Source organism: Lingula anatina, chromosome 6 (genome assembly GCF_051362555.1).
Source record: "Lingula anatina isolate TDL-2025a chromosome 6, LinAna3.0, whole genome shotgun sequence".
NCBI lineage: Eukaryota > Metazoa > Brachiopoda > Lingulata > Lingulida > Lingulidae > Lingula > Lingula anatina.
In genome coordinates, this window is record NC_141772.1 from 9,040,798 (window position 1) to 9,155,000 (window position 114,203).

Consider the following 114,203-nt stretch of genomic DNA (forward strand, 5'->3'; position numbering starts at 1 on the left):
TTCACTCAAAATTGAAATATTTCAGACTTTTTCGAAAAAAAACGGGGTTATTTGCTGGAATGTTTTCTATCAGATTGTCTAGTGAAACACATTTGTAATGCATACTTTTTAGAAATTTGTGAAACTCTGCATTCTCTGTCGTGAAGTAAAAGACAGCATGATCGAACATATACTAGGGCGTATTACACGATGTTTTTTTTTTTTTTTTTTTTTTTTTTTTTTTTTTTTTTTTTAAGATTGGAAATGAAGATGAGAAAAGAACTATGAAGAGAGCAGTGGTGGCATCAAATGAACAAGACATCGAATGGTATCGACGACGAGTGATTCAAAGAATAACTGCATAATGCTAGAAACGAACGCAGCGACACCTTCGTTTATCTATCAAGTATGGCAACAGTGTATTCCAGAAATACACTAGGCAACGAAATGGTTTATATCATCTTGTCGGCAACACTTAAAATGTAAAAGTAAACACTGGGACATTTATAAACTGTGCCTTTTCCTACATTGAGACACGTACTGGGTAATATACCCAAGCCTTGCCCAATACAAACAGTAATTCATTACGTTAGTCGACACCGAGAGGAATTTGACTGGTAATGATGGTTTAAGTACTCATTGCTTACCTTCTAGTATTTCGTCAATTAAATTTATATAAAGTGTTAGAGTGATTTTGAATAATACTTGATGCGACTAAGCCCGGGCCCGTTCTTTGCAGACCTGCACTGTGCACCGATTGATGACATGCCGCTGCCCAGGACATGAATGCGAGGCAAATATAACGATAGAAGTTTGCTATTTAAGACATAATACATTCTGCTTTCACTTGAAACTTAAACAGACAACTGCTCGTACATGTATCCAAGAGAATTGGCAATCTGACAATGACAATTCTATGTTTTATTCCTATTTACTTTGTGTGGGTCTATATTCCGAATCTTGATTGTTGGTTACAAAAATATTGAGTAAGAAAGATGAAAATCAGAGATATCAACAATTGCTGGAATACACCAAGACAAAAACGTAGGACCTTTATACCGGGTGTATGCACCATTTTGCATTTAACATCCACCCTAGTTTTTTTTTTCAAATATGAGTGCCCCCTCTTCCGCTTAAAACTTATTGTAACTTTACATGTATGCACAATCACAGATTCAAATGTAAAACAGCAATAAACCTGAAAATCAAAGTCAACTGTTTTGTGTATGCAATATGGTTGATTATTAAGAAAATAAACTGGCCTATCCCAGATTCTCGACTAAACCAAGAGTTATCACCGCGCTCAGCAAAAAGGCCGATGCAAGTAAGGCCGAAACCAAGTGCTGATCAGGGCCTGGGAGTGGTTACAGGGTATATAGCCAGTTATGCTGTCACCTTGAAATTGTTAATTGTCAAATCTCCAATGAACAAGTCACTGCATCGTTGATTTTATAAGATTTTTTATGATATTAGAATAACAGAAGTAATTATATGACATATAACAAAACTTATCAACTGGAACTGTGTAAGTTCCATTGCAATTATTTGTTGAAAAGCCAAGGGAAACACATAGGAGTAGCGGTTTTTTTTTTATCAAGCAGCGCAACAGCGCTTTAGAATGTAGACATACACAGTAAAACCTGACCTATCCAGTCGAGTGGTGGAAATGCATGACATAACTTTGCGTGTGTCACATGGACCGCTGTGCCTTTACAAAGGTATTCATGCAAAACGTTCCGAAGGGATAAAGGGATAAAAGCAACACATATCAGAACATTATATACCAGCATTATACGCGACGGCGAGGAATTATGTAAAAAAAAGAGTTGCGGTGTCAGATTATTTTTAATTTATCACTCTTCACAGCAAAAAAACGAAGCCTGGTACAATTCGTACAGTAAAAAAATCATTATGGTGACAACTGCAGGTGAGAACGCTTTTTCGGGCATGATATAAGACATGGAACAAGGTGATGCATGAATTTTATTTCGTTTAACGCATTTAAATGTGTCTTTACAGGTTCAGTCAAAGGAAATACCTACATTCAACGCCCGGTGTTAAGGAGAAAAAATATATACATGAGTCAGAAAACTATATATCATAATGCATACAGTAGCAGGGAATTCTGAAAATCACAACATTATCTACACTATGGAATTTTAAGGTTTGGGCCATAAACATGATGGAAGAAGGAACTAGCAATTCATGTTCTGCAAGCTATTGTCGTTTTAAACTGAAATTGGCATTTCTTTGCGGGGGTTCAGCGATTAAAATTTTTGTTTCATTTAATCGTGTCCAAAGTTCAAGATATCTTTTATATTTTGCAGACAGAAATGAGACTAAAATATTTACAAGTATCACTTTTCTTTTGAATTATTTCTAATTTTAAAATCCTCAGCCATTTAAAAAAAATGATAGGATGCAAGCACGACACGAAAATACAAAAATATTTATAAGGAAAATCAAACAAAGAAAAAAGAAAAATATGTCCCACACAAGCTTTTTACAAATACCTAATGTCCAAAACTAAACGTTTGAATCATTCACTCTGGCGCATGCGCACATCTACACCAGTTTTTCAAAAAACTTCAGATCCTACAGTGGGTCTTCGCTTTTACTGTTCATCTGTTTGTCCGTCGATAATTGCGACTGTACTTCTGTTGGCCTGTTTATCTCTCTGTCTGTGTGTCTGCCTGTCTGACTCAGGGTTGTGCATATACCATGATAACTTTATATTTTTTAAATTAAAAAGGTTATGCATGGAATTCATATACCATAAATTTTGTCTTCTCCGAGTTCGATTATTTGTAATTTTACGCCTCGTAGGCCATAATTATGAAAAAGAAAAAAATCTTTGCTACTACCTTGCATATCCTATTTTTTTAAAACCCTCACAAATAATACATCGCGGCAAGACAACCCGTAACAAGTTAAAACACAGTACTTTTGTGGAAAAGCAGTGGCCCAAAACAGGTTCAGCTGGTGTTACCCATACCTAAGATGTTTTCAGTAAAAAAAAAAACAAAATGCAAATAATACTTAGTGCATGGCGCGGTCACAAAAGCAGTGAATGCTCTAGAGCTCCAAACACCTTTTACGAACATCATTGAACTAAAACATACCTCAAGAGGCTTCGGTTAAGATAATTGCACCAATTAAATTCTGGTTTTTCTTTAAGAATCTAAATTTCCAAAAAATGGATGTTGGTTCAACATTTATTCAGTCGTTATGTGTCCTTCTCCGAGCTTTGTCTGTTCACCGTCACTGTCCCCTTGACGTATCAAGGAGTGGGATAGACAAGGAGAGACAAGCCAGAGGTGCTGCGGTTTTTCGTCTTGTATTTATGTCTCCTTCATCTAAACCAACTTAATATGGCATACCTATCAAAAGAATAGGACAAATTCAAATATGATGCTCGAAATCGTATAATCCCTGATGTGAAAGCAGTTTCCTGGTATATATTTTTACAATCTTGAAAATTCACTGTGTCCATCATTTCCCTCTTCAGTCTTAGGGTGCGTTCCCAGAGATTTAGATTTAGATCGACCTAACTCCCTGGGGGTTCACGCTAAATTGCAGTCAGCCGAGCGCGCACCATAGCTAATTACCTCCTTACAGCTTTTAGTAGGCAGGACAGACGCTTAAGCCGGCTAAGCTGACAATAATCTAGTGAGACTCCCCACAGGGATAGATCGATCTAAAGTCTATGGGAATGGGGTCTAAGCCAAGCTATTATAACTACACGCGATGGAAAAAAACAAATTAAATTAAAGGAACGGGGTCAGTCAATGTATAGCGGGGGCAGTTAAAGCTCAAAGGTTCCAAACGTTTGACTGTGGACCAGTGCACGTGATGGTGGTCAAGGACAGTTTACTTTTAATGTGACACTGCTGAGGAACATTACAATACAGACAAGGCATGTGTCCGTGGTGTTTAATTTTTTTGTTGACAAGGAGGTCTTAGTAGTGGTCAGAGGAAATTTGTACAAAAAATACAAAATAAAATATATGAAATATTACTTGATTTTTACAAACATACATGTATATTGAAGATACTGTATATGTAGAACATGTGTGTTTAAGGGTAACATATGTTCCCATTACGCATAGGCAAAGTTCGTTGCACCATAATTGATTAAATTTAAGTAGGACACAAATGAAATCGAATTCTCTTTTACGGTACGTTGCGTCCATCGAAACATAAAAGACGGAGAAAGGGAGTGTTGCCACACAGTTCATTTTTAAAACAGCGTTATAATACAAACATTCCTAGCTCCTCAAGATGAACAACACCAAGTTGGTCGCAATCCTCTTAGTGGTAATACTGATGGTCTGTTTATCCACGGATTCGGAAGCCGGTAAGTTGTAAGGAAACATGGCGAGTGATAGAATACAATAAAGTTGGTTTTTATGTTTTAGAAGCACATATTAATTATAATTACGCGTAGTCTATGGGATGTCATTCTAATATAAAACAAAACAGAGAACCGCATCTACACTGTAACAAGAAAGACTCGAGGACAAACAAGAAAATAATTTATTTTGAGATGACATGTTTTGCTTTATTCTTTTTTAATGCTAAAGCGGTCCGTCTCAGAAGAAGAAGATCGGTGCGTATATGAACAGTGAATGAACAACGCACTTTAAGCAATTTATATTTATCAGCAGATTTATGCTTATTAATATTAAACACCTAAAGATATCACTCATATTTGAAACAATTTTATAGCAGATTCTTTTGCGTATTTGCTCGATTTTTTATCATGGAAGTATGTAGCAAGATAGTTAATATAACAGGAAAATATAACAATTAACTTTTATTAGCAGATGTGCTACAATATATGTCACAGCTGAAGATGTCACTTGTTAGAAATGTTTGTAACTCTGTGTATGTTTTTTGTAAAAAATGAAGATAATGTGTGGGCGTCGATTTTTTTATAGATTGTTAATGCAGAAGATTTGAAGACGATCTTGAAGAAGGCTGCGATGGAATCAGGTGAACAGGACATAGAACTTGGTATCGACAGCGAGTGATTTTCAGAAACATGCTACATACTGAAACGAACCCAACGACACTGATATAATGATACATATATCAAGTGCGACAGCAATTTATTCCAAAAATAAAAGGCAACGTAACGATTTATATCAATAACGCCGCATGACAAAAAATCTAACAGTGCACAATTGGACATTTAGAAGCTTTTCTTTTACTAACAGTGAGATACTTGGCTACGCAAAAGAAGCAAATAATATTTATCGTACGGCATTCCTTGTTTACTTAATATTATTACCAATTAAAGGAATGGTTTTAATTTTAGTTATAAACAGAAGCTATGCTTAAACTCAATTCATGTAGATCCGAATGTTTGCCGCTGGTTACCAGTCTGGACATGTATGCGAGGCAAATATGACAAAAAGGAGTGTTAGTTTGCTATTAAAGAAATAATACATTCTGTTTTCTATAGGCTACTGAATAGACAACTTGCTTGTTCATATATCTAAAATAAAAGTAATGTAAACTTAACTGTGTAATTTATGTAAGTCTGCTTGCCCAGAGAATTGACTGTCTTCTACATTTTTACATACACTGTATTGGTGTTGACTGTCTAATCTGTATCCCAAAATGCCATAGCGTGTTTATCAAAATATAATTCGGTTTGGAAAAATCGTAGAGATTAAAAACTGTCGGTATACACCAAATAATACAAAAATGTGATCTCTCTTTATAAAACCTTAAGTTACATTTTTCGTAGTTCTCGTAAAAATGAGTTGGCGGCCTTCTTCCCCGAGGAAGGACAAACCAGTATAAGGCATACTGTTTGTAACACCGCAATAGCAATATCAACTATAAAATCTTTGTTTGATGGGCTCAAATTGGCGAAATGGGAAGAATGGCGCTTTGGCAACGATTGTGCACAAAATTGTGGTCATCCGTGGGGGAAAATTGTAAACTTAAAGGAACAGGGTCAGCTATGCATGACGTACGCAGTTAAAGTTGAAGCGTTTAACTGTGGACGACTGCACGTGATGATGGTCAAGGACAGTTTACATGAAAGGCGACACTATTGAGAAAATTACAGTAAAGAAAGGGCAGGTGATTTTTAACCCAATGCAAGGTATCGGTGTACAGTTTTCTCAAGGGCGAATGAGGTGACAAGATTTTACAGTAGTGTTCAGAGGCTTTTGAAAAAAAAAACACATTAAATTAAGTCTTTCGCTTGTTTTTACTTACATATATAAATGTCACAAGATAAGTGTTTATAGCACAATGGATGTCTTCTAATAACGAATAGACAAAATCCGCTGCATCATAAATTATTTATTTTAAATAAGATACAAATAAATCGAATTTTCTTTTACGGTGTGTTGAGTCCAACAAAATATGAAAGACAGGTAATGGGAATATTGCCAAGGTCAGTTTACATGAAAGGCGACACTATTGAGAAAATTACAGTTAAAAAAGGACAGGTGATATTATAACCCAGTGCAAGGGATGGGTGTCTAATTTTCTCAGGGGTGAATGAGGTGACAAGATTTTACAGTAGTGATCAGAAGCTTTTTGGAAAAAAATACAATATAGTCCTTTACCTTTTTTCTCACATACATAAATGTCACAGGATATTTGCACAACGTGTTTATAGCACAGAGTATGTATTCTAAAAACGCACAGGCAAAGTTCGTACTGAATTTTCTTGTACGGTACGTTGAGTTCATTATTTTTCGCCTTTACGGCATGTTGCACCCAGAGCATAATAAAAGACGGGAAATGGGATTGTGACGCACTTCACATTTAAAACAGCGTTATACGAACATACCGAGCTCCTCAAGATGAACAACACAAAGTTGGTTGCAATCCTCTTAGTGGTACTACTGGTGGTATGTTTGTCCACAGACTCGGAAGCCGGTAAGTTGTAAAAAAACACTATGTCATCTAAACGAGAGTGAAAGAAAAATACATGTAATGCGGTTTTGATATACAGTGTACGTATCTTACAATAAATATTTGTTTGAGAGTTTTTAGAAGGTCATGCATTGTCATGTCATGTAGTCCGATAACATAATTTTAATATAAATACAGACAGCGAAGCACATACATGTACCACTACGTAATGTAACAAGCACACGGACAGATAGACCAAATGACAAACAAGAAAACAGATATTATTTTGATATGATGTTTTGCGTTTCTTTTGAAATCCATAGGTAAAGGAAGAAGGAGGACACAATTCGTAAATATTCTTCCAAATGAACATGACTCGGTGCGTATGCATTAAGTTGAGCAATTATTGCATTTATGAGCAGATTTATGCTGTCCTAATCTTTATTAAAGCTAATAATCAAAATTGAAACGATTTAATAACACTTAGATTAAACACTGGTATCTGCTTAATTGTTCTCAATCAGATTGTGTAATGTACTGCTTATTAGAAATATGTGGAACACTGAAGTCACTGTATTCTGTGTCGTGAAATAAATACGGCATGATCGCTTCTTAGATATTGAAAATCATGCACTCTATAATGTGTATAAGAGCGTTTAAATCTTTTTTGTATAGTTTGGTTATGAAGATTTGGGGAGAAATATGAAGAGAGATGTCACGAAACTCGATGAACAAGACGACCAAAAAAGGTAGCGACGCCGAGTGAAGCAAAGAAACATGCCACATACCGCTTGAAACGAAGGCAACTTCAACTTCGCTGATCTATCAAGTAATTTATAACAGAAATAGAATGAACGACGATTTATGCCAGTTAGGCAGCAATGCACGAAATCTAACAGTGAACTTTAGTGCATCTGGAAACTTTGCTCTTGCCTACAGTGATATACTGGAAATATATGTACTTAAGCCATGGAAACGCCAAACAGACCAATAATCCTAAAAGTTAGTCGACACCGCCCAAAAATGTAATGGTAGTGATAGTTATTAAGTACTTATTGTTTATCTGCCACCATTATTAATCAGTAAAGGGTACAGTTAGATTAAGGATTGCTTTGATTTTAAATATTATATAGTGGAAGCGACTAGCACTCAATCCATGTAGATCTGCAGTGTATACGCCGACTGTTGCAGTTTTGTCCGGACATACGCGTAAGGCAAATATGGGGAGACAATTGGTATTATACTATCAAAGATATAGTACATTCTGCTTTAAGTAGGATGATAACCAGATGATCTGCTTGTGAATCTATCTATGTTTTAAGCCCACTGTATTGCTGTATCCCGACTCGCGATTGTTGGTTACAAAAATGCACTGTGAATTAGAAAGATCAGAGACACCCAAGACTATTAGAATATACCGAAAACCCCACAAACGAAATTTGTGCAATATTGTTTGTAAATAAAAACTTTTGCTGACTCATTGCATCATAATTTTTAGGATGATGAGTCGTATGGAATATTTGATATATAACTTTTATCCCTTAGGCCATAACATTTATAACATTCAACAATTTGTTACATTGTTAGTATAGTGGGGTTATATAATAAATGCGGCCTCGTTTGGCCAAATATCGAACAACCAATATTCTTTGTTCCCTTCTTTCTTGTTGTGAATGGAACTTAAAAGTTTGTGGTGCACTAGGAAGGAGGAGGAGACATAAGACATTTGCCCCCATTTATACCACGTTTAGTCATATTGATAAAATGCCACAGCTAACCAATTGGAATTGTACGCGTTCCAGTGCAATAATTCATTTGAAAATAAACGAGAGTTTATTGTATCGCATTGCAACAGAATTTTGAGATGTAGTCTGTGACAATACAAAGTAAAGTAAAATTGTAGACCTTTATATTATAGTGACAATTTCAGGTCACAAAGTAACGCTTGGTAAGGGCCCCTTTACACTGGACGGCGTCCTTTCTGCGTCCAGCAGTACGGCCCCATTTGAGAGTTAAAAAATTATAATACTTTACGTGCCGACAACTGGCCGATCATTGAGCATTCATTCTGATACAAAATCAATGCTTGTGCCTCCTTGTTAAGACCACAGCGATGCCAAATTTCATGGTCGCAGAAAGGACGCAAAAAGGTCGCCGTCCAGTGTAAAGGGGGTTTAAATGAATATAATAGGACACAAGGTGTGGCATGAAGTGTCTCTTCAAGCGTATCCTTGGAAAGTGTTCCCTCACCTTCAGGGGATTAAAAGATAAAAACAATACATACAAATGTTTTAGATATTTTACCACGCTTCCCAGCAAACTTTTAAAATGCACTAGTGATCTGAGACAGTACAAAGCAGACTTATTTTAGTGGCGGCAATTTTATGGCAAGATCTGACATGCAGGTAAAAGAACTACTGTAACACAAGGTGCCACATGAACTGACGTGTCTTTACAAACTTTCCCATGCAAAAACGCCCACTTCACGGGTTAGCCCCAGTGGATTAAGCGATGAATCAACCTATACATACAGAAGCTTATATATCACACACCATTTATTGTATTAATGAAAAACAACGTTAAATATCCTGCGGTATTTCGGGATTGGCATAAACATATATTGAAATAGAGTGGTGGAGTGACTGAAGCTGCATCTTGCAGGGTAACGTCTTGCGTGTTTTTACAAGGGTAACGTTCAAAAACACTGCCTAACTAAACTGAATGTGTCCAATACAAGTTTCTAGTTATTTTGGCGTTATGCAGATAACTCGAATGTGTCTTATTAATACCCCCCCCTTGCCCCCTCGACCCCACCTTTTCTGAACTGGCTGTGTTTCACGATAACTTTCAATTTTACAATTTGTTTGAGTTTTAAGTTTTAGAAATCTTAATGCAGACAACATCAAGCTTTCAAAATCCCCATTCATTTCACATTTTAAATATCCTTTTTGTGATTGACCGATCCTAGTCTGTCGGAGTTCGCATTTGATTGGTCGCACCATTCCTACAATACTCTTCTGGAATGCGATGCTTCTCTAACACAATTTATGAAGAGACGGGGTGAGCTCTCGTTTTTTTTTTTTTTTTTTTTTTTTTTTTTTTTTTTGTGTGTGTGTGTGTGTGTGTGTGTGTGTGTGTGTGTGTTTGAAATGCATAAAAGCTGCTTTCGCCCAACATCAGTTAGAAGTTAAGCAAGTTTAAGATAGATTTTAGTTTATAATGTCAAAATGTCTCACAAGAGAACAAGCAGAAAACTAATAAAGTAAGTGCAATGACACATTACTGCGTAGAAAACCTTATTTTCGAAATAATAAAATAATCCACATTATATTCAATATTTATCACAGTATTTTATTGTTGATAGTCGTTATCTCACACATCTAACAATAATGGGCTCCATCGTGGCAATCTACCAACGTCTAGACACTCACTTACTTTGCTAATTTTCATTAATTAACTGCATGCATTTTATAAGAAAAATATGTATTTATACATACAATTCTATTACATATCATGTATGAAATAGATATAACAAGGTCAAAATGAATATTTAATGCAGCTGCATCTGATCTATAGAGTCACTACGTACTTTTAAAAAACTCCGTTTAAGCAAATACCAGATACTTCAATATAGAGCAACACTCTGAGTCCGTTACTTTGCTAGCGTCTCTTACTAGATTATATTTGATAGGGCATATCAAATAAGCCAAACAAAACATCAGTTTTTTACCCTCTACAATAGAGCAGTGGCGACACTTGTAAGCTAATATCATGTAATAACTGGCGATAATTGGCAAAGGGCTGTTGTCCTTCCGGTGGTGCTTCCGGTGGTGCTTCCGGATTTTGCTCCAGTTCACAGGTATGCTGGGAACTCGGCGCACTTCGGCGGCCCGTCATTAGGCACAATAAGAGCCACGCCGTTCTTGTTGTCATCTTCAACCAAGTCTATGAACGCAGCAGCCACTTCCGCTGGTCTATGAAGAAGACAAATGTTAAAAGTTTGTGTTGTTAATTTTCAGATCTGTTGATATAAGTAAAAACCTTTAAGATAAACAAAATGTTAGGGCAAAACACATGCCTGTTTATCAAACGAATAAAGAAAACTACCACCACCCCTTATTATTATGGAGTTGGAACAAACTTGCGAGTGAATTTTGAAATATATGTACAAATCGCTTACTCACTTAAGTTTCTCTTGCATCCCGTAATCCTGAAGAGGTTTGAGGGACAATATTTTCCCTTGTTTCACTCCGTCCTCGGTCCAACATTTGACAATATCAGTGTCAACCAAACACGGACACAGACAGTTCATCCGTACTTTGTGCACTTCCATATCAGGGCTTGCCTGAAAGATGTGGTTGGATCGTGTATGAGAAAAGTAAGATACTGTACAAATGAACGTGTGACACATCAGAACCAAGCCCTGTTCTTGACTGACCTTGGTCACACCAGAATACTGATTAGGATTGTATAATATTTCATTAAAAACAGTCCAGATTAGAATCCTTAAAACATTATGAGCATCTTCGAGGGATTTAAACCATAATCATGCATTGCCGCAAACACAAGTGCACTTTTTATCACGAACACTTGCTGCCGAAATTATCATAATTGTCATATATTTATATCCAGTAATGTATCAAATATAAACAATGGAAAATGTGAAAGGTGGGTACCGTGAGTGTGAGAAAAAAGAATGGAAGAAAGGAAACGGAGCTGCTTACAGCACAAGATCTTGTAAATCCAACAACACCGTGTTTTGATGCACAGTATGCAGGAAAACTAGGGAAATGAAGAAGACCTGAAATTATAAGAATGCAACTATTACAACTATACTCATCGTATTCACGAAATAAATAATTTATTGCACTTTACTTGTATCTTGTGTAATGAATATAAAAGTGCAAAACGACCAGCTATATATTTTGGCTTATGTGGCATAAAGTGGTGAGCCTTCATTCATCAAAGGGCCCTGGTCACACGAAGAAATCATATCTTCAAGAAAAGTGTGACTTTTTTATCATTGGACAGAAATAAAATCTAGTATTCATGTTTGGCTGAATAAAATAATGAGTTAGCTGTGACAATTTTTGCTTTTTATCAACCTGAATGAATTCTTTACTTTCAACTCGATCCGCTTTGTTTGGCTTTATATCTTCTGAATTGATAAAAATAGGTAGTAAAATTGCAATCCAAATAAAGACAATTTACCAGCAATGGACGCAGTGTTAACGATGATCCCACCGCTGCCACCATTATCTGCTCTCATACAGTCCATGGCTGCCGAGGCCAAGCGAAAGACACCTATCTGGAAAAAAATACCTTTTAAAAAAGGAATACGTTGGTGATCGTCGGTTTGAAAAAGAGCTCGTACAACAGTACAAACGATTAACTCGTCAACCTCAATGATTATGATACTAAAGACAACTCACCAAGTTCACTTCAATGGTTTTCTGTGGGATGCTTTCATCTAAGATCCCTGCGTTGTTACCTATGATATCGGGTGTTCCATAGACTTCCTTCACTGTTTTAATTGCTCCTGCAAAAAGTACATGTTAACACATTAAATGATGTGACTTTCCCCATCCTTAGTATACATGTTAACACAGGGTGAAGGCAGCATATATCGGGTATATCCCACACCTCACATAAACCTGTTAGTCAATTGCAATTTTATATTACAGGTAAAACTTAAGATATGGACACGAATACATTTATTAGCGATAAGAAAATAACCACACAGTCGGTTTTTGTTTTATTTTACTTTATCAGGTTATTTTCTTTTCCTTGTATAGAACACAAAAGAATGTGGTCTTGACCTTAAACTTACGTTCAACGCTCTCGTCTTTTGTGACGTCACACTCCGTAAAGATCACTTTCCCTGCATACTGCTCTGCCAGTTCTGCTGCCGTCAACTTTCCTTGTGTTGCATTGATATCGGCAATAACTACCTACAATTAAAACAAACAACCAAAGCTGAAAGATGCTTCAAGATTTTTACAAAATCGGGTTACGGAACCGCGTGAATGTTTTAATTAAAATTGATCATATTTTTTATATACCTGAAGTAACTTACATGTGGTTTGGCATACATGAAATTTTTATTTAATTAAAATTCAAATAGATATGCTTATTTTCCCAATCTTGAATTACATATCAAAAAATATCTCATTTTGTAGATATAAAGTGTTTCAACAGCACACTGACTTTATCTGTATAGTTTCCTCATATTTCTTGCGATATGATTGAAAATGTCATCTCATATCCCATAGCCTACTGAAGTAAACTCCTGTCCATGTAGACACAGGTCAGTTGTATATTTATATTAAACTAAAAAATGCACTTGAAAAATTACAAAAAAATTACAAATATACAGACGATAAACAAATATATAATTACTTATCGATAACTATTGCGCATTCACGATATCAGGTCAGTTTTCCTTTGAAGCAACAAAGATGTAAATTGTGTTTATAAAACATTGGTATTTCAAATCAGGTTTCAGCCTGGCCACTATTTATTTTTAAAACAGGAGCAAATCAAAGTCTTGAAAGCGTTTTGGTACCAAGCGATGTCAAACTTTAGGATAACAAAAGACGAAACGCAGTGGGTTGTGTAAATTCACATGATGTTCAGTCTCCCTTATTGCCAGTGTTTAACTATACACTGTTTGTAGAACAAAGTTCAAAAATGCTACCAGAATGCTTTCATGCCTCTACAACTAAACCCAACTGTTTTTCCCACAAAGTCAAAATGGGTCAATTAATTCACTGTATCTAGACAATTCAATCTTAGCCTTGAAGTTTCCGACTCAAATTTAACATTTTCTTGATTCCTCTTCTCCGCCTAACCTGAATACTGAACTACTTTGCATTTTGAGCGCTGATCAACCAGGCATTTGCATCAATTAACAAAATATCATTTTTAAAGTGGATATATCGAAGAAATTGTCTGCTAGACAACCACTACTAGCTGATGGCATTCAACAACTGTTTTAACTGGAATTCTCACCTTAGCTCCCTTTTTCAGCAGTGCCTCACATATAGCTCGTCCTATTCCCTGTGCCCCACCAGTAACAAGCGCCACTTTGTCCTGGATTATCATCTTGTTCCACCTTTTAAATGAAATTACTATTGCCTTCTTCCACAAATAATTTTATTCGTGCTCGTTTTTGTGCTGCCAACTTCCAACTGCTTGCAGAGCGACTGCTCCAGCTTCAGCTCCAAGGGTCGTCTGCGCCTGGCTTCTCAGCAGACGACATCCAAATTGTGCAAATGGCTTACTTAGTTCCGAGTTCTGGGTGAGTTTGAAATGATGAACTTTAGACTACACAGCAAACAGGGGGGATAGCATTACGTACTCGTATCATCAACCCATTTAGACACGATAAGATAAATATTTATTTAGTCAAACATACATATATATAACACAATATCGGGAATGAATTGTCCAGTAAAAGCGACGTTGTGTTTAAAAAAAACTGGAAGCAGTAACAATAAAATAAGTTTAATACTTAAGTATTTAAAAGGGATACAGGAGAAGGATTAAAGCTACATAAAATATGCTACTACTAATTAGATTTTTTTAGTTAAGCCTATAGTTGCTTGGTAAAAATTAAAGGTTGTGAACTGGATGAAAAAACTGTCCCTAGTCAAGTAACCAGTACGTAGATTACACAAAATGTTCCGTTATTTACAAATTGAGCAAGTTCTGGAATTTTTGTCGTCTGCCCTTGGCTCTAACCTAGGTCTCTCCGGGCGTCAGGAAAAAGCCTTCTGATTACTCGTCTGACCTAAATAAAGGGATTAATCTCTGAATGAGGGAACACGTTTAAGAGTCAAAAGTGCTCGTCAATATACCTTCTACTGGCAGGCCTCAAGCACTAACCAGTACTTCAATCCGTGCTGTATAATTAACGCAGTTTCTCTTGATGAGATAAGCGTACAGGCTAAAATAGGATCTTTCATAAAAGTCAACGCCATGCACAGGCCTCTGTTTAATAGAGTATGCCAGCCCATGTACTCCACTTGTCACGTATCATTAGGCAAGAAACTCGTGACCCATAGCCTTTTTTTCCAGCTGCCGAATTGTTTTGGAATTGAAATTAGAAAAAGAACTTTTGAACTTTGCTCATACAACTTCAACTTGGTTGGCAGTTTTATGCGTTAAACAACATGGCTTTAAAACCCACCAATTTAATAATTGTTAAAAAGTTTCTCTATAAGCGTTTCGTTCTGGACACCGGGGTGTTGTCTTTTCTAGTGCCTCACATCTGTTTCTTTTTTTCTTCAGAGTAAAATAGTTACGGTAAACAAGCCTTCTTCTTTGAGTGGTCGTTACTGATATATTGGAAACTCGATGTCTCGCGGCGGACCCTTTCGTGAGATGAGCATAGCTGCACCATTCTTGCTTTCATCCTCAACTAGGTTTATGAATACATCAGCCACTGCAGATGGTCTAAGTGGAAAAAAGTATAAAAATATATTTTGAATGATAGCCTACTAATAAAAATACCATTATATTCAAATTTAGAAAGAAGCTACTATTAAGAATTGTTTTCTCGATATCGGCTACTTACGCAATAAGATTGAAATAAGATTTAAACGAGATATTGGAAGTCAATAAACATTTTAGCCAGTTAACCTATTCGTTTCATACATCCTATATTGCAAGTTTAAACTATGTTATATTTTGCTATCGGTTCAAAAGTTGCTCGGGTCTCCTTCCAACATTCAGGTTCTAAAAGAGCAAAAAGGTATTATAAAGCAGGACCCATACAGCAAAACCTTCATACACTTCATGTACAGTATATCATTAAAAACCTTAAATTATTTGAATGAATGCATTCTGTAAACCCTTTGAAACATGAAAACTGTGCAACGCAACACATACTTCAGCAGTAGCTGGTTCACTGCTTCTTTGATGTGATCGTAATGGAAAATAAATCCTTTCTTTTCGCCCTCTTTGGAAACACGCCTCACCATGGCGGTATCAACCGCATCTGGGCAAAGGCAGTTCATTCGTACTTTGTGCAAATCAAAATCTGGACTCATCTGTAAAATAAAAAATATGCAGACAAAAAAGTGCAGAATTTCTCTCAACATTTTTGCAAAATTTGCACCTAAGTTATCCGTCCCATTCTGGTTACGTTGCAAAGGCTGTGAATGCTACTCTGTCCGCCATTTTGGACCTCTGCGCACAAAGAGCACAATGCCGGGGACAGTCACCAAGTTTTAATTTCAGTGCATGCCTATCTGCGGAATTGTGGGCTCTTTCCGTCGTCAGGGTGAAGAAAAAGGTATGAGTTTTTTTAAAGTACCGGTTTTTGCCTTCGCCCTAGCAACGTGCCTGTGCACCAGAATTAACAATATAATTCAGTCCTGTGAAATAACTTACAGCGATAGACCTTGTGAATCCAACAACACCATGCTTTGAAGCACAATACGAGGGACAAACGACATAGGGCATAATGCCTGAAAACATTAAAAGAACAAGATTCAATGCAAAGGTTTTCCAACTTCAAATAATTATTCTCCATTAGTTGATAGCTTTTAGAGCAAAAATCCTCTTTTTCGTTTTATTCACCACCCAGAGCGCGTCATGATTTGTAAATTGGTGTAAGATTGTGATAGGTTTACTTTGTTACTCCTTGCTTAGCCAGATACCATCATGAAAATTGGAATGCCGTACTAGATGGTGTGAAACACAATCACGTGCCATTGTTTGCATTAAAGGTGTTTTAATGTTTGCATTAAAAGTCTCTCATTACTATGGTCCTGTCAAGCTTTCAACATGTGTTAAATCAGTGTAATAGAAGTTTTATATCAGGTTACTTATATATGTTATCACATCAATATACAAATATCATTACCAGCATATGAAGCCGTATTTACAATGATCCCACCGCTGCCACCATTATCAGCTCTCATATAACTCATGGCAACTGCTGCTACACGCATCACTCCGCACTGGTATCACATAAAGTATTGTCAGTGGGAAAAAACATATTATTATTATTATTATTATTATTATTATTATTATTATTATTTGCAATATTAAGTCCATGTTTGTCTCGTTTTAAAATTTAGAACTTATAGGTTTCTCTTTGGGACTTGACAATGCCATTAACACTATGTTTAACATTTATTTCAATAAAATATAATTTTATTTAAAATGTAGGATTTTGCTTTTATTGCAATGTATACCAAGTAGCTAGCTAAATACAAATCAGTAACTGGCAATTTAGATCTCAAAAGAATTAGTTCCCACATTTGTGACATTTGGCACAGGAATGATATCATTTAGAAAACTCACCAAATTCAAGTTGATTGTTCCTATGGGATCATTTTCCATCATGACGCCTGCGTTATTACCAATGATATCCAGTCGCCCGTATGTGTCATGAGATTTTCTTAACGCATCTGAAAAGGAAATTGCAACCGTAAAATGTGCTTGGTAACTCTATTCTACTCCAATGGCCCAGGCTATTTTTCATAATAATGATAATATTTATAATAATATCGATTCAACTTTCAAATGATTAAAGTGTTTGTTTTTTTTCATCATTTAGCCAATTCAGACAATTAAGCCAATTTAGAAGTATTGTTTTATCATTGTGTACAGTTCCCAGTAAAACACAGAATTAATGTGAGATCTCGGGCCATGTTGACACTGTGTCAATCCACTCAAAACAGGAGTTAACATGCAGTTGTGCCAAAGCAAAGGAACATTATAACTGAAATATAATAAAGCTTTTTGCTAAAATATCGTGTTCACCCTCCGAAGCTGCGGTACTGTATTCTTAGCCCCCGTCACACTTATTCGGAATCAGCAGGAATCAAGCAGATCCAGCCGGAATGACTAAATTTAAAAATTGGTACTACATTCGGGAAGAAATTTCAAATTGACCTAAATTATTGTAAGAATGCCGTTGGAATACTCGGAATGCGCTTGAATCCGCCTGGAATGATTCGTGCACATTTCGGCTGTATGCAGCTCAAATGCAGCTCGAATGTAGTTGGAAAAAAGGAATATCAATAATGCTATCAGAATGCAGCCAGAACATTTAGAATACACTTCTAATGCCGTACGAGTGTAGTTCGATTGCTGGCTGAAATAAGATCGAGATGCATTCGAGTTGCATTCTGGCTCATTCTAGCAGGATTTGAAGTGTCTTGACATTTCGGTTCTCCTTCGAATGTGATCAGAATGTTTCGAATGCTGTCGGAATGCCGTGAGAATATTTAGAATGCAGTCATAGTGCAGTTAGAATACTAATCAAATGCCATTCGAAAATTTTCCACTTGGAATGCACTTCGAAAGTTTTTAACATGAGCAAAACATTCGGACCCAGCACAAGAATGGGTAGAAATATTTGAAATGCACTCGGAATTCTTAGAATGCTCTTCGAATATCCAGGAAGGCACAAAGAATTGTCTTTCCGACGGCATTCTTGCTCATTCCGCCTCTAGTTTGACGGGGGTATAAGCAATTTGGTCTTAATTTGTTTTTTGATAATGTGAGACTTGAAATTAATACCACAAACACGTTAGTCTTAATATCATAAATTAAATATCAAAAATAAATTTATATGCCATGTAATTGGTACTTATGAATACCTTCCACACTTTCCTGATTCGTGACGTCACATTCAATGAAGGTGACGTTATCAGCATACTCAGTGGCAAGCTCTGACGCCGTCGACTTCCCCTCTGTGACGTTGATATCGGCTATAATAACCTGAGAAGAGAAGTGAGTCGGGTTTAAGTACAGTGTAGAGAAATGTGCAAAACTATCAACGGTAATACGTTCCTACGAAACCGATGCAGAATAAATAAATAAATGTCAAACAAAACACTTTCTGTAATCTGCACTCTTTTAATCTGAGCGTAAGTTCTGTACAAAACATCCGTATTCTGAATTAACCTCCAGCTGGGTAATAAACTAGAAGGCAGTTTTTTTTTATTTTTTGCGTCTATGATAGCTGTTGTTAGGACTCGCTTTACAGTTAAAGCCATTTGAAATGCATGCACATACGGTGCACGTACACTGCCCGTAAATCCCTTTTTGTATGAGCGGAAGTAGACGGTGACCGTGCGAAATCGCACGGAATCGTACGAATTTAAGGCCTCCGCAGTCTCTGCAATTTTGTCTAGCTGCACCTTTTGGCAAATGCTTAATATCGTCAGCCCGTAGATTGTGAAGTTGATAAGCCTTGATTACATTTGCCATGGGCGCTGTACGATGAAATTATACGATTTTCCGTACGATTTTTTTCAATCGTAAGTAGCTACGGGCTACGGCGAATATAACGTGTGGGGACCGTGTTATTTCTCGAACATTACCTCGAGGTCACGTGGGGAAAATCATATTTTGTTTGAAAAATGAAACGATTCAAAAAGTTTGTCAAAAGTTTCAGCTTGACAAAATTGTTAGAGGCTATGGGGGTCCTGAATCCGTAAGCATTTCGTACGATTTCGCACTGTCACCGCCTGCGGATTTACGGGCAGTTTACGGACATCGCATGGCAAATGTAAACGAGTTACGGGTTCTCATGGACCATTTTGCACTAAATTTGCGCTCAAATTATCATGTTATTCCTCATACTGTTATCTTACCTGTCTCTTATTTCGCATTTGGGTTGTAGGAAGCTTAATAATAGTAAATGTTTTTTTTTTTCCTTTTTTAACTTGAAAATGTGCGTCTCCTTGATATTTCGACGTTAGTGGTCAAATACGCATGGGGGCTGCACCGACAACGTATCAAACAGCATTGCAGCCCCACGGTCACTGTTCACCAACTGCACAGTGGCTGAAAGGGCTCCGTATATGATTGCCAAACCGATCTTTCACGACCTGACCTCAAGGTCATGTAAGAGAAATGGCACGGCGACCGTATGTAATGTAGACAAACTGCCCCTTGCTATCTCAAAAAAATTGTACGGTCAACCGTAAACGATTTCATCGCACGGCGCCTGTGACAAATGAAATCAGGCTTAACGCACGGATATGGAGAATAAAACATATTACGGCTAGGGTTACTTCTTCGGTTCAGTGTAACCAATTATTGAATATTTAGTAATACTTTACTGCATTAGTCTGGCCTTGGACATAATAACGTTATTATGTCCAAGGTCTGGCATTCCCCTTTCGTCAATCGCACACTGGGAGTGAGAAAAATTATCTTACAATCAGTCGTTGCAAGTCAATTTAAAAGTTACACGTAATACAGTGTGTATAGTTCACGCTACGTCACCTTGGCTCCTTTTTTCAGCAGTGCCTCACATATAGCGCGTCCTATTCCCTGTGCCCCGCCAGTAACAAACCCTACTTTGTCCTGGATGATCATACTGCCATGAACTTCAGTGCCTTGAAGGTAGTTTACAATCCCCGTCTGTAGAGAAAGGTCCCTAGAACAACAAAGGCAGGTTAACTTAAGAGAGGAAATCGCCGAAAATTCATTGAGTGTTAAAAGAATTGAAAAAGCAATAACTGGATACTATCATTTTGAAATAATTGAAAACAAAAAGTATAAAAAATACTTTCTCATGGTAGACTTAGACTTTAAAACGTTACAGTTAAATTAAAAAGTTAAAACGTTACGGCGGTACGTACCTGCTTTTCCTCAGAACAGTAAAGCAGGGATATGTGCCTGTAAACCTATGGCGTGTTCATTTTATGAATTTTTTTCTCGTGATTTATGAATCAAGTATCAAGTTACATGTACGTGACCCGTTTTATATAAAATGGACCTTGTGTATAGTATAGGTCCGTTGAGTCCATTGCAGTAGAAAAGTTAAGTTGTTCAAATTTGAATGTAACAGATGAGCTGATGTGATTCAACGCAATCGTGTTTTTAATATAATTTATCGACTCTCTTTCACCCCACAAGTTTTATTTCTGGTGTCATAATGTGAATTGATATTTTATAGATATAAAATGCACAATTTATTAGCCTTATAGAGGTTTTTTGTTTGTTTGTTTGTTTGTTTGTTTGTTTGTTCCTTTATTACTTTTCAATTTCGTGAAAAAATCTTAAAGTGCAACCAGAGTAGAGACTGTTTTGGGACACTGTTTAAACATAAAATATATTATTGTTCATTTCTATCCAGAGTCCAAGAGCTCAATGTACCATAAATTATAGTGATTATACTGTATTATCTTTCGTGTAATCGTGTGTTTCTGCGCATCATCATATTCGTATTAATAAGGAAGCTCGTGCGGATTTAAATATGTGGAGGAGATTCAGGGCCGTAGCCTGAGAAAAATGCCAGGGGGGGGGGGGGGGGGGCAGTAAGCGGACATGAGGAGGCGAAGGCCCCGAAGAGTCTGCATTCTTTGCATATTACTATCTTGAAGTGTTATCCCATCGTTGCTGCTTTTTGTTCCCGCAGGACCACGTGCGTGATATAAAAAGTACTTATAACAACGAGGCTCTCATTTTTATTCTGAATAGAGTTTTTTATGCCTATTGTAAAAATCATAAGGTTGTGAACTGGGTGAAAACTGTCCAGAGTCAAGTGAACAGTACATAAAAATCACACAAAATGTCCCCTGCAATCCTCCCGTTTTCTACAATTGGGCAAGTTCTGGAATTTTTGTCGTCTGCCCTTTGTCTCTAACTTAGCTCTCTCCGCGCGTCCAAAAAAGTATTCTGATTTCCCATCTGACCTTAAAAAGGGATTAATCTCTTAATGAGGGGAGCACGTTTGAAAGTCAAAAAAGCTCTTCAATATTCATTATACTGGTAGACCTCTCGCACTTATTTCAATGCATTATAAACACTAGGCCTACATGTAAAAATGGTACTGAAAAATGTTTTTTTTTTCTTTTAGAAATTTAAATAAGGATTCATACAGAGCTGTGGCACTACCATAAAAATCTGTCTACAGAATGTTAGTGCTGAGGGGTCCTTACATTTATGTATTAATATTAGATATGTAACTTTATATGATCGAGTAGGCCTATTCTGCAACCTGCACTTTTCTGAATGCGCAGAACTTTTGCGCATCTCTCTAATGCGCATGCGTCCATACGCGAAAAAAAAAGAATTCAGAATTTCTTCACAGCCTTTTTATTGAAAAATTAGGAAATTTCTGTATGACTCACTATAACAAACAATAAGCCAAGATTTAACACAACTTGAAACAACCGCTATATTGTGATTGCCTTGACGATTGTGAACCATTTTCCACCAGATGTGTTAGTTGTGACAGAGTGCTTACCTATGCTTGCAACGTTGTTCTCTTGAATCTACCGAGTGCAAAAGTAGCTCGGCAAATGAAGTTTCTTTCTTTATCAATCGATTTTTTTTTTGATTTCCAAAATTCTCTACGTTCACAAATAAACCAAGAATTATATACAAATAACCAAAATAAAATTCAGATAGATACGTGCACATAAAAGAGTAACGAATCTATGCCAGGCTTCTTCTGTAAGTGGTTGTCACTGATATACCGGAAACTCGATGTCTCGCGGAGGACCCTTTCGTGGGATAAGCAAAGCCGCTCCTTTCTTGCTTTCATCCTCAACCAGGTCTATGAATACATCAGCCACTGCAGGTGGCCTAAGGGGAAAGAGAATTATATAAGAAATATATATAAACACTACATGTACAGTATATCATTAAAAACAAAAAGAATGTATATGCCTACATTTTAAAACATGGAAACCGTGCAACGTTACACGTACTTTAGCGGTGTTTGCTTCACTGCATCTTTGACGTGATCATAATGGACAATAAACCCTTTCTTTTCGCCTTCTTTGGAAAACGGCTGATCATGGGGGTATCAACCATGTCCGGGCATAGGCAGTTCATGCGTACTTTGTGCAAATCAAAATCTGGACTCATCTGTAAAGTAAAAAAATAATATACAGACAAAAATGTGCAGTACAATTTTTTTATCTCAACAATATTGCAAAACTTGCACCTGGAGTTATGGTGTGTTTCGGTTTTATTTTCTTCGACCTTACAACTTGGCTGCGCACCAGAAGTTACAACAAGTCAATACTGTGAAATAACTTACAGCAATAGACCTTGTGAATCCAACGATGCCATACTTTGAGACACAATTTGAGGGACAGGCGAAAAAGGGCATAATGCCTGAAAAGATTAAAAAATCAAGATTCAATGTTGAAGTTTTCTAATTTCAAATATTGTCCATTAGCTGATGGCTTAAACCTGGTTTAAGGGAGATCGATACTTTATATTGACCAAATGGTCAAAATAGCTTTTACCCTTTATTCATATGGATAGATCTAATTTAAACAGATACTACTGCAGAAATCCCTTTGTTTTGTCCACCACCCAGAGCGTATTTGCTTTTACACAATGCCCCCGTACATGATTTGGTTTAAGATTGTGAGAGGTTTGTGCTGTATTTCCGTACCCCAGTCTTATAAGTCTAGTGGAGGGGGTCAGGGGGGGTCCTGACCCCCTTCATTTTCTTTAAAAAATCCCACTAATATTCCACTTTAGAAAATAGATAGTTGACTAGCTCAATCACAGTTCTAAACCGTACCAAATAGCACCGTTTGTGCTCCAAAACACCAAGAAAATTTTCAAGGCCCTTGCGCGGGCCTCGAACCCCACGCCAAGGGGGCGTGAGTCGGTTTCATATCCGAGGCCTGTCATTCCTTAAATAAAAACCGAATCCCCCTTCAAGTAATCCTGGATCCGCCACTGCAGATGCCGTCATTAAAATTGTAATGGTTGACAACGAAGGTGTGAAATACAATCTGGTGCTAGTGTTTGCACTAAATTCGTCTTGCTTATGAGATAGAAGCGCCTTATTAAATAGAACCTTTCAAACAAAGGCATTATTTCTCCTACTTACTGTAAAAAATCAGAAGTAAGCTTTTTAAGAAGATTACCTGTATCCATATTGTAGAACTTATTGTTGTGATTTCATAGGCTTTAAAACGATGTTGATAGCTGTTCAGGTGCAGGAGATTTTTGGCACAAAACGCTGCTGTTACGTCATCAGCACCAGTAAGCGCATTCACCCAGATGTATTTTTGATGTGACATCATTATGTCATAACATGACAAAGTTAGTTTCCGCATTATGTAAGCGCATTAAGTCCTTATACCCCCTTTACACTGGACGGCGTCCTTTCTGCGTCCTCTCTGCGACCATGAAATTTGGCATCGCTGTGGTCTTAATAAGGAGGCACGAGCATTAATTTTGTATCAGAATGAATGCTCAATGATCGGCCAGTTGTCGGCACGTAAAATATTATAATTTTTAAACTCTCAAATGGGGCCGTACTGCTGGACGCAGAAAGGACGCCGTCCAGTGTAAAGGGGGCTTTACGTATCGACCTCCGTTAACATCAAAGCAAGAACATGTAATATTTAAAAAACTCAGACGATCATCGACATGATAAGTTTTCAACATGTTTTTAAATCTGTTTAAGGCTTTTCTAATACGTTATCATACCAGTATATATATACATATACATTACCAGCCAGTGAAGCTGTATTGATAATGATCCCACCGCTGCCACCTTTATCAGCTCTCATGTAACTCATGGCAACTGCTGCTACACGCATCATTCCACACTGGTAATTTAAAGTTTACGCACGATCAATTAAAATAAAGATTTGTTATATCTCGTTTTAAAAATTTGCAATATGTTTAACATTTTTTCTATAAAATATAATTTTAACTTAAATGTAGGTTTTTGGTTTTATTGCAACGTATACCAAGTAGCAGTAAATTCCATATGTCTAAACTGTTTAAAATATTTAAAACTCGAATTTATAGAGAAATACAAATCAGTAATTGAAAATCTCAAAATAGTTATTTTCCACATTTACGACCTTTGGAACAGGAATGATATCATTTTGGAAAACTCACCAAATTCAAGTTGATTGTTCCTATGGGATCATTTTCCATTAGAACGCCCGCGTTATTTCCAATGATATCCAATCGACCATATGCATCTTTTGCTTTTCCTAACGCATCTGAACAAGAAATTGCAACTTTAAAAGTATTTTGTAGCTTTATTACACGCCAATGGCCAAGACTATTGAATGATAATGTTAATATTTATAATAATATCGATTCAACTTTCAAATGTTTAAAGTGTATTTTTGTATCATTGAGACAATTCAGGCTGACATGGTGAAATGGAATCGGTGATATCTGGTGAATTCACCCACTTCTGTTTTAGAAGTCTAGTTTGATCATTATGTCCAGTCCTCAGGGAAAAATAGAATCAATGTGAGATCTCAGGCCAAGTTGGCACTTTGTCAATTGCAATCCACTCAAAAACAACTTTCATGAACTCGCACTAAAGCAACAGGTCATTATGTCTTTATTATAATAAAGCTTTTGCTTAAATATCATGTTCTCTGTATTCTTTTGAGCAATTTGTACTAAATTTGTATTTTGATAATGTGAGACTTGAAACACGTTAGTCTTAATATTGTTAATTTAAAACATATTTCATACGCCATGTAAGCCGTACGTATGAATACCTTCCACACTTTCTTGATCTGTGACGTCACATTCAATGAAGGTGATGTTATCAGCATACTCAGTGGCAAACTCTGACGCTGTCGACTTCCCCTCTGTGACGTTGATATCGGCTATAATAACCTGAGAAGAGAAGTGAGTCGTGTTGAAGTACAGTGTTCACAAATGTGATACGTTTGTGTAACAATCTTGAAACCGAACAGATCAAAGAACAGTCAAGCAGAAAACTTTCTGTAATCTACAATTTTTTAAACTGGCCCTAAGTTCTGGCCAAAACCTTTGCACTGTAAATTAACCTCAAGCTGGGTAGTAAGCTAGAAGGCAGGTGGCATTTTTTACGTTTATGATAGGACTTGCGTCACGGTCAACGCACAGGTATGGAAAGTGACACACAGCACGGCTAGGGTTACCTCTTCGCTTCAGTGTAACCAATGATTAGTAATACCTAACTTCATGCGTCTGGCATTCAAATTTTAGGTCAGCAACTGCATACTGGGAGTGATAAAACAATATTAATAACATGTACAATCAGTCGTTGAAGGTTTAAAGTTACACGTTGTACAGTGTGTATAGTTCACGTTACGTCACCTTGGCTCCTTTTTTCAGCAGTGCCTCACATATAGCTCGTCCTATCCCCTGTGCCCCGCCAGTAACAAACGCCACTTTGTCCTGGATTATCATAGTGTCATGAACTTCAGTGTCTTGTATGTAGTTTCCAATACTCCTCTCGTCTGTAGAGAACGGATACTTTCCTCGAACTACAAAAGCAGGGTAAATCGAGAGAGAAAATCTCCGAAAACTCAAAAAGAATTGTTAAACCAATCACTGGCTAATATTATTTCTAAATAATTGAAAACAAAAAAATATGAAAAATGCATTCTCACGGTAGAATTAGACTTTAAAACGTTACAGTTAAATTAAAGAGTTAAAATGTCACGGCGGTACGTACCTGCTCTGCCTCAGAACAGTTAAGCAGAGCTATGTTCCTGTAAACTTACGGCGTGTCGAATGATGACTGAATGTTTTCTCACGATTTAGGGCTCAAGTGTCAAGTTACATGTACATGTCCCGTTATGTATAATACGGATTTTGGGTAAAATCTGGGACAGATGCGTCCACTGCAGTAGAAAAGTTAAGTTGTTCAAGTTTGAATTTAACAGCTGAGCTGATGTGCTTCAACGCAATCGTGTTTTTAATATAATTTATCAACTCTCTTTCACTGCACAAGTTTATTTCTGGGGTCATATTAATGTGAATTGATATTTTATAAGTTTTTATACTTATAAAAGTTGTTTTTTAGTTTCTTTATTACTTTACATTTTCGTGAAAAAAATTTAAACTATGTGCAACCAGAGTAGAGACAGTTTTGTGACTCTGTTTTAACATTTATTCTACAGCATTGGTCAAAAAGGTTGTCCCACCCCCATTTCCATGTACTTTTATTTACAAATGATAACCTTACAGCCGTAAATTGTTAGAAATAGTGCTTTTTATTACGGATAGAGTGTCTAATGTGATTAATGGTTTAAAAAATACAAAATAGTGGTAAAAATATACATATTTTATACCATTTAGTAAAATTTATAAGAGGTACCCCCTCAAATCGACTGTTTCACTGTGACTTCTACAGATGTAAAGAAATGTCTATAAAATTGAAAAGACGCCATCAAATGTCACCAAATTCACACACAATTAGCATTAGGGTGTGCTTGTTAAAGGTCACGTGCCTTACAGCGTGTGCGTCTACTGCGTACTGCAATTATCTCCTGTAGATGGCGCGACAAGACTTCAACATGGGTAACAATTCTCTTATGTGGGATAATGTCCCATTCATCCTAAAGAGCGTGGCGGAATTGGTCAAGATTATTTAGGAATTGGTTCTCCTCTGCAATGCATATTCCAATTTATGCCACAGGTGCTCAGTAGGATTAATATCAGGACTCAAAGACGGTTGTCCCATCCTCAGAGCCCTGTGTTTCTGCAACAAATCGTTTCCCAGACGAGAGCTATGAGCAAGTGCGTTGTCACAATGAAGCCAGTAGCATCCCTGAAGTCACCTCTTGCAAATGGAGTGAGATTTTTGTTGAGAATGTTACATTAAAATGCCCCTGTTACGTTTTGTTCCAAAAGGAACAATGTACTAATACCATGGGCTTGGAATGTTCTCCAAATGCGGATTGATCAGGCGATGTTACCCTACACACACCCTTCCGAGAGGCATTTTTTAACATGTCTATGGACCCTCTTTGACCATAGATGGGATACAAGAAATAATTTGATTCGGCATCAAAATCGACTTCCTTCCAGTGATGGATGGCCAGGTTCAGGTGCCTGTGGGATCACTGAACGTAGCATTCTCAGCTGATATCTCATTCCATCTTCAAGAACTGACTTTGGGGTTAACTTCTGGCTTGGTCATGACTGCACACTTGCTCACACCTCTCGCCAGGCAAGTGTTTGTTGAAGAAACACAATGGTCTAAGGATGGAACCACCATCTTTGAGCCCTGATATTAAACTTACTAATGAACTGTGACATGAATTGGAGTGTGCAATGCAAAGGAGAACCAACCCCATAAAAACGCGGACCAACCCCCCAAACTTGCTTAAGAATAATGGGACAATATCCCACAAAACAGAATTGTTACCCATGTTGAAGTCTTGTCGCGCCATCTACAGGAGATAATTGCAGTACGCAGTAGACGCACACGCTGTAAGGCACGTGACCTTTAACAAGCACACCCTAATGCTAATTGTGTGTGAATTTGGTGACATTTGATGGCGTCTTTTCAATTTTATAGACATTTCTTTACATCTGTAGAAGTCACAGTGAAACAGTCGATTTGAGGGGGTACCTCTTATAAATTTTACTAAATGGTATAAAATATGTATATTTTTACCACTATTTTGTATTTTTTAAACCATTAATCACGTTAGACACTGTATCCGTAATAAAAAGCACTATTTCTAACAATTTAAGGCTGTAAGGTTATCATTTGTAAATAAAAGTACATGGAAATGGGGGTGGGACAACCTTTTTGACCAATGCTGTATTGTTCTTTTCTATCCAGAGTCCAAGAGCTCAATGTGCCATAAATAATTGTAATTATACTGTATTATCTTTTATGAGTGCATGAATTGAGAGGAGTCGCCGAGGCTAGTTTGCTGTCAAAATTTGTTATCATACACAAAACAACATAATCAAATAGATGTAGGTTGAAAATGTCATTTTATTGACATTTGCACTTTGATTAATGTTCAAAGTACGAATGAAAAATACTGAGAGTTAGATATAAATCTATGAATGACAATCATGCATGTTATATAATTTTCAAGCTTAAAGATATAATTTACATTTCAGCAAAGATGGAGGGAAAAAGGGCCAATTATCTTTTTTATGTTATCGTGTGTTCCCAAAGCGTATCATCATAAACGTCTTAATAAGGAGGCTCGTGCGGATTTAAATATGTGGAGGGCGTTTCCTCTCTCTTTCAACGACAGGGGATTCTTCCGTGACGAAGAATGGGATACCCCAAAGTATTACGCCTCTACACAGATGCCTCTAGGACAAGTGGGTTCGGTGCCTGCCTTGGCGATTACTGGTTTTACGGCCATTGGCCTCCAGAGACTGCATCTTTGCACATTACTATCTGGAAGTGTTATTTCATCGTTGCTGCTTTTTTGCTCTGACAGGACCACGTGCGTGAGCGAAAAGTAGTAATAACAATGAGGCTGTAATTTTTATTCTGAATTGAGTTTTTTAAGCCTATAGTTCTTTGGTAAAATTCAAAAGATAGTGAACTGGGTGAAAACTGTCCCCAGTCAAGTAAACAGTACATAAAAATTACACAAAATGTCCCTTGCTATCCTCCCGTCATTTACAAATTGAGCAAGTTCTGGAATTTTTGTCGCCTGCTCTTGGCTCTAACTTAGCTGTCTCCGGGCGTCCAAAACAGTATTTCTGATTTCCCGTCTGACCTTATAAAAGGGATTAATCTTTGAGTGAGGGAAGCAGGTTTGAAAGTCAAAAATGCTCGTCAATATTCATTATACTGGTACTGGTATACCTCACGCACTTATTTGAACACGTGCTGTAAAATAAATGCATTTTTTATGAAAGTTGATATGTGTACATGTAATAGTGTTACTCATAATGATGAAATTTAAATTGTTCAATTTCTACACAATAAGCTGAAAGCGTACCTGAGAGCTATCGTCCCAACACCTGGGACTTAATCAGTCACGCTGAATTTACCTGATAGTGTATAGTGACAGTGAATAGCGATCAGTTTAGTGACCTCGCATCCTTACCTATGCTTACTGTGTAGAAATTGAACAGTTGTAAATTTCATCATTGTGGATAAACGCATTTTTCTCTTGATGAGGTAAGCGTATCTTTATTTTATAACAATCAACACTATGCACAGGCCCATGTTTAATAGAGTACTGTACGCCAGCTTTTACTCAACTAGTTATGTGCCATTAGGCAAAAAAAAAAAAAAAAAAAAAAACTCCATAACCCGTTCCCCCAGCTGTCGAATATTTTAGAATGAATGTGCAACTTCAATTTTGCTCGTGTAACTTCAATTTTGTTGGCAGTTTTATGCGTTAAACGACACTGCAAATTTGCAGATTTTCTCTTTCTTATTTATCGTATTTAGAATAAATTCTTTGCAATCTCTTGGGGTTATGAGTTAGTAATCGCAACTGTTGATGTTCTTTTTAAATTTAATTGTAAATTTTATCTTTATTTCAATCAAGTCAATAGTGGCAGATTAAATTCAGCTCATATTTCAAAATTCCATAGTATCTATGTATATAATTCATAAAGCAGTTATCTTTTTTTTTTACATACAGGTTCCCTCTTCCCTGAGTGATATGACATAAGCAAGTCCGAAAATAAAATCAGCAGAGTTGTAGTTTACAGGAAAAAAACTGGATGGAACTTATCAACATAAACTGATTGAAGTAAAATTGAATATGACATTTTAAATGATTGTCAGGCACGTCACAAACTCTATTTATTTCAAAAGTAGGCATATATTCTACATGACTGTCATGTTGAAAAAATCCAAAACCAATATATAACTTGCATAAGGACAGGATACATAAGCAAATCAGATGAGATTTTTTTATTTGCACTGTTGAAAAAAAAAGAGATTTGCAAACATATATTGCATAAAACTGGAAAACTGCAACAACTTATTCATCTTTGTGCATTTGGTTTTTGTTTTTCTTTTTTAATAAAGAAATGTTTTATACGTTTGCACAAGTACTGCTACATTTATGTATAATTATTATTTATTATTATTATGTTCGAGTATAATGCAACCTGCACTTTTATATGTGTGCAGAGCTTTTGCGCATCTCTCTTATGTGCATGCGGCCATAAGCGAAATTTCACACGAAAAATTAATAAAGTTTCTTTCTTTGTCCATCGATTTTTTAATTTTCCGATTTTTCTTCGTCTAAAAAATAAACCAAGAATTATTTACAAATAACCAAAAAAGAAATTCAGATATATAAATGTAAGAGTAAAGATATGCCAGCCTTCTTTTGTAAGTGGTTGTCACTGATATACCGGAAACTCGATGTCTCGCGGAGGACCCTTTCTTGGGATAAGCACAGCCGCTCCATTCTTGCTTTCATCCTCAACCAGGTCTATGAATACATCAGCCACTGCAGGTGGCCTAAGGGGAAAGAGAATTATATAAGAAATATATATAAACACTACATGTGCAGTATATCATAAAAAACAAAAAGAATGTATATGCCTACATTTTGTAAACCCTTTAAAACATGGAAACAGTACAACGTAACACATACTTTAGCATTGGCTGGTTCGCTGCATCTTTGACGTGATCGTAATGGAAAATAAACCCTTTCTTTTCGCCGTCTTTGGAAACACGCTTCACCAGGGCCGTATCAACCGTATCTGGGCAAAGGCAGTTCATTCGTACTTTGTGCACATCAAAATCTGGACTCATCTGCAAAGTAAAATAAAATATACAGACAAAGATGTGCAGTACACGTACATCTCAACAATATTGCAAAACTTGCACCTGGAGTTATGGTGTGTTTCGTTTTTTTCTTCTACCTTACAACCTGCCTGCGCACCAGATGTTACAAAAATCAATTCTGTGAAATAACTTACAGCTATAGACCTTGTGAATCCAACGATGCCATACTTTGAGGCACAATACGAGGGACAGGCAAAATAGGGCATAATGCCTGAAAGGATTAAAAGATCAAGATTCAACTTCAAATAATTATTGTCTATTAGCTAAAAAAAAAACAAAAAAAAAACCTTTTTCGTTGTTTTATTCCCTACCCAGAGCGAACCTGTTCAGGGTTTTAAATTGGTGTTAGATTGTGATATGTTTGCTTTGTAACTCTGACACAGTCAGATACCATCATAAAAATTCGAATGGTGTACTACGAGGGTGTGAAACACAGTCACGTGTCATTGTTTGCATTAAATGTGCTTTTTTATGAGATGTGAGCATCTCATTACTATGGTCCATCAAACAAAGGATATGTTACAACTATTTACTGAAAAAATCAGATGTAAGCTTTTCAAGAAGATACCCTGATACCAGGTTACAGTAATTATTATTCCGATTTTACGGGATTTTAAACGGTGTTGATAGCTGTTTAGGTGCAGGAGATTCACGATACGTCATCAACTGCAATAAGTGAATTCACCCCACCCATTTTTGGTTTTATTATATATTTTCAGCATTATCTAAGCGAATAAAGCAAAAATCCTAACGCATAAATCTCCCTTAACATCAGAGCGAGTAATATGTTTAGACGAACCTCAATGTGTCAAGCTTTCAACATGTGTTAAATCAGTATTATAGAAGTTTTCTATATGGCTACTTACATACGTTATCATATCAATATACAAATATATAAATATACATTACCACAATATGAAGCCATATTTATAATGATCCCACCGCCGCCACCTTTATCAGCTCTCATGTACCTCATGGCAACTGCTGCTACACGCATCTCTCCACACTAATATCATATAATTAAAAGCACGATCAATGGAGAAAATATATAGTGTGTTTTTTGTGATGATTAAGTCTATGTTTTGTCTCGTTTTAAAATTTAGAACTCATGCTCTTGCTGTAGGTTTCTCTTTAGGACTTGACAATCCATTAACAATATGTTCAACATTTAATTCAATAAAATATAATTTTATTTTAAATGTAGGGTTTTGGTTTCACTGCTATGTATACCGAGTAGCAGTTAAGTTTATGAGTCTAAACTGTTAAAATATTTAAAACTAGAATTTCTAGCGAAATACAAATCAGTAACCGATAATTTAGATCCGAAGATTTAGTCCCCACATTTGCGACCTTTGGAACAAGTATGACATAATTTTAGGAAACTCACCAAATTCAAGTTGATTGTTCCTATGGGATCATTTTCCATTAAGGCGCCCGCGTTATTACCAATGATATCCACTCGACCGTATTTGTCATTCGCTTTCCTAAACGCATCTGAAGAAGAAATTGCAACTTTTAAAAGTTCTTGGTAGCTCTATTATACGCCAAGGACTCAAATTATCAAATAACAATGACAAAAATATTATAAAATAGTTATAATAATAATAATAATAATAATAATAATAATAATAATAATAATAAGAGGTCATCTTAGCAGAAGTTTATAGGAGCAGAGCAGGGTCAGTGTAATTGGAGAAGTTTCAACGCTCTCATTCATTTCTTCAACCAGGTGAAATCTTATTCGATTCAAATTCAAATGATTAAAAAGTGAATTTTTGTATCATTTAGGCACTTCAGACTTATATGCTGATATGGAATCGGTGGCATTTGGTGAATTCTTCCCCTTCTGTTTCAGATGTCTAGTTTGTTAAATAATGCCAGTTCCAAGGGAAAATAGGAATGTGAGATCTAGGACCAAGTTGACACTGTGTCAATCCATTAAAAAAACAAGAGCTTACATGTACTGGTACCAAAGCAATGGGTCATTATGTCTTTATTATGATAAAGCTTTTGCTAAAATATCATTTCCGCACTCCCAAGCTGCGGTATTGCATTCTTATCAGCAATTTGGTCTAAATTTGTATTTTAATAATGTGAGATTTGAAATTATTTATGATTAAATGCCACAAACACGTAAGTCTTAACATCATTAATTCAAAACATATTCCATATGTCTTTTAAGTTGTACTTATGAATACCTTCCACACTTTCTTGATTTGTAACGTCACATTCTATGAAGGTGACGTTATCAGCATACTCAGTGGCAAACTCTGACGCTGTCGACTTCCCCTCTGTGACGTTGATATCCGCTATAATAACCTGAGAAGAGAAGTGAGTCGTGTTGAAGTATAGTGCAGACAAACGTGATACGTTTGTGTGAAAATCTCAAAACAGAAACAGAGCGTAAGTTCTGTATAAAACACCCGCACTCAGAATTAACTTCAAGCTGTGCATAAACTAGAAGGCAGGTGACATTTTTTTACGTTTATGATTGCTATCGTTTGAACGCTTTACGGTCAACGCACAAGTATGGAGAATAAAATACATCACGACTATGTTAATCTCTTGGTTCAGTGTACACATTGATGTAATACCTCCCTCAGACGTCTGGTATTCAACTTTTTAGGTCAGCGATTACATACTGGGTGCTAAAAAAACAACCTTACAATCAGTCGTTGAAGGTTACTTTAAAAGTTACACGTAATACAGTGTGTATAGTTCACGCTACGTCACCTTGGCTCCTTTTTTCAGCAGTGCCTCACATATAGCGCGCCCTATTCCCTGTGCCCCGCCAGTAACAAACCCTACTTTGTCCTGGATTATCATAGTGACATGAACTTCAGTGTCTTGTAGGTAGTTTCCAATACTTCCAGTACGTACGCAGAGAACGGTCCCTTTCCTCAAACTACAAAAGCAAATGGACGATACCTACGTAGCAGGGGTATCTCGGGAGAGAAAATGGCCGAAAAGTCATTGAGTTTTAAAATATTGTTAAACAAATATTGTTAAATTGTTAAACAAAAAAATATCAAATGAAAACAAAAAGTTCTCACGGTAGACTTTGAAGATTCATGATAATTCACCGTATAAATCTTAAGGAAAAAAATAAGTATTACTACCATAATCCCCGAAGAAGGCCTAGGGGCGGAAAGCGTGACATCTGTATGACATCTGTAAAGTAGATCTTCAGAGATGCATCAGTAATAATACTTATTTTTTTCACGGTAAACTTTAAAACGTTATATTTAATTTAAAATTTAAAATGTCACGGCGGTACGTACCTGCTCTTCCTCAGAACCGTTAAGCAGGGATATGTTCCTGTAAACCTTTGGCGTGTCGAATGTTTGACTGAATGTTTTTTCGTGATTTATGGGTCAAGTATCAAGTTACATGTACGTTTGTATAATACGGATATTGTGTAATGTATAGGACTGGTGCGTCCATTGCAGTAGAAAAGTTCCAGTTTAAATGTTATGGCTGAGCTGATGAAATTCAAGACAATCGCGTCATTTATTTATTTTATTAAATGCACAAATTAATCATAAAAGTAAATCTTTTTCCAGAGCTTTGTTATTACTTTAGATTTTAATGAATAAATCTTATTAACTATGTGCAACAAGAGTGGATATTGTTTTGTGACACTCTTTTCAAATATATCGTGCTACTCTGTCCAGAAATTATTGTAATTATATTGTATTATCTTTTATGTAATCGTATTTGTTATATCTTGTATCAGTATGTGATCGATATATGTACCAGGTTCAATGATTTGTAGGCCCATGAGGACGGGTGATTAATATACTTATATTTTCACATGTCACATAATTAATTAATGCTACCACTTAAAGTAGTGTGTTGAATTTTTTTACGGTTCGTCCATGCAGTCGAGAAAAATAATTCACGCCCACATGAGAAGCATGACAATAATTGAAAGGTAAATTGTAAAGGCGGTACAAGAGTACACGCGTTTTTCATAATGTAATGCACGGCCAGCGTATAAAATAACAGTTGGTAGTCAATGCAAAGCAAAATAAAAACACAAAAAATACCTTTTAACACAGGTGTTCAGTGTAATTCAATGCAATATTTTAATATGTATGCAAAGTATCCATGGATCGTATTCCGTAGTCTTTACTAATATATTGGAAACTCGATGTCTCGCGGTGGACCCTCTAGTGTGATAAGCATAGCTGCTCCATTCTTGCTTTCATCCTCAACCAGGTCTATGAATACATCAGCCACTGCAGATGGCCTAAGTAGAAAAAATACATATAAGAAGCATAAAAAGCAGTCCTGTATGATAGCTTACAAATAAAAAACTTATATTAAAATACAGCCAAAAGCTACTAGTTAGAATCTTTTTCTCAATAATGTCTTCATGTGCATATTAACATTGTTACAAGATTGAAACGAGATACTGGATGCCAATAAACGATTTGGAAAGCAGCGACTTGATTCATTTTTTATATATCAAACAATACGATTTCAAAACTGTATTGCTTGCTAACGACATTAGATTGTTCGTGTTCCATTTCCAAAAGTCGGGTTCTTTAAAACCAACCACGTGTCATAAAGCAAACCTTCACGCACGACATGTACGCGTACAGTATACCATCAAAAGCGTAATGGATGAATATAAATGTGTAGATTCGGAAAACCCTGTGAAACACGCCAACAGCACAACGTGACACATACTTAAGTGGTTTGTTCACTACATCTTTGACCTCCTCATAAGAGAGAATGAACCCATCCTTTTCGCCTTCTTCGGAAAGATGGCTCAGCAGGGAGGTATCAACCATTCCAGGACATAGGCAAACCATTCGAACCTTGTGCAAATCATAGTCTTGGCTCAACTATGAAAATTAAAGTTTATATCAAAACAAAGATATGCAATACTTCTCTAAACAATTTTGTAATATGACACTTGAAGTGGTTTCGTGTGTGTTTAGGTGTTTACTACGCGCTTGTTCAACAGGATTTTTCGCCCCATATATAATAATGTTAAATAAAATAACTTACAGCAAAAGACCTTGTGAATCCAACAACGCCATATTTTGAAGCACAATAGGCCGGGCATGTGGCAAAGGGCATAAGACCTAAAAAGGTCAAAAGATCAAGATTCAACTTTAACGTTTTCCAATTCCAAATATTGTTCATTTGGCAGATAGCGTATAAGCCTGGTTTAATATCTGAGTAAGAAATGTTGTAAAAACTTATACTCGCACAACATCGATATGCCAACCTCTCAAAATTTGTTTAATCAGTTTAATGTCATTATATACGTTATAATAGCCATATGTGTATCATTACCAGCATATGAAGCCGTATTGACAATGACCCCACTGCTGCCACCTTTATCAGCTCTCATGTATCTCATGGCAACTGCTGCTACACGCATCACTCCACACTGGTATCATAAAAGCGTGGTCATTGGAAAACATGGGATTATATATTAATAGAGGACAATGCAATTACATACTTTGCATAAGTACTGAACTCCCCAGCAATGGGTAGAGCACTATTAAACTTGCGTGCTCGCCCGCGCGCGCGCGTGTGTGTACAAAAAAATCAAACCATTATGCGACAAACCCTATTAAAGCTCAAGTATTTTTGTTGATAAGACTGATAGTATTTTAGAAAACTCACCAAATTCAAGTTGATTGTACCTATCGGATCATTTTCCATCATGGCGCCTGCGTTATTACCAATGATATCCAGTCGGCCATATGTATATTTTGCTTTTCCTAACGCATCTGAATAAGACCCCATTCCCAGAGATTAGATCGATCCAAACTAGATCGACCTAGCTCCCTGGGGGTTCACGCTAAATAGCTGTCAGCCGAGCAGGCACGAAAGTTAATTACCCCCTTACAGCTTGTAGTAGGCGGGGCGTACATTTAAGCGGGATTATCTGACAGTAATCTAGTGAGACTCCCCACGGGGATAGATCGATCTAAATGTCTGGGAATACGCCCTAAGAAATTGCTACTAAACAAGCACTCAGTTCTTGGGCGCTCTATTGTACCTTAGTGATGCAATATCATTAAGCAAATGATAATACATTATCGTACCAAAGCAACGGGCCTTAGTGTCTCAATTATAATAAAACCTTGTTAAAATATCGGTCGTGCCCTCACGCCAAAGCTGCAGTGTTTGTAATTAACAGTGCAAACACAATATTTTTTCTTTTAGGAATTCAAAACACATTTATACGCTTTGCAAGTCAAATCCATAAATACCTTCCACACTTTCTTGATTCGTCACGTCACATTCAATGAAGGTGATGTTATCAGCATACTCAGTGGCAAGCTCTGACGCTGTCAACTTCCCCTTTGCAGCGTCGATATCCGCTATAATAACCTGAGAATAGAAGTGAGCCCTGTTGATGAAGATGTTTTATAAAGCTTTCAGCAGTAATTTATTTGTGTGATGTATCTTGGAACCGAAATAGATCAAGGAATAATCAAACGCCACACTTTGTGGACCTTTCTGTAACCCAGCCTCTTTTAAAACCTTAGAGGAAGCTTCCGGTATTGTAGAAAACAAGTTTTGATCTAACCTCATGCTGGGACTTTAACGCAGAGACTTGTCAAAGCAATCGCCTCTATGCTGACTTTTTAGGGTCAAGGCGCATTAGGAAAACACATTACGAATGGGGTTGTGGCTTTGGTTCAGTGTAACCAATGTTCAGTAATGCCTCCAGACGTCTGGCATTAAACATTTAAAGTCACCAATCGCGTACTGGTCGTAAATTAAATCAGCTTAGAACGGTTACTTTAAAAGTTACATGTCCAACATGATGTAAATGCCATCTCCTCACCTTAGCCCCCTTTTGCAGCAGTGCCTCACATATAGCGCGTCCTATTCCCTGTGCTCCGCCAGTAACAAATGCCACTTTGTCCTGGATTATCATATCGTCTTGATCTTCAGTGTCTCGAAGTTTTCAATCCTCTTTTCGTCTGCAGAGAATGGTTCCTTTCCTCGAACTGCAAAAACATGTGGACTATGCCTACGCTTCAGGGGTAACTCGAGAAAGCAAATCGCCAAAAAAAACTCATTGTGATATTCATGGAAGCGTTAAAAGAACTGTAAAGCACATCACTGGATAATATTATTTTGAGATAAATAAAAGCAAAAAGCATTAAAAATGCATTCTCACTTAAGGCTTAAAAGAGTTAAAAGTGTACAAAAACCTATTTATGCTGTACGGTACAGTTGTACGTACTTACTCTTCCTTCGAAGCATGGATATGCTCCTGTTAAACTATGGTTGGCATATCGAATATTTGACTAAATGTTTCTCAAGTTTCAAGGGTCACGCATCAAGTTACACGCACATGGCCTATGTTGAATATCAACAGACATTGTGCTAAGTAAAGGACTGTTGCGTCCATTGCATTAGAGAAGCCCAAGCCAGAAATTGTGAATGTATTATTATTAGGCCCCTACGGCTGAGCTGAGGTATTTCAAAACAAACCACGTTTTGTATATTCAATGTCTTTAAGTGAACATAGTTTTATTTCTTGGACCTTCACACTTCCATTTACAATATTTATGGTAATCTCACTGGATTATACTACAGAAATGGAGTTCTAATAGAGCTGGAAGTACCATTCTGATCATACAGTAAAACACATTGCTGCCAAAGTGTAAGATTTAGATTTTTCAAGGCGTTTAAACATTTCCTATTACATCGTGTGCCCCAGTGATCCTGAGAAACCACACCGTAGACCAGTACAAAGAAAACCAGGAAGCTGATTGCCGTAGTCTTTATATAATTACTAATATATTGGAAACTCGATGTCTCGCGGTGGACCCTCTACAGTGATAAGCATAGCCGCTCCATTCTTGCTTTCATTCTCAACCAGGTCTATGAATACATCAGCCACTGCAGATGGCCTAGGTGAAAAAAACATATATAATTAAAGTAATATAAAAATCATCTGACCCTTTATGATACACAATAAATAAAAATGTCATCGTATTAAAACAATCAGGTTCCGCTAGTTACCAAGTCCTCATCATCGGCCTCAGTCGTTGTCATATGATTATTAAATAAAGAGATATCTTGAAGGGGAAGATACGTACTGATCTAATAAACAGCAATTTGATCAATATGTTCCACACAATGTCATTTCAAAACTGCTGTTTAATATCGACTCTAGTTCATTGGTGGTAGATGGCGGTAGTTTTAACAAACAAAGCACATCATCTTTAACAGTTATCTGACAACTTAAAACAAGGCCATTGCATTGTCAGGGACGCAACAATTAAACGTTAATGTATACATGATGGCAAAAAAAAATTAGACAGGCACAAGTACAGCAGAGGTGTTATACACACTGTGTACAACGTAACGCATACTTAAGCTGGGGCAGATTCGCGGCGTATCTAAACCGATCAAAATTTAGAACTCTTCCTTCCTTGCCGTCTTCATCTAAGACGCCTTGTATCATGGGGGTGTCAACCATACCTGGACAAAGGCAGTTCATTCGCACTTTGTGTAAATCGAAGTCGGGATTCATCTGTGCAGAAAAGAAATACTGATAAATTATTACACATGTGCATGTATAAAGTGCCTCTCTAAGCATGCATTGCTCGCGTTTTAAGCTAATACGTGCAACATCGATTTTTCTTAAATCTACGAAGAAACTCGATATTTCAGATAAGTTTACAATTACTTTGAAATTATGCTCTGGCGATCGGAAGGCACTCATATTGAATTCTGTAAAATACGATAACTTACAGCAAAGGATCTTGTGAATCCAATGACGCCAGACTTAGAGGCACAATAAGCGGGACAATTATAAGAGGGCTTAACGCCTGAAAAGATTAAAAAATAAAGGTTCAAAGTCGATCGGTATATGTTTAACGCTTTTAGCAAATTACCCAATAGGCAGATAGCGTAAGATTGCTTAAAACATTCATCAATATGCCAAACTTCGAAATTGTGCTAAATTGATTCATTATCATTATAGTTCGTCATCAAAAACATAAGGTCCTAATAAACATATATACATTACCAGTCAACGAAGCCGTATTAATAATGATCCCACCGCTGCCACCTTTATCAGCTCTCATGTAACTCATGGCAACTGCTGCTACCCGTATCACTCCGCACTACAGCATCACACAGTCAAAGCACGGCCAATGGAATTCATGAAATTGGATTATTTATTTATTTGTTTATTTATTATGAAATCTTAAAAAAAATCCCAAGACAATAATTCGCAGCCAAATATTAAGCGCACATGATTATAACCTTAAGAATATCGTTTCCAAAAACTAGACCAAAAATGACCGAGCATCCATTGAAAACCACGCTGAAGTCCACAGTATATAATGTAGTGCGGTATATAAGAACTGGACTTTTTTATTCCCAGATTCCCTTCTTCACCAAGGACTGAAAAATACCTGATTTTAGGAAACTCACCAAATTCAAGTTGATTGTACCTATCGGATCATTTTCCATCATGGCGCCCGCGTTATTACTAATGATATCCAGTCGGCCATATGTATCTTTTGCTTTTCCTAAGGTATCTGAACAAGAAATTACAACTCAAAAAGTAAATAAATAAATAACAAGCTTTTGGGTGCTGTATTTAATGTCAATAGTTTAACATTATTAAATAAATAATACGTTTTCGTACCAGAGCAACGGATCTTGGTGTCTCAGTTATTATAAAACCTTGCTAAAATATCGGTCGTGCCAAAGTTGCAGTACTTGTAATTTCATACATGTAATTTGGCCTAAGATTGTTTTTTGAAAAATGATACAATTAATGAATGCCATAAACACGTTAAAGTCTTAACGTTATAAATTCAAAACAGATTTAGTATTTAGTATGACATGCAACTCAAATTCATGAATACCTTCCACACTTTCTTGATTCGTCACGTCACATTCAATGAAGGTGACGTTATCGGCATACTCAGTGGCAAGCTCTGACGTCGTCGACGTCCCCTTTGCAGCGTCGGTATCAGCTATAATAACCTGAGAATAGAAGTGGGCCCTGTTGAAGAACACGTTTATGCACAGGTGTCTGCAGTGATACGTTCAAATGATATTTTGAATCTGTAACAGATCATAGGCAGACGCTGCTGTGTACTTCTTCTCTACGCTGGTCTTTTTTAACCTGAGCGTAAGGTTCCGATTCTGTAGAGGGCATACACTGTACGGCTTTGGTGTAAATTATTTTGATTTAACCTCAATCAGAGTAATGAACGAAGAGACAGCCTTAAGTTCTACGTTAATGGCAATCTTTTTGTTATGACGGGCTGTCCCTAATTTTAGCAGACAACTCGACAAAGGAGAACCGAATTTGACTCGCTAAACTGCTTTCAGTTTAAGCTGCTAAAATGTCTGGCACGACTACAGAAACTGCTAAACGTTACTTTATTACCCCCTAGCAGCTTCAGTAGGCGTGACTGACATCTAAGCCTCTTAAGTTGATAGCAATTTAGCGAGAATCCCCTTGGGTCCCAGTTCGATGTAAGCAATGTTTAATAACACCTCCTGACTTCAAATATATAAGACACCTTGATAAGCCATTTAGCTCACCAACTAGTCCGGTTGCTTAGAGCAAAAAAATGGCCAAATCGTGACACGGCGGATAAAAGCACCAAATTTTGCATGTGGGTACCTTTTGACATACTAAATCAAATTAGAGCCGTAGCCCACGAAAAAAATTTCCGTTGGGCCAAAAAATCCAAAATGGCCGCCAATTTGTGAAATTCTGTAGAAATATATACATACGTATGTTGATTTTTATCAAATTGAGTATTTTCTCAATGTTTTCCACATCCTTATTACCCATATTATGCATATGTGTCAGATAACAAAGTAGTGTCCTTGGACTTTTTGAAAAATCCAAGATGGCCGCCATATGGCATAGGAATATTAGATCTTGTACACAGGTTTTCAACTAACTAATGCCAACTAGGAAGATGCATTGCCCACTATCTAATTGTTTCTTATTACACAAATAATATATTTGTGGTGAGTAACTAACCTTTATTCTCAGGCATTTCGAGAAAAATCCAAGATGGCCGCCATATCAAAAGAATACTAGTATACACAAAGGGCTTCTTCTGCCATGGAGATATAATATTAATTGTTAAATTAGGTTTGTTTCTGAGTATTTTCCACATCTTTTTAATTCACATAATATATATATGATGAGAATGTTATGTGTAACCTTTTTGAAAAAAAAAAACAAAACAAAATGGCTGCCATTAGCCATAGAAGGTGGGGTTCAGTTAATACCTGCGGGAGATAGGCTTACATATAAAATGAAGCTGAATTCAGTTGTTATTCTGTTTTTTTAGTATTATTATCCCTTGATACAAATCTGTTAGGTAATTAATGTCCATATTTTATCATTTTGAGGAAATCCAAGATGGCCTTCTTTTCCCCATAGGAAAACTGGTGCATTAGATTTTATAGGCACTTCTAAGGCAAATGAGGGTAATCATGATATTTTGTCAAAATACTTAAGGGTATACACTTGTTACCCACCAGATAGATATCTCAAAGTTCAAAAAGAATGTGGGAAATACCGAGAAACAAAATTAATTTTACATTGAACCCAATGTCTCTCTGGCAGTAGTTGAATGTGCTATTCCTATTATGAATTTTCTCAAATGCGCAAGATGCACACTTGCTACACACCAGATTTATATAGAGTAAGGTTAATAAGGATGTCAACATGTTTGAACATCAAACGGCTTTATTTTATGTTGGAATTAATGCCTGAACTGTTCCATTAATTGACACCTATTTGCATTTGAATGATATATTCCTATGACAACTGGCAGCTATCTTGGGTTTTCTCTGAATAATACTCAAGGATACATACACTTTCTACACACACGGAGTCTTTCATAAGGATAAATAGGATATACAAACATTTAAAAATGATCTAAATTTAACTACATTTAAATTGTACTCATTGTATCTCTGGCATTACTTGATTATGTGTTCGAATATTCTAATGACAAAAGGCAGACATCTTGAATTATTTCCAGAATACCCAAAGATACACACATACTACAGACCAGGTATACATCATAGGAGTAATAATAAATGGAATGAAAAACATAAATTATTTTTAAAACAAACCCATGGTAATGTAATTGTATAATAAACCATATGCCTCTCTAGCAGCAATTGAAACCCACCCATTTGTATTCCTATGTCAAATTGTAGCTATCTTGGATTTTCTCAGAATATCAAAGGACGTACACTATTTACCCACCAGATATATATCATAGGACTAATAAGGATGGACAAAACTTGATAAGCAAACACAATTTCACCCTGGTAGTAGATGAAAAGCCATGGATGTGCAGTTGTAATTCCAGTAGTATTCCTATGGCCAATGACGGCCATCTTGGATTTTCTCAAAATGATCAAATATGCACATTTATTACCTGCTAGATATGTATCACAGTGTAATAATTATGTGTAAAACACTAAAGAAAATAAACTGAATTTGAAAGTGAATTAGCTGGCATTAGTTCCAATCCTTTGTAACACTAGAAGTATTCCTATGACATATGTCGGCCATCTTGGATTTTCTCAAAATGCCCAGGAATACATGTTAGTTACTCACCACATACATATTGTGTGGGTGGAAAGGATGTGGAAAACACCCAGAAACAAACTTAATTTAATAGTGGAAAATTAATCTTTCCAGTTGCCATTAGTTGAATCCCCCGTATACTAAAATTACTGTCACATGGCAGCCATCTTGGATTTTCCGAAATGCCCAAGAACACTTTGTAGTTACTCACCACAAACATATTATGTGGGTTACAAAAATCTGAGAAACAGACTTAATTTGATAGTGGACAACGTATCTTTCTAGCTGGTATTAGTTGTGCACTAGTAGGCCCCTATTCCTATGGCTGTTTCTATGGCATATGACAGCCATCTTGGATTTTTTCAAAAAGTCCAAGGGAATTTGTTTGCTACCTGACATATATGAATAAAATGGGTAATAAGGGTGTGGAAAACTCTGAGAAAATAATTTATTTGATAAAAATCAACATAGGTATGTACACATTTCTAAAGAATTCCATAAATTGGCGGCCATTTTGGATTTTTTGGCCAAACGGTAATTTTTTTCCGTGGGCTACGGCTCTAATTTGATTTAGTATGTCAAAAGGTACCCACATGCAAAATTTAGTGCTTTTATCCGCCGTGTCACGATTTTTTCCTTAAGCCACCGGACTAAACTGCATGCTGGCTGAGGAAAAGAAGTGCTAATGTAAAAACCAGTAGCATATGTGGTTCCCACACAAGTTTCATATGGTAAGTAGGTCACGGTCCCTCACCTTGGCTCCTTTTTTCAGCAGTGCCTCACATATAGCACGTCCTATTCCCTGTGCCCCACCAGTTACAAACGCCACTTTGTCCTGGATTATCATACTGTCATGAACGTCAGTGCCCTGAATGTAGTTTCCAGCCCTGCTCTTTTATCTGTAGAATACTGCCCTTCAGTAATGAGAAGCATATGTAAGACCCCACTCCCAGAGATTAGATCGATCCAACCTAGATCGACCTAATTCCCTGGGGGTTCACGCTAAATAGCTGTCAACCTAGCAGGCACGAAAGGTAATTACCCCCTTACAGCTTGTAGTAGGCGGGACGGACATTTAAGCCGATTATCTGAAAGTGATCTAGTGAGACTCCCCACGGGGATAGATCGATCTAAAATCTATGGGAATACGCCCTAAGATGATTACGCTGGCTGGCGCAATAAGGTGATTGCTGCAAGCTAAATGGGATACAAAAGTGTTAATACCACTATTCAGCTCGTCATTGGATGATATATATTGAGTATTGCACACAGAGCTACATACGGGACTTAACATGTATGCGTAAACACGTTATTCATATTGTTTACTGTTACGTAAACTTAAAGTAATTTAAAGTAAAAGTTATGTTTTTTACACAAACTCTTTTTATACTGGTTTAGTACACATAGCAATAGCAAACAGAAATATGTCTGTGATATTTTCACCGTTCGCCCTCTAAATTACCAAAATTGTTGGAGATGGGGGGGGGGGTCGGCTTCACATCCGCGCCCCCCCCCCCCCCCCCCAAAATAATCCTGGATCTGCCCCTGGAGCGGGGGATGGGGACGGCAGGTACCGGTTATGAAGAAATGGGACGTCGCCGGCCAGAGTCGAACTCACGTCCTTTCTATCCAGAGGTATTCGCACACGCGTATGCAGGCCTCATAACACTGTCTATCCTGTGAAATTAAACTAGGCAACAAAAACTCCGAAACATTTGACTAAATATGCTATTGCCACTGTGGACTTTAGAGGTATTATCATACAACGTATTGTCTAACAAGCGACTTGTTGCCTGTATATTTTCACTGAGCAACAGAGGGGAAAATAAAAATATGATACAAAAAACGTAACTGTCAAAAAATTTCAAATGATTGAATGGTTTTCGGCATTTTCTATGATTTATAAGCCTAGCTTTGTTATAAATATACCATTAATTTCAGTTTCTCTGAACACTCTTGGAAAGAAAGCAAAATGGCGACAATTCAGACCCACTGTACGGAAATTTTTTTCAAAATCTTCATGGGAACTATAACAGCAAGGCAATACAGCAACATATCAAAATTAAAATAAGTGAAGGGCTAACAGGGTAGGAATGGTAGTTGGGAAACAAAGATAGTCGGTCTTAAAGCAATAGTAAATACCCCAAAAATTGTCTATCATTCATGATAAAGCATAGCAATTAAATAATATAATTATGTGTTTATAGTGTAGATGTCATTTAGATTATGTATATGCAAAAAACATATTCTACTGCCATTACAGATTATTGTTACCGATTACAAGGTTTATTCTTTAGGTGCTTGTAAGGTGTATTGTTTTCAAAAACAGAGATTTAACCAATTCAGTAACAACATTTTTATTGCAGCGCCCTTTCTAAATTGTCAATTTGAATGACATAGTTAACAAGGATAAAGCACCGTCTCGTGTCAAACCCTTCTACGCCGTGAAATGTAACAACTCTGAGCCAGTCGTGAAGACCATTGCGGCATCCGGGGCGGGATTTTACTGCGCCAGCAGCGCTAAATTCCAGCAGGTTCTAAACCATTATATACACGTATGCCCATCCCTGCAAAGATCCCAAAGACATCAATCGAGTTCTGGTTGCTTTCATATAAGTTCCACTGCAGAGCAAAGTTGCTGGTGTCGGTTTCTCATAAAGGCTACATTTGCCAACAATTGCATAAACAATTACCAAAATTATATTTCAATGCCGTTTTAGAACTGGTTGATTATAAAAGTTAAATATTCTGATCTCTGGTCTGGGAAAGCGCGTCCTGTAGCTCGTGTCTGTATTCATCCAAAGCTAAATACGACGTTAGAGATCTAGGCAAACTGAGATTACTGAACTTGCTTCCAAGAAATTCGTTTTTCTTTTTCACACGGGCAAGGCTCCCTCGTAAAACTCTGCGGCAGGCATTTTTCAAAGTACGTGGTTGAAAAATAATAGACCGCAGCGCTTCCCTCATCTCAACGGAAATGCCAATTTCGTTGCTTTCGTGAATCGAACCTTGCAAATAGAATTCTTTTTTTGAACACCCGCTATCATATAATAATTTCACATTTCTGACATCGTTCTGGTTTATTAAAGAGTATATATAAGAATTGACGTAGTGTGAGCGAGAATAAACGTGTCCTTTTGACTTCTCTAGTTCACAACCAGCTTTCAATAGTAATGTAATAACGTCCTGTTGCTGGTTCAGCACCGCCATATCTAACGCGCTAGAAGCCTCGTTATCAAGTATTTCAAGGTCACAACCTCCTGGAATTGAAATAAGAATGCACATTTAAAACGCACCTAATGGTAGTTTCATACTGAAAACATATTACGTTTGTTTTTAATATAAATCTCATATAAAAAGAGCAGACCAAAAGCAATGTCTAGTTATCATGCAATTTAAGCGTTATCTATTTCTTTTATACAGAAACAATCAACATACGATTATGTCTTCGTTGCACAAATTCTTATATACACAGATTTACTCTTCCTTAAAAACGCACGTTTGGTGAGAAAATCCACTATTTCCAGTCTTCCCCGATAGACGGCGTGCATGAGCGGGGTCAGCCCGCCACAATCCGGAGCATTCAAATCCACGCGTAGCTGCTCAACTAGGACGGTTGCCAGATCTACAGGAGAAATGACACATAATGTTGTTGGAGTAAAATATTAAGTTTATGCTAATGTCACAAAGTAAAGACATTTATCAACAGATGTTCATTTCATTATGTAAAACACAACTTAATGTGATGATGTGTAAGAAAACATTACAATTAAGGTTGCCTGCAAAACAGACAAAATGTCTATAATCTATCGTTCTTTAGGGAAGCACACATAATGACGCTGGATCGCAGATAAGTAGATTGATGCTTGGTTGTGTAGTTTTGTTAAAAAGAGTGATTTGGGCGTGTTGCAATTCTTATGTGAGGCGCGTGTATGGCTTTGGTCCTTCCATTATGGAAATCAAATGATATACTTTAAATCCTATAATGTCCTGGGGTATACAGTAGACTTGGCATTACAATATTCACACTGTAAGTCTCATTAGATCCATCTCCTAATCTCAACATTCTGGAAATAAGAAATGTCTGCCAGTTTGGATCAAAACTTTGTTTCAGTCATGAAAAGATTCAAATTTGGCAGTATTCATATGTTTAAGCCAATGTCAAAAAAGGCAGTTCCATGAGATTTCTTTGAGATCAACCATAATTCAAGTTATAAGGTGATGAGCTACGTATGCAAAGTCTACTGATTTGTTTGGTTAAGGTTCTCGTACATACACAGATGCCCATGCTGACATGCCAAATGCAGAGGTGTTTGTTGAAATCTGTTTTCTTTGTTGGCATCGGCACCATTCTCTAATAGAACCTGTATGATATCCCTGGAGTTCTCCTTTCCAGCATCCTAAAAAATGTTTTCATACCTGTTCATTTTATGAACAAAGTAATGTAACTCATGCAGAAAAAGGCTTCGTTCACATGGAAAGTCTATTTTCTAAAAATCTATTTTCTATTCGCGGTATCTTGTAATCATGGTCCCTGTGCCCTGAATATCCGCAGCATAATTACTGGCGGCGCGAGGCAGTTACTTCCAAAGCTGTAATTAATTCTCGCGATATTCAGGGCACAGGGACCGTGATTACAAGATACTGCAAATAGAAAACAGATTTTTAGAAAATGGACTTTCTATGTGAACGGAGTCTAAATTATCAATACTGTTTTATCACAAAACTCCCCCAAAAGAAATTGATGATCCAAAACTGACATTAACCTAACATTACACAAAAAGCGCAATGAGCGAAAGCTGGTGATAAATAATAATAATCACCCAATTATTTCTTTTTATCAAGTCACTTGTGTTACAGACATAGATATTTGCAAATTATTAGCAGGACTCAACCCTTTTAAAACAGATTTTGAAATCCTTACTTTCCTTAATAATCCCTCTCTTTATACTTTTAATTGGCATATTCCCCCAAATCACGAAGATATATACCAGTAAATTGAATTTGTAAAGTAAGATTTCAATATATATTAAAGGTAAACTGGACATGAATGACCCCCCCCCCCCCCCCCCCCCCCCCCCCCCCGTTGCATTTTTAAGTCCAATATCCTGCAAACTACTTTTTTTCTATTTCAGATATTTAAAATGATAAAACATCTCAAATTAAGGCACCTGGTGTTGATATTTCCTTTTTAAATGTCAGAAAAACATGATCGTCTTAATAACTTGGAAGTCATTCAGAGGGAAATAATTTACTTAATATGGTATAAAAATCCACTTCAAGTACAGGGTTGGATTGAGCAATGACTCATAAGTAAGAAAAAAATCACCTTTTCTTGAAAAAAAAAATACTCTTCTCGGATGTCCTGGATATGATGCCTTTAAATTTAATGGTGGATAAAACAGCATTGACTGCGGTATGCCACCTACCAATTCTGATGCTAAATGTAACGGAGAGTTACAATAAATGCCTTGTTCTTCAGCTTTGTTTACATCCCCTCCAGCCAGAACAAGTCGAAGCAGCCCCTGCAGATCACCTGAAAACACAGGCAGAGCAAAGTGGAAGTAACATTTCAACTATACATATATTAAACATGAAAAATGCGTAGAATTAACCGTGTCACATATGAATTTATTTACTAAATATGAATTTATTTGTCAACTTTTTCTACTTTCAGGTGAAAATAAACAAAACCTTTTTGAAATATAAGTCACCTGCGTCTTTCAAAGTCTCAAGGTCTTCACAAACCTTTTAATCAAGTCACAACAGCCACTGATTTCACTATGTTCAACTGTTTGGTACATACATGTAAATGATATAATCCATGCAGGTAAAACTGATGCTGTACTAGTTTTATAAACATCTTAGGGACGATTCCCACAGATATTTGGATCGATCTGTCTCCCTGGGGAGTCTCACTAAATTGCTATCAAGTTAACTGCCTTAAAATTCTGTCAGGCCTAGTAAAGCTGTTAGGGGGTAACTATCTTTACCCTAGCTGATTTAATTGGTAGGTGTGACAGACATTTAAGCCAGTTTAGTTGATGGAGATTTAGTGAGACTCCCCGGGGAGTTAGACCAATCCGGATGGATTGATCTAGGCATGGGAACCCAGTCTTACAAATGTGTTCCTGCATTCCCTTATTGGTGTGCAACATTAATCCCCATCAGTCTAAGCTTGATGTTCCATGTGAGTGTAATGTTTGCTAATTAGTAATTAAATACCAAATGTGCACGTACACTGTTTACAGCCCCAGTAACTGAATTAGTTACTAGTACTTTACCTGTTTTGAAAATACAGCAAAACAAATAAATAAATAAATAAATAACCCTGAAATAACACATAAGGATTAAAGACCCCCCCCCCCCCCCCCCAAAAAAAAAAAAAAAAAAAAAAAAAAAAAACTACCTGTGCAATATAATATGCCCGGGAAAAAACTCTATCTTCTGGAGAGACCCCCACCGAGCGCATCAGTTCTCAGCCTTTTAATACTGGTACTAGTACATACATGTATGTTCCTGCGTTAAGAATCTTTTGGATGGAATCTTTTGTAGCATGTATTATAAGGCAACCCCCCCCCCCTTTCCCTTTAACCCCTCTCCATAACCAATACCATAATGATTCCACTTTTTGTTCAGTGTTGTTGTATAGTCGCTTCGAAAAACAATTTTCACTTTCTAAAATATCACTTATGACTGGGCAATTCTGAAAAGATATAAACTGAGAAACAACAATAAACTACATTGTCTACAGTGTACATATACTGGTATTAACAAATACATACCGGTACATATATACTACTAGTGCATGTACAGTACAGCAAGGTACATGTACAGGGTATAATATTAATTCCTTCAATATGCCAGTAAAGAGTCATGTGTATGTTACGTGTACACCTGTATGTCTACTATACCTGTACCTGTCTGCATGTACACGGCATTAACGTCGACCGCACTCTTAATTGGCTTAGGCTGGTTTACAGCTGGTTGTAATGAAGTGCACAGCGTCAGCGTAAAATGTACATATATCCAAAACTGTAAACACCTTCACGTACCTTTGGAGACAGCCTCACAGATATCTGCTGGCGTAGACATTTTGGATTTCAACCATCTACACGTTCGTCAATGCAGCAACCGAAAATCTTTACGTAATTACACAGTAACATTTGCATCAGTGTTATGTACCGAACCGCGAACTCTGACCTCGAGTTGACCTACATTATATCAAGACAAGCTTATGCCATTTTATGTTTATGTCGCCGTATCTCTTTTCCTTATAACCCATAAAACCTTTTGACGATCAAAACTGTTACTTAAACAAAAACTTTTCAGTATTTTCAATTCTTTATTGGATATATTTACACATGTAAAAAATTACCATCGGTATCATCTTGGATAAAAAAAATATACGATGACGTCAACGGGGAAATCCAATGGCGGAGTTTGATTTCCTCTCAAAAATATCTTCGTTTCTGTCAACATTTACGTAAAGGTAGCCTCACAGGTAAGAACAAACATTGTATTACCGGTGGGTGAGAAACTTTCTAAGATGTCTACTTTTAATCAGACATATATAATTACAGAAGTAAGAGCAAGATTAGTCAAACAATTTAGTTTCAATTTCAGTGTATTGGGCAGCACCCTCAACTTGGCGTTGAAATAGAAATAGAAAAAAACAGCCTCGGGTTATTTCTCTTACTTTGCTTAGACTTTTGGAGAATAAAACTTGAAGAAAAGATTCAATTTCAACTTTCGACACCCAAAATTATTCGATTGGTCATAAAACCCTTGATGAAATAGAGAAATTAGGTTGTGTAAAGCACCAGTACATTTAGATCGACAATATCGCAGGACACGATAGTGTTTAAGTTACTTGCTAATTGTGCAGAAACTTGTATATAACTTTTACTAAATTATAGAGAAATCTCTGCTAGCATTTTAATATCATGGGTAGGTTTTAAATCTAATTTGTGATTCGAGCTGTTTTATCACTTCAGTACAGTGCCAGGTATTTAACTTCCACTAAATTATTGATAAATCTCTACTTAAATTTTACATATCAATGATATCATGGATAAATTGTAAATCTGGTTTGTGGTTCAAGCTGTTTTAACACTTCAGACTTAATTAATTTCAATTTGGTTGAGTTTATAAATATCTTGCATGCAAGTTATGAACATGGGAGTTTATATTTTAAAAGGAGTAAGTAACAAGTTGAAAGGACACGCTTGACCAAATTTATGGGAAGAGAATATATGTACAGATAGGTCTGACGAAGTTAACAAGAACAGAGTAGGGTTTGGAAATTGGTCTGACCAAGTTCATGAAAGTGTAACTTAGCAGAAAAACTAAAGTTAACATTTAGTTTAATTGTGTTTTGAACAACAGACAAAAAAAATTTAAAAAAAAACTTATTTTAATAAAACATAAGAATAAGGCTGCACATGTATTGTGTACAATCAGGGATTTTCCCAGGAATGGTAGTCCAAAATTATCGCCCGTAACTTCCTACAAAATTTCAGAAAGTCTAATTGAGCCATCATGGGAAGGTTCGCTGGAAAAAGCCTTGCATTCGATATATGTTACTGTATATTAGTATTAACTTAAATTTATATAACTTAAAAATGAATATAAACAGTTTCATCCACTTATTTCAGAAATGGAGGTCAATGGTAATAATGGACCTCCGTCAGGTAGCAGTGCTGGGTCAGACTTTGTCATCCTGTCCAGAGTGACCAGCCCATCCAACCGCGGGGACAGTCCAGTTAATTTAGAGCACTTGACATTCTCTCTCCAATCTCTGGCCAGTGAATTGACCCAAGAGGAGACCTTGGCAAGAATGAAAGACTTGATGCAGGAGAATCAGGAATTGAAAAGTAAGGAAATTACCATTATCTGTTAGAATTGTATTGTGCTTTAGAAAAAAAATGTCTTGTTGACTGAACAAAAAAAGTATTCATCTATTTGAACAGTATTCTGTGTTTGGTAAAGTGTTGAAGTTGAGGCAGACCCTTTCTTAGTTCAATAAATTCTAGTAAGGAAGGCATAAACATGGTTCATATTTGAATGTCAACATATAGTTATAATCCGCAATAGTTGCTCTTAAAATCTTTTATTCTAAGGCCGCATTCAGAACAGTGGGCTGAAGGTCAAATATGGCCAATGTACTTGAATACTTCCCCATGGGGAATCTATTCTGTGTCTATTAGTGGATTAGACAGCAAGCTTTTTAATGGGTCGCCATATTTGACTTGCAGACTAGATAGTCCACTGTTCTGAATGCGGTCCTAGATTATAACACAGTAATATTTGGTATAATTAATTTTAGGCACTGTGATGCAAAATACTGAGGCTATGAGAAGCCAGCGTTCTATTATAGAGGAGTGGAAGAAAAAGATTGAAGCTTCTCAACAAGAAACTAGAAACAGGTATAATTTATAGCATGCATTCTTAAATGTATAAGTCAAGAACCCAAATCAACAGTAACCACAACAAGTACATTTACTGCCAGACAAGTTAAAGAACTGCCTACAAGATCCCTGTCACAGTAATAATCACCCATGTTTCAGGTATAATGATGCTAGGAGGGTGGTGACAAATTTACGACAACAGAGAGATGAGGCACAGAAGAAAATACTTGCACTGGAGGCTCAGATACGAGAAGGAGTCGCAGGGACAACAGGGACAGACATGTTACAAGTAGGTTGTTATGTCCAATTTGGGGATTTTTTTCTTTTTGAAGAAAATTGAACCAAAAGATGGTGAAAGAGCTTAAAAGTTACAGATTTTAATAAAACCATTTTCAGACTTTGGTGATAAAGGGGAAATTGTTGACATTTCGAGGAATTTTTTTAGCTACATCTATATATATAGAGAGAGGCCTTGTGTGCATTGTATGCCTTAAGCAAATTCCTGTAGTAGTTTTACATAAATGTCATCCTAAAAGTGGAGACAAGAACTGACTGTCTAGTCACTGTAAGTAAAGAATCCCTTTCAATTCAGCTTCAGCATAAGATTGAGGAGCTGGAGCAGACCAACCAGAAGCTGATAAAGAATGCTGATGACTCCAATAACCTGATTGAAGCCTTAAATGCAGAGATACAGAATTTGAAGAAAACACATCCCAGTCCTGCCGGAGGAGAGGTATAGTTAGCTTTGTGCTCTACTCAGAATTGTGTAGGTCTTTTAGGGTGACACCATTTCATGACTTTATAACACCAGCCTATTCCAGGTGCATGTTCAGTTTTTTTAATCCATATTTATTTATTTATTTATTTATTTATTTATTTATTTATTTATTTATTTATTTATAACATTGCTTTGGTATGTAGATGATCTGAAAGGACCAAAAAACTTTGGTATTACTTTGCATGTAGTAAAGTTTATATATAGAAACACAGTCTATGGATCTTAAACAGAATTGTTAATCGTACTTAGTGTGACACATTTGTAGTCTTTGTTGATCTTGCTGCTTCAGTCGTACCCAAGTGATGGCAGCCCCTCACAGAGAGCGGAACTCCATGTGATCAAAGTGAAGCAGGAGGCAGCAGAGACCCAAGCCAAGGAATATCAGAGCCAGGTTCAGCAACTACAGGAGCAACTCCAAACTTTCAAACAAGAAATAGAAGACCTCACTGAAGAAAAGCAGAGAATGGCTCAGAAGAGGGCAGAGATAGGGGAAGCCATGACCAAAATGGAGACGCAGAACAAGGACTTGAAAGCAAAATTGGATGAGTCATCCACAGAGCTGTCAAAGATAAGGGAAATGCAGCAGAGGCTTTTGCTGGAGAAGAAGGACCTGCTTACTATGAACACCCAGCTGCAGGCGGAGTTATCAGAACTTAAACAGAACATCATGGCCCAAAGCACAGGCACTGACGATTTTGCAATCGTGGATAAGAAGGAATGCCACCTAGATCAAAACATGGCAGCCAGTGACAGAGAAGCTGTGGAGGTGGAGAGCACACAGCAGCAAGGTCAAGGTCATGCACAGGTCGTGTCAAGGCCAGGTCAAGGTCAGGCTGAAGAAGGGTCAAGGCTCTTGTCAGGTGACAGTGCAGTTGAGTCTGGTGAAATGAACAAGCTGCTGGAAGAATTAGAGGAGGAGAGGCAGAAAGTGACAAGTTTGTCTGCACAGTTACAGGAGACACAGGCTAAGGTAGGTTGGTCTAAGGCCCCTTTTCATAATGAGCAGTATAGTTTCTTAGGTCCTTTTTACACCAAGCCATATAGTTTTCTTTATAGTACCAGTCTGGGGGATCTACAGCTTACTAGTACTGTTCAGTGGGAAAAGGACCATTGATAAATGTTTTGGTAGCATTTTACTAATAACAATGACATGATTTATGCCTTACACAGGAAAGCTTCAGTATTTACAAATTCTAAATGGAAATGGTATTTATGAACTGTGTCTTTTATAGAAGTAAAAGATTATCAAATAATGCTTTTAAAATAAAGGAGGTTGTATACCATACGAATGGTATGAATATGCTGTAAACCAAAGCACTGTTCTCCTTTAGATTGAAAGCTTAAGTCAAGATTTACAAGACAAGGAAAAAGAATTGTCCGATAGTGCAACAAACACAGACCGTAGAGTGAGGCAGCTTACAGAAGAACACAACAAGCAAGTCAAGGAACTGATGACTAGGATTGAGAGTATGAGTATGGAGCTTCAGCAGCGCAAGGACCGGGTAAGGAATGCTTAGTCTGTGGGCCCATTCAGAACAGACGATCCTTGGATATACTGATCTGCAGATCAAATATGGCAGACCCTACATGAAAGGAAGGCCACTTAATACCGTAATGGTCTCCCCGCCTCCACACCTGATGTCCTTGCAGGGGCTGAGCAGTTAAGCCTCAGAGCCGAGATTTGATCTGTTTAATGGCACGTTTAATCCGCAGATCAGTACATCGTAGGATTATCTGTTCTAAATGGGCTTTATAATTAAGAATAGGTTAATATGTTTCACCTCCATCTGTCTGTGTGTTTATCCCCAGCCTAACTCAAAATGTTATGGATGGATTTTGAAGACATTTAGGATAGGTCACAAATGGTTAAACTTAAAAGTGATTAGATTTTGGTGGTAATTCATTTATTCATTTAGTTTTGGTTAGTATAAATTATAATGTGGTAGTAGAAGTCTGCATTCTCTGAGTACTATTCTAGAATTATATGGTTATGAAAGTCCAACTGAGTACTCCAGTTTTTTAGAATACTAAAAACTCACTTGCATCATGCTTGTAATGTAGGGGTGTCTTCACAGTGAACATATTGTTCTTGGTAGTTTGAACCAACTCCGTGGGGACTCTCACTGAATACAGTCAGGTTAACATGCCTCCTTTTGTTTTCAATGATCTCATGTAATCACCAGCTCTTATGCTTTTCTGTTCAACAGGATTAGCTAGGAGGGGTTTTTATCTGATTGCTTTCAGGCAGAGTCCCCATGGAATAAGTTCAAACTACCTAGAAGGATAGTTTCATTGTGAACTCACACTAGGAAAGTTTCCAATAAACTTGAGGCTAGAAGTGTCTTTAAAAGATTTCAGTATGTGATATACATGTCATGTGTCTATTTTGTCCTAATTTCTTTTTTTTTATGCAAATTTTTTCCCAGAATCCTGAGGAAGGGATCCAGCCGTTAAGAGCCCAGCTGATGTCGGTGCTTAATGAGCTCCAGGAGACGCAGCAGCGATGCAATAGTTTTGAACAACGGTTTTTAACCACAAATGAGAAATTGGAGGCAGCGATGACGAATTTGGAAAAAGAGAGGGGCAGGTACTAGAAAAAGAATGCAGGGATTGGCTACCATGTCTTGGCTGTTGGCTAGTTCTCTCTAAGTTTGGCTTGTGTAATCTGTATATTATTTGCCGTTTCTTTTTGAATTACTGAATATATTGATGATCATGACATGTCAATTATTTTGAGATAGCAGTGAAATTTACTTTGTTACCTAAATATGTTTTCAACCACATTATTATTTAACTGCACTTTATGTTGTGTGAAAAAATGGGAAAGGGATTGAAATGTTTTTATTTTCATGATGAAGTATATATAGATATACAACAGATAATTTTCAAACATCTTGTAAAATGACAAACGGTACAGGTTGATAATAAAAGCATCATGTAGACATTTTATTCTCAATTTCCTGGACTCTAATTCATTCTTTGAATTTTAACTCAGATACAGAGAGGCCGATATAAAACTGAAGAAGCTGCGTGCAGATGTGGATGATCAGCGGACCAAGGACGACACAGTGATTGACCAGATGCGAATCACTATCACAAACCTTGAACTTGCACTTAATATGGAGAGACAGGAGGGACATACAGCCAAGTGAGTAACAGGCCTTATAAATGGTTTAGGCATTGACTAGCACTGCCTGCAGATCTTTTAGCACCAACGCCCATATTTACCACAAAACCCACAAATTAACCAGCACTACCAGAGGAGATTAATGTTAGTGCTAGGTATTGTTTTGTTGGTGCTAAATAATTGTATGGTGTGTTGGTTAATTTTTGGGTTTCGTGGTTAATATGGGCGTTAGTGCTAAAAGATCTGCAGGTAGTGTTAGTAAATGCCAAATCCATTTATAAGGCCTGAGTCATACCTGGTTACATCCCTTAATATTGTGCACAAAATTAATTTTATTTACACCTGTTCCTAGAGAATATTTGTTCCCCAGATTTCAATGAAATTCTGATTATGTCCTTTTTGGCATTGGTTCAATTTACAGGCTATAACTGTATTCTGGCTATAACACAATGTAAGAGATTGGAGTCATCTAAACTGAACACTCTGCTCTTCGCATGGAAAATTATTTGACTAAATAGCACAAAAGAAACTTGTGCAGGGGAGCAAAATGCAGAAACCTGAAGTGTAATTACACGTTTTAGCCTGTCCAAATGAACTGGTCCAGTTAAGCCCTAACAGAAATTTCCTATAGTGTCCAATAAAATATCATACTTGGAATTGGCCCAAAATCCTATATAAAGGGACCTATAGGATGAATGTCCTTGATAGGAATCCTACAGAGTCCTGTATTATTTGTGTTTTTATAGGGTCCCAAAGTGTCCCATAGCAAGAGCTAAAGGATATATTTGTAATGGAGAGTACTGCAAGGTGTGAAAAGTTTCTCACAAAAGCTGTGTTTACTTTTCCAGGCAGCAGCTGGCCGAGATGAGACATAACTTTGACCAGCTCTGCAAGGATTACCATGACTTGCTGGGGACATTTGATGATTATAAAGCTGGGCAGGTAAGTAACAGGCTACTCTGTGTGCGTGCGTGCGCGTGCAAGAGAGAGAGAGAGAGAGAAAGAGAGTAATTACCAACACAAAAATATTAATGCCCATAAGCAAAACAAATGACATACCAAAATTCACGACTGGCACTCAATATTATATACATTCCAAACTTCTTTTTACAAAAGAGCAGCCAAGATTAACTTCTTTACTAGTGTGGCTTGTCATAAGATGATCCGGTCAGTTGGTTTCAAATGGAGTATGAATCAACGAGAAATGCTCCATTTATATTTTATTTTGAAAAGTGCCTGATGTAGGCCTGACTATTAACAGAAATAGGCATTTTGCACTTACACAATACGTACCAAACCATCCACTCCAGGAAGCCAAAAATAGCGCCCTGTCCCCAGAGATGCAGAAAGAAAACATGAGCTTGAAAATCGACGTGGACAACCTAACAGCTCAATTGATAGCAGCAGAGGAGTCCTTGGACAACAAGAGAAATGAGATAGATGGTCTCAGACAGCAGATTGGTCAGTTGCAGACAGCGGTAGAGGCGATTCCAGTTTGGAAAGCTCAGGTAAATATTACAGTAATGGCTTGATCTTTTCAATTGGGAGAACTGTGAAATTTACAGGTGCTGTATTTTTTTTTTCAAAGTTAAAAAAATTAGAACTAAAAATTTCTAAATTTTCTTAAAATTAGAACTTCCCTATTTAGTGGTAGCAACAAAATTGAAAAAGAGGGTACCCTTAAGTCTACTATGCAGGAAAAGCACCACAAATGCTATATAAGAATATAACCTTAAATCATTTCAAAATTATTAATCACGAATCTGACTGTAAGTATATGTTCTTTAAGGTCTACAAGCTCACACAGGTGATGTAAGATATATATCATCATTATTAATTTAAAAGTATTTTTTATTGAACAAAAACCAAATGGGCTTCAAGTGGATCTGAACCAAACTACCCATTTGTTCAAGAATGACTTGGGGAGGAGAGAGGATGGAACTTTATTAGAGTACAGTCATTTTCAAACACTTTCTGATATCAGGCCTGTAGACTCCAATTTCAAAGAGGGGTTCTTTTAAGTATACCTTTTGACCATAGTGGTAATGGCATAGACCAAATTTAAAAATAAACCTTTTCCCAGCCACCCCCTCTCCTCCACCATGCCTTATGGCCTGATTACATGGAGTTGGTGCAAATATATGCAACTACTCTGTCAGTTGTTATCTTGTCATACTTGCATGTCTAAGGCCCCATTCAGAATAGGGGACTAACTAGTCCTAGGGTCAAATATGGCACTAAGAAGCTTGCTGTCTAATCTGCTAATAGACACTGAATAGATATCCTGTGGGGGAAGTATTTAAGTGGGTTGACCGTATTTGACCCTCGGACTAGTAAGTCCCTTATTCTGAATGGGGCCTAAGATAGAGATGGCTCTGAAGTTGAATTCAGATCCACATTTACATTTTCTCAGGTTATGTTTGGTTGAAAGACCAATGTGTGAATCACATTTTGTTTTTTCACGTTGTAGGCAGAAGTTTATAAAAAGGACTTTGAGGCTGAAAGGGCGTCCAGGGAACAGCAAAACGAGGAGAAAGAGAAGCTGAGGGAGGAGTTAAACCAGCAACAAATCCAGAACCAGCAGCTTTTAGATGAACTGGAAACCTTCAACAGAAGACAACTGGAAAGTTTTTCAGAGAGATACAGACACCAGCCATACATTCCAGGTATTAGGTAGTTTAATATTATACAATAAGCATTTATCAGGATAAAAATGGTAACAGTTTTATATGACAGCATGAGAGAACTCTTCTACAAACCCGCTGTAATAGTTACTGCACGTGGCAATTTCTCATGGTATTTCAGGAGTAAACAGACCGCCTTCAAACTACACCCCACCGCAGCTCCCACCCAATCAGTATCCAGGGCAACAGTATCCAAGGCAACAGTATCCAGGGCAACAGTATCCAGGGCAACATGTGCAGGCGCCACCACACATGCCCTATGGCTCCCCCTATTTTAGACAGAATTACCTAAACCCTGATGTTCAGGGGGAGCAAAGTGCAAACGAAGGTGGTCCACGCAGTGGAGATTCTGATCAGGTATGGTATGGGGTTTGGGTATTAGAATTTGGTGTGAATATTTATCTGATTTAAATGTGAGCAAGCAATGAGCGATATCTCAAGTTGTGATGTAAGTTAAATATATAGCAGCAAGCAGGAATCTTGGGATCTGTACATTTTATTTAGAGGACATTTTTTGTTTTGATAGTTTCAACTTTTAAAAAATCCCAACTCAAAATGGTATGGAGGGATTTTCAAGTAAATCTCTCAGGATAGGTTTGAAATGGGCTATATTATATTAGAACCAATTAGATCTTGGAATTTCTGCCTTGACGAAGGCCTGCAGTATTTCAAGTTCAATTGATGTCTTTATTTTAGTGGGCTGGAAGTGGAAGAAGAAGCACCAGCACGGAGGAACAGGAGTTTGTTTGCCCCAAGTGCCAGGACAATTTCCCTGACTTAGACAGCTTACAGATACATGTAACAGAATGCTTAGACCAAGATTAGACAGCTTACAGATACATGTAACAGAATGCTTAGACCAAGATTAGACAGCTTACAGATACATGTAACAGAATGCTTAGACCAGGATAAGACCATCTTCCAGAAATTGGCTTAAGACCTTTACAGAGCATATAATTATGAACAATTGTGCACACTTGCCCTTTGATGAATAAGAAACTGGTGATATATATAATCTTAAATTTTTCTTTGTCTTTAGCTTGGATGAATAACACAAATTTATTTGTCCGTGTTTGACCCATAGATTAAACATCTGGTGATAAAAATGATTTTAACAATTAACTCCAGATTTACACAAACTCCACTGCAAACAGTGAATCTTGCAGTAAATGGGCTACATTTTAAATATATATAATTGAATTTATTATTATTATAATTGTTGTGTTTTTGTTGATATTGTTGACGTTGTTATTGTGTTTAAGCCGTGCTTAACCCACCCTTGCTCTTAAAGGGACAATAACTCTTCGTATGAGATCTATATTTCACAATAAAAACATTGTGAATTACTCAAAAAAATATAATATATTCTGTTTTACCACAAAAACGGCAGTTATAGCTATTATTCTGATATCTGAGCTTGTCTTTAGACCACGTGACCTCCATTGATGGCTATACTCTGTTAAAATCTCATAAGACCAACCTTTTTTAGAAAAAAATCAGGGACTAACTTTGAATGTAAAAATGGATTCATTAACCATTGGTAAGTATGGGAAAATTGTTGTTTACTCCAGGAGTATTCATATTTTGGCCAAAACATAGTTATTACCCCTTTAAGGGTCACAGGAAGCTGTATGAGCACCATGCCTCTCTTATCCCCCTCCTCCCCAGTTTCCGCCAGAGTGACTGTTTTAGCTGAGTCTTGTTTCCACCCCGTTTTCTGTTAAAGAGGCTCGGATCTGTGATGACTAGGTAGAAACCTGAAGCAGTCTTAACTTGAACCCCGTCTGAACAGGTTCAATGACGTGTTTTTGGACTGAAACAGTTTTAACTTATACCGTGCCGGAACGGATCAAATAATGTGTTTCGAAATTAAAACATAATTAGCTTGACTATTTATCTAGTTAAATAACATGTTATAGAACTGGGACAGTTTTAACTTATCTGAAGGGATTGAATAGTTTTAAAGGAATAAAAACTATTCGTGTGAGGTTCATATTTCTCAATAAAAACATTGTAAATGACTCATGGAAATATAATCAATTCCATTTTACCACCAAAACAGCAGTTATCACAAATATTCCGGAATCTATGCTTGCCATCTGCCCTTGTGGACCTCCCTAATAATCTCTAAAGAGATAATTACAAAAACAAGCTTTTTAAAAAACTTGGAGAAACATTGAATGTCGGAATGAATTCATTAACCATTAGTGAGAATAGGCAAAATCGGCATTCACCTCAGAAAAATCTTTTTTTTTTTTTTTTGAGGGGGGGGGGGGGTAAAATAGAATAGTTGCCCCTTTGCCTTTAAGAACCGGAACAGTTTTGCTTGAAGCGCCGTCTTAAGATTAAATAACGTATTTAAGAACTGAAATACATTCAACTTTAACCACGTATGAACATATTGAACAATGTGTTCATGAACCGAAATAGCTTTAACATGAACACTGTCTGAACAAATCAGATAACAATGCAGAGGACGTATTGATATCAATCTGACCTAATGGGATTTTAAAACTGTGGATGACGACGTCGGATCCTGCCAGACTGAGTTGAAAGATGTTTCTCCACCAAAGCCCCGACACTCTAGGAAGTTACTAATGACTGAAGGCAAATTGGGGTTCAATTTCCTCTCAGCCCATTGTGTTCGCAACACACATAGTTTGTAAAAAATGGCTGTTTGATTCCGCTATGACGCAGGTTGCGTTATAAATAATCCCTCCCGGCCTGTAGTTTATTCTCTATTTGGAGTCACTGTGTCAAGAAAAGGAAAAGACAAGTGCATTTTGTGTTTTAATGAGGAAACGGTTAATCAGTGTCAAACATCAATGTTTCACAGCTATAATTTTTTTTTATTGAATACGTATGCTTATTGCCATTTCTATGCAAACGCTGAGCAGCATCAACGCTTCGGGAGGGGCAGAGACGTCCAAAAACGCTTTTAACCCTGTAGGGATCCTGCACGGGAAACGGGAAAGTTGGTGAACACGTGCATGGGGGGGGGGGGGGTATCTTAGCGGGACTCATAATTAACACTCCACCGAATTCCTACAAAGGCCATCAGCTGTTCGGCTTTTTTATTGACATTACAGTCCAATGATACCATATAAGCCCCGATAACCAGCGCGATTTTGTCTGAAGTACATATTTTTCTAATGGCGATCGTTTAATAAACAACTCGATAACAAGCGATAATGTATTCATTGGAATCCGAGTGCCTATTAAGTTTCTGATAATGCTACAAGCAAATGCCGCATACTTATTATGGACATCGGTGGCAGTTGGCATATTCGGAGAGGCCAATGTTATATGTTAAATTTCCTCTTGGCCCCCACATATATGTAATTAATATTTTGCTTTTTGGCTGTTTCAATCAGCATATTATATAGTGAACCACAGAAACCGCAGAATAATCCCTTCATTTGTTGAACGCAAAAATGCCAGGAAATCACAAGTTTGATTACTTCCGGTCAATTCAAAGATTGACACTTAGTACTAGTACGTGTCTGCTGTCAGTAAATCACCGACTTTACTACAGTACGATAGACGGGGAAATTAAACCAATGCGTTTTTATCAAACAGGTTATGGTCATTTGACTTCGGACAGTGACCACTCTCGTGCGAAAGCCTTTTCCCCTCGTCCTCTGACATCCGCACATTACCTTCCAGATTTTTGGCATGTTTAGTTAGTAAGTGAATGTTATGGTATTGCACATGAGGAGTGCCTTGGTCGTAATCAAATAATATAACAGACAAGCCCCAAGTTATTGTGGTCTGTGAAAGGGGCTGCTTAAGCTCGTCAGACGTAAAAGGTATGGATGATGAGTTAGGTAGTAATTACCTGAACAGATACAGGGAGGCGCCACGATCGGCTGTATGGTCTCCCAAAGAAACAGATTAAAACACGTTTTGAATACCTATAATTTGTTTGTTTGTTTTGATAAGACTAAGTTACAAGGCATTTTCTCAAGATTTATGTTGGCATAGAATTGTTGGAATTCCAAAATGATTTTATTTGTTCCGTTGGAATTGATTATGAAACATTTTCATGGAATTAATGTTAAGATAAAACGATTGGTATTTTGGGGTTAACGTTACTCACATTCCTAGAAATTTGTTGCAGGATGTCTTTCGGCTGCTCTGCAATGTTCGCTGTATTCACTAGCTATACTGATACTTTTAAGTGTTAAAAAGTTCTGTTAAACACGCGTATGTGTCAGTGTGTGCGGAAATGATCGGGAAATGATTTTGTAACCTAGAGACACACAAGTATGTGTAGCATAAATATTATTCGTTTTTCGTATCCAGTTGTCTTCAGTTCTGCGCAGTATCTGCTTCTTGTGGTGAAGTCAGGAAGGAACGGAAACCACAGCTTTCTTTACCATCACATCAAATCATTTCAAACATTGTCATAGTTAAAGTTGATCTAAAAGATGGCAATGCTGAATGTAACAATAAATAATGAGAATGTGGTATCGCCACATGTCTTATGTTGACTTATATGTTAAGCCAAACGTTCTGTAAAAAGAACGTGTTTTTTTTTTTTTTTTTTTTTATCTAATTGGTCGTCAAGCAAAAAGAAGAATACAAAAGACAGTGGAATAACTTAAGGAATGCTCCCAGTTACAAGAAAAGAAAAGAGAAAAAAATGAATACTCGTACACTGATAAATTAAATACCATTTTTTTTATTGTGTACCTTTTCAAAATCACTGGAGCTTATCGATGGCACACAATCTAGTTCCAAGTCATTTTTGAAATGCACATTCAAAATTATTTAAAGAAATACATTTACGAAAAAAATTTCTTTTCGATTTGATCATACTCTTATTCCATTTCCAAGCACAATGTAATCAGTGACCGTCTCATCCTGAAGTAACCCAACCTTGCTGACCAATGTTAAGATATCGATGATGATAGTATCTCAATTTTCCCCTTTGAAACTCGGGGTAAACCACATACGAGTATATTGGTCGAAATCATCTCTATGAGAATGGAGCCTTCGGGAAAATGTGGACCGCTGCGGAATCGAAAGGCCAATTAATTGCTTTTTTCGTCCACATGACCCACTCTTTGCCGATAATACCCCAATTAAAACGATTTGCTCTTCTTTGATCTGGAATGCAGAGATATTTGATACATGGTATTGATTCTGATAACAGCGTTAACTACCGTAGTCCGACCAGCAGGGAATTACGTTCATGTTCAACGCAAGGGACAGTCCGTGGCAAGGGATCGGAAACAGAAAGTTCATTACATTGCAGCTACCTTCTAAGAGTGCATTCCCATAGATTAAGATCGATCCATCTAGGTCGACATAACTCCCTGGGGGTTCACGCTAAATTGCTGTCAACCAAGCGCGCACGGTACTTAATTACCCCCTTACAGCTTTTAGTAGGCGGGACAATTCGTGATTGATCAAGAATTGCAAGAACTGACTACGAATATATACGAATAGGTTAAGAACTTCACGAACTGATTACGATTCAAACGCGAATCCAGAAATTTGTCAATTCCTGGCGAGTCATGGGATTTCTGTGTGAAATAGGGGCATAAGCCGGCTAAGCTGACAGTAATCTAGTGAGACTCCCCACAGGGATAGATCGATCTAAAATCTGTGGGAATGGGGTCTAAGACTCCGTTATACGACTGTCTTAAGCAAACGAAAAGCTTACATTTTTTTGCTTTCGTTACAAACTTTGATCTCGTTTTAATATTTTTCTTTTCGAAAAGCATGTATGATACCATTTATGCAGAAGAACAGTGGCTATACGAAGAACAAATCTAATTACTTAAAAGATTTCAATAAATCAATGGACAGTCTCTTCTGGAAGCCCATATACGAGAACTTCATAAATATCGCGTCTTTGTATATGACCCTTCACTTCGTGTGAGAAATAAATTCACTTTTTAAAAATAATCACCGAAGCGACTGGTTTAAAAATAGGCAATCCCAATCAACGAAAAGACCCCATGGGGATGGTGTTTAACTTGTTATCATTTGAACATTAAGTCTGTGAAAATCACCAGCCCTCTGCAGGTGCGAATGAATACAGTGCGTTTTAATCGGCTATATAAGATCCCTGAGTTGTCAACGAGTTCTGTAGCGATCAGCTGAAAGTCGTGATCACCAGCGCTGTAAGGCGAGAATATCTGCCGGGGATAGCGGTTTAACCCCACCCAGGAGAGAGAAGCTCGCTTAATTTCACAGCAGCACAAAAATTACCCAGGGAGAGTGTATTCGCCCTCCTGTAGGACGTCTTTCAAGAGCAACAACAAGGTAATTTTTGTACAGTATGAAGTAGTGTAGTAGAAAACGAGGACTTGGACACATCAGGATGAGTAGGTGTGGATATAATAGACAGGTAAATCTGTTTGTAAGGTAATACACGTGTTGCCTTGAGAGATCAAAGGAAGACATTTTTGTATTTACAGCGCCTGTCTTTAACATCCGTCCGAGTCACAGGACGCGTAATTTTAGCCAAATATTGCATTTCACGTCTGGTCATCTATCTGTCATCTTATATCTTATGTTTACGAGAATAACGCAAAAGGTTTTTAATGAACATTTCGTAGTTTAGGACTCAATTTGGGGTCGCTATTGACTTCGGTTTTACTTACAATCTATTGTGATGATATCTATTTCATCGAAAGGTTATTAAATGTCTATTTATTTACTCCCAACGTAGTAGACCTATATTGATTATTTGATTGGTTGACATCTTAGTACATACAAAAGGCGATGAATGGCAAACCAGAACGACTCAATTGATAACTTACATGCACATACAGATGCTCAAAAAGAAATATTAATTTACAAGGCAAAATGCATTGTAACGATCCACCGATCTACACATATCAATTTATTTCCAAGACTGAAAAAAAAAACAGACTGGTTGAAAAAGGTGTCCTACAGAATGCGCAAAAAAAGAGAACCAACACACATACACACGCATTTATATATACACAAGTATTTTTAATTTTGTACGCGGAACCACTTGTAGATTACCAGTGAACGAGCTGTTGTCTGAAATTCATGTTACAAGTTCCAAGGAAATTTCATTAGCGATATTAGCGACTGAATTGCTTGCGTTAATATAATCAAAATTAAACCAGTAGTAGTCCCCCCGTAGCTGTGTTTCATAATGTGTTTTTCAAAACAAGCAGACTGTCTGGATTCACACCTAGAACATGACGCCTTGATGAGTTCCGTTCTAGGAGAAAAAGTTACTGAAATATATCGCCGCTACATCATCAGTCATTTATTATAAAAAGGGGGATTGACTTCTGTATATTCTTTCCTTCATGACTGCATTCATGCAATTGAAAAACGGTGCCAGTATATTTTAATATCTTATGTTTTGTCTTGATAAGTCTCTATAACTCCTATGGAATCTTACCACCCAAAATACATGTAGGCCCATATCTTGTAGCTGGGGCATTGTTTGAGTCATATGGTTTTAACAGAGCTATCAAAAAGCGTTTATATCTTATGCCCAAACCAGTCCATTCTCTTTTGGAAAGGCTTAAAACACTCTTTTTAGACCTACCACGTTTGGACTTGAAGGTATAATTTGTTTGTGAAATATCACCATAGACACAATTTGAAAAATACCGGGTCTGGATTTTATGTCAGATATCATTAAAACATTTCTGTGAGAAATATTTCAGATATCATAAACCTTACGGTTAGAAATAAGTAAATAGCACTTGACGTGTTTGTAAACGAGCTTTATGAATTTGAAAGTAATCTGTATTATTTTAATTCTTTAAAAAAACCGGTTAAATAAAAAAATTCCATACAAATCTCTGTATCAGTGTGGTTGAGCATATGATCAATTTGAAGAAAATAGCCAAACACTAAATGTTATCGGTACTTAGGCGATAAAGTTCTTTCCCCCTCAGCGCCAACCCCCCCCCCCCCCCTTACCTCCCCGACTCCATCACCTTCTACTACTTCTACTACAGTATTCTCGGCACTGTAGATCTATAGATCGCAGAACCGCCCACGCTATCTTTCCAAGCCAGCCACATTCCCAATTCATCAGGTGTATTTCGTCTCCTTGGAAGTCCGCGCCTTTGTTGATGTACACAGGAAACGCTAGTGAGACTGATATGTGATCCAAAGCGACTTGTATCTGGTGAGCGTTATGAATGAAGGGCGTGTGAAGTTTTGTATCCAAAACGTTAACATATACGCCCATATCGGAAAAGCTAACAATAATTAAGTGCCGTGGTTTATAGTACTTATAGCACTTCTCAATAGAAAAGAGTCTAATTATAGATGGTGGAGTAACCGTGGCGGTTATTTTTGCATCGTTGCCGCCTGCAGGTGTAGTTTTCATACAAGCTGAGCAACTTCATGCGTGGCAGATATGTACGTGTCATGCGCACAGTGCATGTCTTTGGAGGCCAGAATGATGCCCTGACTGTACATAGTGTCATGAAAAGTGTAGATGCACACTTTATACATTGCACACCATCACTAATTTAATGAGGTATTAGTCTAAAACGAACATGTGCTTTTCTTCCTCTTCATCCTCTTTCTCTTATTGTACTGTCATCGATGATGCTATGATAGAGAGCAAATGCAGAGGAGGCCCGCGCTGGAATTAAGGCTTTCCGCAGCTGTCGGTCGTAAAAGAGGCGGATATATGACCACTGCTTTTACGAGAAAAACATTCAATTTCAGATACTTTAACTCGAAATAGTTTTCATAACAAATCTACGTTCGTTCTATAGAACATAATCTAAATTTGCACAGTTGAACAGCCAGGTTTAAGCTTACCGGCATTCCGTATATAATTTTCCGTCCATAGAGAAATGATAAAGTTTGTACCTTGTCGCGTTCGATTATTAAAAAGCAGGTTGGTTCAGTAACAGAATGCAAAATTTAGGATCATCATGGAAGATATTGTCTGCAGTTACGTAAATAGATCACACATAACGAGATGGGTTTGTCGATTCATCTACGCAGTTTAGTTCTCATGAGATCGTCTGCGGGTGTGCGCGTGGACTCAATGCGCATGCTCCTTTTTCGGCGAAGTTTTTTTAATGAATTCCTTAACGTGTATAGAATAGAAATTGGCTTTATCAGACACCATTCATGTAACAGTCATGTACTTACAAACCAAACGTAGCATTGCATCTTCTGCTACTATAAACATGTTGATGAGTGATATATTAAGACTTGCTTGTTTCATTGTATTGTGAATTCAATAACATCTTTGCGTCGTCAAGTGCAGCTTTTTCCCCGTTGAGCGTTAAGTTTACGCTCAGTGATGTTTTTTTTAAATAATGTTGAGATAAACAGATAATTTCCTTTCATCAAACAGATAGCCCTCTCCTTAATACTTCATCTTTTTGCAGACAATGTGATTTTTCGAAAGCATACGGTCTAAAGTATAAACCCTGGCGAAAAGGGCAGAAAGAAGCACAATGCTCGTTGAGGACGCCATTGAGCCTATTTCACAGAAACTCGAAAACTTTTTGGGCTTCGTTAAGTATGCTAAAATCAGACAGCAGACTGTGGTTATACTACTTTCCAATATTGTCCAATGTTCCTCTTGTACTTCCGGTCTCCAGGCAGTTGGTGGACAACATGCTCTGAAAGTCTGCTTCTATTTGTCACATGCACGTCACGTTAGACCGGCTACATTTTAATGTTAAAATATTTAAAATGCTTTTGTGACATATCAAATTCAGCTGATGATCGAAATATGGTGGAAATAATTCAAAAGATTCTACTGAGTTTAGTTTGAAACTTGAGAAAAGTCCTTTCGTTATACTATGATGTTCGATCGTAATGATAACTAGTCAGATCTTGTGCCTTTCTGCCACTGTTAGATACTGTTGGAAAAATATCAAATGGGGCAGTCGAAACTCAAAAACTTACCTGGAAAATGCCAATGGTAACAGCTAGTGTTTTGAATGAGTGAAAACTGGGAACTGACATAAGATTTGAAAGTAATCAATTTTAAAAAAGATTTTGTGCTGATAACTCCAATCGTATGCCTTTCACTTGCACATAAAATCTGCTGTCAACGAAAACAATAGGGCCTAAAACGTAGTATTTTAGTTTTATTTGGTAGAAAAATGATCCTGCCCATGTCTAAGTGCAAGTCTACGGCATCTCGCAAAAAGAATATGATACTCAATATTTGTGGGAATCGCGCATGCTGCACGCGCATACACGTGCAAACACACAGATATATATACATATTCGAAATATTTCTACTTTGTCCAAGTACACAAATATCCAGGGGCCTATCGCGATGACAGGTTTGCATTTCCTTTCAACATCCGGAATAACACACGCCCTCACCCTCCCTCTACCACCGGAAAGTTCGATGACGAACGTTCCAGGAAGCGGAAGTGCTTTCACCTTTTGTGTTAAAAAACCTTGAAACTGATCGATACTGGCGGGAAATCGAGCATGAAGGTCCCACTGAATCAGTACAGTCCTCTCTTAGTTACCAGATACGATGTGATTCCGCCAGGGCCATGTATAACGCAATGCATCAGTTGGTAAGTCTGTTTCATGTCCTGATGGTATACACTTGTGAAGGCAGAGCATGGATTACAAAAGGCCAGGAGCAATTGAACAGCACATGGTCCTGGAACCGGATACTAGTTGCATCTTACGAACCGAGTGCAATCTAGAACATATTTCTAATCACTGTCATGTTGGTATAATAACGAGCGGAATTGAGGGAGTTCCGAAACGGAATACAGAGAATAATGTAACGAAATGATCATGCGAAATTGACCGGCATGGTAAAACAGGGATTTGTTGTTGTCAATTTGGGAGGAGCTGTTACTTGTCGAGACAAAGCGTACTTAACTTCCCAAACAAATTAGAAGATGTTCTTTTGATTGGACGCAACTTCCGTGTCTGTGTTAACGATTGTTTATGCTACTCGACGGGGCTGGCATACACATGCGTCTTCCTAAATAGCTCTTGAACTTATCACAGCCAGCTCCAACAATTTATCAAATCGATGACAAATCATGAAATTAACTACAATATTTGTTATAATTACATATTGGCAAACCAGTATAACATAATTACTTATCTGGTGGTGTTTGTATTTTGCTGTCTTTATTGTGATTAATAGGTACCTTCACTGCAAGCCGTATAATCCGTTTAGAAAAAAATCATATTATCTTATTTTGTTCTGTGTTATTTGCACATTCATGATGCATGGCGCTTGCAGAAAGGCGTGAAAATTGCAGGACTCATTTTTTTCTTCATCTTTTACATTTTGTTCACCATATTTAAAAACCTAGGTATATTTGTCCAAAAAAGGGAAAAAACAAATAATCAGAGAAACACCTGCGTTAATCACATGACGTACATATATTTGTGATACAGCTACTAGTACATGACGCGATTGGCGTGTGTCTGACGTCAGTTCAGCCAAAATGTCCTCTGGCTATCTATCAACTTCATCTAATTACGGAAAAATGATCCCAATGGATGATTGGATGATGGTAATCAGACAAATGAGACATCTTTTGTTTAAGGGGGGGCAAGTTAGTGCACAGGAGTGGTCATGTTAATGTGATTCCATCATTGCTTTATTACAATAGTCTGACAAATACTTAAAGAATGACGATAAAAGTTTCGCACAAAAAAAAATTAAAACCGATATGCAACTTTTATCCATGTATTTAGAGCGCTTTGGTAATTTTACACTATAGACTACACACAAGGTACGCTCTCTCTCTCTCTCTCTCTCTCTCGTGGGTGTAAGCATGTAGCAAGGAAAGTAAAAACGGAATACTTGCATGCAGGGGAAGTCAATGAAAGAAATAGGCCAACTGGAAAAAAATTACCATTGAGCAAAATAACCGCGTGGTCTTCAGTAGATACATGTATAACTATATCGTTATTTTGCCTTCAATATCCAATAGTTTTTGACAGGTTTGATTCTGATGATGATTGCCTTTGGGGGTCTCCAGCCTTTACCCAACTACGCACATTTCTCGATTCTGTTAATCTCTGTAATTTACAGATGCAATCTTGGCCTTTAATGAAGCCTATTGATTAGACCACTTCGTACACCCATATGTCCATCATGTACAGATAAACTATGATGTGGCATAGATCTGGAACACACTGTATTAATAATTTCGAGACTGCTCATGTTGGGATGGCCAACTGTCATCGGTAATGACATCAATAGGGCTAGAACATAGGATACAATTACTATTCCAACTGCACTACTTCCATTGTTTTTTTTTTTCTCTGTTTACTGAAAATATGTATTGAAAGCAATAGTGAGGTATTATTATTTGCAGTTCTTTTTTGATAAATGATTTCGTACACTTAATCCTACTAGCAGCATGATAATAATGCTCATAAGGGCATAAGGTTATATTTAAAAATCTATTCTCATACCTTGCGTTTATTAATGGCCATAAGCCTTTCACCAACAATTTCGTATTGGATATATTTACTATAAACATGACCTACAGATCTTCTCGCATCTTCTGGCGTTTGCCGCCAATACCAATTCAGACTCCCCCATCCTCTTCCTCCCCCCCCCCCCCAACCCCCAACAACCCCCAACCGCCAAAATTCCTTGTGCTAAAAGGTTTGGACAACAAATTGCAGATAGCCGTGCAACCACACATAAAGGGGTTAAACTCCGTGATAATTAGAGGTGATTGTAGACCACCACCCAGGTCTTGACATCATTGCTCACGTACCCGGACAGTTATCAAATCATTTCACGCCTTTCACTGAATTATACCGTCACCGAAATCCAGGTAAACGTTCGTTATGATGTTGACTCTCAGCGTTAATTTGTACCCATTCACTGTTCATCAAGCTATTAGCGTACCGCAAACTGCCCATCTTTCATCATTGCCTCGAAGAGGCTATTATTCCCCAGAAAATAAACAAAACATCTCGGAAATTACCAGCTATTAATCGTGTAGAAACTAGATACGATCGTCTCTGGAGGCATGCGGTTGCCCGTAGTCGATAGCGTCTTCAGTCCTTTCTCAGTGAATTGTATCTAGATTAATGCAACAGGAAGTCAGTTGGTTAATAATTTAACCTGTATTCATTAAGGTCATGTTAGGATAGTTAGCAGGTTGCAGTGGATTGCGACGAGCAGCTGGCTCGATACAAGAGCCAATAGGCGCGCGCCTTGGGCATTCCCAGCGTACGTCTGCGCGTGCTGCCTCCTGGTTATAAAATACCGGCTGGTGATGCAACTCTGGCAGATAGTTTTTGAATCTGCAGCTTCTCGTTTACTTTCACACACGTGTGCTTGGTTTCTTTTAGGTCGACGAGACAAAAACACGGAGTGAGCGCCGAACACAAACCAGAAACAGAGCGGACTTTATATTTTGCAAGAGGTTTACATCACATCTGCCTGCTGTTGAGTGTTTGAGATATGCCAGAATTAAGTTTGAACGTTAAAATGTTTCCACTTCTTATTCTGGCTATTTTACCCATGTTTTCGACGGCGCGGCCGATGTACTCTGAGGAAACAGCTTCAGAGATGGAAAGAGAACCGTCCTTTCTACAATTTATGGTATCAGACTACCTGAGACATTTTAATACACCTGCCGCAGAACGCTTTTCGTCGCAAAGCGCGATGTTGACGAGCACAGAAACACCTGACATTAACTCTAAGGCACAAGGTACCCGGTTACAAGCCATCCTGTCAAATTTAGAGCAAGTGGAAAAGGGTGGTTCTTACAGAAAAAACGACGACGAGCAATATTCCGAGGCAGAGGGTTTTGAAAAAACATTTGACGGCGCTATGCAAAATGATGGAGATTTTGGCAGTTTTGGTAGTATTTCACCAAAGCATAGTGACAATGCCAACTTGAATGACTTCAGAACAAATTCTGTTCCGGATCAAAATTTTCGAACATCCTTTTTTCCTGATGATGTTGACGCTTTCAGAACGTCTTCATCCAGAAACGAAGTTCCTGCGGTGCACGATGATTATCCGTATAAAAATCCTTCAAAACTCTCGACAAACAAATTTGCCTCTCCAGAGTCCGATTTTGGAGACTACTTTGAGCAATTCCGCCCTGAGCAAAATAATGCAAACGAAGGGCAATTCCACAGCGACCCTGATGACCTCGGATTTGGTTCATTTGGAAACTTTGCAGGGAGCTCAAGTGATAGTGACAGCAAGGGGGTCGACAGCGGTGCCTCTTCATTTGGCGGTTTTGGCTCATTTGCAAGCGATAATGGAATGCAAAGTACAAAATCAGCATCAACAGACAATGGCTTTTTTGGCGGCTTTGGTGGTGGTTCTTACGGTTCAAAGACAGTGGTAGAAGGCTCCGGAGCAACCCCTATGCAGCAAAATGGGTTTGTAGAAAACTCGGTGAGTATGCCATTGTGAGATCTTATTATCGCAGAATAAGAATTACCTGCAAAATTCAAAGGGTTTCCTCTATTTGATTACAGTTATGTGGAATCCATTTATCACAAACTTGATACCTGAGATGCTAAGGTCCTAATGAGAATATGAATCTTGTGTCTGATAAAGCAATATATTTCCATTAGAAGTCTCCGTTTGATTATCTTTTTGGCTATTTTTTATATACTGTATAAAACAACTTTAACTTAACTGCCTATAAAAATCCAATTAGTAATCTTATTATAAATCGCGCTGAGCATGCAGATCAAACTTTCATCTTTCACGACGTAAAATGCAAATGCGTCGAAAGGATTAAGTGGGTGACAATTAAACGTCCTAAATGAATGGTTAAATGTAGATAGCACAAAGCTGACTAGCCTGTTCGCTGATGCAAATGCCGATGGCATTCCGGAGAATAAATGTTATGACATTTTGCAATACAAAATTGCAATCTAGATATGCAATAACATATCAACCATATTTCAAATGCCAAGATGCCTCCACTACTTCCGGATAAGAGCGTAGGTCTGTGAAATTTGAAGTGTTGCTTACTCTGCTAGTTTATAGACAGTCTTTTTTTGTAGACAATGCTCCATACGCCTCGTTTCTACTTAATGCAATCAATTCTTTTCTGAAGTGACAAATTAATTCTCTCTCTCCTTCTCGATTGACCTTTCTCACATACTTGAGAAAGTGCAAAGAAATCGTTTGAAAACTAGAATTTCGACAACTTAATCCCTGTGGTATTTAATTAAGTTGTTCGCGAAAAGCTTCTTTAGTTTAGCATGAATAACAAGCATTTTCCTGTATATTTTCGAAGCGCTTTATTGACGAGGGTAAAATAAAATATAACTTGCAAGCTAGTAGCAAACGAATTTGAAATTCCCTAATGGATATTCGAATGAATAACAGATAAAAATTCCAAGAAGTCAATCAAATTATAACTTAAATTACAAAGCTGTTATAATATAGTTTATTATATTATATTTTACAAGGTAATGATAATCTGTTTCAGTACAGAAATGAATTGAATTGGCTATTGGCCTCTGTAGTCTATAATATATGGCAGATATGCCTGTGTGGCATTTTGTATAAGATCGTAACGTGCTAAGCAAGCGGTGTAATATCACCAAAGATGGTGGGTTAAGTGGTATTTAGCCAAGGGAATTCACCACCCTATTAGTGATAGATCTTACTATGTGTGCAGGTAAAAGTGGCCAGTAGTTATGAAATACAGACGTGGTAGGGGTGTTCTACCTGTACATCATGAATAAGTAGAAAAATAAATAGAAGTAAATGAACAAATTAATTTTTAAAGAGAAAGTTAGAGAGAAAAATTCTGCGGGCTTCAAAAACAAGGTTTGGAGAACTTGAAAACATAAAAATAGTAAAAAAAAAAACTAGCTTATTTAGAAATTAAACCCAAACAGTTTCGTTTTACATTCATTTTACATTCATTGTGTTAATGCAATAGAATATCAAGAATGGTAGTCGGCCAGGAACCGTAGTCCGTTTGCTATTGATTTGTACGATTGATATTCGTCCTAGAATATAACCCTGACGCTGGCTAAAACTAGCCTGTACTCATCATCAGGGAACCCGGATTTCCATTCCTAGGACTACCATTTTTGTCATTTCTGCCATTTTTTTATCGATGCAGACACCACTGCTCAATACTATTAAGTCGTTAAGGCAAACGGTTTATTAAACGATGTAAGGAATACGAACCACTTGCTATCATGAGGAATAGGCCGGTAACGAAGGAAAAAAAGTCATACTGAATACTGAGCGAACTCTTCCTCATCTCCAGTAATAAGATTAAAATGCCGTTTCGCATTTTTGTGGTCTACATTTAGGGGGAATCGTTCAATCAATGCAACTGACGCTTCTACTAAGACTACTAAGTCAAAAAGTGATAAATCAAATGTGACCGTACATGTATCATCCATACACGCAGAGTAACCGAAAAGTAAAAAGACATGCTCTAGTTCTTTTTCAAGAATCAGTGTATAGGCCTACATATCCTACTTGCAATTCATTCGTTTGTATCACTGTTTGTAGGTTTTTGTACATCTTTCATTCAAAAAGAAATTCCGTACTAAGAAGTTATCAGAATAGCTTAATTGGTCTGGATTATAAATAATTGTGCAAGTTAAGGTTATCAAAACCATCATCCAGACCTGCTCAATTTAGCATAACTGAATGAAATGTGACGTACAACTTTTATCCCATCCAGGCGGTACATTTCTTTATAACGATGATCTCATCAATAACATCATTTCCTAATAACTACATTTGTTATTAAAAGTCAATCATTATTTCCGTTGCAGAAAGACTGCGCTACCATCGACACAAAGACGTGTTCTGCAGACGACGAATGCTCGTGCCACGGGTTTTACCATTGTTCAGCAGGGAGGTGTAAACTTCACGGGGAGCCCGCCCAATCAGCAGGCATGTACTTTTTACATGATATAACATAGTCTGATAACTGACTCTTTTTATACATTATCCTAAGGCAGACAAGACACTTGCCCTCTTTGGAATTCTTTTTTTTTTTAAGGGGAATCGGTTTAGATCCTAGGGGACGCTTTGCTTCGTTGCACACCCCTCTAAGGATATGGTATCTAATGTACCACTGGTCGTTGAGAAAAGCATTTTATACATAACGTCATAAGAGGTACACAAGACCAAAAATAAGCTCTCACGTCCTGTTTTCCATGAAAGAACGGAAGAACAGATGTTGTGATAAGATTACCTAATTGTTGGTATTTGATGGTTTTGCTTGCGATATGAACCAAATAAGAGTCATAATCAGGCAAATTTTCTTTGTGTGCATGGATATGCCATCTTTTCTTTATATTATAACGATATGTTCTTCCAACAAGAGCTAAAAATCATTATTATTATACCACTCCAATATCCCAATGTCCCAAAAGACACCTTCTTGAGTATGGAGTGAGAGATCACGTGATATAATAGCCTCTACCCATGATTGCAGCCCCCGTCTCCCACACCCTACTGTAGGCCTATGTCTTATGTATAGGCTATTATAACATCTATAACTCAATCCTTGATAAACGTGTTTTGTGAGACATTGAAATATTGAAGTGCTACATGTATATTTCAGCTGCTTTTGGAGAAAAAATGGTGTAGCTAAAAAAAAAACACGGCATAGGGCCTAAGGCACTCAGATTTAGATCTATAGGCCTACTTGGACTGGGTTCCCATCCCTAGGTCGATCTAACAGGATCTGTCCATCTCCACATGGTTTCTCTCTAAATTGCTTTCAGCTTAAGTGGCTTAGATGTCTGGGACGCCTAATAAAGCTGCTAAACTACGGTTAATTACCCCCTATCAGCTTTAGTAAGCGTGACAGACATCTAAGCCGCTTAAGTTGATTGCAATTAAGTGAGAATTCCCCTGGAGATAGTTCGATCCAATGTTAGTACGACAGTCTCTGGGAATAGTCTCTAACATACTGAAGTTTTGTTTTCAGGTCCCACCCCTCAAGGTACCTACGGTCCAGCCCTTCCGGAACATCAGCTCGGCCTCGTGGGTTGAACACACGCGCTGTTGCCACGAGCAGTGTCGTCAGCATTGCGCCTACGCACAATCATGGCATACGTAAGAAGCCAACATCTCTATTCTTTAACAAAGAAGACAAAAAGATGGGTTACTCAACGCCATCTTTACATTCCGTTGATATGTGATACCATATGTGTAATCTAGGGTTATGTTAACAATAATAATAAAAAAACTGAGGTCATAATAAGATGTAAATAATACATTATAATGAAGAACTGGCTAGTTATGCTTTTTCAGTGTCATGACCTTGGCGAATTTAACACCTCTGTTTCTACTAGGGTTAGGCCTACAAATCTGAAAAAAGAGGGTCCAAATTATTGGCTAACATTTTGTCATTTAGTGTCGTTATTCGTCGCATCTTATTCTCATCAGTTGCTATAGATGTCATATCGTTAACATTGGGTAACCATCTGTGTGTGTTAATATGGCAGCGGTGTAGCTTCCGCTGAACGCTTTTATTTAGAAGTAATTCATCCCGATTAGCAGGCACAATAAGTTCACCGACACATATCTAGTTGTTATTACTGCACCTGAAAATAGAATGATTATATTAGATTCGTTTTATTAGATATCAAGTTTTGAATTAATCTGGAGTAGCCACTTTATTTCTTTGTGATCAATTCATTTTGTTTATCATCGAGTACATGTTGGCATCGGTCACACCTTTTGTCTATCTATGTCATGTTACTTGCCGTATGGCTATCTATGGCCTGTGGTACTTTTAAAACTGCTCTTATAAATCATACTAAAAATATCACGCTTAGAAATTTGAAATAGTATATGATCACCCTAAAACTATCACGCTTTGTATTACGAACAGAGAAAGGCGAACACTAGAACCGTTTGTTGCCTTATCTTTTACGGATGACGGCATGCATTCTTTAGCGGTCGTTGGCTTGAAAGAAGTGATGTTATTTTATTTGGGCGTGTCTGAACTTCTATCACTAGTAATGAATTGTTTTTGTTTTCCTATTGTGATGAATAAAATGATGAATTGCAAGGTACTTTTCACTTGGGACTATTAGACTCGAACAGTTATCGCTAATTGCTGCACAGTTGCTTATTTTATACTTAAGAAGAAATCAACTACCCCTCTACGTTCTAAATTAATCTTTTTGTGCTGCAGAATCAGTTAAGGTTTGTTACTGCATTAAAAGTCGATGCCGTAATGACGGACAAATGATTTTTCAGGACAACAAGGGCGTTATCAAGTGTAAGACACAGGATATACAGACGGTTGATAGAAACTAATGACGCATTATTGTTATGGGAGATGTAAGTTATCTCCAGTGAATGCCTTGCTTCCCTTGCACACTTAAACATATATTGTTATTTGATAAACGAGCCATTAAGTCTAAGGGTTGATTTGAACATGTTAAAATCGTGTATGGTATTGAAAAGGCTATTTTAGATAACATACCTAAGCTTGTGCGTGCGTCTTAAGCCAGCTCATGCAAACTTTAATTTTATCTCGGTTTACGTGGTTGTCAATTGCTATGATAAACACCTATTTTTTACTGTAACATGACATTTGACTAATCGGGTTGAAACCGCTATTTTGCAGAAAGAAAAAAGCGCTATTTAAGATAAGATCACAATACTGGTGTCGTGTATCAAAAGCCGAACCTTTTCAACAGATTGTTACATATAGAAACACTTACCATTTGTGATATTTGATTTACCACGTCGAAACCGTTAACGTTAAAGTAGATGTACTTACATGTTACTTAAGACTCGTCATTCTAGCTCTTCAAGTTTAATTTAGTCATTGTTTGTGGGTTTTAAATTCTCGGCCTTTTTTATTGTTATCAAGTTGACATCGGTGCAAGTGTACTATACGTACAAATACAATTTCAGAGGAAATGAAGAGCTAAGGTGTTGCCCCGATAGCACTACTCTTGGGGAAAGTTCTTGTAACAAGCCAGCCTTATGTAATGTGTGGTGCCTGCTTATGTAGTAAGAGATAAAAAAAGACTATTATTGTACATACCCTATAGTATGAACAAAGCCAAATTTGATCTCAAGTGACTCGACGCAAATCAATAGTAAATGGCGTGCAAAGAAAAAAGTTTGGTTTATTACGAAATAAAGTGATATGCCTATGATGGATAACAACACAGAGTTTCAGAACAATTCGATATATTTGCCGTTTGTTTAAGGTCACCACACGCAACTCCATCTGGAGGGTACATATGTATCACATACAGTATTCCCCGGAGCACGTGCCCAAAATCCACTTAGTATCAAGTTCTATATGCCTTGTTCACTTTCTTCTTTAATTTGTAATACAATACCTGGTTTCCCAGTGTGTTTTTTTCCCTAGATCTTTTGCATCAGGGTTTATCGTGCAACAAATAACATTTAGCAGTTTTATCTCATATATATTTTGCGTTTTGGTATGGCTTGCAAATCTTTTATACTGTTCTGGCCATCCTTTGAGATATGGTCCCAACATCTAAAGTGCAATATGTGTTACCTGTAGCAGCACATTTCCCTTTGCAAATAAAATTTAAAACCCAACCGAGAGCATTAAAAGCCAGCAAAGGAATCGATTCAGATAAATACATATTTACCTTGCCATCGAATATGATTTTAAAACGTTAGTTATCGTGACGGAATTTCCCTATGGTCATCTAGTATCAACGCCGCAAACACGAAACATGACGTGGAAACAGTGAGAAATTGAAAACGTTACTCCATTATAAAAAGAAAAGACACGCAAGTCGTTTTGGCTTTGCCCCCTTAAATGATATAATCGATACGTTTAGGCAACTAAGCGATGAAGATACGCATTCTGTTCACCGTTTTACGAGCTATTAGTCCACTTAAGGGTAGTTGACAACATGATGAAATAAAAACTACGAGTACATCATTGTATAAGCCCAGCAAAATATTTTGTCACAGGTTTCGTCTTAGGGGAAAACGAAGCAAGCATAGGCCCCTACAGAAAAGTTATGAAGCGCAAGTTTGTTAACCAAATGTTTTAATTGGCATAGTAGGCCAAAAAATAAACAATGTAGTCAAAATAATTCCCCAATGAGGCTCCACCTCCCCCTCCCCCCTCCCTCCCATGACAAAGTCTCTTTATAGTTAGAGATGGCAGTCTGTGTGTCTGTGTACATTGTTTTTCTGTAAAACAGGCCGACGCTGTTAAGGCCGAAACGCGCAGTCAGGCTCCGATTCTGAACCAGATCTCAGTTTAATTACCAAACGCATTGCCAACGTGAACGAAACCTTTTCCAACCTCTGCGAATTGAACAAAACAATGATACGATGTTGACAGTCGATCGATTCTATCAAATGTCATTGTATTCAGTTTGGCAGACCCGGATGCTGCTTGTCGCTCTCGGCTATGACACACGCACGTGGGCCGTATAACTGTTTTTCCATTGGAATAACTGAGTGATTGAAATTTAAGCTGGACCGAAGGTGCAGTGACATATGAACCCATCATCGGTCATATCTATCATGTAACAGTAGCAAGGAAACTGAATTCTTTGGAGGGTTTTAACGAGGGACACGAATTCTATCGTTGTATGAATTGACACGTTTCATAGAGTATCGTATAATCTTGTGAAGAAACTAAAAGTACACAAGGAATGACATTCCTTTATCAGGCAATTCCCAAGATCTACAATATGAAAACCAAGGAAAAAATACGATTTTGAGGCCTGCTTTGATCATGATTTTAATGGATTAAGTCATCAGACAAACTCTACCAATTAAGCCTGTGGTTTTTTATCAATAGGTATCAAAAGAAACCTTCTACTAGCTAGTGGGTTGTAAAAGTTCAAATTAGTGGTACAAATATACCGCGACACTTTGATCTGAGTTGGCTGTACATTTCAAGGCGGATCGGTTAGTTTCACTTTCGACTTTGGAAGTGGACAATTCTGTGGGTTGGTTTCCTGGACAGGAAAGCAGCAGCCTGAATGAAATATAACATTATTGCCGTTTATTGTAGCCATTTGAGTGATTTCTTTGTAAGCAGGATAGAGATAATAACTACTACGTGTATGACAAAAGTGTTTGTATGGGTTTCGTCCATTATGACCATATAGTTACACTGAAAACATTAAAGCCATTGTTGCCGTTTACAGGACATGAGCTTAAACAGTATCGAGATATCTTTTTATTTTCAGAAATTATCAAACAGCTTATAGGCATAGGTTATAAAAGAGCACACTTCAAAACAAATAAACAGAAAACTTCAAACGCCCTTTATTTCTATTCTGAAAACTACTTTTTATGTACTTTTATATATTCGTCTTGTGATAAATTTAGCTTCATATCCCACGTTTGGCTTCAGGTACAGTGTCATTTACAAAGAAAAACCCCAGAGCTTTGTCACAGCCTTTTCACTCACTGACGTCTCGTTGTTATATACTTTTCCTAGACAATCAGTTGATATCCGATGAAAACCTCAATTTCGTACAAAAGAATTCCATCTTTACGGGCCCACGGCTCCTGAACTTTGTTACGTTTCGTGCTTTATCTTCAGTGGTTTTTGACACGCAGTTTCCATCAAAACAGTATTTTATTTGACACCATCACGACAGCTATGGCCTCCATGTTACGCTAAATGAAAATCGCAGTTGTGTTTCGCAATAGTTTGACCTTCGCCCATCGTTACATAAGGTTCCGGTTTTATTTATTTATTCATAATTATTATTATTTTATTTTATTGGTTTTTTTTCTATTCATTTATTTATTTATTTGTTTATTGTTTTTCAGCATCTGAAGTTCGAGGACTGTTCAGATAGGTTAACGACACGTATCACATGTCTTCGGTAAAGAATGGAATATGAAACCGTCGTCAACGTGTGGTTTATGCCAATACTGTGGGCTGGGGCAATGACACTTGTAGACATTTGAGATCGACAAGCGGTTAATTAAATTGACTGAAAAGCCTGAAAATTTAATCACTGAAGCTTAACATTTCAACACACCCCTAGAAAAAAAATCCATTGATTTTTAAATGGGCTTCAGCATTTGCGCTGACGCCTTTGTGAAAAGAAAATTGCAGCACAAAATAAGTTTTCAAAAAACAAACAAACAAAAAACAAACAAAAATTAAGACATTGTCTTTCTTAGAATAAAACGGAAATAACATCTTAAAACTGTAAAAAGTCTTCAGCGTCCTATTGTTGTAGCAATTTTATTTATGCAATTTACCTGTACATACCTGTACAATCTTCATGGCAACAACAAGAAATATTGTTATACTGTATTATTGTTATAGTGAGAAATGACGACAGCAGTTTGGAGCATTCGAACGTTTATTCACCGACTCTCTCTTCTTACAACTTCACAAATATTTATACTCAATTTCTCCGTACTGATCACGCATTTACTTGTTTTCTTTTCCATTGTCTTTGCGTGATTACAAAATATTTTCTATTCTCATGTTGCAAGTCACTATGCAACATTTCCTTATTAGGTAATCCCTAAGAAACTTGTTTTCAATTAAAGATATCTAAAATATTATTTGGATTACTCATGCTTGGACCTTATCCAAAACTCAGCTATCATGTGATAAATAGATGATCAAAATTATTATATGTTATGAAATTAACCAATCACATTAACTGTTACTGACTTTGACCTTTTCCATCTTTTTCTGACACTAAAAACATGTTCTACACTTGTTGACTCTTGGAGAAACTTAACTTACACTCAATAACTCTTTGTCCCTTTTACTCATTTGATTCCGCTTTAATTATTATCTGTGATTAGTGAAAGTGTAAGTAATTTGCTTTACAACATACACCCCTTCTTCAAAAGAATTCGTCCTCGAATTCTAAAACTTTACAACATACGCTCCTTTTTCATTTTTTTTAAGCAAAACATATACTAAATAACATAAAATACATAAATTTTCAAAAAAATTAAATGATAAGGTCACATATTGTTAAGTCTCAATCTTCGTCAGTTAGACTTTACGGGAAAATAATGTAACGTTCGTTAACGCGCCGGTTCTTGGGCCTTGTTGTTGTGCGCCCAGCTGATCAAGTCAAATGAACAAGATTCTCTTTTGATGCACGTGGAAATTTAATACGGTCTGTTGGAAAATATACATAGGTTTCGTTTACATAGTAACTAGCAGTCCAAAAGGTATAACGATACCGTCAAAGCCAAAATACGATATGTCCTCATCTTAGAAGAGGGCAGCCTTTATAGATCATTCAGGAATTTTAATAATTCAGGAAGAAATACACTTGACTGAGCGCAGTCCTTTCGTCTCCGGCTCTGCCTCCACTCAGTCACCGTGTTTCCTGGATCATTTTTACCCCTCCCAGCCTTCAAAGGCATTCCTGAATTTTATCTCAGGTCACAATCATTCCCGAATGTCTATTGACTGTCCCCTTCTAAGTTTATCTTAAGATAGGAATATTATTTTAATTTTAAGTATTTACGTCACTAATAAAATACCCAAAGTGGTATTTTACACCACTATACTACCCACCGGTTGAAATGTTCACATTTCAACTACAAGGAATTAAAATAATATGTTAAATATGCTTAAATAACGTCCACTTTTAAAATTCTTCCTACTAAGTATCCATCTTATCAAATGTCAACATGAAATGCAATAAAAATTATTTCTAATCTTAACACAAAATTTTATCACAATAATATTATATTAAGGTTACATGAACGTAACAAATCAGCTAATGACATCAGATAGCTTATTATCTATCGCAAAATAAGTATACACCTTAACCTTAAGTAATAAACATAGAATCATAGATATAAATATAATGTATTAAAGTAACCAACATTTGTATACCCTTGAATTGTAGTAATACTAATTCAACACTCAGATATATGTACAAATAGTGCATATCCGCTTCGTGATTATGGTATCAATTAAACTTTTACCGTTAATTGACAAATTACTGTACGGTATAACATTATACCAAACAAATACACCTTGAAAGGTAAACCCCATGTTTAAACCAGACCCTTAAATCGCGTGTTGTTCCATCAGCATATGCAACGGAGGTGCAGGAAGCGACTCGTTCAACGCTAGTTGTTCTTGGGCCGTCAGCGCCTGCGCTTCAGGTCCTTGAACCGTCAGTGTGTCCGAGGTTGCTGTCAGCTCCACCGGGACATAAGTGATGGTCTCACAGTCGTTAGTACTATTGGCTGTTACCGTACGCTGATGAGCAGGGCTGTCCGGTGCTGAAATATGACTCAACTCAAGTTCATTTGACATGGGTTCATATAAAGCGTTATCACATTCCTCATTAGGTCCACTAGACCTTTTTAATTTCCTTTTATTGACGTGATGGCGTTTTTTTAATTATTTCCCGCCAATTACATCGCCGATACCCACATATTACAATCAGAATCACCCCAATCACAATGAGGGAACCAGTGGTTGTTCCAATTACTAATTGTTGCCTAAATTTGTTAGCAAAAAATATCGAAAAGGGATTCGGTTCATCGCTTATTGGAGATAGCAATATCCGTTTAACTGGTTGTAAAGGTGTTAATTCGTCAGGTTTCATGATGTGCAAAGGTACGCTAGCCGGAATAATATTTTGCACCTGCAAAGGTTTTATATCATTTACCATGAGTGCCTTAACGCTTACTTTGCCCATCCGTTGTTTTAAACCCGGTAGTGTGAAGTTGGTGGCCGTGATGGAACAGCCGTCACTTACATGTATCAGGTAAACCCCTGGCCATAGGGTATGTGACACAGCAGGTGACCGTGGACACCGTGTATATATTGTTTCCCCCGAAGTGGTAAGCGCGTAATCCCCTAACGCTAACTCTACTGCCTGCGACTGTACATACCTAGTTAATTCTATTTCACATGCTTGCCTATGTTTCACCTGCCCGGTGATTAAGGCCCTGGAGCATAATTCTATTGAGCTGTTCCTAACACTGTAAGTGATCTGTCATACTAATAACGGGTTGTGTACTTTTTACTAATCTACATGTAGGTCTACCAGTCATCGAACATAATTTCTTAAACACAGAGTAATAAAGCAGAGGGGTAGGCCTACTAGCTCCCGTGTCAACTATAATGCTAAACAAGGTTCCCCATTTAAAGATACTCTAACCCCTATACATGCCTTCTTACGCCTCTCTGCTTGAACTAGTTACAATGGTCAATAGGTTACTGTTTCTTACATGAAGTTTTGAGTTGGTAACATTCCGCCTTTACATGGCCTACTTTACCACAATAAAAACATTTTATCGGTCCGTCCGCCGTCCACCCCTTACTGTCCTTCGACGATTGTGGCGATTTGCGTGGGTGCTGTCTTGTGTTGGATGACGTCATCGGTGGCTCGCGTTGAGCTGCGCTTTTCAACGCGGATAAGATCGACTCTTTTAGTTCTGTAGCCCATCGTGGTACTTGATCCACAGGTTGTGTCGCCCCGATTTCCATTGGCTCCTCTATGCGGCGTTGAGTGTTGCTATTACGGTCTCCGTAGACGGTCTGGAATAGGAGATCACCCACCTCTTCATTGTCCACGTATCTCATAGCTTCTTGCAACGTCGACGGTCGTCCCTTCCGTATCATGTCTCTAGCGAGGCGAATCTCATGCAGGCCCCGCGTATAAGCCTTAATTAACAGGCGTTCCGCTTCCTCGGATCGGGGAAGTGGGTATGCTTTACGCGCCACGTCTCTAAAGCGACGATTATAGGACACCGTGTTCTCAAATTGGGATTGTTTTATTCGTTCCAATTCGGCTCGAATACAACTAGTTTCATCGGCGGAAAGAAAGACCCGTCGAATATGGTTTCTTAGCACTGTCCAGTCCGTTCCAAAATACTCTGGCTGTTGATTTAAGAAATAATCTATCTCACCTGCCATTGACCCTTGTGCCGTCTGCAGTGCCAGTTTGATTGTGGCGTGTTCAATTTCCTCCGTCCGGGGAATTGTTTGTTCAATTTGGTCAATCCAGTCTCTTGTGTCGTCTGGAATGGACCCATCACAGGGTTTAATCGCCCGGCACAGGACATCCAATTTTGTCTGGTGCTCACCCTCTATTTTCATGCGTTCTATTCTCGCATTTCGAGCGTCCTCCGCTCGCCATCGCTCTTGCATCAAATTTCTCCATTGTCCATCCTCTTGGTGCGCCTGCACCGTTGTTTTTGCTAAAGCTGCAACTCCGGCGGACAGTTGCTGAAGAGAATCTGGATTCATTTTGTTAGATCGCTAAAAATTAAGTCCTGAAAAGAGCTCGCCAATTGTTAAGTCTCAATCTTCGTCAGTTAGACTTTACGGGAAAATAATGTAACGTTCGTTAACGCGCCGGTTCTTGGGCCTTGTTGTTGTGCGCCCAGCTGATCAAGTCAAATGAACAAGATTCTCTTTTGATGCACGTGGAAATTTAATACGGTCTGTTGGAAAATATACATAGGTTTCGTTTACATAGTAACTAGCAGTCCAAAAGGTATAACGATACCGTCAAAGCCAAAATACGATATGTCCTCATCTTAGAAGAGGGCAGCCTTTATAGATCATTCAGGAATTTTAATAATTCAGGAAGAAATACACTTGACTGAGCGCAGTCCTTTCGTCTCCGGCTCTGCCTCCACTCAGTCACCGTGTTTCCTGGATCATTTTTACCCCTCCCAGCCTTCAAAGGCATTCCTGAATTTTATCTCAGGTCACAATCATTCCCGAATGTCTATTGACTGTCCCCTTCTAAGTTTATCTTAAGATAGGAATATTATTTTAATTTTAAGTATTTACGTCACTAATAAAATACCCAAAGTGGTATTTTACAATATGTCATCAATTTAAATGTTATACGCAAGTTCATCAATTTCTGCAAAATGAACTAAAATAATACTGAAAGAAAATAATGATTATCTTCCTTAAATACTTCATTTCTACCACAAAGTCATGCAAAAATATAACTAAGAAAAGTAATTCTATATAATTAACTTATACATAAAGTTAAAAACACATTCGACATGAAACTAAAATATATAACCTGAAGGAAGATAATGTAATAACTTTTTAAGAAAATGCAATTCTTCGTGGATATAGTTCGTATTGTCATTTACACCATTTAATGTGTGGTCCAATAGCACAGATACTTTTTGTTTGTTTTCTCATGCGGATATTTAAACCTGTTGCTCTCTTATTATGGTCTCTCTTTTATTGGTTGTCATTTTAGATATAGTAGGAATGCATTAAGTGAGACAATTGGGCGGTACCTTCCCTGTCTAATGAGCAGTATTCACCACAACGTTGCGACCAGCGCATCGTTCATGACGAAGTACCTGTTCATCTTCATATTTGTCTACACTCTAGCTATCCTCTGTGATGACTATAAGAGAAACACTTGATCATATCAAATTCAATCCACGAATTTTATAAAATTATACCGATAAATAATTAAGTCGCAAAATGTGAGAATCTTCCTTAATGCATATCATCAGTTTCATGTCATCATTATTAAAAATCAAATACACTTTTTATATAACAATAATCATCTGTTCAAATATCGATAACCAACAATCATAAGGTCAATATGCAATATGTTATTAACATGCAGTAACATTGTAAAGTAATTAAAATAAAGCATGCTAATAAATAATTACCATGGTTAACACACAATAAAATGTTCATTATTATATATCATAGTACATAGTGATTAAAAATTAATAATAATATTCATCAGAGCTTAATTGTCATGTTAATTCCGTGCATCTCGCACAATCTCAATGATAATAATCTGAAATGTCTGAAATCATTGAAGTAACAATAAGAATGAATCATAAAGTCATTCATATGTTGTGATCGTACACACACTTCTTATACCAAAAGTTCACTCGCAAAGATTAATGCGTTATGTCAATTATAGACACGTGTAGCAAGTCAAGTCAAATTTAGATTGGATTAAAATTAATCTGCATTGTGATTATATGTTTCGAACTGAATACAGAAAAGTGTACAAGCATGTTTAATGCGCAAACATGTACAATATTCGTTCTTGAATAATTTTCTGGGATAACTCATTCTAAAATAACGTTTTTTTGTTTATCATAATGTTTATATTTGTCAAGCCATGCCAATGTTTTGACAGATGTAGTCTGTAGATACAATTACTTAAATGAACTTTTTTAAATTATTATAGTTATTACTTCACTTTGTAATATGAATGGATCTGTGGTTCTAAGTTTCTTCGGCTTATTAATTAATTTTGTTGCGAAATTTTATGATCACTACGGTATAATAAGCACTATATCGTTTACGTATACTTATTTTTAGCAAAGCCACTACTAATGCCAATTGTTTGTCCTTGATATACAGACCAAATTTCATTGTGAGCAATAAGCTCTATGTCTCGAATAAATTTAAACTAGTATTTGAGATTAATCATCTGTAGAAAATATTTCGTTTGTTAGAATAGCATCTGCCATACAAGTATAAATTTGCTCTTGTCTCTCTCTGTTGTTTGAGTCACTTTCATAATCTCAAATAATCACTAACATTATTGGCAAGAACATGAAGAAAAATTGTTGAAATAGGGTTTAATAAATAAATCATTGCGTTTCATGTCGAAAATATGCATATTGAATGGAAATACTGCCACAACCCAATATTTATGTGATGTTGCTGTGCTATCTTTAGTGTTGTTTTGACAACTTAACACTTGGTTGGAAAATAAAAAATTCATCTTAGTTCACACTGCAGTAGCAAAAAAATTTGATTGACACATTAATGACAACTATTTAAAGAGGTCGTTGTTCTAGGGCATTCCGGGGTAATGTCAGCGACTGACTTGTCAAAACATCTCGTCTTTATTTTGTCAGTTTACTATGCCTTCCATTATGATGTGGCGTTAACCTTGTGATAACTTGTATAACATCGTTCGGATGTAACGTTTACTCATATGAATAAAATCAATGTTCTTTGTTAAACAGTTCTTCAGAAACAAAATTGTCTACACTCAACACCGCTGAGCGTGCTGATGCTGCCACAACATTACAGTGAGAATTCATAGAATCATCATTTCAAAAGGTCTATGCTCTTGGATTTTTCCAGTGCATATCGCTTTAACTTCGCCTCTTTTAGAAAAAGATAGGAAATAAAATAGATACAATAGATAAGAATACAGCAAACCGGTTTGCGTTTAAGGTTCAGTCTAAGCTGTATGACTGTTTTTCCAAAATATACATTTGACCTTTGTATACTTTTTTTACAATGTGTAAGTGTACCATCTTTTTATTTACCAGTGTATCGATTATCGAACTCGTCTCGAAGAGATGTGTTTCCTCTTTAATTTCTACGTTTTCTTCGTCTTCCTTGTAACGTCTTATTGATATGATAATCTCTTTTTAATGCATCTGAAATATTTTCTTCAGGTTCCCAGGAAGTGTTCTTATAACCCTTCCATTTTACTTTGTAATGTCTCTTTGCGTTTATATTCTTACAACACAACAATTTTTCTACTTCATAATATTCGTACGCGTCTTGCTTACTGTCCGATGCAAAATCCGCTTTTTCTGTGTCATGAATGTCTCTATCTTGTGTTTCACTGGTCGTTTTATTCCCATTTGATTTGTTGTCTTGTTCATAATTACTTTCATTCAGCCTTTTGTATTTATTGTAATCTTTAGGGTCATAATACATTTTCAATCTATTTGCATGAACAGGCGATTTATGTTCCTTGTGTGTTTTACAATCTCTCAAATAATACGTGCACCCTGTTGATAATATCTTTGTAATGTAATATGGTCCTTTGTATTTGATGTACAGTTTAGAACTTAATCCTTTAGGTGTCATTGGCGTATATATCCAAACTCTATCACCTACTTTATAAATCGGTTGCTTTGACTTTAGGTCATACCTTTCTTTATACTGTTTCTGAGTTGCTTCCCTATTCTTTGTTGCAATTTCTTTTGCCGTTTTAAGGGTATCTTTCAATTCTTCAATGTACTGAGGTAAATTTTTATTCTCATGATGTTCAGGGATTAAATCACTATCCAATGGCGTACGCATTTCTCGTCCAAAAACTAAATAATAAGGAGAAAACTTTGTAGACTGTGTACAAGGAGTTGCACGTAATGCCATCATTACTCCTGGAAGGATATCAGGCCAATTAGTTTGATCTTTCTCACAGTATGCTCTCAAAGTTTGAGCAATTATTGAATTAGTTCTTTCACAGGCTGCATTGCTTTGTGGATGCCATGCGCTAGTATGATAGCGCTTGATATGGAATAATTTACACAGCGATTGAATAATTTGAGACAAAAAATTCTTTCCTCGATCAGAAACGAGATATGACGGACAACCATATCTTGTAAACACTTCTCTGTAAAGAGTCTTGGCGATTTCTTTGGCTTCCTGAGTTTTCAAAGGTATTGCTTCAGCAAAATTAGAAAAAGAACACGTTACCAACAAAATGTACTTATATCCTTCTTTTGATTTGATTAAGGGACCTAATATATCCATATGCATTCTTTCAAACACGCCTGCGATGGGTAAAGGATTCAAAGGTGCTGGAGCATCTCTACGCAAATGCTTAACCTTTTGACACACTTCACATGATTTGACGTACTCCATGACGTCTTTATAAAGTGACTTCCAAAAATACTTATTCCTAATGGAGGCAAAAGTTCTGTCGCAACCTTGATGACCACCGGCTGTTAATGAATCATGATATGCATGTAAAACATCACTCCTTAGTGTTACTGGAATTGCTAATTGTCTTATTATTCTCATCTTTACTGGCATTCCCCGTGTACGAGGTTGATACAGATGATACAAAATATCATCTATCATTACATATTGTTCTGATTCTGCGATGATTTTACGCGCTTGTTTTAAATCACTAGGTAAATCACTTTGTTCTAGGTAACGTATTATATCTTGAAACTCGAGGCATTCGCGTTGATCTTGTTTTAATTTCTCTTTATTGTTTACATTTGTTACATCAACACTGTTCATGTTATCATATTCACTTAAATCATGTTCAATTCTTTTATCTGTTTGTTTTGGTAAGAAAAGTTTAGCTTGGGTCCAATGTTTATCTTGACACATGTCAATATGACCTTTTCTTAACTGACTGTTGTTAACAGTATCCAAAACATTTACTGGTTCATATTCGCGTCTTGATAATGCGTCAGCTGGATTTGTTTTTCCAGGTCTGTGTATTATTTCAAAATCTAGGCCTTGTAATTTTAATGACCATCTGATAAGCCTGCCAGATGTATGTTTAACATTTTGTAACCACGAAATCGCTTTATTATCTGTATACACTTTGAAGTGGTTGTTGGACAAATACTGTTCAAATTGTTTTATCCCTTCAATAACTGCCAAACATTCTAATTCATGAATTGTGTAGTTCTTTTCGGCGTTGTTTAAAGATCTACCTCCATACGCAATAACTCTATCATGGTTGCTGTCATTCTTTTGACCTAAAATATAACCTATAGCTGTAGTAGATGCGTCCGTTGTTAGTGTAAACTCGCGCGACATATCTGGATAAGCCAGTATTGGTGGTGACATTAACGCTTCTTTTAGTGTTTGAAATGACGCTTCACATTCAGGACTCCATAAGAATTGTACATCTTTCCTTAAAAGTTTATTTAAGGGATCTGCTATTTTACTGAAGCCTTTTATAAATTTTCTGTAGAAGTTACACAATCCTAAAAAACTTCTAACGTCTCTTACAGATTTTGGCGTTGGAAACGATTTTATGGCTTCAAGATTTTTCTCGTCTGGTCTTATTCCATTTTTATCTATTACATGACCTAAATATTTAGCTTTTGGTGTTGCAAATTTACATTTTGATGGTTTAAGTCTGAGGTTTGCAGATCTTAGTTTTTGGAATACTTGATTTAAATGTTTTAAATGATCTTCAAATGTCTTACTCATGACCAAAATATCATCTATGTATATCAGTATTGTTTTCCAATTCATGTCTCTAAAAATGTGACTCATTAAGGCTTGGAAGCTAACACCGGCGTTACGAAGGCCATACGCTAAACGTAAGAATTGGAAGTGTCCGTGGTGTGTGATGAACGCAGTCTTGTGTTTAGTTTCAGGGTCAAGAGGTAATTGCCAGTATGCACCTGCCATATCTAAACTAGAGAAATATCTAGCACCTGATGTACCTATCGTTTCAAAAATATCTTCTAAACGAGGGAGTGGCCAGTGCATAGGTTTTGTGACTTTGTTCAACTTCCGGTAATCAATTGCGAATCTGTATTCTCCATTTTTCTTTTTTACAAGTACTACTGGACTACTGTACTCACTCATGCTTTCTTCGATTATACCGTGTTGTAACATTTCGTCTACTTGTTTGACAATTTCATCTTTCAGCTTCGGTGACGTACGATAAAACGTTTGTTTCACAGGGATATCATTAATTGTGTCAATCCTATGTTGATACATATTTGCCGAACCTAACTCTGATAGATTGGTAGCAAAAACCTCACGATTACGTCCTAACAACATTTTTAATTGTTGTTTCTGATCTTCACTCATGTCTGAATCGGCAAAGTTTATATTTAACTCATCTGCATTCCGCAATGCTTCTTGATCTGATAACCTATCACCTTTTTGTGTTGTATCTCCTTCTGACATTTCATTTAAAGCACTGACGCTTGCCAGACTCACTGAACTTGCAACAGCTAATATTGTTCTTTTGGGAATGAAAATACTTTCATCGCTAGGGTTCATTATTCTATAAGCGGATTTGCTTTTATCAATTGAAACCAAACATTTTGCTCCAATAAGTTTTTTCTTTGACTCGAGCTTTCGTACTGGTTCTAGTAAAGCTACTGAAACAGAGGAAGAATGTGATATTTTCACTGGTATTAAGCATTCACATCTTGGTGGAATAAATTCTGATTTAAAGTTACGCACTAAACCTAATACGGGTGGACTATACAAAGGTAAGAGCAAATTATAATCAGGCAATGCCATGCTATCAGACGATAAATCAATTTTCACATTGTGTTTTCTTAAGAAATCTGTGCCTAATATCAAACCTCTTGGCAATTGACTAAATACGTGGACTTTATGTTTTATGATCACATCTCCAAAACAAAGAGGTAACTCTACTTTTCCTAGAACTTTAATCATAGATCCATCAACAACTGAAACTTCTTTTAATGACGGTTTTTCGTATTCATTTCGATCCTTTTTTCCTAATTTTGATAAAAGAGATTCTGATACACAAGATATGACTGCACCTGTGTCAACCAAAGCATTGACATGTTGTTTGTCGATTTGGATTGATACTAGATTACTAGCTTGGTAATCGGAAATAATAGAAATTGGCACTTTTCTATCTTCAGTCTTGTTATAAAACCTTTTTCTTTTTCTTAGCCGTTTGTTTACACGTGCAGAATGACAGACTTTTTCTATGTGTCCTATTTTACCACAACAATTACAGTTAAAATTGCGAGCAAAACAATTAGTTCTGAAATGTGTGTACTCACCACATCCTTGACACATCGGCCATTTTCTTATTTGATTTCGTTGTTGAGGATAGTTCGTATGTCTAGCTGATGTTAATGTGTACTCTGAGCGTCGCAGATGCCTGTTGCGTTGGGGCATACGTCTGGCGTTGGGAGTGAATTTTCCTGGATATTCTGTAGGGCTCGCTCTTGGGTTTTCAAAGTTTGCTTCATTTCTAGTCTCACTTGGGTCTTGCAATAGATGGATTGCAGATTGTGCATTGACGGCGTCTTTAATTGCACTCTGAAGTGTGTCTATTTTATCTGTTATCATTTTTATGTCATTTCGTTGACCTCTTCTCGTCGGCTGAACTGCGTTTTCTGCAATGCGCGCGTGGTGCATAAGAGAATCAAAGTCTGTGGGCTCCCTCTGCAATACAAATGGGCGGATTTCGGGGAGTAACCCATTCATTACCACTGTAAAGGCTGTTTTCTCATCTAAACGCGCACGTTTGGCGTCGCGACGCATCGACTCAATGTAACTCTGTACTGGTTCTTCTGGCAGCTGTTGACGTCTGAAAAAATCTGAGGCTTTCTCCCAAGTTTCTCCGGATTTCAGTTCATATCGCTGTCGGAACTCGCGGACTAGCGATTTCCAGTCTTTTTGTACTTCCACTGTTAAACAATCGTACCAGTTTAACACTGTTGGATTCAGTAAGAGAGGAAATAAGGCGGTGATTTGTTCATCTTCTAGTTTTTTATACTGAGTATAGTTTTCAAATTGTTTTAACCACCTTTCTACATCTTCGTTTGTGTTACCAGTAAACTTTTCTGGCGCTAAAGTCAAATCTGACAACATCTTCATTTTTTTTTTTTTTTAGTTTTTTACTTGTTGCTGGCAGTAATGGCTTCTGGTTATTTTCATTACTCAGCATACTTGGTTTTCTCTGCACTGGGACATTGACGATGTTTGCCCCTGGGTGGATGGTGTGAACCCATCGGTGTCTACGCTCCTGCCGCCGTGATCACCATAACTGTATCACCGTTCCGCTTGTCTCGGTAGAGCGGGGATCGTTTTTTCCTCCACCACTTGTTATAGTGAGAAATGACGACAGCAGTTTGGAGCATTCGAACGTTTATTCACCGACTCTCTCTTCTTACAACTTCACAAATATTTATACTCAATTTCTCCGTACTGATCACGCATTTACTTGTTTTCTTTTCCATTGTCTTTGCGTGATTACAAAATATTTTCTATTCTCATGTTGCAAGTCACTATGCAACATTTCCTTATTAGGTAATCCCTAAGAAACTTGTTTTCAATTAAAGATATCTAAAATATTATTTGGATTACTCATGCTTGGACCTTATCCAAAACTCAGCTATCATGTGATAAATAGATGATCAAAATTATTATATGTTATGAAATTAACCAATCACATTAACTGTTACTGACTTTGACCTTTTCCATCTTTTTCTGACACTAAAAACATGTTCTACACTTGTTGACTCTTGGAGAAACTTAACTTACACTCAATAACTCTTTGTCCCTTTTACTCATTTGATTCCGCTTTAATTATTATCTGTGATTAGTGAAAGTGTAAGTAATTTGCTTTACAACATTATTGCCCTCTGTTTTGTACAGTTATTTACAAATTGAAACAAAAATAATAACTGATGACGTTATAAAAGCGATGCGTCCAAATACTCTTCTCTCCAATGAAGACTGAGCGGTTCCACAAGCGAACTTAAGTCTGAAGTTGGTCTCAAATGGATCACAACTATTCATAGAGATTTGAGACTCAAAATTCCACAATAAACACATTGTAAAATTCTCATGCCAATATGATGAGTTCCATTTTACCACCAAAACGGCGTTTATCGCAATTATTCTGAAATCTGTGCTTGCCATTGGACCACGTGGACCTTCATTGATGGCTACCCTCCTTAATAATCATTTAAAAGATTACTACAAAAACACATTTGAAAAAACGATCAACTTACTTTAAATGTCGGAACAGATTCATTAATCATTGGGAATTAACCATGGAAACATCGTCGTTTACCCCAGAAAAATCCGTTTTATGGCACTTTTCCCGCCAAAATGAAGAGTTGTTGTCCCTTTAACTATTTTAAGTGAACAGATCGAAGAATCCAGTGTACTTGCGCTACAATCATTTTCAATTCGAGAAAGAGTAGTTCTTTGATGTCCTTTCCAAACCGTCATCTCGATCCTTTTGGGCCGTTTTCATATCGCCCAAGAGGTAGAAATGTCAGAAAACATCCTTAGATGTCTAGTTATCTTTCCTTGTAGGCCCATATACGGTTAAAGTTCACTCAAAATTAAGACCATCACTTCCTGTGATCAAATGTTTTTTTACCAACACACATATTAAGATCCTTTCATCTCTTCGTCGATTTTCGTTCCCTTTAGTAATTTGCAATTTCGAATAACGCAATTTTCTGATCTTGCAACTTTTAGTCGGCCTTTTTACGGCACTATCTGCCTGAAACGCTTCAGTGTCAGCTTAGTTCACTTGTATTAAATTGATATTTGATAATGGGACTAATCTGATTCCTATATGATGTGGACTGCGGACTTAGTTCATCGGTGATTTTAACCGATGCTGTTTACTGATGTCAGGAGTAATTTGACGCAAAAGGGATAAAAGATAAAATATTTTTGTAAAACGCCTATAATCCTCCAAAAAGTGAACCGAAAGGAAATTATCAATATCAAAAATCGATGCATTGTATATTGCACAAGTGTCATGCCAAAATTGGTAGGTCTGTCAAAATACATGTAGGTATGTCTAGTGGTTAACAAGAGCGAAAAAAAAAGCAAATTTGAGTTTGTTCAACTTTTGCAAGTCTTTATTTGAAAATATATGTAAATAATATAAATGAAGGTAAAACTGACGGTAATGGGGTAGTGAAAACGAGGCTGCCAAGATAACGATTTAAATGTTACGCTTGCAAATTTGAGGCCGTCCAAAGAGCCGGTTGAACACTGAAAAAATAGTCATCAAAATATTAGTTCTGAGCTCTGAGCCATCATGCATGTATTTATCAAATTTCTATTATCAACTCCAACTAATTATTTTGATGCCCCTTTAATAAAATAATTCTTGATGAGGTTTCATTTTATTTGCCAGTTAACAGTGGAATACACAGAGTCGTAGGCTACTTAGTTTGGCAAAGTAGGTGCATGTTTCGGAGAGCCAAATTGCATGCAGAAGACCTGAATAGATTTTCAACAGACAAACGGCACCGTAATGCTACAGGGGTTACTGTATAGGCCCTACTACAGCCCAGTTAGCTGAGTAGTGACATTAATTCCATGCAAAAATTCTCGCTGGACAGTAGAAAAATGTCAACAATACGCCAGAGACATATATGTGAATATCTGGTGAAAAGTCGCTCTGTGGCCCTGGTAGGGGGTATGCAGCGTCCAAGATAGAGGTGCAGTGAATTATCATTAAGTAGGCCATAATATTAATCTTTAACGTAAGACCCACATATTTAAGCCTTGGGCACACAGTACATAGTCTAGCACCATATCACATACAAGTCGGTGAAACTGGGTTAGAAGCCAATATCCTCATTACAGGCATTAATATTGTATATGCCGGCATCAACCGTGCTGTAACTATGGCCTCCTCATCTACGAAAACCATTCCCCGCATCAAGGCGGTTCGGGCATATGCCACCCAGGGAGAAAAGGGAGACCAGGGATACATGGCCGACTGCCACGATGTAGAGGACGAACACTGGATCAATGGCTTTCCGACACCAGTTGCAAACCCCATGTCTGGGCACCCTCAGTACGCCGCTACGAGAAAATCCTGGGGGATCAACGCCCTTGGGACGCTCGTGGTTGAGGTTGAAGCAGACGACGGCACTGTCGGCGTTGGGATCACCATTGGGGGAGAACCTGGGTGCTTCATAGTGGAGAAGCATCTTAGCCGTTTCATCGAGGGCCAGGACCCCAGAAATGTCGAGATGATGTGGGACCAAATGTTCCGGTCAACTTTGAACTATGGTCGAAAGGGACTTCCTCTGCAAGCAATCAGCGCCGTTGACCTCGCCCTCTGGGACCTCCTTGGAAAATTGCGAGGTGAACCCGTTTTTGCTCTTCTTGGCGGGAAAACCAAAGATCGCCTGCCAGTGTATTGCACCACAGCTCGACCAGATATTGCCAAAGAGTTGGGGTTCGTGGGGAGCAAGATCCCCTGTCCATACGGGCCTTCTGCTGGGAACGAGGGTTTAAAGAAGAACGCTGAATTTGTAAAAGGTTGGCGCGAGAAAGTTGGCCCCGACTTCCCGCTTATGCTGGATTGCTACATGGCCTTGACTGTCCCGTACGCCATCAGCCTTGCCCGAGAGCTAGAACCCTTCAATATAAAGTGGATGGAGGAGTTTCTTCCCCCTGACGACTATGATGGCTACGCCGCCGTCAGACAGGCTCTGCAAGGCTCTAAGCTGCTTCTCACCACGGGGGAGCACGAATACACGCGGTACGGGTATCGCCAACTCATAGCCAACAGGTGCGTGGACATCCTCCAACCGGATATCACGTGGTTGGGAGGGATGACCGAGGCCCGACGCATCGTGGCCATGGCGTCCGCTTATGATATCATGGTCATTCCGCACGGCTCCAGCGTCTACTCATACCACCTTCAGTACGCCTTCAGCAACTGCCCCCTCGCAGAGTTCATCAACCTTAGCCCAAAGGCCGATAAGATCATCCCTTACTTTGGGGATCTCTTCACGGATGAGCCCCTACCCAAAGGCGGATTCATCGACCTACCGGATCGACCCGGATTCGGCGTCACTTTGCGTAAAGATCAGCTTGTGAGGCCGTATCCGCGCAGTGATGAGGAGTCCAAGAGGCAAGCTGACAGGAACCGAAATGCTCCAGCACCTACCCAAGCGAAGATGCCATTTTAATCTGTTTTGGGACAATGCCAAAGACTGGAAATACAGAGGGGTTGGGGGTGGTGTTATGATTTGTTTAGTGCCAAAATTGATTCCCAGCGTGCCATCTTAAAATTCTGCAATTATAGCAAAAATGTGTGTCTCAGGCTAGCATTGTAAAAATGATGACCAAATATGAATCATATCAGAAGACTAACACAAAACTTTATGAATTTGAAACACTTGATCAGCGGTGCAATTTATGGAATATTAGGGACTGTAATAAAACAACACGTCTTTAAGTCAATGACTTTGAATCAATGATAAATTCTTTGAATGTGTAAAGCAATGTGTAAACGTAATCTTAGTATGCTGAGAGTCAAACGCGGATGTCACGCGGACTGATATTTTCACTCCAACATAATTGTTTTTTTTTTTTTTTTTTTTACATATTTTATTTTTAATGTGTTATGTAATCATTTTCACACAAAGGTGTGACTTTTCACATCCCGGTTCTTTTTATTTAAAATTTGAAATGCATTTGTTTTTAATTAGTAAAATAATCCACTAGGTCTACTTTATTATATTTTTAGATCTTCATGTTAGCAGCTATTAAAACACTCATAGACCCCATTCCCAGACATTAGATCGATCTACTTTAGATCGACCTAACGCCCTGGGGGTTCATGCTAAATAGCTGTCAGCCGAGCGGGCACGAAAGTTAATTACCCCCTTACAGCTTGTAGTAGGCGGGACGGACATTTAAGCCGGATCATCTGACAGTAATCTAGTGAGACTCCCCGAGGGGATAGATCGATCTAAAAGCTCTGGGAATACACCCATAGTGCATAGTTTAATGCAGTGTTGTAAAGAGAATAGCCAATAAAAATATTTGAGCGTGGATTCCCCAACTTAAAACGCTGTCGACTCGAGTAAAAGGAGTGGATAAAATCAAATGCGATTGCGCACCTTTCGATCTGCCCAAGTCGCACCTAATGCAATGACTTGTTGTGATGTAAAAAAAAAAAACGTTTGTTTTATTATTTATTATCATTGTTTTTAATCTTTTCACATACTACGACATCTTGAAGCTATTTTTACTGGAAAAGTAAACCTTTTTCAATCTAAAATTGCATTTGATTGGAAAAACAAGTGAAGCTTCATAGTATTATTTTGACTTCAACAAAGTTAAAAGGAAATATACACCAGTACTACACAAACTGTATATTACTGTTATGACTACCTTGGACATAATATGTCCAAGTGACTACATACTGTAGTGGAAATTGTTAATGTCTCACCCAGGGGACAGTAACACCTTAGATGGCTTTTTATATATTAAGCCTACGAAAGTGGTCACGAAGTGTTACCTGTAAAATCCAACATTTATCTTCAGAATAAATGACTTTAAAGAGAAAACTGTTCTATTTGGGATGGAAAAGGTACATTGGGATTAAAAAATCCCAGTCAAATAGAATGAGCAACCTTAATATATATAATCAATTAAAGCTTAAGCGCATAGGTCCTTAACGTTATTCAGCTGAGACAATTTGATATTATGTATTTAGTAATATTTAGTATTAAAATACAAAAAAATGTATCATCAGATATATATATTTATTGAGATTGCAAGCAAATAAAATGTGCACAAATTCATCAAACATACCCTGAGTACACTTAATATTTATATATCGTTTCCAACAAAAGGAAACATTTTACTGTCACCAGATACTGGCGACATACAAGGTACAAGACCACCTCTGGTACTGTGCATTTATATATATACACTCACAGCCATGCCTATTTGTGCTTACTCATTGTTTGAGAAGCTTCACATTTCTAGCCATATTATACATGGAGAAAAAAAAACGGCATTAACAGGCCAGTATGACGTTAAAATGTTTACGGGGACGGGATCTTAATTCTTTCTGATTACACAGATTTGTAAAATCCCTTAAGAATGAACTGATAAACCAGAGGCTGTTTAAGCACTGAAATCATGCTGCTGTCCTTAAATATATTATTTACGCAACTTGTTTTTGACACATTTACTAGTAGTATTTACATTATACGCATAACCTATAGTTATGTTTTTATGTATTTATAGTTATGCGTTGACTGTCTGAAAATAGCGTATGCATGGTTGACCTATATTGTACAATGTGCAGAACAAAACATAACAGCTGTATATATACTATAGGTTCCACATGAATAAGTAACCATAAAACCTCCAATCCCCTGGACAAAATGCTCAGTCTAACTTGAAAAAAAATTATCATTGGACCCTATCAGGTGAAAGAAATGTTATAAATTCAAACTCTTGCACTTGCATGGTTAGCTTACAATAAAGACAGAAGTAAAACACCCCCAGAATGCTTTGCTTATTTACACAGAGGTACAACTGCCTTTAAACACCCTGATCACCAGAATATAAAATATTGAGAATGAAATAAACTCCCAGACACCAATCTAATAAAACGAGATAACCCACCTATTAAAATAAATACAAAATAACCTTAGCAAATATCAATAATCAATAAAGTAAGCAACGATCCCTACACACTGTCGAGACACCATATCATCATAACAACCATCTTGTAAGCTGTGACAAGCTGATAAAGCTCTATTCCTGGCAGAGACCATTATTATTACCTTCTTTATACACTATACCTAACTATATAATCATTATCATGGCAGTACAACACAGCCATTTTTATTAACCTGGTTTTGAACTGGTTTGAAATCTATAGTTCAGCACCCCCACACCCCCCTTCACTTTGAGTTATAATGTCTTCTCTCTTTCTATGTTACAATTTTTCACATGCACTGGCTTTGTGCAGGGGCCATCTCCGCAGATATCGAATGAATATAACTGAGAATGACTTCACATCTTACTTGAATAGCAAGCGGTCAAATGCAACAAAGAAAGTAGTGCATAATACAATGTAGGATTGTAATGTATACCAGTATATGAAAAAGAATTCAAGATAAAAATGTTTGCAAAACAAATTCCACATACAATACAATAACCCTCATTTTGATTAAGTGCACACCACCAAGACAATACTTAAAATTCAACAACTGAATGAATTTATATAGTATGTTCACTCCTTAAGTTGATTCTCTGCTTTAATATAAAGCTGGTATATAAGATAGAATAGAGGTACGTAAGGGGCAAATCTTTCAACACCCAGATACATAGTACCAACACTTACTTATATCATCACACCTGTCCAAAGATACCTGCCTTAACCCAAATTCTATTACATTTAAGTTCCATATAATTAACGTGCTCTTAAACTTTGGAGACAAGAGCTTTTTTGTCTAATATCTTTCCACATTTCTAGACACTGAGATCACAACAGAAATACATACATGTATCTTTTGAAATAGAGAGGTAATAGTGGACGTTCCTGGTAAAACTCACACCAAGGAATGAAATAATTGTTACAGTAATGACATCAAAGTATAAATACAAGGAAAACAATTATACTGGACTAGCCATCAAAATCCTACGGAAAAATTACCAAAGTGACAAAGGTCAACTTAAAAAGGTCAGGCGTAAGAAAAAGTCAAGGGTCAAATGAATAAGGTCAAAGGTCAGATTTGACTTGACATAGCAAATGGTTACATCAGAGCATTATTATAAAAATGTGTGCAAATTTACACTTAAATCATAAATGATTTATCACAGCTGAAAGACCTTGTCTTGACCCAAGAGTGCTAAAAATGGCAGTAGCCTTGAATGACACTGCTCATCACTTAAACATTTATGCTTCTTCAGTCTGCTGCTTCAATCAAAAGTAATGTTGAACAGTGTGTGCATGTGTTGCACACTTTCTGACGACCATTGCTCTAAATTTTCATACATAGCTGTAATGTAAGTTACATAATGAGCAAGAGATGTACAAAACATGGCATTATGTTGGCAATGCCACACCTGCTGGTACTACTAGCAAATTTTGATTATTTTTCAGTTTGACAGATTTAAGCAGGGTATCTAAAGCAACACTATAGAAAGCACTATTGGAGCTATCCACTAAATTAATGTATTACTTTTTGTTCTGAAAGGCCTGTTCCACCTGTTGCTATTTAATATACGTACATCTGCCATAATCCCTGCATCACATGCAACCTGCATGTAACATGTATGCAGATTTTCACGCAATTCATCATCTCTATTTCTTCAATTTTCTGCCATTTCTTCATAAAAATTGTAAACAGCGATGTCAATTTAATATTGGTATAGCTGCTTGTATGGCATACATATATACTCCTATCTATGCTGAAGTCCCTATTACATGTGCACCCATCATGTCTTCTCCTTTTCTGAATCCAAGGCTATGTAAAAGCATGTATAAGGCAAAGTAACATCCAAACATGCTCAAGCTTTGCTACTGCCTATTTGGTACACAGCTTCTGGAGATCACATTCACTCACGATTGTCAAGAGCCATAAATTGGGCAGTTTGCAACCTTCAAACATGGGCTGGTAGTTCGTATGGCATTAAGATCACATAGGGCATATCTCTATTAGCTTAAATCTAGTTTTCTGTAGACAAATAAATTGATAACAAGAATGGGTTAAGTTTTTTTCCACTTAAATGTTGAAAATGGATCAAATGACGAACAGGACACTGTCATCCAAACTCTCGATCCAAAACCAAAGCTACGTTGTCAGCTCCTTCGTCTGTTGTTACATTTTCTAGCCTCCAGTCAAGGAGAACAGTTTCTGTCTCACCCACTCGTACATGAGGAAATGGCAGGCATTGCCAGGAGCAGTTCGCAATAATGCTGGTCCAAGGCCCCTGTAGAGTGGCCTGACACCTAAACATGGAGAAATATTACACAATTAGCAATATATGGGAAACTAGACATTCAGGGACTGGCAGTCTGTATTGGCTAATGATTTTTCTAACTACAATTGTTTGATCACCTTTTTCTGACACACAGTAAATTTAATTAATGGCAGTGTGACACCGCTTTACAGTTAACAAGACTGTTCTTTGACATTGTTCCATAATCAGTTACTCAAGACAATTTGACCTCCTGTAATAATGAAAGTAACAGACCAATGCATAAAAAATATGAGTGGCCGAGAGGATTCTACCAGTTATTTTTGTTTGTAGGTTTTCAACAGAAACGATGAAAGCATTTTTTTTATGACACAACATCATCCAAAAATCAGATCCTTGTATTAACAAAAAAATACAAAAGGAAATTATGAAACAAAAGTGAGAAAACAAAGGTTTATGTCATGAAAAAAAAATTGTGTAAAATTTCCAAGAGTGGCAAAAAAAGATCTGTCTGCAGTATCAAAAGACGCCTCACCCTCATTTTTATAAATCTTCATGATTGTGTCCACAAATTTCATTGGCTCAATGGTGGTGGCATTGACCTGGATTCTGGACTTGACGGCATCGACAGGAATCATGACGGTGTAGAATGCCATGCCTGCGAGAGCGCCCGACACCATGGTAGAAACTGGACCTGAGAAAGGAATATACAGATATACAGTATTGTGTTAAGAGTTTGATCAAATTTCTTTTTAGATCTTAAAGGTGAAATTTTTGTATATGACATCAATTAAATGTAGATAACAAACTTAATATTCATATTAAATTAGAGATCAAATACATACATGAACACACATTTTATTTGTACAATAATAACAGTTAGCCATTGAATAAAGGTTGTCAAAATTATCAAAAATACTCTCAATTCACTAGTTTTCACTGTTTAACATAGTATTAGTCAAAAGATTGCTCTAGTAAAAGAACACACAAGTTTTATACTATTTGTTTGCATACAAATAAGGATACTGAAACTTTATCTCTGTTTAAATAACCTTTATGTTTAAATTTCAGTAGGGAGAGAACAGAGATATCTGATAAAACTGAAAAATAATTCCGACAATTGAAGAATGAAGAAAACAGATATTTGCCAGATATCCAATAAAGGATATTTTTCAAGTACGTTTGTCTATTTCAATTTTCCATTGCATAAACACTAACATAGGATACAAAAAGGGAAAGCAATCACCCCTCCCCTCCAAAAAAAAACAAAACAAAATCAGCTATCAATATGATAACAGAATTAATTTTCATAAAAAGCAACACATGCACAAATAAAAACATAGCAGTCCTTGAACTCCTGTGACCTTCATTAAACAAGAAATAGTGCTGACCAACAACCTACTGCCCTTTACGTGACTGGTCAAAACAAACTGGGAAATACCATATGGTCTGGGGCTAAAACATCCCAGCACCAGAATGAACCAGATCAAGCAGTATTTCAAGTAGTCGGCCCCAGACTCTTTTTATGACCAAATCATATCAGACATGTCATATCACCCTGCAATGATATATTGGAGCACCAAGGTGACCCTTACTAGTTACCAGTACAGTGACTGTGCTAACCAAAACAACCTTTTCCTGACCAAAACCTATCAAAAATGATGCATGTTTCCAGCACTTATGGTAAAGCACTGAGGTACACTTTAAACTTATCCCCTTTTCATATGACCTTGGAAATACAAGATGCATGTATACAAAAAGAGCACAGCCATATATAATATTACTGTGTGACCCCCCTCTGCCAACAAACACACACAATGCCCTAGCTCTGACAACCATTTGTCTGCAAACAACAACCACACTCCTCAAGGCGATTTAGGACTTATAACACACTCTTCTTAAGCACACAATGATTGATCTATACATTTGCCAATAACCTCATATTTATTTTCATCAACATTAAATAACGGTTCTAAAATATAAGAGAAAAAGGTTATTTTTCCATCACCACTTATAAGTGGTGTCATTTTGACTTCCTCTCAGCAAGGAAAGCTCTATTTCCATCCATCCAAACTCATTCAAAAAAGATACAAACAAGAAGGTAAAACTAACAGAGAATAAATCACTCAAGAAAGTTTTTTCTAATATGATATGATATCAAAATCAATCATTTGGTCCAAAAACTATGACTAGGTTTCAAAAGAAATAGTCACTGCAAAGTCACAGCGACATCCACATGCGCTTACATGTGAGAGCTGCATTAGACAGCGAAAAATAGCCCATGAAAGGTCAGCCTGACATTAGAGCTGTCTGGCACGTGAAAAACATGCTGTTTTGGCATCAACAAATCAATCCTGTGTTGGTAGTCATTGACTGCTGAACCTGCCAGTCAAAACAAGGTTATGTAATACTAAAGTGGCGCCATCTATTCTAGTCTACATAACAACAACAAGAGCTTCAAATGTCTGGGTAAATGCAGGAGCCAATTAAGTCTCTCCTCTCGGCTTGTTAAAACTCGCATAATACCTACTGTTACCAATTACAACCGACTAAACAGTATGAAAAAGAAATGACTTTACCGGCACAAGAATTTAGTGTTTGTTAATATCTTAAGGGATATAAGGAATATTATTAGGTCAAATGGAATACTCTCACTTTCATTGTAAAAAAAATCTCCATCATATCTTTGTTACTTATCTTTATCAAGAAAAATATATTTACCAACATCAAGTCAGTGTGCCTTCCTCAAAACAAGTTAGAATGGGAATTGATTCTGGATGGCATGATTTTGATGCAACTCTTCCAGAGAAAAGGTCAGAATTTTACAGACAAATATTAATTATTATATTTATTATGCATTTTTGGTTGACTATATACAGAGTAAATTAGTGATGACTGTTTCACATTTGTCCTCTCTTCTTCACCTATAATCAAATGTGCCACTTTTAATTCTTACTTAAACATTTTAATTTATCTAAAATATCTTCAGATTTTAACCAAAATTCAATAACAATTAAAAACCATGCAAAAAATGTCATCAGTCTACCTGGCCACTAGTTTCAATAAATAAATAAATAAATAAATAAATAAAATCTGGACCTGAAATTTTACTGATTAACTTCAACACGCTGTCAACTTTTGACCCATTTAGCTCTAAATCCATTCATCATCTGGGTCACATGGGTTACTCAATATTTGTTTACCTCCAGGATCAATACGTGTGCTGGCCCATTCCCTGCACGCAATATGAACAGTGTCAGTATAGTTCTGTGCATTATACGCTGGCTGAATAAGTCATAACTTTCTGTTGGATTATGTGACTATATATATACATGTGACTATATAGTAGAGTGAGGTCTGCTACATTTACAATGTTACACAGTGTAATTGGTGGATTTTGACCAGCTGAGAAGATTCAACATGGAGAGAATCATTTTCACACTGTTCCCCACTTCGATGAAGTATAACAGGACATTACTTTGACTTAGGCTTATTTAAATTTTTAAAAAAATTATAGAGAGAAAGTGTTTTATTTGCATTTTTTTTTTTTTGTTTGAGGTTCATCATCCATTGCAGTTAGTACAAAATTCGTGCACATTGTCTTAAAACTTAGAATGTTTGTTCACCTTAGTTTGAAACAATACTCCTAGTTTCAAGGCTACACCAATGAACAAATTTAAGTGTGTGTGTGTGTGTGTGTGTGTGTGTGTGTGTGTTTGTGTGCTCATATGCATGTGTATGTGCATTTCCTTGAATTTTAACACACTTACTGAGCTGCTGCCTGTTATCCCCCTTTGCCAAGAACGACCTCATGGACTCATAAACTCCGAAATAGATGGCCTGACCAGGGACGTACTTCAGTAAGGTGGAGTTTAGTCCTACAAAGAGTCCACGCAGCCCCTCCAACTGTAGCACCTGCTGGGCAAGATGGACTGGGCCTCTGGAAAAAATTTAAAATAAATATAAACAAATAAATAAACATGAATAAATAAAATTAATGTAAAGTCATTTGACAATATGTACTGCTATTCAGGGATACTAGATTGGAGTCACATTTTTATTTTTCAATTTTTTAAGTCAAATCCAAGAAACATGTTAAGACCGGTCCTCTTTGACGATTTCAGCTAAGTCCAAATTGTAAATTTTAACAATAAATTATAGGTAAATCTACCAATAAATTGGTTCCCTACCTTGCCAACTGAAAATTCTCTCCCACTGCACAATCTAGTGCAAGCTGATGCTGAGTCTGTAGTCTACATTTCAGCAGCTCCATGGGGCACAGAACACTGCCTGTAGCAAAACCCCCCAGTCCACCAGCCAATGCCTTCTGACCAGGGGTCATTTGGCTAGTGTGGTCAAGACCGTATCCAAACTTGACTGCATCTTCACAAATCCCGTAAAACATGAACACCACCATGTTTTTAGCCATGTTTCCTAGCATCATGGGTGTAAGTCCGTGGTATAGTCCTCTGACTCCGTGAGAGTGGAAAGTGTCACGGAAACACTGAATGCTGTGCCTGTAGGAGTCCGGGAATGTCTGCATCTTGGTTTTTAGGGTGTCCAGTGGATGGACTGCTGTCACCGCAAACATCCCAGCTTAGGTAGAAAAAAGATATAGTTTATAGAAGTTGCTCATCTAAGTTTACGCATGGTACTAGTATAAATGGTTTACCTTATATATATTTCTTTTTAAAAGAGACCTATTCACAAATTTCACTCTTTTCCTGTAAAACTTGTCAGGCCTGTAGCAAGCACTTGCAAAAGGAGCGTTATTTTTCTGAAAAAGTTCACCTTTTACCATGAAACCTTCCGTGTACTTAGGTAAAATATTACCCAGGCTACGGGCCTGATTGTAGTACAAATTCATGTTTTGTAAGTTAAGTATTATGTCCGGTCAGGCAAAATATAGTACCAGGTTACTTTATCTGGCACTACTATTAAAATAGCAATGTTTTCATAGGATATTGGAGTATGTATTAGTTAGTAAGAACAAAAGGTTAGCCATAATATTACATGTATATACTGATTTAATTTACAACAAGGTAAATAAAATGTGACAGAAACTGTGACAGGATGAATGGATGCTACAACTCACTGCAGTCGAAAATTAGGTTTCAGTTTAATTTGTTTGTTCATCCCTCCCACCCCCCAACCCTTTTCCCTCAAAATCTTTAGTCCACTACATGTACTACAGCTTGGTTTCTTCTGTACGCCAAAGATAATTGTTGATAAAAGATGTGTGTAGGAGGAGGGGCTTGGGTTGTCTCTAGTGTCTAGACTAGACTCTAGTGTATGTGCTAACGTGTTGGGGATGGGATGTCAGTAACTAACTTCAGCAGTATCTGAAGACAATGCTGACATGCATACAGCATGAATGTAAAATGTAATGGCGACTTGGCGTCATCGAGGACTTTCATAACGATTTCAAAACCTTATAAAAATACTTTATTTTACCTGCTCCTCCGGCGATACCATTCACGACTGCTTTCCTAGTGACACTAGGATCTTTCTTGTAGACTTCGAGGTCCTTGCCAATTGCCATCTTTCTTGTTATAACAATTCACAGTAAATAATTAGTTATTCAAGCGTGGTCATGATGAAATCTTTACTTCAGCCCGCCGACCCCTTCGATCGTAAAACCGTTAGTCAAGTCCTCTCATGTTTGGGACGCTCCATCCTGTTCGACGATCTGACTCCTAAATCCCGTTTTTCTCTGTTTCATCCCTGTGTTTTCTCGGCGTGCATTGGTCAAGAATTCAACGCCCTGACCCCTGGATAAAAATCGTCCAAAGCACGTGTATCGCCACAAGCTAAGTTGTACACACAACTGACCATGCGCATTTCTATAAATGTGAACGGAAGTGACCTGTTGTTACCATGCGTGGGGGAAATGCGTTGTCGCAACAAACACAATGTTACGAAAGCTTTCTTTCGCATCTATCGCAATGTTCACCAGGTGGACAACGCGTTTTCCCATTTATTAATGAAATAGTTGGTCAGAGCATGATGCACGGTAAGAGTGGAGAATAAGAGATTGGTATTACAATTTTAACTTAAAAGTTTTAATCTATTTATTTTGGATTTTTAATCCAACGTTTTAGTCAAATGCTATTACAGAGGCAAGATTGGGGAAAAAGTTTATGGAATGGCCTAAATGAAATAGTAACCCATGCTAAGAAATTAATTTATCTGATACAAATCCCATCTCGTGGGTAAACCTATCAAAATCCAATTAAAAGTAGGCTTTTATCTCATCTCAATAAAACTCTACTACCTGTCCATTCTAATAAATAAAGATTTTAATTAAAATGAAAGGAAAATTCTAATTGAAATCAAAACTGTCTACACAATCATTCAAAATTGTTGACTTCCATTTCGACAACATGAATGGCCTTGTTCAGAGAAAGATGTACCGCATATATATATCCCATTAAGACAAAGGGACAGTCACTGATATAGGCCTATTGGAGATTTAAAAAATAATAAATTAACATTATATACAGGGGCGGATCCAGAGATATTTTCTGACAGCCTTCCAAATCATCTTTGTTGTTCCATCCTCCATTTTTAGTCGTCCTCCGACAGAAAAAATTACATACCTATCAATGTGAACTTGAAAATATTATATCATATTACATGTATAATTTTTTTTCTATTTATTTACTATTATTATTTTTTCCATATATGTATAATACAAAGTGCATACACTGGACAATAGAAGTGTCACCCCCTGAATCAGAGTAATCAAAGTTATAATGCCTGGTCTACTTTTAATGTGACTAATGAGTATAAAACCGCTGTACCATGGAATTGTATTGTTGGTCTTTTTGTGAAATTTGATGTTAATAAAATGATACCAGGAGCATATCATTCCACAGTCATTTATCTCCCAAAAGTATTGGTTCAGTAGGTGACACTTCTATTGTCCAATTAAGTTAGAGAGCCCTTAAATGTAAAAACATTTCTGCGCTCAATGAATTATTATTATTATTATTATTATCATTATTATTATTATTATTATTATTATTATTATTATAAATGATTTCTTGTACAAGAAAAACTACGTGTACATACAGTATATGCACCATCTGAATAAAAGCGCCTTGCTGTTAATCCACATGCATTGCAATGTTTTATTTAAAAAAAATACCGGGCACTTAAAAGTCGATGTAAATTACAGAAAGAGCAAACGCCCTCTTCAAAACGTTGCTATTTTAATCCATATATTTACATTCTTTAATCTTGTTAAAGTGCTCGCTCCTTCAAACTATTTACATTAAGTATAAACGACCACCATCCATTTCAACTGTACAATATGCCGTAAGATATCTTATCAATACGATATCTCGCGTGTCCGGGGCTTAGAAATTGGGTTTGAAAAATGACCCCGAGATCTCTAAAGACTCATTGAGTCCAGAGTAAATAGTAAAATCAAATGGTAATTAGTACACACACTTGATTTCGGTCCACGTAACTTTGAGTGCTGGTGGACAATTTGTTGCTATATCGACATAAGCACTTGCTGGCGACCAGACCAAATGTCAAGCCATCGTCTACTGAGCTTTTCTATTTTTTAATTCACTTGATCTACGTTTGTGTTTTATAATATGCAGTTGTTTTGATCTTTCGCCTCTCAGTAATTAGTCTTTTCTAGGTGGTCGCCTAGATTTAAGTCTATATAGAAATAGTACTTGAAAATCAGACTTCAGCAGCATATTACTCATAAGTTATCAAAGACGTCACCAAGGTGACAATTAGATAAATCACATTTTAAATGTAGCCATCCCGTGAGGGAGACGCAATTTCAGGAAAGTTGCATTTTGGATTTCTCTATAGAAAAATTATTTCACCGTCAAAATGAAGGCGAGAGGGATCCCTATCTTAGTTTTGTTGCTAGTCGCTGCACATGGTAAGTCAAGACTGAAAGGTAAATAAGAAAATTGGAGGAAATAAGGGCAAGCGTTTGACCAGTCGACCCTTGCCTGTTTCAAGAAATATAACATTTTTTAAATTAACTAATTAATTCAAATTATTATCACCACGAGGAAAATTAGATAGTTGTTTGTGATTTGTGATTATATTAAAAGCACGGATTCTTGTGGTAAATCATATTTTCCGGCTGATTCAGCCTTTAGATATTTGAGTTTCTCAGGATTGAAGTTGCTTACATAATCAAGGCAGCACAGGTTTGATAAATCTGTTAATTGATTTTAATTTTGATACTAACATATCAACCTACTGCATATTTTAAATCGTTCTAATCTTTTTATCCTGAGCTAAACCATTGATTACGCACAAAGTTCCAACTTTGAAACTGGAAAATAGGCTATTGCATGTAAAGTCACATCATTTATGTTCATTAACAGAAAATGTTTTGTCTTATTTCATAACTAGTTTTTTCACGTTAGGCATAAATCCTTGCTGGTGCTCGACGTCATTTCGAATCGAAGTCACTTTGCCATTTTAGAAACGTGTTGGATTACTAGAAAATAGCGTTATGGTGTCCTTCGCATTGACAGTTGAGCAAACGTATACACTTACAATTATAATTAATAAGGAAAGATTACAAAACTATATCCCCCCCACTCTATGAAAAACGCATGGGATTTTATAACTCGCAAGAATAGCTGTTTATTACTGAAATTTTGATGCCAGTGTTTAAAGCTCCCTTCATCATTATCGATATCATTTAGCTGACCATGAGTGCGGTCGAAGTCGTGGGACGTGTCTTTGGGACTCCTATCCCTGTGACGGCGAGTACGTGGACGGTTTGTGTCTAGGACCAGCTAATAGACGGTGCTGTGTTCACAAATATAAGCCTAAAGGTAACTGTAGGTCTACTCTCTCTCTACTAAGCTTTAGAAAGCATTGTGTTTTTAAAATAAGAACGAGGTAGATGATTTCGAAAGGAGCTGTGCTGTTTTTAAAATATCATTAACAAGAAACACATAACTATAAGTTAATCCAGGATAGCAAAGCATAGGAAATGATGCAAATTTTCGAGTCAGTTTATTTTATTGGATACAATGCACAAGCACCTATTCTAATTCACATAATTCACAATGTGTGCGAGAAAAGTATTGTCGGCACGTCCATAACGAGGAATACCGGTAGGACTCGTGATCGATTTGTTTTCTGTGTTTTCTTCTTCTCAGACAAAAAATTGGACCCCGACTGCGACCTCCGTCACGGCGTGTGTCAGGACGAGATGATAGAGTGTAATGGAGACTATGTAGCCGGGCTGTGTAACGGTCCCCCGTCCAGGAAGTGCTGTGTAGACCCCCCGGAAGACCCCTTCAACCCCAGGACTCCACCCCCAGATATCCAGGGATTCGGCCTGAAACTGGTGGATGCTCAGGCCTTGGACACTCGCTGGAAAGGTGTGTGTGCTTGTGTGTGTGTGTGTGTGTGTGTGTGTGTGTGTGTGTGTGTATGTGTGCGTGCGTGTGAGAGAGAGAGAGAGAGAGAGAGAGAGAGAGAGAAAGAGAGAGGGAGAGAGAGAGAGAGAAAGAGAGAGAGAGAGAGTGAGATTAAACATGTCTTCAGGTTTTCTACGTAATTCTCCTTATTGTCGCCATTCACCCCTTTAATACAGTTGAGCGGCTAAAATGGTGAAATGGCGTGCGTCGGAAAACCTAGTCTTCGTCTAAGCGCATGTACGTGGCGTACTGAAGTGTATTTTACATATGTTATTCAAATAAATTCTTATCATTATAACGCGTGTAGATATTGTAGAGAATTTTTATTTTAATTTAATTAAAATGAAAAATGTGCGTTTCGAAACTATTGCGTAGGCCTACATGTAAATTAAGTGCTTGCACATGAGTGTAAGCGCGCGTCAGCGTATGAGGTTGAGAAATTTTAAATGTGCATTTATCTGTACTCCATTTCACATAAAGATACACATGAAGATTAACACTAAAATTATTAACTCCCAGATTACTGTGGAATGCCGGGTAATCACGTGGTCAAGGGAAGCGTTGCGTCACAGAACAGTTGGCCGTGGTTGGCTGTGGTGAGGCCTGACAAGGGGGACGGCTTCTGCGGCGCTGTGCTGATTGCACCGAACTGGGCGCTTACTGCCGCGCACTGCATTCAAAAGTAAGAGGCAGATAAATAAATATATATTTGAAAAAGGAATATTACGCAAAAAAATGAAAATAATTCAAGCCAAAAAGATAGAAATAAA

The 114,203-nt window shown here is 37.2% G+C and overlaps 11 protein-coding genes and 1 long non-coding RNA gene across 20 annotated transcripts in view; 4 read left to right on the forward strand and 8 right to left on the reverse strand.

Moving 5' to 3' along the window:
* The first annotated feature begins 6,747 nt into the window (after positions 1-6,747).
* On the forward strand, positions 6,748-8,504 carry LOC106150369 (uncharacterized). Its single transcript, XR_001237124.2, has 3 exons — positions 6,748-6,885; positions 7,185-7,240; positions 7,537-8,504. It is a non-coding gene; the product is annotated as an uncharacterized LOC106150369 (long non-coding RNA).
* A 1,682-nt stretch (positions 8,505-10,186) lies between these two features.
* On the reverse strand, positions 10,187-14,187 carry LOC106182102 (15-hydroxyprostaglandin dehydrogenase [NAD(+)]). The gene is made up of 7 exons (XM_013566752.3): positions 13,873-14,187; positions 12,692-12,812; positions 12,294-12,400; positions 12,073-12,169; positions 11,586-11,662; positions 11,046-11,206; positions 10,187-10,835 (listed from the first exon to the last, which is right to left on the reverse strand). The coding sequence occupies exons 1-7, from the start codon at positions 13,963-13,965 to the stop codon at positions 10,715-10,717; spliced, it is 777 nt and encodes a 258-aa protein (XP_013422206.2). The 5' UTR covers positions 13,966-14,187; the 3' UTR covers positions 10,187-10,714.
* Positions 14,188-14,351: 164 nt separating this feature from the next.
* Positions 14,352-20,676, reverse strand: LOC106150360 (15-hydroxyprostaglandin dehydrogenase [NAD(+)]-like). Its single transcript, XM_013523106.2, has 8 exons — positions 20,475-20,676; positions 20,116-20,269; positions 18,480-18,600; positions 17,176-17,282; positions 16,733-16,829; positions 16,258-16,334; positions 15,754-15,914; positions 14,352-15,318 (listed from the first exon to the last, which is right to left on the reverse strand). The coding sequence occupies exons 2-8, from the start codon at positions 20,206-20,208 to the stop codon at positions 15,198-15,200; spliced, it is 777 nt and encodes a 258-aa protein (XP_013378560.2). The 5' UTR covers positions 20,209-20,269; positions 20,475-20,676; the 3' UTR covers positions 14,352-15,197.
* A 1,247-nt stretch (positions 20,677-21,923) lies between these two features.
* Positions 21,924-26,116, reverse strand: LOC106182040 (15-hydroxyprostaglandin dehydrogenase [NAD(+)]-like). Its single transcript, XM_087016088.1, has 7 exons — positions 25,930-26,116; positions 25,344-25,464; positions 24,721-24,827; positions 24,326-24,422; positions 22,886-22,962; positions 22,551-22,710; positions 21,924-22,425 (listed from the first exon to the last, which is right to left on the reverse strand). Exons 1-6 carry the CDS (start codon positions 26,020-26,022, stop codon positions 22,567-22,569), a joined length of 639 nt encoding a protein of 212 aa, XP_086872214.1. The 5' UTR covers positions 26,023-26,116; the 3' UTR covers positions 21,924-22,425; positions 22,551-22,566.
* A 4,478-nt stretch (positions 26,117-30,594) lies between these two features.
* LOC106182030 (15-hydroxyprostaglandin dehydrogenase [NAD(+)]) lies at positions 30,595-34,733 on the reverse strand. Of its 2 annotated transcripts, none has more exons than XM_087015760.1 (8): positions 34,642-34,733; positions 34,094-34,265; positions 33,559-33,679; positions 32,748-32,854; positions 32,270-32,366; positions 31,495-31,571; positions 31,167-31,327; positions 30,595-31,030 (listed from the first exon to the last, which is right to left on the reverse strand). In XM_087015760.1, the coding sequence occupies exons 2-8, from the start codon at positions 34,184-34,186 to the stop codon at positions 30,910-30,912; spliced, it is 777 nt and encodes a 258-aa protein (XP_086871886.1). In that variant the 5' UTR covers positions 34,187-34,265; positions 34,642-34,733; the 3' UTR covers positions 30,595-30,909. The 2 variants fall into 2 exon arrangements, with proteins under 2 accessions (XP_086871886.1, XP_086871885.1); XM_087015759.1 differs by lacking the exon at positions 34,642-34,733 and adding an exon at positions 34,480-34,610.
* A 644-nt stretch (positions 34,734-35,377) lies between these two features.
* LOC106172563 (15-hydroxyprostaglandin dehydrogenase [NAD(+)]-like) lies at positions 35,378-38,677 on the reverse strand. Of its 3 annotated transcripts, none has more exons than XM_087015763.1 (8): positions 38,586-38,677; positions 38,181-38,346; positions 37,600-37,720; positions 37,007-37,113; positions 36,671-36,767; positions 36,380-36,456; positions 36,056-36,213; positions 35,378-35,612 (listed from the first exon to the last, which is right to left on the reverse strand). In XM_087015763.1, exons 2-8 carry the CDS (start codon positions 38,271-38,273, stop codon positions 35,495-35,497), a joined length of 771 nt encoding a protein of 256 aa, XP_086871889.1. In that variant the 5' UTR covers positions 38,274-38,346; positions 38,586-38,677; the 3' UTR covers positions 35,378-35,494. The 3 variants fall into 3 exon arrangements, with proteins under 3 accessions (XP_086871889.1, XP_086871890.1, XP_086871891.1); XM_087015764.1 differs by having other exon boundaries at positions 38,590-38,665; XM_087015765.1 differs by lacking the exons at positions 36,056-36,213; positions 38,586-38,677 and having other exon boundaries at positions 35,475-35,612; positions 38,181-38,535.
* Positions 38,561-44,991, reverse strand: LOC106182024 (15-hydroxyprostaglandin dehydrogenase [NAD(+)]-like). Of its 2 annotated transcripts, none has more exons than XM_087015762.1 (7): positions 44,698-44,991; positions 41,233-41,353; positions 40,793-40,899; positions 40,383-40,479; positions 40,106-40,182; positions 39,833-39,884; positions 38,561-39,258 (listed from the first exon to the last, which is right to left on the reverse strand). In XM_087015762.1, exons 1-7 carry the CDS (start codon positions 44,788-44,790, stop codon positions 39,230-39,232), a joined length of 576 nt encoding a protein of 191 aa, XP_086871888.1. In that variant the 5' UTR covers positions 44,791-44,991; the 3' UTR covers positions 38,561-39,229. The 2 variants fall into 2 exon arrangements, with proteins under 2 accessions (XP_086871888.1, XP_086871887.1); XM_087015761.1 differs by having other exon boundaries at positions 39,724-39,884; positions 44,698-44,980.
* Positions 44,992-46,284: 1,293 nt separating this feature from the next.
* Positions 46,285-51,171, reverse strand: LOC106172565 (transient receptor potential cation channel subfamily A member 1). 4 transcript variants are annotated; one of them, XM_013553339.2, is made up of 5 exons: positions 50,999-51,171; positions 49,373-49,479; positions 48,220-48,343; positions 47,443-47,568; positions 46,285-47,203 (listed from the first exon to the last, which is right to left on the reverse strand). In XM_013553339.2, the coding sequence occupies exons 1-5, from the start codon at positions 51,036-51,038 to the stop codon at positions 46,683-46,685; spliced, it is 918 nt and encodes a 305-aa protein (XP_013408793.1). In that variant the 5' UTR covers positions 51,039-51,171; the 3' UTR covers positions 46,285-46,682. The 4 variants fall into 4 exon arrangements, 3 of the variants coding, with proteins under 3 accessions (XP_013408793.1, XP_013408794.1, XP_013408795.1); XM_013553340.2 differs by having other exon boundaries at positions 50,858-51,019; XM_013553341.2 differs by lacking the exon at positions 50,999-51,171 and adding an exon at positions 50,864-50,989.
* A 159-nt stretch (positions 51,172-51,330) lies between these two features.
* Positions 51,331-61,158, forward strand: LOC106172566 (uncharacterized). The gene is made up of 14 exons (XM_087015376.1): positions 51,331-51,471; positions 52,601-52,819; positions 53,272-53,371; positions 53,513-53,642; positions 53,946-54,086; positions 54,421-55,101; positions 55,463-55,633; positions 56,558-56,718; positions 57,127-57,279; positions 58,107-58,200; positions 58,569-58,766; positions 59,729-59,924; positions 60,064-60,299; positions 60,639-61,158. The coding sequence occupies exons 2-14, from the start codon at positions 52,603-52,605 to the stop codon at positions 60,765-60,767; spliced, it is 2,607 nt and encodes an 868-aa protein (XP_086871502.1). The 5' UTR covers positions 51,331-51,471; positions 52,601-52,602; the 3' UTR covers positions 60,768-61,158.
* Positions 61,159-66,039: 4,881 nt separating this feature from the next.
* LOC106172554 (uncharacterized) lies at positions 66,040-80,034 on the forward strand. Of its 2 annotated transcripts, XM_013553319.2 has the most exons (4): positions 66,040-66,218; positions 73,236-74,298; positions 76,665-76,785; positions 77,831-80,034. In XM_013553319.2, the coding sequence occupies exons 2-4, from the start codon at positions 73,348-73,350 to the stop codon at positions 77,893-77,895; spliced, it is 1,137 nt and encodes a 378-aa protein (XP_013408773.2). In that variant the 5' UTR covers positions 66,040-66,218; positions 73,236-73,347; the 3' UTR covers positions 77,896-80,034. The 2 variants fall into 2 exon arrangements, with proteins under 2 accessions (XP_013408773.2, XP_013408772.2); XM_013553318.2 differs by lacking the exon at positions 66,040-66,218 and having other exon boundaries at positions 73,077-74,298.
* A 20,788-nt stretch (positions 80,035-100,822) lies between these two features.
* Positions 100,823-109,865, reverse strand: LOC106172573 (mitochondrial ornithine transporter 1). The gene is made up of 5 exons (XM_013553351.2): positions 109,469-109,865; positions 108,205-108,610; positions 107,785-107,954; positions 104,550-104,708; positions 100,823-104,045 (listed from the first exon to the last, which is right to left on the reverse strand). Exons 1-5 carry the CDS (start codon positions 109,554-109,556, stop codon positions 103,924-103,926), a joined length of 945 nt encoding a protein of 314 aa, XP_013408805.2. The 5' UTR covers positions 109,557-109,865; the 3' UTR covers positions 100,823-103,923.
* Positions 109,866-111,760: 1,895 nt separating this feature from the next.
* Positions 111,761-114,203, forward strand: part of LOC106172550 (elastase-1-like) — a 5,711-nt gene continuing 3,268 nt past the window's right edge. The window contains exons 1-4 of the mRNA XM_013553312.2: positions 111,761-111,923; positions 112,708-112,839; positions 113,170-113,394; positions 113,953-114,115. Coding sequence (XP_013408766.2) covers positions 111,872-111,923; positions 112,708-112,839; positions 113,170-113,394; positions 113,953-114,115 — 572 coding nt within the window. The 5' untranslated portion in view covers positions 111,761-111,871. The remainder of the gene's footprint in view (positions 111,924-112,707; positions 112,840-113,169; positions 113,395-113,952; positions 114,116-114,203) is intronic.

Excerpts from the sequence above, each read along its gene's own strand:
- LOC106172565 (XM_013553339.2), bottom strand. The coding sequence starts at position 51,038 with ATGTCTACGCCAGCAGATATCTGTGAGGCTGTCTCCAAAG. Across the intron at positions 48,344-49,372 it reads TACATTTAGCATCAGAATTG|GATGCTGGAAAGGAGAACTC; the intron begins GTAGGTGGCATA and ends AACATTTTTTAG. Across the intron at positions 47,569-48,219 it reads ATGTCAGCATGGGCATCTGT|ATCTGGCAACCGTCCTAGTT; the intron begins GTATGTACGAGA and ends TTTCTCCTGTAG.
- LOC106172563 (XM_087015763.1), bottom strand. The coding sequence starts at position 38,273 with ATGATAATCCAGGACAAAGTGGCATTTGTTACTGGCGGAGCACAGGGA. Across the intron at positions 36,457-36,670 it reads CAATACGGCTTCATATGCTG|GTCTTATGCCCTTTGCCACA; the intron begins GTAATGATACAC and ends TGACCTTTTTAG. Across the intron at positions 36,214-36,379 it reads GATTCACAAGGTCTTTTGCT|TTGAGCCAAGACTATGATTT; the intron begins GTAAGTTATTTT and ends TAATTTTCATAG.
- LOC106172554 (XM_013553319.2), top strand. The coding sequence starts at position 73,348 with ATGCCAGAATTAAGTTTGAACGTTAAAATGTTTCCACTTCTTATTCTG. Across the intron at positions 74,299-76,664 it reads ATGGGTTTGTAGAAAACTCG|AAAGACTGCGCTACCATCGA; the intron begins GTGAGTATGCCA and ends TTTCCGTTGCAG. Across the intron at positions 76,786-77,830 it reads GGAGCCCGCCCAATCAGCAG|GTCCCACCCCTCAAGGTACC; the intron begins GCATGTACTTTT and ends TTTTGTTTTCAG.
- LOC106182030 (XM_087015759.1), bottom strand. The coding sequence starts at position 34,520 with ATGTCACGCTTTCCGCCCCTAGGCCTTCTTCGGGGATTATG. Across the intron at positions 34,266-34,479 it reads GGCCTTCTTCGGGGATTATG|TTTGAGGAAAGGGACCGTTC; the intron begins GTAGTAATACTT and ends TTGCTTTTGTAG. Across the intron at positions 31,572-32,269 it reads AAATATGGCTTCATATTGTG|GCATTATGCCCTATTTTGCC; the intron begins GTAATGTATATT and ends TAATCCTTTCAG.
- LOC106182102 (XM_013566752.3), bottom strand. The coding sequence starts at position 13,965 with ATGATAATCCAGGACAAAGTGGCGCTTGTTACTGGTGGGGCACAGGGA. Across the intron at positions 12,813-13,872 it reads TGCTGAAAAAGGGAGCTAAG|GTAGTTATTGCCGATATCAA; the intron begins GTGAGAATTCCA and ends TTTTAATTGTAG. Across the intron at positions 12,401-12,691 it reads AAAAGACGAGAGCGTTGAAC|GAGCAATTAAAACAGTGAAG; the intron begins GTAAGTTTAAGG and ends TACTTTTTGCAG.
- LOC106172573 (XM_013553351.2), bottom strand. The coding sequence starts at position 109,556 with ATGGCAATTGGCAAGGACCTCGAAGTCTACAAGAAAGATCCTAGTGTC. Across the intron at positions 107,955-108,204 it reads GAGAATTTTCAGTTGGCAAG|AGGCCCAGTCCATCTTGCCC; the intron begins GTAGGGAACCAA and ends AATTTTTTCCAG. Across the intron at positions 104,046-104,549 it reads GAAGATTTATAAAAATGAGG|GTGTCAGGCCACTCTACAGG; the intron begins GTGAGGCGTCTT and ends CTCCATGTTTAG.
- LOC106172566 (XM_087015376.1), top strand. The coding sequence starts at position 52,603 with ATGGAGGTCAATGGTAATAATGGACCTCCGTCAGGTAGCAGTGCTGGG. Across the intron at positions 58,767-59,728 it reads TTCCAGTTTGGAAAGCTCAG|GCAGAAGTTTATAAAAAGGA; the intron begins GTAAATATTACA and ends TTCACGTTGTAG. Across the intron at positions 59,925-60,063 it reads ACACCAGCCATACATTCCAG|GAGTAAACAGACCGCCTTCA; the intron begins GTATTAGGTAGT and ends ATGGTATTTCAG.
- LOC106182040 (XM_087016088.1), bottom strand. The coding sequence starts at position 26,022 with ATGATAATCCAGGACAAAGTGGCGTTTGTTACTGGCGGGGCACAGGGG. Across the intron at positions 24,828-25,343 it reads AGATCAAGAAAGTGTGGAAG|ATGCGTTAGGAAAAGCAAAA; the intron begins GTATTCATACGT and ends TTTCTTGTTCAG. Across the intron at positions 22,711-22,885 it reads GATTCACAAGGTCTATTGCT|ATGAGTCCAGATTTTGATTT; the intron begins GTAAGTTATTTC and ends TTTACTTTACAG.
- LOC106150360 (XM_013523106.2), bottom strand. The coding sequence starts at position 20,208 with ATGATCATCCAGGACAAAGTAGGGTTTGTTACTGGCGGGGCACAGGGA. Across the intron at positions 16,335-16,732 it reads AAATACGGCTTCATATGCTG|GCATTATGCCCTATGTCGTT; the intron begins GTAATGATATTT and ends TAATGTTTTCAG. Across the intron at positions 15,915-16,257 it reads GATTCACAAGGTCTATCGCT|ATGAGTCCAGATTTTGATTT; the intron begins GTAAGTTATTTC and ends TTTATTTTACAG.
- LOC106182024 (XM_087015761.1), bottom strand. The coding sequence starts at position 44,790 with ATGATAATCCAGGACAAAGTGGCGTTTGTAACTGGTGGGGCACAGGGA. Across the intron at positions 40,900-41,232 it reads GAATCAAGAAAGTGTGGAAG|ATACCTTAGGAAAAGCAAAA; the intron begins GTATTCATGAAT and ends TTTCTTGTTCAG. Across the intron at positions 39,885-40,105 it reads GATTCACAAGATCCTTTGCT|ATGAATCCCGACTTCGATTT; the intron begins GTAAGTTATCGT and ends TTTTCTGCACAG.